This window comes from Anomaloglossus baeobatrachus, chromosome 6 (assembly GCF_048569485.1).
Source record: "Anomaloglossus baeobatrachus isolate aAnoBae1 chromosome 6, aAnoBae1.hap1, whole genome shotgun sequence".
In the NCBI taxonomy this organism is placed as follows: Eukaryota; Metazoa; Chordata; class Amphibia; order Anura; family Aromobatidae; genus Anomaloglossus; species Anomaloglossus baeobatrachus.
Window position 1 is genome coordinate 253,618,895 of NC_134358.1, and position 144,179 is coordinate 253,763,073.

General features: G+C 45.0%; 1 protein-coding gene across 2 annotated transcripts; it reads left to right on the plus strand.

Annotated features, from left to right (window-relative positions):
• Window positions 1-4,698: 4,698 nt before the first annotated feature.
• On the plus strand, window positions 4,699-115,682 carry IRF4 (interferon regulatory factor 4). 2 transcript variants are annotated; one of them, XM_075316488.1, is made up of 10 exons: window positions 4,699-4,817; window positions 49,009-49,128; window positions 78,233-78,460; window positions 94,605-94,791; window positions 95,609-95,703; window positions 105,269-105,404; window positions 106,323-106,430; window positions 106,629-106,982; window positions 108,876-108,988; window positions 115,533-115,682. In XM_075316488.1, the coding sequence occupies exons 3-10, from the start codon at window positions 78,260-78,262 to the stop codon at window positions 115,674-115,676; spliced, it is 1,338 nt and encodes a 445-aa protein (XP_075172603.1). In that variant the 5' UTR covers window positions 4,699-4,817; window positions 49,009-49,128; window positions 78,233-78,259; the 3' UTR covers window positions 115,677-115,682. The 2 variants fall into 2 exon arrangements, with proteins under 2 accessions (XP_075172603.1, XP_075172604.1); XM_075316489.1 differs by lacking the exon at window positions 49,009-49,128.
• The last annotated feature ends 28,497 nt before the right edge of the window (window positions 115,683-144,179 follow it).

A 144,179-nucleotide genomic window follows, 5' to 3' on the forward strand; every position in this document is an offset into this window, starting at 1 on the left:
TTGTTTTCAGATCATTTGAGAGTTGTTTTGAGGAGCCCATGATGCCACTCTTCATAGGAGATTCAAATAGGAGAACAACTTGCAAGTGGCCACCTTAAATACCTTTTCTCGTGATTGAATACACCTGCCTATGAAGTTCAAAGCTCAATGAGGTTACAAAACCAATTTAGTGCTTCAGTAAGTCAGTAAAAAGTAGTTAGGAGTGTTCAAGAAAATCAAGAAATTGATAAGGGTGCCCATACTTATGCACCTATCAAATTTTGTTTAAATGCAGGTTGCACATTAGTGCAATAAACCTCATTTCAATCCAGAAATATTACTGAGTCCATCATTTATTAGATATATGAAACTGAAATAGCTGTTGCAAAAACCCAAATTGTTATAAAGAAAAAAGGTTAACATTAATAGGGGTGCCCAAACTTTTTCATATGACTGTATATACACTGTGTGCAGAATTATTAGGCAAGTTGTATTTTGGAGGATTTTTTTTATTATTGATCAACAACTATGTTCTCAATCAACCCAAAATACTCATAAATATCAAAGCTTAATATTTTTGGAGGTTGGAGTGTTTTTTTTTAGATTTTGCTATCTTAGGAGGATATCTCTTTGTGCAGGTAACTATTACTGTGCAGAATTATTAAGCAACTTAATAAAAACCAAATATATTCCCATGTCACTTGTTTATTTTCACCAGGTAAACTGCACAAAATGTAGAAATAAACATTTCTGACATGCAAAAACAAAACCCAAAAAAATTTGTGACCAATATAGCCACCTTTCTTTATGATGACACTCAACAGCCTACCATCCATAGATTCTGTCAGTTGCTTGATCTGTTTACGATCAACATTGCATGCCGCAGCTACCACAGCCTCCCAGACACTGTTCCGAGAGGTATACTGTTTTCCCTCCCTGTAGATCTCACGTTTTATGAGGGACCACAGGTTCTCTATGGGGTTCAGATCAGGGGAACAAGGGGGCCATGTCATTATTTTTTATCTTTTAGACCTTTAATGGCCAGCCACGCTGAGGAGTAGTTAGATGCATATGGAGCATTGTCCTGCATGAAAATCATGTTTTTCTTTAGCGATACTGACTTCTTTTTATACCACTGCTTGAAGGAGTTGTCTTTCAGAAACTGGCAGTAGGTCTGGGAGTTGAGCTTCACTCCATCCTCAACCCGAAAAGATCCCACAAGTTTATCTTTGATGATACCAGCCCATACCAGTACCCCATCTCCACCTCGCTGGCGTCTGAGTTGGAGTGGAGCTCTCTGCCCTTTACTGATCCAGCCTCTGGCCCATCCATCTGGCCCATTAAGAGTCACTGTCATTTCATCAGTCCATAAAACCTTTGAAAAATCAGTCTTAAGATATTTCTTAACCAGTCTTGACGTTTTATCTTCTGTTTCTTGTTCAAAGGTGGTCGTTTTTCACCCTTCCTTTCCTTGGCCATGTCCCGGAGTATGGCACACCTTGTGCTTTTTGATACTCCAGTAACGTTGCAGCTCCGAAATATGGCCAAACTGGTGGCAAATGGCATCTTGGCAGCTTCATGCTTGATTTTCCTCAATTCATGGGCAGTTATTTTACACCTTTTTTGCCCAACACGCTTCTTGCAACCCTGTTGGCTATTTGCCATGAAACGATTGATTGTTCGGTGATCACGCTTCAAAAGTTTGGCAATTTCAAGACTGCTGCATCCCTCTGCAAGACATCTCACAAGTTTAAACTTTTCAGAGCCCGTCAAATCTCTCTTCTGATCCATTTTGCCAAAAGAAAGGGAGTTGCCCAATAATTAAGCACACCTTATATAGAGTGTTGATGTCATTACACCACACCCCTCCTCATTGCAGAGATGCACATCACCTGATTTACTTAATTGGTAGTTGGCTATCAAGAAGGGGCGTACATAGAAATCATGGGGCCCCGTAGCAAAAGTCTGAATAGGGCCCCCCTACCCGATAAAAAAATACAATAAAGTATTAACATAATAAACACCGCACGTCTGGGGGGACATACAAGTTACTGGAGGGCCATATAAGTTACTGAGGGCCGGCATACAAGTTACTAGGCGCGAATATACACATTATGAATTATTCTTTATTCTAGCCAGGCTCTACATCTACCAGTCCAGTAAGTAGACTATTACCGGGCGCGGATCCATCTGCAGAGCACCAGTCTAGGCAGTGCTGTGCTCCTGTTTTGTGACTGTGTGCGTTGTTTCCATCTGAGTCTCTGCCAGGTGCAGACGCCGTGCTGAGCCGTCTGTGAGCAGTACAACCACCAATGCTGTCACCCGCCTGCCTGCCTCCAAAGCTCCTCTCTGGCTGTACGTCAGCCAGGGGCACAAGCAAGTTGAGCCAGATAGAGGAGCAACAGAGCAGGAGCAGCTTCTGGGACACTGCAGTGCACATGACGCGCCGACGCTGAGCTGCAGATGCTGACAGTCTGACACTCAAGAAGTAACGTCTGGAACACCATGCTAAGTCTGAACTGAGCATTTTCTGCTTTTCATATATTCCCCTTACATAGTCACTGGTGTACATACCTTATCTCCATATAGCGTAGATTTTTTTGGTTTTTGCACCCAGTTCAGACTTAGCATGGTGTTCCAGACGTTATTTCTTGCTTGATTTGTAGTTTTTCGTTTGTGAACCCTGCCCCACCCAATAGCCAGTCCACATTATATGCATATATAGCCTGGGTCTCAGCTTCCCATACACGGTAAGTTTTTTAACTGCATGAGAGGACACATATTAGCTAGGGACCCCAACGTGGAGAAATACTTTGGCGTAGTGTTGGGGCTCTTGCATTGATCAATTCAATAGCTAAATTTATCTTTATTCTAAATTTCTAAATTCTAAATTTCTCTTTATTTGTTCATGGCAGTAATGTAGATTCCATTTTTCATACCTTCATTCTTACATATAGCTATTGGATTTTTCATGTCAGTATTCACACAGCAGCTTCTGCTTTTCATATATTCCCCTTACATAGTCACTACTGACACTCAGCTTGGCTGGGAATCAGGGGCTGGCTGGCAAATTTTGGCTTGGGGGGCAAACATAAAGCAGTGGCCCCTGATAAGTGGCCTATACTTATTGGCTCTGATTCATTAAAGAGGTGGTCCAAAACTAAATTCTACTTTACTTCTAAATCTGTTATAATCCAATCTTTTTTCTAATATACGTTAATGAAAAATTCCCTCACTACTCTGCTTTATTGTTTTACTACTTCCTCTCTGATGACACTTTGAAAATCCCCAATGCACCCTGGGATACTCAAACGTCATTAAGGGGCAGAGACTCTGGTCAATCTGCAGCCTCTGCCCTCTTGCTGAAACAAAGCATCATCAGTGACTTAGATTTCAGGGGCCGGACTAATCCGTGTTTTACTTTGCATGCACCAGCTGTCAATTCCAACAGATTCTCAGTAGAATCTTGTCACTGTGCACTATTCTTCTCAGTGCACAATGAAAGTGCACTCCTTCGCCAGCTCTATTCAGAAGTGACGTCACTTGCGGGAATGGCGCTGGTCTCTGCTTGTTCGTTCTTTACTTACCATGTGCACTGACCGTGCGGTCTGCTGCCAGCTTGTCACTTGTAATCAGAGCCGGTGAGGGAGTGCACTGCCATTGTGCACTGGGAAGAATTCTACACAGTTACAAGATTCTACTGAGCATCCGTTGTAACTAACATCCGGCATATACTCAATAGAGCAGGGACTAGTTCAGCCCCTGAAATGGACGTCACTAATGACAATTAATTTCAGGGAGGGAGCAGAGGCTGCAACAGTGACCGCAGCCTCTGCCCCATGATCATGACTCGTTTAAGCCTCCTAGCATGCACTGGGATTTTCAAACCAAAGCAGCCAAAGTAACGCCAGCGCCTGCAAACAGTGGAATGCGCCGCAGCCAACAAACCAAAGAACTCCAGAGTAAACAGTAATAGAAAAATAGTCCTAGCAAGTGCCTCACAGAAATTAGTAATACATTTACTGCCGCCATAAAAATAATTCAATTATACAAATCTATAAATATCTACATTTCTTTTTAGTAATGCATCAGCAAAATAGTCTTCCAATTACCAGATAATACATTCTATACAGTGTTACTAAACAACACCCACCATATCAAAACCAATAATACTACTATACATTGCACAATAATGCCGCCACACCATGACCAAATATTATCACCACAGAGCTACCATCCAGTTAATAAGCAGAGCCCACTGCACCAAGACCAGTGGGTTCACACCAAAAATCCCCCCAAAAAATCTGCAGTGTGTGAACTTGGCCTAATGTAGCGATGTCCTCCTTCATGCCCCTCACCACACACAATATAAATTTTCACATCTGTCTCCCCTATATCATGGTAATGATTATGACCCTCTTTATAGCCTTAGGAGTTATAGTAAAACTCTGAATAGTACAGGGTACAGTGATGTCACAGTACAGGGGTAACATGCAGTGATGTCACAGTACAGGGATAACATGCAGTGATGTCACAGTACAGGGGTAACATGCAGTGATGTCACAGTACAGAGGTAACATGCAGTGATGTCCAAGTACAGGGATAACATGCAGTGATGTCACAGAACAGGGGTAACATGCAATGATGTCACAGTACAGAGGTAACATGCAGTGATGTCACAGTACAGGGATAACATGCAGTGATGGGTAAATAGAGAAATTCAGCTCACCCCTCTTCACTCCTGATCTCACCTCTGGCACACGGAAACACCCTGACCGGGGTGGGAAATTACAAGAAGCAATGCAGAAAAATTTCCAGCGTCTCCAGGAGAGTTGAAGGTAAAAACGATTCCTTTATTGAATATTAAAAGTTTCTTTCCATCAATATAAAACGACATACAGAGGCATAGGGGACAGAGGAGCTTTTCCTACGCGTTTCGACCTGCATAGGTCTTAGTCATGGAATGACGAAGACCTATGCAGGTTGAAACGTGTAGGAAAGCATTATATATATATATACAGTGCCTACAAGTAGTATTCAACCCCCTGCAGATTTAGCAGGTTTACACATTCGGAATTAACTTGGCATTGTGACATTTGGACTGTAGATCAGCCTGGAAGTGTGAAATGCACTGCAGCAAAAAAGAATGTTATTTCTTTTTTTATTTTTTTTTTAAATTGTGAAAAGTTTATTCAGAGGGTCATTTATTATTCAACCCCTCAAACCACAAGAATTCTGTTTGGTTCCCCTAAAGTATTAAGAAGTATTTCAGGCACAAAGAACAATGAGCTTCACATGTTTGGATTAATTATCTCTTTTTCCGGCCTTTTATGACTAATTAAGACCCTCCCCAAACTTGTGAACAGCACTCATACTTTGTCAACATGGGAAAGACAAAGGAGCATTCCAAGGCCATCAGAGACAAGATCGTGGAGGGTCACAAGGCTGGCAAGGGGTACAAAACCCATTCCAAGGAGTTGGGCCTACCTGTCTCCACTGTTGGGAGCATCATCCGGAAGTGGAAGGCTTATGGAACTACTGTTAGCCTTCCACGGCCTGGACAGCCTTTGAAAGTTTCCACCCGTGCCGAGGCCAGGCTTGTCCGAAGAGTCAAGGCTAACCCAAGGACAACAAGGAAGGAGCTCCGGGAAGATCTCATGGCAGTGGGGACATTGGTTTCAGTCAATACCATAAGTAACGTACTCCACCGCAATGGTCTCCGTTCCAGACGAGCCCATAAGGTACCTTTACTTTCAAAGCGTCATGTCAAGGCTCGTCTACAGTTTGCTCATGATCACTTGGAGGACTCTGAGACAGACTGGTTCAAGGTTCTCTGGTCTGATGAGACCAAGATCGAGATCTTTGGTGCCAACCACACACGTGACGTTTGGAGACTGGATGGCACTGCATACGACCCCAAGAATACCATCCCTACAGTCAAGCATGGTGGTGGCAGCATCATGCTGTGGGGCTGTTTCTCAGCCAAGGGGCCTGGCCATCTGGTCCGCATCCATGGGAAGATGGATAGCACGGCCTACCTGGAGATTTTGGCCAAGAACCTCCGCTCCTCCATCAAGGATCTTAAGATGGGTCGTCATTTCATCTTCCAACAAGACAACGACCCAAAGCACACAACCAAGAAAACCAAGGCCTGGTTCAAGAGGGAAAAAATCAAGGTGTTGCAGTGCCCTAGTCAGTCTCCTGACCTTAACCCAATTGAAAACTTGTGGAAGGAGCTCAAGATTAAAGTCCACATGAGACACCCAAAGAACCTAGATAACTTGGAGAAGATCTGCATGGAGGAGTGGGCCAACGTAACTCCAGAGGCCTGTGCCGGCCTGATCAGGTCTTATAAAAGACAATTATTAGCTGTAATTGCAAACAAGGGTTATTCCACAAAATATTAAACCTAGGGGTTGAATAATAATTGACCCACACTTTTATGTTGAAAATTTATTAAAATTTAACTGAGCAACATAACTTGTTGGTTTGTAAGATTTATGCATCTGTTAATAAATCCTGCTCTTGTTTGAAGTTTGCAGGCTCTAACTTATTTGCATCTTATCAAACCTGCTAAATCTGCAGGGGGTCGAATACTACTTGTAGGCGCTGTATATGTGTGTATATATATATATATATATATATATATATACACGCTACAGTTCAAAAGTTTAGGGTCACTTACAGTAGAAAGAAAAGCACATTTTTTTAACATTGAATTAAGCAGAAATACACTATATACATTGTTAATGTGGTAAATGACTATTCTAGCTGCAAACATCTGGTTTTGAATGCAATATCTACATAGGTATATAGAGGCCCATTTCCAACAACCACCACTCCAGTGTTCTAATAGTACATTGTGTTTGCTAAATGTGTTAGAAGGCTAATGGATGTTTAGAAATCCCTTTAAAACCCTTGTGCAAGTATGTTAGCACAGCTAAAAACAGTTTTGCTGATTAGAGAAGCTCTAAAACTGACCTTCCTTTGAGATAGTTGAGAATCTGGAGCATTACATTTGTTGGTTCCATTAAACTCTCAAAATGGCTATAAAAAGAGAACTTTCATGTGAAGCTCAACAGTCTATTCTTGTTCTTAGAAATTATGGATATTCCATGCGAGAGATTGCCAAGAAATTGAAGATTTCCTACAACGTTGTGTACTACTCCAGAGTAGAAAGAGAAGTGAGAGTTTTGAGAGTTTAACGGAACGAACAAATGTAATTCTCCAAATTCTCAACTAGCTCAAAGGAAGGTCAGTTTTACAGCTTCTATAATCAGCAAAAACTGTTTTCAGCTGTACTAACATACTTGCACAACGATTTTCAAGGGATTTCTAAACATCCATTAGCCTTCTAACACAGTGCAAGCACTGATGATATACACTATATGCTATCCACATACAAACTGATATACACTATATGCTAGCCACATACACACTGATATACACTGTATACCACATGCACACTATTTACATGTACCTATGCTGAAGTCAATCTCCAGGACCAGCGGGGCCTTCACATCCCTGCCCTATCACAGGGCAGCAGCCATGACCAGTGAAGTCTGTGGTCTGCAGAAAATGGAGGACACAGCACAGAGTAGGACTGGGAGCTGAGCTTCCCCTGTCTCAGGTTCTGCTGCCATAGCTGCCATGCTTTCCTCCCTCTCCCTCTGCTCTCAATCCCGACTGCTTCTAGTGACAAGATTGAGGGAGAGGAAGGGGCTGCACTAGTCATTAGGTTCACTGCAGCTCACGATGGCAGCAGTATGACATTCACCACACTGTAGATGCCAGCAACGCAGCAGGACCAGTAAATCCGAGGTCACAGGCAGAAAAAGGCTGGAAGGGACGGATCCATGCACTTGCCAGCCACAGTATTAAAACTAGTACAACAGGGCAGCTCCTTTATCACTGAGCGGAACCGGTTAACCTGCTGGGCCCAGTCGCAATCGCAACCTCTGCGACCGTAGTTGTTACGCCCCTGCTTATTTCTCCTTATGGGGCTAGGAACTGAAAGAAAGGTGGCTGCTAACTTACTTCCTGTTCTGCCCGCTGCTGATTGAACCGCTCCTGCTGCTGAATCTGTGGCTTCCGATAATGTCATGTCATCAGAGCAACTTCTTGTCTTCCACTCTGCTCTGTTGACAAGGCATTTCTGCTGATGTCATACTGACTGATAGCCAGCTGCCCTGTGCCTAACTACAGGGATCCGGCTGTCAGTCAGCATTACATCAGCAGTGAGACTACATCGACAGAGCAGACCAGAAGTTGAAGAATTGCTTTGTTGACATGAGGTCCTTTAAAGCAGTAGTATCGCCAGCAGGATTGGTCCATGACTGCTCTAGGCGGGCAGAGATAGGTGCCGGGGCAAGTTAGAAAATACCAGCCTTTAAGTTCATAGCCCCATAGGGAAAAATAATCAAATTCCTAGAAAACCCCTTTAATAATGACTGTCAATGTGCAGACTAAAGCTGGCCATGTACATAAAGTAGCTGTTGGCTGAATGTTTGTTTTGCAAACTGATATCTCTCCAAACTACCACATAAATAAGCGCACTTAGCTGTGTTTTTAATAGCCAAAAAGAAGTCTCTGCCAGAAGCATCTATCAACAACTTATCTCTCCTGAGAAATAAAAAAAAAATGAATTGGAATTCCAACTGCATGAGCCTTATTTTCCCTGACATTATCTGTGAGGGGAGAATAGTGAGGCACTCCATACACATAAGATGGTTTGGCAGTCTGGCTGAAATTTTCAACTCATCTCCTGTATATGGACTTGGAGGACTTAATGGACATAAAAACTTAAAAATTTGATACGTATAAGGAGTTATTGATAAATAGCCAGTCTTGAATATTTCTTACGGCCAAAATGAAATCCCATTATAAAAATGTGCCGCCCTGCAGCGGATCGAACTGCTTGGATCCGGGGGTGGTGATTACTTATGGCTCGAGGGTTTCAGGACCCGGGGGCTAGGTGCCACACTCAAATGGCAAAGGGAGTATTTACAGGGGATTTGGTATAGTTTGTAACGCCACCAGTGGTATATGGTAATTGGGAGTACTGTCGTTGCCGTTGGGAGAACTTGGGGTCATGGAGTGGGACAGCTAGGTAACGTTGTCCTCCACAGGTAGGGGTAGGCCCCGGGACTTTGGATGGTGATGCGGGGACAGTCGGGTACTCACTCAGCAATGAAGCAGATGCTGACAACAGGGTAAACCAAGTCTCTGAATGCTGTTTCCTCTCGAAGGGAACTCATCCGGGTCCCATCCCCTGCAGCAACCTGCCTCCTGGCACATAAGTTTTAAATTGTCCGTTGTGGCCCGGTAGCTTGGAGGTTTCCGAGCCCCGCTCCCCACTATGGCTAAGTGAAGGAGCCTGCTCTCAGGAGCTCACGCTTGGTATTTCAGTGGATCGCTTGCTAGGAAAGCCCTATCCCCCTTGTTGCGCTAGTGCCCCCGATCTCTGAGCTGGGTGGGAACAGTCCATAAAGGCCCTATCCTCCGCAGGTAATTGCCAGGTCGCCTGAAGCTTCTCCCTAACCTAGGATCCGTGTATCCCAACGTGCTTTCGGTCCCGGACCGGTGATAGGACCAGGCTGCTGACTGTCCTCCTCGACAGGCTCAAGGCACCTGGCCTCAATCCTCTGCGACCGGGGGTCTGACTCCTCTCGGTCCAGTCCGCCGTCTGTGACCTAGTTTACTTCTCCCCTGGGAGCGCCAACTCCCAGCTTCCTCAGAGCTCATCACAGCTAGAGGGCTACCACTCAACTCAACTGACATCTCCCACCTTCCTGTCTGACCCCTAGGTGGGCGGCCCTATTCCTGCTTCAGCAGCCCACTGGTGTGCCTGACAGGTGTGGTGCAAAGTGTATCTAGGATTTGTGAATGCTGATGGAGGCAGTACTGCAGGATGGAGTCCCAGAACCATGGGGGGTTGAATCCTGCACTAAGAAAAAGAGCGTGCAGAACCCTGTGATGACCTGAATAGTCCAGGGTGTTACATTCCCCCTTGGTTAAAAGTAGCTCGTCCCCGAGCTACAGCACATCCAGAGGTTTATTTATTTTTTGTCTTAATTGCAAAAATACAAAGAGGTAACATTTTATTAACATTTTGGTTTTCATGCCACGTAGGGGAGGCACATTTACTTAAACGTTTCATCAAACTCTTAAGGCCCTGTCACACACAGAGATAAATCTGTGGCAGATCTATGGTTGCAGTTAAATTGTGGACAATCAATGCCAGGTTTGTGGCTGTGTACAATGGAACAATATGTCCATGATTTCACTGCAACCACAGATCTGCCAAAGATTTATCTCTGTGTGTGATGGGGCCTTTAAGCAGGCTTTACATGCAATGACATCGCTAACGAGATGTCATTGGGGTCACGGAATTCGTGATTCATCTGGCCTCATTAGCGACGTTGTTGCATGTGAAACGCAGGAACGACCATTAACGATCAAAAATACTCACCATATTGTTGATCGTTGTCCAGTCGTTGTAATCCCGATTATCGTTGCTGTTGCAGGATGCAGGTTGTTTGTCATTCCTGCGGCAGCACACATCGCTATGTGTGACACCGCAGGAACGAGGAACAACCTCGTACCTACGGCCGCCCGCAATGAGGAAGGAAGGAGGTGGGCGGGATGTTCGTCCCGCTCATCTCCGCCCCTCCGCTTCTATTGGGCGGCCGCTTAGTGACTTTGTTGTGACGCTGATCAAACCACCTCCTCAGAAAGGAGGCGGTTCGCCGGCCACAGCGACGTCGCTAGGCAGGTAAGTATAGTGTGACGGGTGTTAGCGATTTGCCTGTGACGCACAACCGGCAGGGGCGGGTACGCTCGCTAACAATATCACTAGTGATATCGCAGCGTGTAAAGCCCGCTTCAGAATTCACCTTTTATAAAACCTATGGAACGCTACCGGTTGCATTGGTAGCGGGGGCTCAACCTACTTCGTTGCAGCCCCTTCCTGCGACAGTCCAGTTCCAACGTCCCGGATCCCATTAACCCGCCACCCAAACAAACCTGACCCGCTGCATTCCTACTTGGGGTCCGTGACAGGGTTAAAGTCCCGGATTTAAAAGGACGACTCTGGTAGGCACAGGAGGTGCAACTTATTTATAATGAGCACAAGTGCGTGCTGGTCGCAACCAGTCCCGCAGCCATGGTCCATTTTTACTACTAAAATATATATGGAAAGAAAAACGGAGTCCATGCACCAGGTGCAAACATCATGTAAACTCTCTCAATCAGGTAAAGTACTCAGTTGATTAAACCCAGTAATCATCACTTTGCATTTTATAACATCACTTATCATCTTTCAAGAAAATAACAAACTAAGAAAAATAATAAAAGAAAGCACAGATTTCTAACACAAACTTTTTGATAGCCTAGTACCGCTACCATTAGTGCTTGTAACCTACAGCGGAGGCTGGCATGACCTGCTCATCGATCATAACAAGCCTTTTCACATCCTCCTTCTCTCTCGGTACGGGCAGCAATCTCCCGTTGTCGCTGATCTTGTGTTGTCATCTCCAGTTGTAGCTTGTGCTGTTGTCGTTCCCAGTAGGGGGCATCAGCGTCCGGCCTTACCTCCCTCACTGATATGGGTCGTAGGTACACTTCTGCTGCCCCAGCAGCCACTGGGACGCCGTGTGGTGGCGGAGCCAGCATCTCCATAGGCTCCGCCCTGGCAGGTAAAAGAACCGACTGCTCCACTGCCAGGGGTGCAGAGTCCGGGTGCACCGTATCAAGGTACGGGCCCGGTGATGAGTCTGGTCGGGCCTGTGTTGGTATAACCACTGTCGTGGCCTGGTCAGGTGGTTGGGTCTGAGACTCTGCAGTTTGCTCTCTACAAATGGGGACTGGGGGTTCCGCTGCCGGTGTTGGAGTAAACAGCTCGGCGTCCGTCGAGGATGAGAGTGAGGATCGCGGCGCGCTTGAAACGGGCTGGGGCAGACCGGACCCCACAGCCACATAGGCCTGGTCAACCGAGGCTGGGTAGCTGCTTACCCGCTCTTCACGTGGGACTTCGATCTCTCGGGCTCGCACCGCCATTGCCAAGCTCCTCATCTCTTCCCTCCAATGGTCCAGTCCAGGTTAAAGAGGAACTGCGTCCGCATCCTCCTGCAGAGTTGTTCAGTCTCTTGCTCGATCCAGGTCGCAGTCCCAGGAGCAGCGCGCTCCAGTGACCAGTCTCGTGCAGCCGCCATCTTGCCTCTGCGGTACCCAGGAAGGTTATGGCAGAGTCCTGGCGTCCCTGCTCCACTTCCGCTGCTACTTGCCGTCACACACCCTTGGTTTTCGTCAGCCACTCACTGTCGCGCTGGGGCCCTCTGGGAACTTCCAATTCCGGGCGCACTCTCAGGCCGAAGGGCAGGGCTTCGGCTTCGTGTGGTTTTGGTCTGGAAGATGGCGTTTTGGCGCCAAAGATAGCGGGAACGGGACTTTGATACCGCGGTTTCGCGTTTCAAGGCGCATGTCACCCAGGTTAGTGGGCCCAGTTCGTATCCTGTTCATGACGCAAGAAATTTGAGGTGTGCTGCCCCTGCAGCGGATCGAACCGCTCGGATCCGGGGGTGGTGATTACTCATGGCTCGAGGGTCTCCGGACTCTGGACCCGGAGGCTAGGGGCCACACTCAAATGGCAAAGGGAGTATGTACAGGGGATATGGTATAGTTCGTGACGCCACCAGTGGTTTACGGTAATTGGGACTACCGCAGCTGCTGTTGGGAGTCCCCGGGGTGATGGAGTGGGGCAGCTAAGTGACATTGCCCCCCACGGGTAGGGGTAGGCCCCGGGACTCTGGATGGTGATGCGGGGACACAGTGCAGGGGTCACTGCGGGTACTCACTCAGCAATGAAGCAGATGCTGACAACAGGGTAAATCAAGTCTCTGAATACTGTTGCCTCTCGAGGGGAACTCATCCGGGTTCCGTCCCCTGATAGGCTATGGTCACTCAATAGTAATTAATGTAAACTTTTGATAGACATAAAAGGGTAACATTAAGGCATTTCTATGCAGCTGACCCGCTCCTGTTCGGAGAGCGGCATGCCGTGACTTGTGATGCAATTTGAGACTCGCGCAATTCGCTTGCAAGTGTGAATCCGGCCTAATAGTCAGAATGTAATTAGTTATATTTTTCTTTCTTACCATTTCACTATACAAAAAATTGTAAAATTAACCATTTATTTATGTTTGATTTATTATTTGGATGCAAAGATGGTGGGAGTTAGGGGTACTTTGTACGCTGCGACATCGCTAGCATCGGCTAGTGATGCCGAGCGCGATGGTACCCGCCCCCGTCGCACATGCGATATCTTGTGATAGCTGCCGTAGTGAACATTATTGCTATGGCAGCTTCACACGCACTTACCTGCCCTGCGACGTCGCTCTGGCCGGCGACCCAATCCAGGATCCAGGAACTCATTAAAAGCTACAGGAAGCGACTAGAGGCTGCTATTTTTGCAAAAGGAGGATCTACAAAATATTAATGTCACTTTTATTTTGAGGTGCCCATACTTTTGCACCGGTCAAATTTTGTTTAAATGCAGATTGCACATTTTCTGTTAGTACAATAAATCTCATTTCAATCCAGAAATATTACTCAGTCCATCAGTTATTAGATATATGAAACTGAAATAGCTGTTGCAAAAACCCAAATTGTTGTAAAGAAAAAAGGTTAACATTAATAGGGGTGCCCAAACTTTTTCATATGACTGTACCTGCCCTGCGACGTCGCTCTGGCCGGCGATCCGCCTCCTTCCTAAGGGGGCGGGTCGTGTGGCGTCACAGCGACGTCACACGGTAGGCGGCCAATAGAAGCGGAGGGGCGGAGATGAGCGGGACGTAAACATCCTGCCCACCTCCTTCCTTCCGCATTGGCGGTGGAGGCAGGTAAGGAGATGTTCCTCGCTCCTGCGGCTTCACACACAGCGATGTGCGCTGCCGCAGGAACGAGGAGCAACATCGTATCTCCTATTGGTGCGACATTATGAAAATGACCGACGCTACACAGATCACCGATTTTCTACGCTTTTGCGATAGTTTATCGGTGCATCTGGGCTTTACACGTTGCGACATCGTTATCGGCGCCGGATGTGCGACACTTTCAATTTGACCCGACGATATTGCAAAGGCGATGTCGCAACGTGCAAAGTACCCCTAAGAATAACAAGTAGAGAAAATTCTAAACCAACCAATAATGAGACATTTTCATAACCTGAAATCTGAAGTTTCACTTAAAAGACATATAATAACACAACAAAGGTAACAAAAGTAATGGTGGAATTGAAAACCTTCTCTAAATGACTTCACATTACATTCACTTTATGAAAGTAGTTTCTCATGTGAAACAATAAAAAAAGTCAGCCATCTTCTCAGTTTTTGTTTTGTTTCCTTCTTGCTAAACTCCTGAACTCAGTAGTGCCGTGGATAAAGGAACAAGTGTATGATAAACCATATGTGTTCAAGGAGTTAATATCACTTTTATTCTTTTTAACCAGAGGCATAATGAAAGTAAGGTCTCATTGAGACGTTCATTATTTTTCTCAGTTTGATGGTTCAGATTCACAACAGTGTTTAGTTCACCTTTCAGTTTTTACTATTAGTGTTTGATCAGTTTTGTTCTCAAGCAAAAAAAGTCTGAGTATTAGTGCTTGAAAAACAAGCTTTTGTAATTTACTGAGTAATAAAATGAAAAGCTCTTCATAAGATATAAACCCGTTTATTTTATTTACAGCTGGTTGCTTAGTAGACTGACCACTGCTCCTGTCTAACTTGTAAGTACTGTGCTGAATCTAGACAGAAAGCCATGGAACCCATAGGGTGGAGGGGCAACATGACTAGAGGGAAGGGAAGGAGTGATGGGGTTAATGGAAACGGGAATGGTTTGTTTATAAGGCAGAGTAAAGGGATTGGTGGGTAGGAGGAGTTCCCTGGAGGAAGAGGTGGGACAGTTGAGGGGTGTAAGTAAAGGACTTTGACTTACCCCCTCTCTCTTGACTTCCGGATATGGAACGATCTGACTGGAGAGGTTCCTATAAGGTGTCAGGACGTCACCTTCTATTTCTCCATGGAGGAGTGGGAGTATTTAGAAGGACACAAAGATCTGTACAAGGACGTCATGATGGAGGTTCCCCAGCCCCTCACATCACCAGACTTCCGGATATGGAACGATCCGGACGTGCGACAGGATGGCTGCTACCCGGGAGCAGCGGATTCATCATGGCAGTGCACGGGCCCCTGGCAGCGCGGTCCCACGTCTTGGCTGCTGGGGGTTAACCCGTTGGCACTTTCCCCTCGCTCCCCTGTCAGCTGCGGGCGGCGTCCCCCCTCCCTCATATCTCAGGTACTTGCCGTGTGCGGGGGGAGCGAGGAGGAGATGCGAGAGCCCCTTCGGGGACCCTCCGCGGTAGGACGTGGGCAGGGCAGTACTCAGCTGCTGCTCCGGCCGCGGGAGGAATCTCCGTCCGGGCCGCGGCAGCCGGGAGGGGGGCGTGGCTTGGCTTGGCTGCGGCCTACTTCCTGTCCGAGCCGCGGCCTGGATTGCTGGATGCGGCGGCTCCCGGACGGGGAGAGCGCCCGGCGGTGACAGAGGCCAGCTTTACCCCTCGCGGAAGGCGGGGGGGGGGCCGCGGAGCTGCAGCCAGTGGTGGGTCCGGCACCAGGGCAGGCGGGCCTGGGGCGACGGGTGCCCAGGAAGCGTCGGTGAGTGGGGGTGACGGCAGGGGCCCTGCAGTTCCTGCTTGGTCACCCAGATCAGGTTGCAGCTCCCGGCCGCGGCGGTCTCCCCCAGGAGGGCGAGGGCCCAGCGGACAGAGGCTTTCATGGGGCCCAGGAGGGCTGGATGCGGCGGCTCCTGGCCAGGAGAGCGCCCGGCGAGGACGGAGGCCAGCGTTACCCCCCCCCCGCGGGTGGGGGGGGGGGGCCGGGGGGCTGCAGCCAGCAAGGGGTCCGGCACCAGGGCAGGCGAGCATGGTGCGACGGATGCCCGAGAGGCGTCGGTACGTGGGGGTGACGGCGGGGGCCCTGCGGTCCCCGCCTGGTCACCCAGAGCAGGCGTGCAGCTCCCGGCAGCGGCGGTCTCCCCCAAGGGGGGGAGGGCCCGGCGGACGGATGCCTTCTGGGCCCAGGAGGGCAGGAGGCTGGCGGCTCTGGATGGGAGTCTGCTGGCAGCGGGTCGGGCCACAGGTACCCCCTGTCCTTGCAGGTAGCAAGGGGGGGTCAGGCCAGAAGATAAGGCCCGCGGTGGCAGCCCGTAGGACGGGACGGTTTCCGGGGTTGTCGCCGCGGGACAGAAGATGGAGCTTGGAGGATGGTGCCCACGCGGCGTACCAGGAGGACGGCCGTGGTGGTGGCAGCGCTACGGCGGCGTCTGCATTACATGAGCCAGAGGCGGTCGGCTCCAGCGAGGAGGAGGAGGAAGCAGCGACGGATGAATCAGACGTCCGGATGGCGTGATTTTTATTCCAGGATATGCCGGGTCGCGGTCGGGTGAGACGGCCGTGGATTTGGCAGGGCTGGGGGGGGGGCGGCTGCGGACACGGCAGCGCCAAGTGGGTTGGTGTTTTGACCAGGTATGGGGTTTACTGAAGTGGTGTATACGGTTGTGGAGAGTGCGCATGCACCGCCGGCGGCATGGACGGGATCGGTGGTTAGTAGGCGCAGGTGCGGCAGGCAGAGTGAGGGCGCATGAGGCGGCAGGGGAGCATTTTCGGGCAGAGGCGGCAAGGGCTGTGACAGAGTGAGTGGTGAGGAACGAAGAGGGGGATGAGGTGGTGCGTCTGGCTGACAGTGGCCAAGTGTGAGAGGTATGGGTGCTTCAAAGGCCCGCTGGAGGGGCTCACTTGCTGGAGGATGTGAGGGATAAGATTTGAATGGGGAACGTGTAGCAATAGTTTCGCTGCTCCCCCGGGAACAGTTTCACCTGGATTAGGTTAAGCCAAGTGATTCCAGGAAGGATAAGTAGAGGGAGGGGAGCGCCGGTGGAGGCTCACCCTCGTACATTTGCAACGTGGCTGCGGGCATTTGCGTTTTTTGGCAAGGGTATCGGGGGAAGGAATTGGGTAATTGGTTCGGCATGGTTCGGTTATATGGATCCATTTGGGGTGGCTTGTTAGGTCATATGGCGGTTTAGTCTGGCTTCAGTACGCCGAGTAATTTCAGCAAGGGAAGGTGTTGCGTGCCAGTATGCGGTAGGATCATACGGGCACATCCTTATGGCTGCAGTGGATGGCGGCTCCTAGTCAGCCCCCCCCCTTTTTGGGGGGTAGTTGGCTGTTCGGGGCTTGGAACCCCGGCGACACGGACGATGAGGGTTTTTTGGGGGGAATAGAAGGATGTGTGGTGCAGATTTGGCGCGGACGGTTGTCTTAAGCATAAGTGTTGGGTTGTGGTAAGGAACATAGTAATTCTGCGTCATTCTATTTATATTGGTGGATCTTTGCCTCCTTATTGGAAGTTTGCGCTGGGCTAGGGGACACCTGGTGGTTGTCAGTGGAAAGAGGGGTCAGGAAGTGGTGTTGGGCAGGATGGGTGGGCCATTCGGGGCCCTCCTTGTCACGATTGGGTTTCTCTGTTGGGGGGTAGTGCCGGAAATGAGCCGTATATAGATGTATATATTTCGGCTTGTTCAAAACGTATCTTATCTGGAGGAGTCATCGGTGTATGCCTGCTTGGCTCCAGAATTGTCGGCGGTTTATTATGTGTCGTTTGACAGAGGGTGGGATTTGGTAAAGGCGGTGAGCCGGGGAGCATTGATGGCAAAGGCGAATTTGGAGGCGGCATTTAGGTTGTTACTGGTCCACTCTGCTAGCTAGCAGTTCTGGTGCTGCGGTGGGGAGGGGAGTTATTATTATGTTGATCGGTGGGTGCTAATGGGTTGTTGTCCCATTTTATGTTCCTTTGGAGGCGGTTATTTCTTGGTGGAGTGGTTTGTGCGTGGTGTGTCCCAGCTTACACCTCTTATTCATTATAGGTTGATTCTCTTTACATCGGGTTGGCGGGTTGATGATTCGTTGAGGTTGATTGTTTTATTACAGATGGTGGTGGATACTCTTTTGGGCCTGTTGGCGCAGGCGAAGACTGAGGGTCCAACGCCAGTGATATGGTTTGTGGGGATAAAGTTTGATGTTATGGTCAGAGGGGTAGGATTCGTGGGTAATGGTGTGGTCCTATGGGCTGCGATAGAGGCAGTTAGGTCAGCTAAGACGGTGCGGTTTCAGGCGGTGCAGTCTTTGCAGGGCCGGTCGAACCACGGGTGCAGAGTTACGCCGCTGGGGTGCGTGTCTGCTGGACGGCTGGCGATGGCTGCGCCAAGGGTGCAGCCATCGGATCCTTTGTGTGTGGTCACGAGGGAGATCAATGATGATCTGATGGTGTAGGAGGTTTTTTCTTACGGCGATTTAGTGGCCGCGGATTGTGGCTGGGTAAGGTGCTACCTGATGGAACGTAGCTGCGGTACTCGGAGGCAGCGGGTCCAGTTGTTTTCTGGTTGGGCATTGTGGGGTAGCGCTTCCAATCGGTGGTAGTGGTCGGGTGGTGGAGGTTGGCAGTTTTTTCCAAGAGGAAGGTGTGCTGTCATTCTGGCTATCAGTTGGTGGAGAATTCGATTAATAGTTGGTTTGCTAATCCTGGGGCCAAGGGTGGCGTACTTGCGACAGTTGGTTTCTCAATTGGATGTGTTTTAAAAAAAAAAAAAAATGTTATGCGTGGCGCAACCAGTACTGGGGTTCGCCAAGGGAATAGCAGCTGCTGTGTTTCCTTCCAGTTCTGCAGGTCTCGGGAGTTGAGGCCGGGTAGCGGACGAGGTGGGCACGGTGTGTCCGGAGGGCTTGTGGAGTCTGGTGTGGCTGTGTTGGGGAGCGGCTCGGTGCCCAGTGACTGAGGTTATTTGGGGCTGATATTCAGAAGTATGGGTGGCGCGGATAACGTTTGGGACAATGTGTGAGGAAGGCCCGGTGGAGTATTTGATGGTGGCGTTGGCAGTGGTGAGTAACGGTTTTCAGGCTGCTAGGCCGGCGTCCGCAGTGGAGCAGAGGGTGGCGGCTGTGGCTGTCTTGTTAAGGATTAGATGTGGAGAGATGTTTTCGCAGGATCTTAGGGCGCGGCAGGCCTTGAAGGGTTTGGTCGTAAGGGTGTGAGGGAGCGGGATACAAGGGTCCGTCTCCGTTGTTTTGTGGCAGCGTTTGGTGAGTGGTTTGTGGCGGCTATGTTCATCTGAGCACGAGCGGGTTTTTGTTTCCCTTGTCCAAAACGGTTTGTGTTAGCCTTTTGGGGGGCTTTGAGATTGTGGGGTTGGTCAGCCCATCTACGGTCAAGAGCGGAGGTTGGATGTTGGAGGATGTGTCCGAGGTGGTGCAGTGGGTTGAGCGCCAGCTTTGTCGCTCACCGAATTAGATTAGGCGGGTGGTGAAGGTTGGTGTTGTTATACGCGGTCCCGGGTGCGGAATTATGTTGTGAGGGCGCCCAGGCTCATTATTGTGTCGCGTTTGTTAAGGTACCATTTTGTGGCAGTGCTGCAGACTTGATTGCAGGTGGCGGGGGTGGGCGCCCGGAATACTATGGGTCGTATTCCTTCTGGATTGGGCTGCCACGGAGGCCCCTCGGTGGGCTCAGAAAAGGGGTTGTGAGAAGTATTGGGAGGTGGGAGTCCTCTTGTTTCGGTGTTACGTTTGGCCTCAGTTGTTATCGGGTTAAGGCAATGGGGGCATTTGAGTCTTTTGGGAGTGGAATGGGTTGGCGTAACAGGTTGGTGTTATCTGTGGGTTTATAACCCCTGGGTTTTTGTGGTGAGGGTGTGCCTCATTTGGATATTTGGGCATTCGTTGGTTCTCGGGGCCTCGACGGTCTGAGGCTCGCCTGAATGTTGCCAGTTGGGTCTGGACGGGTCGATGGTACTGGTCCAGTAAATTGGAGGCAGCGATTTGGTATCTCGAGAAGTTATTTATGAATGTTTTAAAAAAAAAAAAAAAAAAAAAATTGTTGGTTGTTGCATTGTGTAAGACATACCTGAGCTTAATCGTGGGGTAGTTTTGATAGTGTGACCAGGTTGGAATGGCATGTGGCTCGTGCGATAGGCAGTATCAATCGAGCCTTATTGGGGGGGCGGCGCCAAAAGTTGGTGGCGCTGAACTGGTGGTTTTGGGGATGCGATGGGGGTGCATCTTCACGTGCTTGGTGCTGTTTTGTGGACGCTGGGATTGCGTGGAGGTGTGGTACAAGCTTTTGGTGTGTGGCGGGTCCAGGCCACGTAAGGAGTCACGTGCCCTGTCCTGTGGCGGGGGGTAGGTCTGGTCCAGAGGCGGTTGAAGGCAATGGTAACTGGACAGAGAGACACCATCTTGGTATGGTGGCTCCAGGTTCCGGGATGTTGCAGGCACGGGGTTCTGCAAAGTTGGGGGGTTAATCCGTAGGTGATTAATACCTCATCTCTGGGTCGGTGTGTTGCGGCCAGGGATACTGGGGTGAGAAGTGGTTCCTGGACTGGGCCTACTCAGGGTTGTATATTTACTGTATTGGTTACTGTGTTACCTATTGTTATTTGTTGGGGTCGCCCGTTGGACGGCGCCCCCTTGTGTTAGTATGTAAATAATAGGTAATAAAGGCTGCTGTGGCCAATTTTAAACCAAGTCACATGCAGTTCGTGTATTATTTACAGATGGTATTGGTGGGTAACACACATACAGCACGACTGGAGAATCCTTCCTCAATGGTCAAGAAAGCCATGGAACCCATAGGGTGGAGGGGCGACATGACTAGAGGGAAGGGAAGGAGTGATGGGGTTAATGGAAACGGGAATGGTTTGTTTATAAGGCAGAGTAAAGGGATTGGTGGGTAGGAGGAGTTCCCTGGAGGAAGAGGTGGGACAGTTGAGGGGTGTAAGTAAAGGACTTTGACTTACCCCCTCTCTCTTGACTTCCGGATATGGAACGATCCCCGCCCACCCTCCCTTGTGTTTAATGCCGAGGGGAATTTGGTCTGGGTTGTTTCTTTGTCACGGCAGCGGGGGGTAGGTCTGGTCCAGAGGCGGTTGAAGGCAATGGTAACTGGACAGAGAGACACCATCTTGGTATGGTGGCTCCAGGTTCCGGGATGTTGCAGGCACGGGCTTCTGCAACGTTGGGGGGTTAATCCGTAGGTGATTAATACCTCATCTCTGGGTCGGTGTGTTGCGGCCAGGGATACTGGGGTGAGAAGTGGTTCCTGGACTGGGCCTACTCAGGGTTGTATATTTACTGTATTGGTTACTGTGTTACCTATTGTTATTTGTTGGGGTCGCCCGTTGGACGGCGCCCCCTTGTGTTAGTATGTAAATAATAGGTAATAAAGGCTGCTGTGGCCAATTTTAAACCAAGTCACATGCAGTTCGTGTATTATTTACAGATGGTATTGGTGGGTAACACACATACAGCACGACTGGAGAATCCTTCCTCAATGGTCAAGGATTAGCAAGTAACAGCACGCTTTAGCAATCCCAGCCAACTGTGAAACAGTGCTTACAAGTTCATAGAGCTTGTAAGCAGTGCACATGTTCTGCTATTTAAGCAGTAAAATTGCAAAATTGCTTGAATTTACAATAGACATATGACAGTACCCATTTATGAAAATTCCATGAACAAAGAACAGTTTAATCAATAGATTTTGGAATAATATTTTCCACAATAGGATGTAATAGATTATTTCAGCACAGGAACATTTTTTTCTTTTACATGTGCCCCTGCTATGTGCTATGTAATGGCTGTTTCTGAGCATGCAGAAACAACGTTTGAACATACCACAACTCTTGGGAAGAGGAGGAAACAAAAGAGAGAATACAGACATTATAGCATGGGATTGCAGCTGATTCTTTCTGTGAGGTTAAACACGTTTGAAAACCAACAATGGAATGTTTTACCTCACAGAAATAATATGTGACGATACCGTGCTGTAATATCTGTATGCGCTTTTGAGTCCTCACCTGACCAGGAGCGAACATGTTCAGACTATGTCATTGCGTAGTCTGTTACAGCCATTACACTGTCTATAGCAATTGTGGAACTTATTAAAAGTGCAAGATCTGTTGATTAAAATGTACATTGTTCATGTGAGAACCCCTTTAAGATTTTCTTAGCAAACAGTGAAAAATGGACTACACTAGAATGCTAATGTGACGTCCCTGAGGCTTCAGTCGCCACAGGGTACTGGACCTCTCTTAAAGCACGGTACTCATCCTGTATCCAGAGGAGGTCGGTACCGGTTTCACAACACACAAACTCATACATACAGTCAGGTTGTCCTCTCCATTGGTGTCCGGGCTAGGGTTGGGTCTTACGGTAGTCAATAAACATGGGGGGGTTGCCACCCACTAGTGACAAGTAATCGGGGAGGAGCGGCCACCAGGGAGAGTTAGGATCTGACACAACAGTGGGGCATCTACAGCATGAGATGAAGGGAGCGGACAGGTTTTTCGGTAGCCCCTGTGGGACAGAGGAGACAATACAGTTGCCGAGGGGAGAGCTTTATTTCTCCCTCAGGACTGGCGCAGTGCAGGATGCAGAGCCCTAGGGTGGAACAGACTTCATGTTGGATCACCAGAATCTGCAGGACAGGGGGATTGTACGTCCCTCTGGCTGCCACCAGTTCCCGGAGCACAGTGGCACATAGGGTCCGGGGTCGTGATTGAAAGTCTGACCCCACCGTGGACCCACATCACCTGCACATGGGACAGGAGCTAAAACTACAGAGACCGGGGTCCCAAGTAGCTTCAGGCCACAGGGATTCATCTTTAAGCGCAAGAAGGAAGGGCCCATAGACTAACGGTCTGGTTATGACCTCCGAAGGATTCGGGATCATGGCGGAGACTGGTACACTAAGGCGGGCTTTGCACACTACGACATCGCAGGCGCGATGTCGGTGGGGTCAAATTGAAAATGACGCACTTCCGGCATCGCATGCGACATCGTAGTGTGTAAAGCCTAGATGATACGATTAACGAGCGCAAAAGCGTCGTAATCGTATCATCGGTGCAGCGTCAGCGTAATCCATGATTACGCTGACGCGACAGTCCGATGTTGTTCCTCGCTCCTGCGGCAGCACACATCGCTGTGTGTGAAGCCGCAGGAGCGAGGAACATCTCCTACCGGCGTCACTGCGGCTTCCGTAGGATATGCGGAAGCAAGGAGATGGGCGGGATGTTTACATCCCACTCATCTCCGCCCCTCCGCTCTGATTGGCCGCCTGGCGTGTGATGTCGCTATGACGCCGCACGACCCGCCCCCTTAACAAGGAGGCGGGTCGCCGGCCAGAGCGACGGTCACAGGACAGGTGAGTCCATGTGAAGCTGCCGTAGCGATAATGTTCGCTACGGCAGCTATCACAAGGAAATCTCTGCTGCGACGGGGGCGGGTACTATCGCGCTCGGCATCGCAGCATCGGCCTGCGATGTCGCAGCGTGCAAAGTACCCCTAAGGCTGTACTTGAACTGTGAGTAAAAAGACCTGGAACCGCAGCAGCTGATTCCGCTTCGGCGCCCCGCACTTCATCTCCAACGGTCTATACAGTCCCTCATTATCCTCCCCGGCGCTCGCTCCACCTGTGGAGAGCAGAACCACCCTTGCTGCGACACCATCAGCCCCGGAGGACATCACCCGCAGCGGTCGGCTAATCCCTGGCCGTGTACCACAGGTGGCGTCTCGAGAAAAACTTCCATTCCTTCATCATCCCCTTTTTATTGTACGCCTCGGGACCATGAAGCTGAGCAGGGCCACCCGTGACATCCCCAGACCCAACATCACCGGCCCGGCGATGAGTAAAGTTAGCCACTTGCCCCGTGGGTACTACACTATCAATGTGCTGTTTGAGTCTTTCATGAACCCATAGAAGTAAATGTGTGATTTTGATCCTTGACTTGGATCAAAATTGCACACAGCTATGTCAACAGCTGCATAAACTATAATGAGTATGTATTTTATTTGTGAGAAACACAGAAAATGGACGTGAAACTCAGATGTTTGAATGAGGCCTTAGATCGACTTGTGTAAAGCAGGCCTATCGTGCGATAGCACCAGCGATCGTACCCGCCCCCGTCGTTTTTGCGTCACGGGCAAATCGCTGCCCGTGGCGCACAAACTCGTTTAACCCCCGTCACACGCACTTACCTTCTGGACGACCTCGCTGTGGGAGACGAACATCCACTTCCTTAAGTGGGAGGGACGTTCGGCGTCACAGTGACATCACACGGCAGCCGGCTAATAGAAGTGGAGGGGCGGAGATGAGCGGTATGTAAGCATCCTGCCCACCTCCTTCCTTCCACATAGCCGGCGGGTGCCGCGGGACGCAGGTAAGCTGTGTTCATCGTTCCCGTGGTGTCACGCGGAGCCACGTGTGATGCCACGGAAACGATGAACAACCGGCGCCATTTTAATTTAACAATTTTATGAAACCTAGCGACGAGTACACGACTCGTCGCTAGGAGGTGTCACACGAGACGACATCGTGTACGATGCTGGATGTGCGTCACGAAAACAGTGACCAGACGATACATTACACGATCGGTCTTCTCGTGTAAATCCCACATTAGGCAAAGTAGGCCTTTGTCTGCACCACCATTAATTGTAGATGCAATTTTTCATTTTAAAAAAATGTTCTGCATTAACATTGTCTACTAATCAATGTTTTTTCTGACAATTATTATGCTAATCTTCAGTGTTACTCAGGTGTACTGGCTTCAGCTCTGGTCCGCGCATCTTTCTTCACTAGTTATTATGGACTCTTTGCTTTCCTGCCCTTCAGATTAGTATGGTAACCCAGTGCGCACCTTTAGGGTATGTGCGCACGTGTACGTATTACATGCAGTTACGCTGCGATCTGCAGCGCAGCGTAACTGCATACGTCCTGCGTCCCCTGCACAATCTATGGAGATTGTGCAGGAGCCGTGCGCACGTGGCATGTTAGAACGCAGCGATTCGGCTGCTTGCCGAATCGCTGCGTTCTAAAAGTGACATGTCACTTCTTTCGTGCGTTCTGCATGCTGTCTATAGGGAGAGGCAGCATGCAGAGCGCACGAATCTGCCGGCACCATGCGCTTCAGAACGGAGCTTTTCAACTGCGCTCTGAAGCGCACATTTTCGGTGCGATGCAGAGCGCACACGTGCGCACATACCCTAAGGCTGTGTGCGCATGTTGCGTTTTTTCATGCGTTTCCGCAGCGGTTTTAACTGCAGTGTTTTAATGCAAAAATGCATGCATTTTGAATTCCTGGCAAAGTCTATGGGAAATAGGGATTTCTTGTGCGCACAATGCTTTTAAAAACGCAGCGTTTTAGTTGCAGAAAATTTGTCAACATTTTTGTGTTTAGAGAAGCAACATGTCAATTGTTTTTGCCATTTTGGCAGCGTTTTGCTAACATTGGAGTCAAGGAGATCTTTCAAAACACACACACAATCAAAATCCTAGCGTTTTACATGCTTTTTTGGTGCAGAATGCATGCTTTTTTGACAAAATAAACGCATGCGTTTTTGTCATTAAATTGAGGTAATGATGTGTCCCTTTACACACACACACATAGTCCGACAATTAAATTAATGAAAAACAATATTTTAACGTTATTTTAGCCATAAATATTTGATCACAGTTATCATTTTAATAAAATTTTGTGTATGATTTTAATCATGATATTTTTTTTACATTTTTTTTACATTTTTTTCATAGTGTTTGAATATTAAAACTTTATTTAGTCGTGTATTTGTAATAAAAACGCATCGGACTTTAAGCAATGAAAAAGCATGTAAAACGCGGTAAAAACGCGGTTAAAACGCATACACATTTTTAGCGTTTTTGTGGTCCAAACCAATTTCTGCCAGAGGATGCGTTTACAGCTGCAAGTAACTGGACGCAACGTGTGCACACAGCCTTAATGTTATGCTCCTTGTCCAGGGCTGACATTCCCAGTAATTTGATCTATGTAAGGCCCCTTTCACACGTCAGTGATTCTGGTACGTTTGTGCTTTTTTTTAAACGTACCAGATTCACTGACATACGCAGACCCATTATAATGAATGGGTCTGCTCACACGTCAGTGATTTTTCACTGCACGTGTCTCCGTGCAGCGTACCAGCGTGTGCGTGATTGCTGCACGGAGACATGTCCATTTTTTTTCTGGCATCACTGATGTTCCACGGACCACACAGTGGTGTGGTCCGTGAAACACGTGCCAAAAAAAAACGTGCTTTTAAAATAAAAAACATTTTAACTCACCCGGCGTCCAGCGATGTCCTCTGCAGCCCGTTCTCCCTGCTCCTTCTGTGTTGGCTGATTACTGTCGCGCATATTCATTATGCGCGACACAGCCGACCCAGAAGCAGCTCCTGCAGGGGTCACCGCCGGCCGGATGCTGCGTCGCGGGAGCGATCAGCACCATGGACAGCGGGAGCGGGCGTAGGTGAGTGAATCTCTAAGTGCAATCACGGGCCACGGGGAACGGAGCCCGGATTGCACTTAGACAACCCACGTGTGCCGTGATTTTCGGCACACGCAGGGACATGTGCGTGTTTTACACGCCAGTGAAAAACGTCTGTTTTTCACTGACGTGTGAAACGGGCCTAACACTTCTGAAAAAGTGGCTTCTTAAGAAATTGGACCTGAATGTATTCCTGCCAGTATTTTTCTTCATTTAAAGCTCCACCAAAAGGATGATCCCTTGTCTCAAACGTATCCCACTGGAAAGTCTTATCTTGAGACCATTCTTCAGTCTTCTCTTATCACCCTGAAGTTAAAAGAATTATTGAACACTTCTCCTATTTCCTATTCTATTTTCCTAAATGGATATTGAATGTCAAGGATTTTGTAGCCTCTTGCTTGCAATGTACAGACTTCAAAACTTATCAGGAGGAACCCCTTGTTCCTCTACAGCCAGGATCTATGCCTCAAGAATTCTAGGCTGAAATTTCTATGTACCTTGTTACTGACCTTTCTGAGAAAGTTCACTACCATCTGGGCTTTGGTTGATTGGGTTTTTAAGATGTCTCATTTTGTTCTGTTACCACCTGGACTTCCATCTGCTCCACAGATGGCCAAAGTTTTCATCAGACAGATTTTAAGTTTGTATGACCTTCCTTATATTCTCTCTGAGTATGAAATTAACAAAATGTTGGACTCTCTATTTGCTTGACTGGAAGGGATACAATCACCAAGAGAGATGCTAGTTCATTAAGAAGACATTAATGTTTCCAAAAGACTCTTCTGAGCTGGCTCCAAATTTTCCTTCATCAACGCCTGGTTGTCTTTGCTCTTGTGTGTGTCAGGCTACCATGATGGACCTCTAATGTCTTGTTCCTCAGCCTTTTAAGGCTGGCTCAGGTGACTGCTCACCATCTGAGTATTCATTAAGTAGCATGTTGCTACCACATGTGGATCCACTGCTGAGTCTCCAGGACCAAAATGAAAAGGTTCCTGTTTCTAAACTGGCTTAACTATTTCAATTTGCTGTCTGTAATTTCAGTTTTGTTAAATCAAGGTGCCCGTCTGCTAATCTAGCTCTGCTTTTTCAAGACGTTGTTTACACAGTTGGCTCTGATAAATTAATGCACTCACCTGCCAATGTAGCCTTGCCGCTCCGAGTGATGTCCACGCACTCAGCTTTGTAAATCAATGTGCCTGTCTGCCAATCCATCTTTGTTAAAAGGTGCTGACACTAACTCAGTTTTGCTATATTAACCCCTTCACGACCATGGACGGATATATCCGCCCTGGAGCGTGTCCCGTTAAGCCCCGCCCCCTGCCGCGGGCAGGTGGCGGCGGTCGGCACACATATCAGCTGTTTTCAACAGCTGACATGTGTGCCTGCTAGCCGCGGGTGGAATCGCTTCCACCCGCGGCCATTAACCCCTTAAATCTTGCTGCCAAAGTCTGGCAGCAAGATCTAAATGCGCGCGGCCATGTTTTTTACTTACCGCCGCCCCCACCGGAAGTCACGTGCGTGATCACGTGACTATCAGTGGTTGCCATCGTAGCACAGGGTCATGTGATGACGCCTGCAGCTATGATGTTTCACTTTCGTTTTCCCTCGGCACGGAACAGAGGGAAAAAGAAAGTGACTGTATCTGCTGTTTACAGCTGTATAGCTGTAATCAGCAGATAGATAATAGCGATCGGATTGCTGATCGCTATAGCCCCCTAGGGGGACTAGTAGAATAAAAAAAAAGTAAAAAAAAAGTTTTAAAAAATATAAGTTCAAATCACCCCCCTTTCCCCCCATTGAAAATTAAAGGGTTAAAAAAAATAAATAAATATACACATATTTGGTATCGCCGCGTTCAGAAATGCCCGATCTATCAAAATATAAAATCAATTAATCTCTTTGGTAAACGGCGTAGTGGCAAAAAAATTCCAAACGCCAAAATTACGTTTTTTGGTCGCCGCAAGTTTTACACAAAATGCAATAACAGGCGATCAAAACGTAGCATCTGCGAAAAATGGTACCATTAGAAATGTCAGCTCGAGACGCAAAAATAAGCCATCACTGAGTCATAGATCCCGAAAAATAAGAACGCTACGTGTTTCGGAAAATGGCGCAAAACGTGCGCCACTTTTATTGGACAAACGTGTGAATTTTTTTAACACCTTATATACAAGTAAACCTATACATGTTTGGTGTCTACAAACTCGCACCGACCTTGGGCATCATACCCATACATCGGTTTTACCATATAGTGAACACCGTGAATAAAACATCCCAAAAACTATTGTGCCATCACACTTTTTTTGCAATTTTTCCGCATTTGGAATTTTTTTTTCTGTTTTTCAGTACACCATATGGTAAAACGTATGGTTTCATTTAAAAGTACAACTTGTCCCGCAAAAAACAAGCCCTCATATGGCAAGATTGACAGAAAAATAAAAAGGGTACGGCTCTTGGAAGAAGGGGAGCAAAAAACAAAAACGGAAAGTGTCCCGGGGCTGAAGGGGTTAAAGTGCCTGTGTGCTAATCTTCCTGGAAATTCAAGAGTCCTGTCCTTCAAATCCAGATCCATTGTTATTTTCTATTACACATGCTGTTCAGCCTATCCCAAGCTACTGTTTTTCCTTGTCCAATGTACCACCTGTCCTACCATACTCCACTGCAAACCTCCAGTCCACGAGTCTCATGCTGACCTCCACCTTAATGAATCCACTTCAAAAGGTATGCCATAATACCAGAAACTATGGTTTGGGGGAACCATGCACATGCTTTTTGTCTTTAATAGGTGCAACACAAGATATAACTGTAGACTTGGATACAATGTGAAAATAAGGTTTGAATAAGGAGAAGATAATCTAAAGACAATGAGAATCACTGAGGCCTGAAGCATGAATTTTAAACCTTTTATCATTTCCTTTGTGGGTTTTCTCTGGGTCATTAGGATTACTCCCACACTCCAAAAAATATAGGTGATCTGACTTCAAATGAAATTTTGTACATATATCAAAAAACAGAGCATGATTATCAGAGATTACCAGTGGCATGTAAAAGTTTGGGCAACCCGGTCAAAAGGACTTGTGAAAAGTTAAGCAATTTGAAAATTAAATGATCTCTATAAGGCATAAAGTTAAAGATGACACATTTCCTTTGTATTTTGGCGCAAAAAAATATTTTCATCTTTTTACATGTTAAACATAACAAAAAGGAAAATGGGCCGATGCAAAACTTTGGGCACCCTTGAAAATGTGTGTGCTCAGACAACTTTGACCAAGGTTTCAGATCTTAATTAGCCTGTTAGGGTTATGGCTTGTTCAGTATCATCATTAGGAAAGGTCAGGTGATGCAAATTTCACAGCTTTATAAAAACCCACCCTCCTCTAACCTTGTGCCAAAAAACAACAGCCATGGATTCTCCTAAGCAGCTGCCTAGCACTCTGAAAATGAAAATGGCAGAGGCCCACAAAGCAGGAGAAGGCTATAAGAAGATAGCAAAGCATTCTGAAATTGCTCTTTCTTCAGTTTGAAATGTAATTATGAAATAGCAGTTACAAGGAGCAGTGGAGGTCAAAATAAGATCTGGAAGACCAAGCAAGATTTCTGTGACAGCTGCTCATAGGATTTCTAGAGAGGCAAACCAGAACCCGCACTTGCCTGCTAAAGACCTTGAGATTTAGCAACCTCTGGAGTTGTGGTGCACTATTTGAACAGCATGTATATCTTGAACTGTCCTCCCATCTTTCTTCTTGCTCCCTCTTTGACCAGCTACAATCTGGCTTCCAAACGCCTCATTCCACTGAAACTGCCCTAACTAAAGTAACCAATGACCTACTAACCGCCAAAGCCAAGCAACACTACTCTGTCCTCCTCCTTCTGGACCTGTCCTCTGCCTTTAACACAGTGGACCATATCATTCTACTACAGATTATCTCATCTCTGGGCATCACTGACTTGCCTCTATCTTGGATCTCCTCATACTACACTGTCCAAACTTTCAGTGACTCATACTCTCACACGACTTCCTTATCTCGCCACCTATCTATCGGTATCCACCAAGGCTCAGTTTTTGGACCACTGCTGTTCGCCATCTACACCTTCATCCAGAGACAGCTCATAGAGGCCCATAGCTTTCAGTATCATCTCTTAGTGATGATACGCAGATCTACCTCTCTGGACCTGACGTCACCTCCTCACAAACCAGAACCACACCATGTCTGTCTCCTATTTAATCCCTTTTCTCTGCTTAATTTCTAAAACTTAACACGGACAAAACAGAATTCATTATCTTTCCTCCTCACTCAACTCCCCCAACAGACCTAACCAGCAAAGTCAATGGCTGCTTATTCTCCCCAGTCCCATGTGCTCGCTGCCTGGGAGTGACTCTCGACTCTGCTCTCTCCTTCAAGGAACACATCCAAACCCTCTTCACCTCCTGCCACCTCCAACTCACAAATATTTCCCAGAGTTGTACATTTATTTCCCATAAAGCTGTAAAAACACTAGTGCATGCCCTTATTATCTCCCACCTGGACTACTGCAACCCCCTGCCCTGCGGCCTCCCTTCAAACCGTCTTGCACCCCTAAAATCTATTCTAAACTATGCTGCCCGACTAATCCACCTGTCACCTCGCTCCTACCCAACCTCCCCTCTCTACCAATCCCTTCACTGGCTTCCCATTGCCCAATGACTCCAGTTCAAAACCCTAACCATGACATACAAAGCCATCCACAACCTGTGTGTTCCATACACCTGTGACCTAGACTCCCGCTACTTACCTGCACTTAACCAACGATCTTCACAAGATCTTCTCTACTTCCCTCGCATCTTCTCTTCCCACAATTGCATCCAAGATTTCTTCAGTGCATCCCCATACTCTGGAACGCCCTGCCACAACGTATCAGACTCTTGCCTACCTTGAAAAGCTTCAAAAGGAACCTGAAGACCCACTTCTTCCGACAAGCCTATGACCTGCAGTAACCCTCAGTCCTCCATAGCGCCACAAGACTATCTCCACCCTAACCTACTGTATCTCTCACCCATCCCTTGTAAACTGTGAGCTTGCGTGGGTAGGGTCCTCTCACCTCCTGTACCAGTCTTGTATTCTTTATGATTATTGTACTTGTCCCTATTATGTGTACCCCTTTTCACATCTAAAATGCCATGGAATAAATGGCACTAAAATAATAATAATTCTACTGTTCAGACACACCTGCACAAAAATGGCTTTCATGGAAGAGTCATCAGAAGAAAACCTCTCCTACATCCTCACCATAAAATTCAGCAACATAAGTATGCAATAGAACATCTAAACAAGTCTGATGCATTTTGGACACAAGTCCTGCAGACCGATGAAGTTAAAATAGAACGCTCGGGCCACAATGATCAAAGATAAATGTGGAGAAAAAAGGGCACAGAATATTGGGAAAATAACATATCGCCAAACATTAAGCATGGGGATGGATCAATCATGCTTTGGGATTGTGTTGCAACCAATGGCACAGGAAACATTTCACAGGTAGAAAAAATGGATTCAATGAAATTTCAACAAATTCTTCATGTCAACATAAAACCATCTGTAAAAAATCTGATGTTGAAGAGGATAGCTTCTACAAATGGATAATGATCCTAAACACATGTTAAAATCCACAATAGAATACCTTGATCTGAACATCATTGAAAATCTGTGGCTAGAGCGCAAAAGAGCAGTGCATGCAGGACGACCCAAGAATCTTATGGAATTGGAAGACTGGATGAAAGTCCCTCAAACAAGAATTGAAAGACTCTTGGGTGGGTACAAAAAGTGTGTACAAGCTGTGATACTTGCCAAAGTTGTTACTACTAGGTACTAACCAAGCAGTAGGTACTAACCATGCAGGGTGCCCAAACTTTTGCATCGGTCCATTTTCCTTTTTTCTTAATTTTAATATGTAAAATATGACAATATTTTTTTTAGCCTAAAATACAAAGGAAATGTGTCATCTTTAACTTTATGCCTTTTAAAGATCATCTCATCTTCAACTTGCTTAACTGTTCACAATAACAGTAATTTTGATCAGGGGTGCCCAAACGTTTACATGCCACTGTATATACAATATTTAATATTTAGAACCCACAGAATATGTTCTTACTTTATGACTAAGATATACTAAAATGTGTGTAAATTAAATTTATTTCCTCAAAAACTGGAAAAAAATACAGGGTTAACACAATTAATTTTTATCACTAATCGGATTATACTTTGAGTGACGTAATTTTTTCTTTTCATCCAATTCTTACTTTTATTTTAAAAACAGCTCAAAATTTTGCTAATAAAAATGAAAGCTTGTCTCTTCTAACTAGAGATGAGCGATGTTCGATGTTTGCCAATTTCATGTTCAAGTGATATTGGGGGTGTTCGAGACGTTCGACGAACTCGAGCTTTTTGCTAAAAGCTCGAAGTTCGAGTTACGTTCGAGAACAGTTCGATCAACAAAAAGCCTAGCTAGTTACTAGCTGGCTTTTCACTCTAATAGTGTGAGTCACTGTGAATCACACTATTATCAAAATTCAGCGTATAGTGTGCGGGGGGACGGGGTTTAGATCAGTGCTGCTGCTGAGTGCTGAGAGAATGTTGATCGCCATTTTTTTTTCCCCCTATCCACACGTACAGTGGGGCGGGCCAGGCTGTTAGCAAATCACAGAGACACACACTGCAACGTGGATTTTTGCGAGACAAGCAAGGGCATGTGTCATAGGCTGTGCATGTCACATGTCCTTGCATTATAAGACACGGCCATTTCCCACGTCACCGCCATTATGTCTCTGCTGCGTGAGGGTGACAGTCACCGCTCCCACTGCTGCTGCTGCTGTGTGCTCTATAGAGATACAGTGCAATCTAAACAGCGCTTTAGGGATTAGGGACTACTGGTTATTTCAGCCCTTTTCAAGGCTGATTTACAGGCGTTCATAGCCATAAGCTGGGTTTACACACTGCAACATCTCAAACGACATCGCTGTAACGTCACCGGTTTTGTGACGCAATAGCGATGTTGTTTGCGATGTTGCAGTGTGTGAAACCTATCAGCGACCCGGCCCCTGCTGTGAAGTTGTAATCGTTACAAATCGTTCAGGACCATTCCTAGGTCCTTTGTTTCCCGCTGTGCAACATGAAGTTTCAGTGTGTGAAGACTTTGCAGCGACTTTGTTAGCAACTTCCCTTTCAAAAGGCTGCTTATCAACGTCCCCAAACAACCAGCTAGGTCGCTCTGCAGGTCCGGATCGCTGTTGAGTTGTTGGCCAGGTTTGCCTGTTTGAACGCTCACCAGAGACTTAGCAGAGACTTAGGGAGGTCGCTATTGCGTCACCAAACCGGTGACGTTACAGCGATGTCCTTTGCGATGTTGCAGTGTGTAAACCCAGCTATAGCTGCTAGGCAGGTCCATGCAAACGCTGTGTAGGGCTTTAGATAACAGCGTCTGGCTACCACAGCTCAGACAATTCCTTGCTGCATTTTTTCATTAGCAGGGATAGAAAGTGAGGCTTCCTTTGCTGTCCAGCTACCTACAACACCTGTGCATTCTACCCACCTGCCCATTTTTGCCACGCAATTTTATTTCCCCAAAAAGCTGACACTTTTTGGGGCATCTTAAAAGTGTCTGGAATACTAAGTTAGTGTTCCTTTGCTGTCCACTGACCCACAGCACCCGTGCATTCTACCCACCTGCCCATTTTTGCCACGCTATTTTATTTCCCCACAGAGCTGACACTTTTTGTGGTATCCTAAAAGTGTCTGGAATACTAAGTTAGTGTTCCTTTGCTGTCCACTGACCCACAGCACCCGTGCATTCTACCCACCTGCCCATTTTTGCCACGCTATTTTATTTCCCCAAAGAGCTGACACTTTTTGGGGCATCCTAAAAGTGTCTGGAATACTAAGTTATGCGGGCATCACACAATACGATCTATTGTGCGATCGCACGAGCGATTGTACCTGCCCCCGTCGTTTGTGCATCACGGGCAATTAGTTGCCCGTGGCGCACAAAGTTGTTAAACCCCCGTCACACGTACTTGCCTGCTGAGCGACGTTGCTGTGGGTGGCGAACATCCACTTCCTGAAGGGGGTGGGACGTTCGGCGTCACAGCGACGTCCCACAGCCACTGGCCAATAGAAGCGGAGGGGCGGAGATGAGCGGGACGTAAACATCCCGCCCACCTTCTTCCTTCAGCATTGCTGGCGGCCGCAGGTAAGCTATAGTTCATCGTTCCCGGGGTGTCACACGGAGCGATGTGTGCTACCCCGGGTACGATGAACAACCAGCGCAAAGAAGAATAAACGATTTTTTAAAAATAAACGACGTGTAAACGATACACGATTTGTAACCGATTTGCGATCGTTCTGAGACGCACGTAGGTGTCACACGAAACGACGTCGCAAACGATGCCGGATGTGCGTCACGAAAACCGTGACCCCGACGACATATCGCACGATAGATCGTCTCGTGTGACGCTAGTAATAAGTGTTCCTTTGCTGTCCACTGACCCACAGCACCCGTGCATTCTACCCACCTGCCCATTTTTGCCACGCTATTGTATTTCCCCAAAGAGCTGACACTTTTTGGGACATCGTAAAAGTGTCTGGAATACTAAGTTAGTGACCCTTGGCTGCCCACTGACCCACAGCACCCGTGCATTCTACTCACCTGCCCATTTTTGCTACACAATTCTAATTGCAAACTGTGCTGCCACTGTTAGGGGCATAATAAAATTGTCTGGTATACTACCTTAGTGTTCCTTTGCTGCCAATCACGGTACAACACCTGTGCATGCTACACACCTGTCCATTTTTAGCTACGTAATTCTAATTGCAAACTTTGCTGCCACTGTTAGGGGCATACTAAAATTGTCTGGAATACTACCTTAGTGTGTACCCGGGAGTGTTCATCTCCTGCCGGGATGTGAGACCCCATCTCCCCAGAGGACACCCTGATCGAGACTTGCATGTGGGTGAAAAAGTGGCCTACACCCCTCACTATGGAGAGCGGGGCTGGTATGCCCTATGGTCCTTGCAGAAAAGCCAGCCCCCGCCCCCGCTCCCACTTCAGCACCAGTCGCCCAGCTGCCACCAGGAGGCAGTGCAGGTGCACAGGACCAGTGCACACAGACTCTAAGTGCTGATCCCAGGAGGCCAAGTGAACCAGATGGCCCCCTATTCAGCACCCTGGTAGCTGTTACCTGCTATGCTACCAGTTTGTTATTGTTGACTGTTCCAGTTAATGTTGTGTTGTGTGCTTAAAATGTTGATTTAAAACTGCTTGAAAATAGACAATTGTGGAAAAATTGAAAAAGTTTACCAGTTTTTCATATGTGTTGATAAAAATGGACCCCAGGCTACAGGACTGGCAGCAGCCAAAAACTCTTAACCTGTACAAAGTTGCACCAGTTGTGCATCACCAGCGTACCACCAGTGGACTCTGTTTAAGCACCGCCACCAAGGAGAGGCCGGGTGCAGGAAAGGTCCAGGACAGAGATGGTCCGGACCTGGCTACTAACGGAAACGGTGACCTGCCTCTTTAGAGGGTTCTGGGACCAGGATCTTTGGGTGGTGGGTGCAGGGAGGGGTACTCTAGTTATTGAAACGTTAAAGTGATGAACCTCCCGTGTGTGGGAAGACCTGTTATGTATTAATGTTTACCTGTTGAAAAAAAAAAAAATTAATAAAAGTATAACCAGTTTCACTTGCAGCCCGAGGACATGCTGGAATTAACCAAGGGGGAATGTAGCGCCCCTTAAGCTATCAGGGTGCTACAAGGTTCTGTATCCCCAACAAGGATGCAGGGCCCCTCTAGGGACCCGGAGACTCAGTGCCGGTAACACCAAAAACCCAGGTAATCCCAGTTTTTCCCCAACTCCCTCATACAATGGTACTTAGCTAGGGTCGAAGCAATGGATGGCCGCCTAGAGGTGGGGTTATATCAGTCCACTAGTTGAACAGGTGGGAGGGGCAGACTGTGGCGTGTAGTCAGACAAGTGTCAGACAGGTGAGGAGTGAAGGTGGATTGTGGTTTGTATAGTCTTTTTGTTAAGACAGACTCGCTTTAAGGACACAAAAAAATTAAGAAGTGCACACTTTTCTTATCCAGTACATGATGATGTACATAACAGTGATATTTTACAAAAGTACATTAGAAAGTTATCAGACATAGCAGTAACAAAAAGTACTGCTAAAGGAGTCTTCAACATCAGAGGGACCACTGGCTGCTGTGCATGATGATAGTGAGGAGTGTGCCGAGGCAGCGGATGGTGAAATGTTGAGTTCTGAGCGGCCAAGGATGGGGAAATACACAGGGAACAGAATGAAGCCCATATTAACCATAACATTTACATGTCTTATTTGCTCCCAGTGGTGGTTAATAGGTATAGATATGTGTCTACATGATCAGCTATGGCACCAGATTGTTCCTTGAGTAACATCTCCACATCAGGAGCTGTGTAGAAGAAAAGGCTGACTATGTGAGACGGTAGCATAGCTACTGGGGGGAAGAGTAGGCCCCTATCCACAGAAGCCCCCTACAGCTACTGTATCGGTGTGCGCTGTCCTAAAACAGTTACATCCTGAAGTAGCGCAGAGAGACATGATCTTATTACAGTGTGGGGGAAATATTGGGGGTCATATTACAGTGTGGGGGGAATACTGAGGGATATATTTCAGTGTTAGAGAAATACTGGGGGCCATGATATAGTGTGGGGAAATACTGGGGGCCATTATACAGTGGGGGTGATACTGGGGGCCATGATACAGTGTGAGGGGCTACTGGGGCCAAAATACAATGTGGGGGAAAAACTAAGGGCCATATTACAGTGTGGGGAAAATACTCGGGGTCATATTATAATGTAGGGAATACTGGGGGCCATATTTCAGTGTTGGGGAAATACAGGGTTCCATGATACAGGGTGGGGAAATACTGGGGGCCATGATACAGTGTGAGGGAAATGCTGGGGATTGATATTACAGTGCGGAGGAAATACTGGAGGCCATATTACAATGTGGGGGAATGCCGGGGGCCATTTTTCAGTGTTGGGGAAATACTGGGGCCTATGACACAGGGTGTTGAAATACTGGTGCCATGATACACTGTGGAGGAAAACTGGGGGCCATATTACAATGTGGGGGAAATGTGATGCCCGCCAGGTAGTCACAGGTAGGCCCTTACACAAACACCTCCCCCCCTTAATAAGGTGACAGCAGCCAACCTACAAAAACCCTTGTCACCTCTCTCAGTGTTCAATGGTCACACCAGGGGGGCGGAGCCTGGCGGTTGGCCACGCCCACCTAGGAGTCCAGAGGACCTGAGACAGGAAACAAACAGCGAGTTCCCCGTGGGGAGCAGAGAGTGAACAGAGTGTTAGATTAGTCTTGAGAGTGAAGTGGAGTGGAGTTCAAGTGCAGACCTGTGTCCAGGTCTGCCACAGTCTAACACCAGGTGTCTGGGTCGGAGCCCAGTCACCTCTGGCAAGGAGGCAGATGGTGGTGGCCACCTGCAGGAGCTGGGATTACAGCCGGTGGAACTGTAAGGGACCGGGACTGGGTAGTGGCCCGCCGGTACCAAACCGGGGAACCGATTGGAAACCGGAGCACCAGGAGGGGTACTCAGACCCAGTATGAGGCCCAGAACAACTGGACCGAGTCAAATCAATTGATTGAGGACTGGAGTTTAGGCCCTTTCCCACCTAAGACCCGACTGAAGACAACAGCCCAACGATAGGGGTAGAAAGCCACCGCCCAGGCATTGAGACCCCACGGGCCAGCGTCTACGGGCACACGGGCTCTACTGGCATACATCAGGCTGGGGAGCGGACTACCGTTGCTCAGGCATAGGAGTCATCATTTTCTACAAAAGTGAGGTGCAGGAGAAAGACGGAAACCACCAACCTGAAAAGGGGAAAAGCGCAGCCGGCTGCGGGCACCGTCCACCATCTTGTTTGGTTTACCAGAGACTCCAGTGTGTTTGTAATAGTGAGTACAACAGTGTCTCCGGGCCGCGCACTGCGCCGCACCGCACCGACACGCCAGCATCATCCATTCCCCCGCCTCAGCACCTCCCTCGGGCCCCCAGGACCATCATCCCCCTACCCACGGAGGGGGTCAACACCAAGCTGCGCAACACCGTCCCCTGGAGCCTAGTCAACGGCAGCGGTGGTGTCCATCCATTCACCACAACCCGTGGGTGGCATCATAAACTTAACCACCGAACAACCGCAGCCCCGACCGTGGACCTCTCCACCAAACACCACCCCTCACGTAGCGCCAGCAACTCTCTTTCAGTGCGACATGACCCCCGGGTCCGTGAGGAGCTCGAGCCACCCACCAACGAGCACGGATCCGAGCGGCTTGGCAGCCGGCCGAGCCCCGGGCGGTACACATCCGCTTCTTCTGGCATCCCGAACAGGATTGAACCCATCCACTTACCTGTGAAAGTGCGCCTTGAAGTTATCGTCAGCGGAGTCCCGTTGAAAAATTTCAGAATCCGCCATCTTGTCACTGTCCTGTTGCGCAAAGTTTCCCGCCCAAGCCGTCTTCTCCAAGGAAAAGTGCGCAAAAGTGAAGCCCCGCCCCCTGAGAACAGAGCAGTGCAGAAAGAAAGCAGAGTGCCCCAAAAAGACCAAGGGGGGCGGGTGAAGACCCTGTTCCATGTGACCGAAGGGATAAAGGGCAGGGACTCCAGGACTCTGCCACCCGTCTGGTTCCTGGACTCTGACAGTGCACCATGTCCGCCCCATCAGGCAAGCCAGAATTCCCGGAGCCTGCACCCAGGACAGCGGCGTGGCTGAAGGCTCAGATGACACTGCTGTGCTGCCGCAACCGAGCCCATGTGCGTCTCTTGATGGAACAATGGACAGCTGAAATGGAGGAGCTGGCCACAGTCGCACGGGCGCATGGAGTGCATTTTAGAGGAGCTGGTAGGTGACCCATGCCCCTATGTCTCTGAGGGACCGGCCGCTGTGGCTGAGGGACCCGGCCTGCCCCCGGCCCCTATATGGCCTCCCCCATCGCCCGTGCCGGCCGCCGCTGCTTCCCCGCTCAGCCCGCTGCCACCGGTATTGGTAGCGGAGTCCGCAGTGCTGCTCCGCGGGGGCCCAGACGCTAGAGAGACTGTCGGCCACCAGAAAGTTGTAGTCCCCGCATGGGCTGAAGGAGCGGCAGACTTGGAAGTGACGGTAGCGACCCCCCGTGCGATAGTTGGCGGCGACCTGCCTGCCGCCGAGAGGGCGTTGGCCCTGGCCAAGCTGGAGATGGGACCCGGCCCACAAGATCCTGCCGCCAGCCGCATGGAGTCAGATGGTAGTGGCTCGGAGGCCGACACTGAGCCGGTCTCGGAAGATGAGGCCCCCGGTGTTGTCGACATGGAGGCCACGTACATCCCGCAGTGTGGTGGGAATGGGTACCGGATGGCCCTCTCCCGCCGCGCCTGTTGTGTGCTGGAGCTGTTTGAGGGTGAGGTAGGATCTGCCTAAGAGGATGAAATCCCTCGCCCCAGACCAGAAGAGGATGAAAATTAAAGGTAGCGGATCCCGGCTACCAAGTTGAAAAGTCCCCGTTGGTTCCATACTGCCCGTTTGTTTTGCCCCGTTTTGAAAAAAAAAAACAGACATGGCTGAGAACTTTCAGGCCACCCAAAAACTTTTGGGCTTGTAAATAATCCCTGGACCACCCTACCCCGTTTTACAACCTCCAGAGAGGCAGACTGGAGGATGGGCCTGCGGGAGAGTGATGGCCGAGGCCCCGTCACCAATGCAACCCGTGGCGATCCTCCGGGTCCGGGGGTCCCCTGGACGTGGGGCCCCTAAGAGACAACCGGGTGTGGAACCCTGTACCCATCCCATAAAGCAACACCTGGGCCCGTTCCTGGACTGGGGAAAAGGGGTGCTGCCCGTTTCTTAAGGGCAGCATCAAGGCTAGGTTTGTTTGGGTGGGTGACAGAAAGACCCGGTCTCGTTCCCTTTGTTAATAAAAATGTTTTAAGTTTGCAACGTTTAAGAATATGCCTCCCGTAAGGGAAGATTTCAAAATATGCTTAAAATTGTACAAAGTTTATTATGCTTGTAAATATGTTTTACTTTTTTCAGTTAAAAGCAACAAAATAAACCGGTGGTGGATGGGCAGCCCGCGGACAGTCTGCATTAAACCAAGGGGGAATGTGATGCCCTGGACTAGCCAAGTAGTCACAGGTAGGCCCTTACACAAACACCTCCCCCCCTTAATAAGGTGACAGCAGCCAACCTACAAAAACCCTTGTCACCTCTCTCAGTGTTCAATGGTCACACCAGGGGGGCAGAGCCAGGCAGTTGGCCACGCCCACCTAGCAGTCCAGAGGACCTGAGACAGGAAACAAATAGTGAGTTCCCCGTGGGGAGCAGAGAGTGAACAGAGTGTTAGATTGGTCTTGAGAGTGAAGTGAAATGGAGTTCAAGTGCAGATCTGTGTCTAGGTCTGCCACAGTCTAACATCAGGTGTCTGGGACGGAGGCAGAGGTGGTGGCCACCTGCAGGAGCTGGGATTACAGCCGGTGGAACCGTAAGGGACCGGGACCAGGTAGTGGTCCGCCGGTACCGAACCGGGGAACCGATTGGAAACCGGAGCACCAGGAGGGATACTCAGACCCAGTACGAGGCCCAGAAACAACTGGACCGAGTCAAATCAACTGATTGAGGACTGGACTTTAGGCCCTTTCCCACCTAAGACCCGACTGAAGACAACTGCCCAACGATAGGGGTAGAAAGCCACCGCCCAGGCATTGAGACCCCACGGGCCAGCGTCTGCGGGCACACGGGCTCTACTGGCATACATCAGGCTGGGGAGCGGACTACCGTTCCTCAGGCATAGGAGTCATCATTTTCTACAAACGTGAGGTGCAGTAGAAAGGCGGAAACCACCAACCGGAAAAGGGGAAAAGCGCAGCCGGCTGCGGGCACCGTCCACCATCTTGTTTGGTTTACCAGAGACTCCAGTGTGTTTGTAATAGTGAGTACAACAGTGCCTCCGGGCCACGCACCGCGCCGCACGGCGCCGTACCGCACCGACACGCCATCATCATCCATTCCCCCGCCTCAGCACCTCCCTCGGGCCCCCGGGACCATCATCCCCCTACCCACGGAAGCGGTCAACACCAAGCTGCGCAACACCGTCCCCGGGAGCCTAGTCAACGGCAGCGGTGGTGTCCATCCATTCACCACAACCCGTGGGTGGCGTCATGAACTTAACCCCCAAACAACCCTGTTCCCGGCCGTGGACCTCTCCACCGAACACCACCCCTCACGTAGCGCCAGCAACTCTCTCTCAGAGCGACGTGACCCCCGAGTCTGTGAGAAGTTCGAGCCACCCACCGACGAGCACGGATCCGAGCGGCTCGGCAGCCGGCCGAGCCCCGGGCGGTACAGAAATACTGGAGGTCATATAGTGTAGAGAAATACTAGGAGCCATATTACAGTGTGGGAGAAATACTGGGGGCCATGATACAGTGTGGGAGAAATACTGGGCGGCATATTACAATGTGTGGGGGGGAATACTAAGGATTATATTACAATGTGAGTGAAGTACTGGGGGCTATATTACAGTGTGGGGGAATTCTAGCAATCATATTACAGTGTAAGGGGACACTGAGGACCATATTACAGTTTGGGGGATATACAGTACTCTGGCCATATTACAGTCAGGGGAAAACTAGGGACCATATTACAGTGTGGGGAAAACATAGGGGGTCATATTACAGTGTGGAAGATACTGGGGGTCATATTTTAGTGTTGGGAAATATTGGGGTCTATATTACAGTGTGAAGGGAATAGGGAGAAAAAAAAAAAGAAAAAATGCACGGTTTCGCTGCGCTGCTCAGAAAGGTAGTGATGAGGTTATTTGGGATGTAGATTTATTAATTATTTACATGCCACAGTGTGAAGGGAATACTGAGTGTCATATTACAGTATGAGGGACGTACTGGGGTTCATATTGCAGAGTGGGGGAATTGTGGTGGTCATATTACAGTGTGGGGGAAATTTGGGGGGTCAGATTACAGTGTGTTGGGAATTCTGGGGGCCATATTACAGTATGGAGAAAATGCTGGGGTCCATATTACAATGTGTTGGGAATACTGGGGGTCATATTACAGTGTGGGGGAAATACTGGGGTCCATATTACAATGTGTTGGGAATACTGGGGGTCATATTACAGTGTGGGGGAAATACTGGGGGCCATATTGCAATGTGAGGGAGATACAGGGAGCCATATTACAGTGTGGGGTGTTACTGGGGGCCATACTATAATGTGGGGGAAATACTGCAGGCCATTATACAGTGTGGGAAAATACTGGGGGCCGTATTATAGTGCGGAGAAATAGTAGGGGCCATATTATAGTTTGGAGGATACTGGAGGCCATATTCCAGTGTGGGGGTATAGTGGGGGCCATATTACAATGTGGGGGAAATACTTGGGGCCATGATACAGTGTGGAAAAAGCATAGGAGAAGGTTAATGGAGACACATGCACAACGTCTGCATTTTTTTTATCCACTCCTGGTTTTGGCTTTATACTCAGTAGTTTTCGTCCTGAAGAAGTTATTACTTCAAAACACGTAGACTTGAATAAACTACTTGGATAACACATTCTGCTTCATATTTCCTTCACTGGAAATGCGGATTGTTAACCCCTTTTCTTCTTGGTATAGTGTGGAAATATACTGGGGGCCATATTATAGTGTGGGGAAAATATTGGAGCCATATTACAGTCTGGGAAGATACTGGAAGCCGTATTACAGTGTGAGGCAAATATTCTGGCCTATTACAGTGTGTGTGGGGGGATAATGTGGGCCATAATACAGTGTGGGGGAACACTGAGGACCATATTACAAGTCTGGGAAAATACTGGTGGCCAAATTACAGTGTGAGGAATATCTTTGGGGCCATATTACAGTTTGGAGGAAATACTTGGGGCCATTCATACAGTGTGGGGGAAATATTTGGGACCATCATACTGTGTGATTGGGCAACTGGGAGCTGTGATACATTTGGGAAGAGGGGATACTGATGGTCGTCCTACATTTGGTGAGGATACTGAGGGCAGTCATACAGTGGGAGGGGGCTACTGTGGGGCCCATCACGTTGTGTATAAAGAGCTGTACATCTATCATGCTGTGTATGTGGTAGCTGTTTTAGGGGTATCATACTGTGTAGAGGGGAACTATATATGAGACTTTCTAGGGGGCAAAATGTGAGTGTCGCGGGTGGCGGGGCGCTGCGCTCGCTAACGCTCGGGTCCGGCGCTGCTGCTGCTGCTCGGTGGCTCAAGCGGTGGGCCGGATCCGGGGACTCGAGCGGCGCTCCTCGCCCGTGAGTGAAAGGGGTGGTTTGGTTTGGGGATTTGGTCCGTGACGCCACCCACGGGTTGTGGTGAAGGTGGGCACCACCGCTGCTGATGACGGGGATCCCTGGAGCGATGGTAGGGAGCAGCTGGGATGTTGTTTTCCCGCTCCGTGGGTAGGGGTTGGTGGTCCCCGGGGCCCGGTGTTGTTACGGGGAGGCAGGGCTGGTGAGGTGCAGGGTCGAAAGGGACAGCGCAGCGTGGTGCCGGACGGCACTGGTGTACTCACTCAGCAACAGATGCACGCAAAGTGTCTGGTAAACCAAACGGCTGGATGGACGGGTCCCGCAGCCGGCTGCTGTGGCTTCTCCCGGACAGTTGGCGGTGGCTGCCTTTCCCTGCACCTTTATGTATGTTCGGCTCCGATGGCTTCCCACCGGTAACCCGCTCCCCAGCGTATATGTGCCGGAGGAGCCCTTTTGCCCGCAGGCCCTGGCCCTTGGAATTCTAGCTTTGGCGGTAGCTGTATTTCCTTTAGCTGGTCGGACAGTTGCCTTTTATCGGGTCTTGGCTGCTAGGAAACCCCTGGGGTTCCGGTCACTAACGGATTTAACCTTTGACGGCGGCTCCAAGCCTGGTAGGAGTCCGCAGGCCCTGCCTGTGTGTGCTGGCTTCACTTCGCTCCCTGGTTCGGTACCGGCGGGCCACCGCCCGACCCCGGTCCTATGGTTCCGCGTTGATTCGCCTCTCCTGCAGATGGCCACCACCGTCTGCCAACCTTGCTGTCGGTGCCTGGGCCACACACCCAGACACAGCCAGTCCAGCTCCTCCACTTCCACTACACTCCTCTCCCTTTCACTTCCCTAACTGCTCCCTCTTCCTTTTCCCGTCTCCAGGCCTGTGAACTCCTCAGTGGGCGGGGCCAACCTCCTGGCTCCGCCCCACCTGGTGTGGACATCAGACCCTGGAGGGAGGCAACAAGGATTTTGTGTTTGGCTGTTGTACCTGTCTCGGGGTGGGGGTGTGTGTTTTGTAGTACCTGTGACGACCTGGCTAGTCCAGGGCGCCACATTCCCCCTTGGTTAAATGCAGACCGTCCGCGGGCTGCCCATCCACCACCGGTTTTATTTTGCAAACTGTAAAAAGAATAAATAACATGTAACGGTAAACATTAAGCATACTTCAGGTCATCTTGAACGTTGCAAACATACAGTAAAACATTTTTAATAATAACGGACGGACGCCTTCCGCTCTCCCACCCAAGCAACCTAGCCCTGATGCTGCCCCTAAGAAGTGAGCAGCACCCCTTGACCCCAGTCCAGGTTCAGGCTGCCCGAGCGGGAACGGGTACGGTAACTCGCACCCGGCTGTCACTTCAGGGGACCCCACGTCCATGGGGGACCCCTGACCCCCTGTGGATCGCCACCGGTTACGGTAGTGGCGAGCCTGGGCCATCCCTTTCCTCCAGGCTCATCCTCCAAATCTGCCTCTCCGGAGGCGGCAACGGAAAACATTGCCCAACATTATTTACAAACCCACAAGTTCGTGGGTGCCCTGCAAGTTCTCGGGCTTGTCCATGAGCAGTTCCTCATGCAGTGCGGGGTAAACGGCATTACGGGGGACAACAACTCCAGTCCCAACGGGGACGGCTCTTTTCTCCAGACAATCAGGTTATTTGTACGGTTTGATTTACTTTCAGTCATTCATTCTCTTATACAGGGGTAACGGTACTAAGGGTCCAACAGGGACAACGTCTCTTTAAGCTCCAAATTTTTGGGGGCGGTTACCACCGCGGGGGGTCGGCCCGGTCGGGCACCGTATGGTACATCGGGTTCTCCTTCCATAGGCAGCTCATCCTAGAGCCTTGGATCGCCATCGGGAATGGCGGCGGGGGCAGCGTGCTTGGGACCTCTTCTTCCATCAGCTGCACTCTTTCTGGACCTTCCGCCGCTACACCAACCCCTGGCTCCCACTCAATCAGGGCTGGTTCAGGAGCTTGCGTGGCTTGGTCACGGCGTGGCACGGTCATGGCGGCCCCCTGCTCACGGGCCCACACCACGGCAACCATTCTGCGTACCTCCGCTTTCCAGTCCATCAGTTGCTGCAGGCTCTGCGCCCTTACCTTCAGGCAGAATCGGCCAGCTCCCGCTCCAGCCAAGCAGCGGTCCCGGCGGGGAGTTCACCCGGGCCGCAATCTTCAAAGGCTACTCCTCCTCTATTTTTCCAGAGCCCCGACGCTCCGGTGGTGGGCACTCCCGCGCTCCATCCCGAGGACGCCACCATCTCTCCATCCGTTCCCCCTTGGTCTTTTCTTAGCACCTCCTCTTCAGGGGCGGGGATTCGACTTTCTCGCCTCCACTGCTCGGGAAGACGCTCGAGCGGGAAAATCTTCGCGCCCAAGATGGTGGAATCTGGAATATATCGGCCGGACGCCGCCGGTGTGGAACACAAGGCGCACTTCTACCAGCCGGTAGAACGGTAAGATCCTGTTCGTGACGCCAAGTTGTCGCAGACGGCTGGGCGCTGCGCTCGCTAACGCTTGGGTCCGGCGCTGCTGCTGCTGCTCGGTGGCTCGAGTGGTGGGCTGGATCTGGGGACTCGAGCGGCGCTCCTCGCCCGTGAGTGAAAGGGGTGGTTTGGTTTGGGGATTTGGTCCGTGACTCCACCCACGGGTTGTGGTGAAGGTGGGCACCACCGCTGCTGCTGACGGGGATCCCGGGAGCGATGGTAGGGAGCAGCTGGGATGTTGTTTTCCCCCTCCGTGGGTAGGGGTTGGTGGTCCCGGGGCCCGGTGTTGTTACGGGGAGGCAGGGCTGGTGAGGTGCAGGGTCGCAGGGACAGCGCAGCACGGTGCCGGACGGCACTGGTGTACTCACTCAGCAACAGATGCATGCAAAGTCTCTGGTAAACCAAACGGCTGGATGGACGGGTCCCGCAGCCGGCTGCTGTGGCTTCTCCCGGACAGTTGGCGGTGGCTGCCTTTCCCTGCACCTTTATGTATGTTCGGCTCCAATGGCTTCCCACCGGTAACCCGCTCCCCAGCGTATATGTGCCGGAGGAGCCCTTTTGCCCGCAGGCTCTGGCCCTTGGAATTCTAGCTTTGGCGGTAGCTGTATTTCCTTTAGCTGGTCGGACGGTTGCCTTTTATCGAGTCTTGGCTGCTAGGAAACCCCTGGGGTTCCGGTCACTAACGGATTTAACCTTTGACGGCGGCTCCAAGCCTGTTCGGGGTCCGCAGGCCCTGCCTGTGTGTGCTGACTTCACTTTGCTCCCCGGTTCGGTACCGGCGGGCCACCGCCCGACCCCGGTCCTACAGTTCCGCATTGATTTGCCTCTCCTGCAGACAGCCACCACCGTCTGCCAACCTTGCTGTCGGTGCCTGGGCCACACACCCAGACACAGCCAGTCCAGCTCCTCCACTTCCAATTCACTCCTCTCCCCTTCACTTCCCTAACTGCTCTCTCTTCCTTTTCCCGCCTCCAGGCCTGTGAACTCCTCAGTGGGCGGGGCCAACCTCCTGGCTCCGCCCCACCTGGTGTGGACATCAGACTCTGGAGGGAGGCAACAAGGATTTTGTGTTTGGCTGTTGTGCCTGTCTCGGGGTGGGGGTGTATGTGTTATAGTACCTGTGACGACCTGGCTAGTCCAGGGCGCCACATGAGCACTGTTTTCTAGGGCACCTATATGGGATATTAATATTATTCAGCGGGCAATTTTATCATCTAGAGGGCATAAAGTAGGCATTTTACTTTGAGGCACAGTGGCGGACCTTATCTAGAGCACTAAGAGGATCAGTAATAGGGACACATATGAAACCGGAGTTCTGTATTGGGGTATTAGTAAGATGAGGTGTTGGGTATAGATGGGGACGATGCTAGAACTGTGAGAAGTCAGATGTGTCGTTGTAATCTCCGCAGACAAGTTGTGACTGGGAGAAGTTGTTATGATGGTCTGTGCCAAATGGAAAAAAAGGGAAAAGTGAACGTCTCCATCAGAAAGAATGTCTGCTGTAAATCACCATCTATACCTGCACTGTAACTTCTTATATATTCTGCAGGATTGGTATCTACCACTATACGGTCACCGTATGGTGGTAATAGTAGTGCTAATCTACGTATAGTGATTTCAAGTAACATCCCAGTCATCTGCTGAGGTTCCTCTATACCCATGATTAGGATACAACACTGTAGAAGTTACCATGGTTACCTGGTTAGTGGCCCACTCAGGTGTTATGCCCCCCACCCCGAACTGAACCCCTAGCTACACCTCTGTGTTGACAGTTATACATTGATATGAAAACATAAAACATTTCCAAAAACTGACAGTTATACCCACCAGAAATAGTTGTTTTCACTATGAATACACTTACAGATGAATCTCCAGCTGTGGACAACAAGAAATCTTCACCACAGATGTGACTTATAAAATTAAAACAAAAAAGAGAAAAAACGACTACACCAAGCAATAAAAAATCTCAGACAGACTTCCTCAATGTCTCACATGCCGCCGTCATGAGTTGTCTATATTGTGATCATTGAACCTGAGCTTTTCTTTGAAATCTTTTAGCAATTAAACATAGTCTTTAAATATTTTTCAATTTATTGGGGGGAAATCAAGATATAATACAGAATGAATAGAGGTTTCATTTATAAGGCTTGGGCTACATCTTGACTTTGTCCCTAAACGCCTAGATGTCGCTGCTACGTTGCAGCCCAAACAAGTAAATGGGGTTATGATGACCCCAAGGGTACTGCGACCTTGACAAGCAAGTCACAAGATGTTCATCCGAGTAAGATTTTTTGCGATCTGTTTGTTACAGGTGACATTTTTTAGAATAAGCTCTTATGGCCTTTATGAGAAATAACACTGTATTTCAAACTATTATATGACTTTACAAATAGCAAATGTGGTCCGAAAAGGGAATATAACCATCACTATTAATGCAGCACATACTGCAGGTGATCTATCCTTCCTTGCATCACTTTGCAAAAACAAAAAACACTAGTAGCTTATGTTAATCACAAATCAAGACAATAAAAAAATTCCGGGACATATTTATGCATAGTGTACGGTCATGGCCAAAAGTTTTGAGACTGACAAATTTTTGATTTTCACAAATTTTGCAGCTTTAAGTGCTTTTTGGATCTTTTAGACGTTTCTATGATTGCTGAAGCACAATTATAAGCATTACATAAACTTTTACTGCCTAATACATAAAGTTTATGCAAAGATTCATTATTTACCATGCTGATCCTTATTTTTCAAGACTTCTGCACTTCACCCTGATATTCTGGAGATCATCTTCTGAGCCAAATCCTGACTGATTACTAGAGATAAGCGAACCTTTGGAAGCGAAGAGTACTAGAGATAAGCGAACCTTCAGCAGGTACAGTCGAACCTTAAAAAAGTTCGGTATGTGACCCCCGACTTGATACAAACCTCAATGGAAATCTGTAATTGGCAGTTCGTGGCTCCACCCACATGCTGCCAGCCATAAACAGAACATTACCGGGGGAGGGTGTGTGGCATTTTTCTAATTTTTGTTTGTGTGTGCACACTTCATCTGCTCACGCTGATTTTACCCCAAGTGCGAGCCGTTCAAACACTGCACACAGCACACACAGGGCAGAGTATCACTCATACCCAATCACAGCTCTGCTTTTTTGAGTGGTTTGCACTCATAACTCACTTGTACTTTGAACTCGAACTTTGGTTTTATGGTAGTCAGTTTCTGAACCCGAACTCCAAACATCAAAACTCAGGTTCACTCAGGTCTACTGATGACAACCCATTCTGGTCTAATCAGTATTTAGAGTTCTGTGTTTTTGTTTCTCCACCCACTGTTTGAGGATTGACAATATGTGCCCTACCATGGATCCGAAATGTCAATGTATTGTTTATCGAGTTAGTAAGTTATCACTTTTTACCTCTCAGACGGTCTCCGTCAAGCTGGAAAATGCTTTGTTCAAAACTAAATTTATCTTGGATCATTGGGAGAACTTTTTCTTGGAGGATATTTAGATACCATTCTTTATTCATGGCAGTGTTCATAGGCAAAACTGGGAGTGAACCCACTGCCTTGGATGAAATGCAACCCCACACATGAATAGTCTCAAGATGCTTTACTGTTGGCATCACACAGGGCTCATGGCAGCACTCACCTTTTTTCTCCAGACAGTCATTCTTCTAAATATCCTAAAAAGTTTGAAGGGGGCTTCATCAGAGAAAGCTCTCCAGGACATACAGGCAGCATCGGACTGGCTACCGGAGGAATCTCCAGTAATGCCAGGCCTGGATTCAGTTACCTGCATTCCGGAGCTCTCACCTGAGCAGCCTAGACTGAACCATGAGCGCCAATGATTGATTCCCCGGTGATTGCGGTTCAGTTCATGACAGTTGCAGACAGGCTGGGCTGATCTACGGTGCTCTCACCTGAACTCCGAAGATCAGCCCGGCCTGTCCGCAGCTGTCATGAACTGAACCGCAATCGCCGGGGAATCAATCACTCGGCGCTCGCGGTTCAGTCCTGAAAACTCTGAGATCAGTCCAGGCTGCAGGTGAGAGCTCCGGAGTGCAACATAGTTAACTGAATCCAGGCCTGGCATTACTGGAGATTCAGAAAAAAACAAGAAAAATAATCCCTAGGGATCAAACCAAACAGCAAACCAAATATTAATCCCTATTTTTTAAAAATTGTCTTTATTCAGTCATCTATTTTAAAAACTGTCGATACAGAGCACAAAAAATAGCCACTAAAAGGTGGATGAATTGGTGAGTTTTGGGAGAAGTGCGACACTTGAGGATATACTTTAGATTTTTTTTGGTTTAGGTAGGGGTAAGCTATTGCTCTCCCTATTCAACTTCCCCCTACCTACCAGCGGAGTTTAAACACCCTAATACTTGGTGCTCCCGCTCCTCGGCAGCTGTCCCTCACTGACCCTTTAATCCACAACAAACTACCACCATCACCACAACAGTGTTAGTGCAGTGTGCAAGTCACTAAGATTTCCAAAAAACGTCCTGAGGTCAATAATCATCAAAACTTAATAGTTTCTTACATATACAGGGATGTATATTATATACCCACTGGAACCATCATCACATACTCATTTAGTAGGATGTTTCAATACCAGTACATTAGGCAATCCACTGTTCATACTTCATATTCAATAAGCCTCAAAATTATGGTACATCTATTAATACACAGCAAATAGGTGGTGTCAGAAGCAATGTCTATTTGCTTCTGACACCACCCATGAGAAGACCTCAATTTGGAGGCTACTAGTGACTTCACCGGTCGCTATACCCAGACATTCATTGTGTGGCCAGAGAAAATAGAACATCTCCTGATGAACCCCCAGATACCCTGAGGGAGAAACGCGTTGGGATAGGGACGAGTGATGAGTATTTGCTGTGTATTACTAGATGTACCATAATTTTGAGGTTTATTGAATTTGAAGTATGAACAGTGGATTGCCTAATGTACTGGTATTGAAACATCCTACTAAATGAGTATGTGATGATGGTTCCAGTGGGTATATAATATACATCCCTGTATATGTAAGAAACTATTAAGTTTTGATGATTATTGACCTCAGGACTTTTTTTTGGACATCTTAGTGACTTGCACATTGCACTAACATGGTTGTGGTGATGGTGGTAGTTTGTTGTGGATTAAAGGTTCAGTGAGGGACAGCCGCCGAGGAGCGGGGGCACCAAGTATTAGGCTGTTTACACTCCGCTGGTAGGTAGGGGGAAGTTGAATAGGGAGAGCATTAGCCTACCCCTACCTAAACCAAAAAAACATCTACAGTATATCCTCGAGTGGCGCACTTGTCCCAAAACTCACCAATTCATCCATCTATTTTTTGTGCACTGTATCGACAGTTTTTAAAATAGATGACTGAATAAAGATTACTGGAGATTCCTCTGGTAGCCAGTCCGATGCTGCATACACGTATTGGACTGCAGAGGACTGGGGTAATGTTATTTTTACTGATGGACTCTTCAGGTTATTTTGGACATTTTAAAACAGTAACTAAAGCCGATTTCACCCCTGTGTCTCAGTGAGTAAGAGCTACATTCTTGGCATTATACCGTTTACTAATCAGAAGGCGGTGACTAACCAAAATTTGATTTGTGGCAATAAATTAGGGCAAATATCAATACTGGAAAGCCTAGAAAATACTAACAAGGGGAGACAAAGGAGCTGATTGTAAGAGATTACACTCTATTGGTGTGAGACAGAACCATTCTGGCCACAAGGGCTTACACACTACATGAGAGAGAAAGCATGCTGCTGATCATAACAGCTTACACACTACCAGAGAGGGAAAGGACCCCACTGACCATAAAAGCGTACAATCTAAAGGAGAGAGAGAAAGGACCCTACTGTCCATAAGATCTTACACACTACAGAAGAAGGAAAGGACCCCACTGACCATAAGATCTTACATACTATAGGAAAGGGAAAAGAGTCCACTGACCAGAAGATCTTACACACTACAGAAAAGGGAAAAGAGTCCACTGTCCATAAGATCTTACATACTACAGGAGAGGCAAAGGACCCCACTAATCATAAGATCTTACACACTACAGAAGAAGGAAAGGCCCTCACTGACCATAAGATCTTACACACTACAAGAGAGGGAAAGGAGCCCGCTGATCATAGGAGGGTAGAAACTAAAGGAGATAGAGAAGAACCCTGCTGGTCCTAAAAGCTTACACTCTATAGAAGAGAGAGACTTACCCAGCGACTCTTGAGATTGAAAATAATTCTCTTATACAAACTGTGCTCCACTGGACTGCTGATCTGTGATGATTCAGGTACTGACCACCACTGTAAAAGGTATGATAATTTTCTAGATGTCACATCTGCAGAGCATTATGGGGAGGCCTTCTTGGCAATATGACATTATCCCACTCTCTAAAGCTTCCACAGTGTTGGAAATGCTGGGCAATATTTTTTTTGCTAACCATGAATCAAATTTCAAAATATTTGAATTCATATAAAACCACAAAGTTCAAGAAGTTCAACTTGAACTAATCCTCCGCAAATCAATCTGCTCATCTCTAAATGTAGCACAATTTACAGTACATAACACAGAGTGTGCTCTACCTATGGACATCCCGTTATACTGACACTCAGAGGAAGACGCTTCTGTGATAGACTTTACTAGGTTGTCATTTTGTATATACCACATTTGTCTAAGCTTTAATCTTTTGACAGATTGTGTCACATTATTCTTTAAGCTTCCTCAGGTACAAAAAAGAATTGTAAATGGGTTCATTGATTGTCTCGTTCAGGCCCTGATGCAGTACAATTGCCTTAATCTCGAACAGTTCCACCAGTTTACTTTACAGTTGGTTCAAAAAAACATATCATCTAATAATGACCAAATTTATGTGAGATGGTCTTTATTTTTTACATGAATTTATTGATCTATAGTGAAAGATGAGAGACAGAAGCAGAAGTAACACTTAAAAATATATACTGAGTCATAGAGAAACCCGTGTGCTAGGATTTGTTAATCTACAGCAGCACCACTTGGTGGAACTAGAGTATAACTATCAGTAAGATGACATGCCTGATGGAGAGACCCAAGTAATCTCGACAGCTTGTCTTGTAACATCATTTATTTTATTTTTGTTAGCCATTAAAGGATATTATAACTACAAGATTATTATTTTACTTCTCTCTGATAGCAATCAATCTTTTATCATTTTTTTAACTGGCTAACATGGCACCAAACCGTTTTTCTTTTAACATTGAAAACATGAGCACCAAAACATTCATCCTGGTCACACCTTTCTCAGTCCTTGTATGAATGTTCTTATGTAAGGCTGATTTTCTAAATTCGAACTCTCCAGACTATTCAACACCAAAATCCGGGACTTTTAAGATTCCTAATTCATTAAGTGGTGTGTGTTTTTTAATGAATTGGGTAACTATTACTGCAGTGGCTTCATTTGTTAAAATTGGTATGTACAATGCCAGACTTAAAGAATCAGGACCATTGTTCTAGGCAGCACATTGCCCGGTGTAAACAGGAGATGTGCTGCGGATAACATGATCTGTATGGGGACAGAATGAACTATTAGTGATCATTCTAACCCTTGTCAGTCATTGTGAAGAGGCTTATACACAAGATCTGGATGACTTTACTTACTTAATTGATTACGCTCATTTAAAGGTCTTAAATCGGCTCCTGTAAATACAACTAAAATGTTTGTGTGTGATGGTGCAATATGTGAGCAGATGGGGCACAACTTTTGCCTTTTACCCAGGGCCATACTTTGTCTAAAACTGGCCCTGATGTCATCTCCTCTGCTCTTATCAATATCTAGGAGTTATTATCTACTTTACAACAGCCACATAGACTTAGGATTCAATAAACTGGAGATATTCTTTGGCTTCTATGGGAGAGTGTTGTGGGCATGCTCTGTGACCTGTGGAGAGGTCATTGCGCAAGCAAAGGGAAACAAACTGTGTCTGTCATCTTTTCTAAGTGGCAGATCCTGTGCTATCTAAACACTTGTGTAAGCAATTTTAATTATAATTCTATCTGTGATGACTACCAAAAATTGAAGAGCAGGAGGTGTCAGCTTTTAATGAGGCCAACTCTAAAAGTGAAAACTGCAAGACTGTGCATATATATATATATATATATATATATATATATATATACACACCTACATACACAAATATATATATATATTGACATGGAAAATCGCGTTCAATATAGCAACTGGATTTATAGGATAGGACAACATTTTTTGATGATAGATTCCCTTTTGGAACCAATTATATTCAAGGCAATTACATAGAATTGCAGGATGCAGTATATAACTTTAGGACTGACGTATTTCCAAGCTATAAATATTTTTTCATGAAGTTCTAGAGAACTTTAACTTTAACTAAGAAGCCATATTGCATTCAAAATATTCAGAAAATTTAGAACTTTGTTATGTTTTTATATAGACATCCTGACTGATATACCATATTTATGCTGCCTCATTCATTCATTCATTCATTCATTCATTCATTCATATCTGTATAATATTTTTGAACATATATAGATATATAAACATGTGTTCTAATCAGTAATGTCACCTGGAAGAGTTGTAACCACAATAGGCAACAAATTTAGTAGAATTTTTAACAATTTATCTGGCTGCTTGAACAGTTATTTGACTACAGAACGTGAATGTATTTACTGTAAGACTACCACCAAAAGCAGTGCAAATTATTTGCACTCTATTACGGTAAACCTTTACTTGTGCCTTTTAGTCACTGAATTATTTCTTGTATTTTTTTGTGGGTGTTGCAGAAGATATTTCTAACTTTAAATATGTCTTGATGATTGAGAAAACTTTCCTTTAGAAACTTTTACAGTTTATAGCAGAAGGAGCCTGGGGTTTCCCACCTGTGTGTATCTTGCATGTCTTTATACTCTAGATGCGCTGGAGGGCTCTCGATAGCACTACAGAAGACATGTAGCTGTTACATCCCTCCTACATCACACACCCTTTTATAATTTATTCCCCACAAAAAGGAAGTTCCCTTTTTTACATAGTAGTAGTAATATTTTAGTTTTCTGCAGTGAGCGTTCTTACACGCGATTCTCTTGAGGAGAGGTAAGATATACCCCCACTGCCTCCTTAGATCACTCTCTCTATACTATTGCATTTTCCTACCTGAACTTTTTTCGCAACTTCCACTATTTTGCAGAGTGACATGTGACTATATATCTGAAAAATTACTTTTATATATGAAATCCATCTATAATATATAAACACACTGTATATATAAAGATGAGATAAAAAAAATAAACTGCGACTATTAATGTATATATATATTTACACACATATATGTATATATGTAGTCAAGAGTTATTAATGTGTATTACATGTGTATTAAAAATCATGACTAATATTTTATATATATATATATATATATATATATATATATATACAATATTAGTCAAGATTTTTTATTTTGCATTACTCATGTATATATAGATATATATATGACTAGGTGGGATTTAATATTCTCTTTTTACTTCTGTAAAGATTTATGATGCAGCCTATTGATGGAAAGCATCTAAAATATAGTTAATATGAAAGTGTACAAACATTGTTTCTTAGTTGTAGATAAACATGCAGGCCGTTATATTGTAATATTTTTATTAATATCATTTTTTGTGCATTCACATGTGAATGCTGTCCTATGTGTTGCTTAACAGTTAAAATTGTACAATTTTAAGTCCCAAGTACATTGCAGTTGACCTGACCCAGGCTGTCGCATGCTGTAGGTTTTCAGCCCACCACAGTCTATAGATCGGGGTCCCCCAACCTTTTTCACTTTTCACGTCACATTAGATAGTGCTGTGAGCTATGAATGATGTTATCTTGAGTTAACTACTAGTGATATGCTGAAGACTCTTGTACCAACTTCTACTAATAGAATGACATAGATATCTTTAGTACCAACAGTTTTTTATTTTTTCATTTATTTTACTCCCCTATATAGCGCTATTAATTCTGCAGCGCTTTACAGATGCGATCAGTTAGAGATCAATGAGCAATTGCAAAACTGATCCCTCTAATCCATAAAACATCAGCCTATATGTAATATTGTAAGTATATGAAATATCTAAAAACCAGCAATACTAAGACAATCTTTGCAGTAAGAACTGGTAATATATAAATCTGCAGGGGCCGATGTGATAATAGCCTCTGCATACATCTTCATGGTGTATCATCATGGCTTTTTTCTATAGTTCAGTGTTCTATAGGTCACTGCTGGGTTCAGTATAACTCACCATGTACGTTTTTAGGGCAGCCGGACAGAAAGATGTGTTCATCTTGTCTGTTTCCTTCATTAATTATGTTTTTCCATCACTTTATTGTGTTAATTATTTTAACAACTGAAATGATGGCGGGAATTTGGGTATTGGTTATTGGGGATGTCTGTGGGGAAAGTGCCTAAAACATCAGCAACTGTTATATCGTAACTGTTGTATACAGTAATGTGTTGTAGCATATGGTGCTAGTGACCCGAATGTCAACTATTTAAGAAAAAAACAAACAAAAAAAAACGAATGCAAGCATTGTAGAGTAAAAAATATGTCATGAATGCTAATTAATTAATACTGTTTTCCATTTTTGCAATTAATTTCTTAGCGATATCTTTTATTGTAAGGCCATAATTGTCTGTTGTATAGATTGCATTTTTTCAGGTGAAAATACAGCATAATGCCAATGCTGCTTAAAAGGAATCTGTCAAAATGATCCATTCTCCCAAAACTGAGAGAAAATGTCATCACTGTTTTGATTCTATGTAAGGCCTCTGTCACACGTTCGTGCCTCCGGTACATGTTTGGCAGTTTTCTCACGTACCGGAGGCACGTACACACATGGACATATGATTTCATAATTGTTTGGACACACGTAAGTATTTTGGAACGGAACGTGTGTCCGTTCTGTACTTACATGTGTCCGTGTGTTTCACACGCTGACATGTCCACGTGTTCTCCGGCAGCACGGGTGTCACATGGCCCGCACCCGTACCACACGGATGTAGTGTGGATGTGGTCCCGTGTGACACGCGCCGGAGAAACACATGTCATTATTTTAAAATAAAAAAAACACATACTCACCTCCACCAGCCCTGCAGAATCTTCCACTGCAAACAGTTGCTGCCGGCCGCCGCTCGTTATGAGCGTGTTATGGAGGTGGGCGTGCTGATACGGGCTCTAATCTCCGCCCCTCCGCTCGGCCGGAAACAGCATCAGCGGGGAGTGGGCAGGGCTGGAGCTGAAGATCAGAACCCTGAACAGCAGCAAGGACCACGTGAGTATGCAAATTACGGGTTCTCCGTGTATTATCGCGGATAACACACTGAGAACACACGTGGACCGCACCTACCGGAGACACATACTTACCACACGCAACACGCAGGGAAAATACGTGTCTCGCGGCACATGCGTGATTTCCACGTGAGTGTGCCAGAGGCCTAAATAAGGCTTACGTGCTCTGGGAGTGTCAAAGCACTTCCTAAGTCTTTGCCTCCCGGGTTCCCTGCCAGTGCCACATTCCCTGCTCAGTCTCACCTTCTTCAGGGTCAAAGTAAAGGATACCATATGACTGTAAGCTCTGAAATTTGGGACCAAATAAAACCAGGCATTATACAAAGATACTGTGCTTTTGTCACTGAAGTCCTAGAATAAAAACATGACTTTCCATTAGAAGAACTTTGTTTTTTTTACAATTACAGGATAAAGTAATTGTCCACATAAGGTTTGTCCGACCTTTTGGCATCTCTGGGCCACATCGGCAGAAGAGTTGACTTGGGCAACACATTAAATGGATAAACACTAACAAAAGCTGAACAGCACAAAAAAGGTCTGGGCATAATAATTTTAGTGATTTCCACCACTTCACAAAACCAAAATAGTCCTCACATAATAATCCTAATATTGCAGCAGTCCATTTGGAATGTTTTATTTTTTTTTTTTTTTTAATAATCAAGTAGGTCCCTAAATTGTAATGACTAATATAGAAAATATAAAATAAGGCGCTACACTGAGGTTGTTGTATACATCAGGTAGGATACATTTAGGCAGTTGCATATATCACATAGGATATACTGAAACTGCTAAAAATACATCACATAGTATATTCTGACACTGCTATGTACATCACCCAGGAAACACTGAAATAGCTATGTAAATCATATAAAAGACACTAAAGGGCACCTTACACGCTGCGATATCCCTATGGATATCGCTAGCGAGCGTACCCGCCCCCGTCGGTTGTGCGTTATGGGCAAATCGCTGTCCATGGCGCACAATATTGCTTACACCTGTCACACGGATTTACCTTCCCTGCGACGTCGCTGTGGCAGGCGAACCGCCTCCTTTCTAAGGGAGCCGTTCATGCGGCGTCACAGCGATGTCACACGGCAGCCATCCAATAGAAGCGGAGGGGCGGAGATGAGCAGGCGGAATATCCCACCCACCTCCTTCCTTCCTCATTACCGGTGGACACATGTACGGAGATGTTCGTCGTTCCTGCGGTGTCACAAATAGCAATGTGTGATGCCGCAGGAACGACCAACAACCAGCGGCATGCACCACCAACGATATTATGAAAAGGAGCGACGTGTCAACGATCAACGCTTTTTGACGTTTTTGCGATCATTGATCGTCGCTCCTAGCTGTCACACGCTGCGATGATGCTAACCTGCTCGTACAGTTCTGTGTGCCAAAATTAGAAGACCACCAGTCGAAAAAATAGGGGAATTGGTACAACTAAGCACATTGTCCCAATAGAAATTTGTGTTGGGCCACATTAACAGCCATCTTTGGCCACATCGGCTCTCAGGCCACAGGTTGGACAACCCCGGTCTACATATATACTGAATCAACCCTCAGTAGAGGTCACCTTTTAGGCTATTTGTGGTTCAGATAAATATCTTGTAGGGAAATGGTTACGTTGAAAATAGCATTAGATCTGTAGGCCGAATACTATAGAGCAGGAGAAGCTTATCAGATTGATAAACACTTTTGTGGGAAATGACTTAGTAAACCTTGTATTTTATTCATTGAAATCCTTGGTGTTTGTTTGCATGAGGCCAGTGTTTGGTCCTAGTCAGTGATTGACAGTCTTCCCTATATGACTCTGCATGCAGAGAGTTATCAGTCACTGAGTAGGACTACCCACTGGACTGTTGTATACAAATGCCATGGATTTCAATGAATAAAGACAGGTTTTACTGAATTTTTTCCAACAAGCCTAGCTGTTGGTCTGCTCAGTTTTGCTTTACCATACTGTCCACAGATGGGACTGAAAGCACAATGTGACAGGTTTCCTTAGACATGTCCCAGTTTTAGAAGCGGGGAGTGGTTACATTATGGTTTTTGCATAAGAGGGAGTGAGGCAAGCAGCAGATTTGTTTTCTTTCCATTTTTTGCCGTGAGATTTTTTGTAATAGACAAAGTGGCTCAAAATCTTTATGGTAAATAATAATATGTTCCATTTTATTTCACAAAAATAATATTTTCATTTTGTTTATTGCCTAAATCCTCCCTTCCCCCATTACCTGCCTGTATAATATCCAAACTCAAATTGTATAGAATATTGCTTTGATTTTCATAAAATATACATAAATAATATAATTACCTATTCATCTTTTTTGGAATGTCTTGATGTTTGTCTTTTAACTTGGCAGTTTTTGTGCACTACATAGTGTAGTTTTTGTATGCACCATTAATCCCAGTGCAGGAGCAGTGATGTGTGAAGCATTTCTATACAGAAAAACAAAAAATGTGAATCTCCAGAGACAAGTGTAAAGTTGCTTTCCATCAACCTTAGAATATATAAAATATGTCTGTTGTGCTTAACATATGTTCAAAGTATTTAAAAGGAACCTGTACCTCAGTATTGTTTATAAACATCATCGGTCCCAAACTTTTCTTACCTAAATAAGAAACATCTCTACCACGTTCAGCTCTGGGAGATGGTCATGAGCCTCATGCTGAGCCCCCGAGTAGTGACATCCTAGCCGCCCTCCCACAGTAGTGATACTCTCAGTAGTGTCCTCATTACTAGAATATTAACAAAAGTCAAACCTTCCCTGCAGAAACCACACTGAGACCAGGTGCCCTTCTCAATTTTAGGCAATATTTTTACATCTAGGGATTCCTACCTTGCCCTACTCAGTGTAGAGGGAGTCTCTGATGCAAGAATACCATCACATTTAGCCTCAAACAACCCACTAACTGGCATTATCCTTTCTCGAGCTTAAACCTTTAGCCTATTACCCTCAGGCCCAGTATATGTGCATCTAGATCTGCTCTTCTCTTCTGTGATACTTCCAAAAGCCACCATCTGGCACCTGCTCTTCATAACTGTTTGCCAGACCTGATAGTAACCAAGTTGGCAGACAGCTGCGAGCCACAAATCATGGGCCCCAAGGGAGGTTGAGGACCTAATGTATGTGAAGATACAGCAGTCAAGGACTTGTTATTGCCTTTTAACAATGTCCAGGATGAGCGTATATATATATATATATATATATATATATATATATATATATATATATATAAAAATATATATATATATATATATATATTATGATCACTCTAGACCTGCTCACTTCTGGCTATTTGGGCAGTGAGCCGAGCTGTCATGGCTGTTCTTGCATTTATTCCTACTTTTCATTTGATTGACGCCCCATTTTGCCTGTGATTGTGTTGAATGGGAGATCAGTCGAAAGAACAGTGGACATGACTGGAAAAACAGACCATGACTGCTCAGTGCTGCTCCAGTCCTCACCAAGATGACTGCAAATGAGTGGGAGTAGCACAATTTATAACATTTCCATTCATTTACTACTGTATGTAAACTACATTCTGGACATCATTGAAAAAGTAATAACGCCATAACTGCCTTATCCTCAATTATATACGTAATTATGAGTCAATAAGATCCCTATACTGCTCTATCTCTTGCTACTGGCCATGTTCTTTGAACTTCTGTCTTAATAAGTGAAACTAATGTAGCTGATTTGAGGTGATTGAAATGTCTAGGTGTGAAACTGGAAGGTATTAATCATATTCTATCTCTACATCTTAAAGCAAATAGAGATGAGCATACCCGAATGGTAAAGTTCAGGGGTTTGTACTGGTCACCTAGTGTTCGGGACTGAACTCCGAAGACGGACTTCTCATGGAAGTCCATGTTATTGTTTAGGTTTGCCACCCAAATAAAGCTTGTTGAAAATCAACAGACTTTTAGGCTGTGTACAATTCTGTACCCATCATAGCCATGCTAAATATAAAGTCCGGATCACAGATTGCACCGCCATTTCGTTCAGTGCCGAGTACCCAAACCGCCTGGTGCATAGGGAATTAAAAAAAATGTCATGGGATCCCCCATATGTTTCTATGTTTGATAACCAGCGAAGGTAAAGCAGACATCTGAAATCTGTGTTAGGTCATCCACACAGTGTCCTCCATTGCACTCTTGAGCATGAGCAAATCTCTCTGCCATGCTGAGGGCAGATTGAAGCATTGTAGTGCGCATGTGCACGCGTTATTTGACCTTTAAACCCAAAATTAGAAGATTTGACCAAAAATTGTTGTACACAACCCGTAACCTACTGGGAAATACCAATACAAATACAACAAAATTATCCCAATAACAACTATGAAATAATTAAAAAGGTTTTTATTGATGGCACATTAAAAAACATAATAGACACAGACATGATTTAAAATAGATAAAATGAACCTGAAGGCAGGGAGAGCAGGTCATACACCATTAATGATAGAGTATATGCAATAGAAAATCACTGCAGATTGAAATATTATAGTCAGTCACTATATATAAACATTAGAGTGGTAATGCAAGTTATAATAAACTCATATTGGTAAAATACCTAATATAACCGCATCCCAAAATTACCTCACTGACATTAATCTACTGACATAGATATACCAGGTCTGGTAGATCTATGTCAGTAGATTAATGTCAGTGAGGTAATTTTAGGATGCGGTTATTTGTCCTTTCCCAGCGCTTGTGTGACGACCTGGCAAAACCAGGTAGTCACAAATAGGCCCCTGCATAACACCTTCCCTCACTAGGAAACACACAGCCAACCAGTAAACCCTAGTCACCCCCCTAGGGAAAGATAGACACACCAGTGGGCCTGACCAGGCAGTTGGGACACGCCCACCCAGGGGTCCTGACAGATCGGGGCAGGAAAGTAAACAGTCTTGTCTAGAGTTCAGTGCGGAGTGGAGGTCAGGCCTGTGTGTCAGGCCTGAAGCTGACTGACAGGTACCAGGGTAGGAGCCCTGGTGCCACTGGCTAGGAGGCAGACAGTGGTCTCCATCAACAGGAGATGGAAAGACGGCTCGGTGGAACCGAGGTGGACCGGGCCAGGGTAGGAGCCTGCCGATACTGACATGGGGAACCGACCCAGAAACCGTAGCACAAAGGGGGGTACTTGGACTCTGAAGCCAGGAACCAGAACCTACTGCAACTGGTTAATTAACCGATTGAGGCCAGGACTAGAGGTCCTGTCCCACCCAAAGTCCCTCATAGAAGACAACAGCCCACCGATTAGGGATAAGAGGTCACCGCCAAGGCCCATAGATCCCATGGGCCGGCGTCTGCGGGCATGGCTCTTTAGGCCACATCCAGCCGGGAGCGGACTCCTGAGTTTCAAGCTAGGAAGTCTAATTCACACAAAAAGGTTCAGGAAAGGGATAGAGACCACCAGTCGGGGGGGAGGGGATCCTGAACGCAACTGGCCGCGGCACCGGCCACCACCTCTGAAGGTCCGGGCCCGAGCAGCGACCAGCTGCTGGCACGGGGGTGGCACACCCCGAAACTTGGCGTCACGAACAGGATACTTACCCATCCACTTACTTTGTGGAAGTGCGCCTTGTATTGGAAAGTCAGCAGTGATCCGTTGCCAAATTTTCAGACGTCGCCATTTTTGGTCACCATTTTGGCACGAAAAACTACAGCCCAGCATCTTCTTCCCAGCGAAAAGGGCGCGAAAGCCGAAGCCCCGCCCCCTGGGAACGCAGCCAGAAAGCGAGGCCAGAAGTCGAAAAACTAAATATTCTTGAAATGTAAATACGTTATTATACTTGTAATTGTTTTTATTCTTTTATTTTCTTGCAGTAAAAATAAACCGGTGGTGGTCGGACAGCCCGCGGACGGTCTGTGTTTAGCCAAGGGGGAGTGTGACGCCCTGGTAAAACCAAGTAGTCACAAATAGGCCCCTGCATAACACCTTCCCTCACTAGAAAACACACAGTCAACCAGTAAACCCTAGTCTCCCCCTCTTAGGGAAAGATAGACATGCCAGTGGGCGTAACCAGGCAATTTGGACACGCCCACCCAGGGGTCCTGACAGCTCGGGGCAGGAAAGTAAATAGTCTTGTCTAGAGTTCACTGTAGAGTGGAGGTCAGGCCTGTATGTTAGGCCTGAAGCTGACTGACAGATACCAGGGTAGGAGCACTGGTGCCACTGGCTAGGAGGCAGACGGTGGTCTCCATCAACAGGAGACGGGAAGACGGCTTGGTGGAACTGAGGTGGATCGGGCCAGGGTAGGAGCCCGCCGGGACCGACACGGGGAACCGACCCGGAAACCGTAGCACAAAGGGGGATACTCGGACCCTGAAGCCAGGAACCAGAACCTACTGCAACTGGTTAATTAACCGATTGAGGCCAGGACTAGAGGTCCTGTCCCACTTAAAGTCCCTCAAAGAAGACAACAGCCCACCAATTAGGGATAAGAGGTCATCGCCAAGGCCCATAGATCCCATGGGCCAGCGTCTGCGGGCATGGCTCCTTAGGCCACATCCAGCCGGGAGCGGACTCCTGAGTTTCAAGCTAGGAAGTCTAATTCACACAAAAAGGTGCAGGAAAGGGATAGAGACCACCAGTCGGGGGGGGATCCCGAACGCAACTGGCCGCGGCACCAGCCACCACTACCTTGGTTTACCAGAGACTCGTGTGTTTTACTAAAAGTGAGTACACCAGCACCCCCTGTGGTCGTCATTCACCCTGCATCAGAGCCATCGGGTCCCGGGGCCACCATCCCTGCCCATGGAGGGGTTAACATCTTGCTGTACAACATCTCCCCGGATGCCCCGTAACAGCAGCGGTGGTGTCCTACCTCACCACACACCGTGGGTGGCATCACGATCTTAATACGGCCCAGACCGTACATCTATGTCCCCCATTTTCTTCAGCGTGTCCGTGAGACCCCCGGGTCCGGAGACCCTCGAGCCACCACCCCTGAAGGTCCGGGCCCGAGCAGCGACCGGCTGCTGGCACGGGGGCGGCGCTCTTGCATATTACAGTACTTTTCTCTGCCCGCAGCAGGGCAGAGAGAAGTGTGAGTGTGCAGGAGTGCAATGAAGGACATTGTGTGGTTGATCTAGGAGGCCTCATCCCCACGGAGCAGGGAAGAAAGACAGATCGCAAGAAGACAGGAGGCCATGGATAAAGACTAGTGATGCCCATTGGATCGGTCGCGACGCAGGTGAGTATAATAAAAGGAATTTTTACATTAAACAGATTGGCTTGGGCCCTTATATACAGTATTCTAGAATGCTGTACATAAAGGCTTACTGGTGGTGGCCTCAGGTTATAAGGCAAAATCCTGGTGATAGGTTCCCTTCAAAGACACATATAAAAGGGAATCTGTCAGTAGGATCAACCCTCCTAGGTCGTCTACATAGGCATGTAGGTAATAGGAAGCTGAATAAAATTGCTATCTGTGATCCAATGTCCTATTCCAGAGAAATTCAAGTTTTTCATATATGTAAATGAGTTGTTAAGATCTATGGACCAGACACAGGTCTGCATGAGAATCTGCCTCCAGAGATTATTTTAAATGTGTGAATAGTGATGAGCAAGAACTAAAATGCTCTAGTGCTCGTTACTCGAATCAAGCAGGTCAGACGGGCTCGACTTGAGCAACGAGTGTAATGGAAGTCAAAGGGAAACAAGCTTTTTTTCCCGAAGATCCTAAAAGGAAGACTAGAAGGCGCAGTTTTTAGGCCAGTAGTTACCTCTATCAATCAAAAATCAACATCTGGTGTATATGGTGGAGTTCATTCCAGTATGTTGTCAGTTTATTTGCTTGTTGCAGTGAGAAAACTGTTAATAAGGTTCATTACATCCATAAACAGAAGGTACATTTTCTTGTCCTACACTAATTATAAGTAGCAAAGTCAATAAGTCGTATTGTAAATTTGTTTTTTGGAGCAGCAGTGCAATTTTCACCATGACCCCAGATCCAGACACCAATAACTCTTTTATTTTCTACTTATGGAGCTCTTTAATGGCTTGTTTTTGTTGTAGGACCAACGTTCATTTTTATATTGGTACCATTTTGGTACACATATAACTTTAGTGTCTTTTTATATAATTTTTATGTGAGCTGACATCACAAAGAGCAGAAATTAAGTATGATTAATTTTATATTTTATTGTTTATGAGTGATATATGTGGAGACACGGGGCTCAGTGGGTGCTCTCGTCCACTAAAACCCGCCGCCTTTAGAAAGACAGCGTGGCTCAGGGCTCATCCCAACTGAACGCCGGCCTCCCCAACCGTGGGTGTAACACTACTCAGACAACACAGGGTGAAGGAACCACAATAATTAGACTTTATTGGATCCCCAAACAATTAACGGCACATAACACATAACCAGCAAAACACAAATGTAACAGGCAACAGAGTCTCACCCTTCCGCTGGCTCACCAGGGATTTAGAATGTCCATGCCTCAGAGGTTCCAGAGCTATTTACTCCAATCCAGCAGCACCCCGCTTTTGGCGGGCACCCACCGAGAAAGGAATAATGCCAGATTTAGGAAGCTGTCTGAGGTCTGCAAAGTCTGTAACAGGTGACTGAACTGTCCCAACCTGAGTGTCCTCCTTAGGTAGTCCTGGTATGATGTTACAATCCTGGCAGCCGGAGTCGAAATCCCTAGGCTGTGGATATGGTCTCCAACCAGAACTGGAGTCCCTAGATTGAAGCCATAAGATATCCTGATCCTCTAGTCAGCTCCTAAGAGCTTAGAATGGATCCATCAGCATCCATCAACAACCACCTGGTGGCTTAAAGAAATCCCTTTTATAGCCACAGCCTTAGACTTGGATACACTGCGTCCTCATTGATTGGTTGGACAAGATCGCCTCTCCCATTGGATGAATCTCAAGCTGCATGGACAATGTTCATCCAAATGATGTCTACAGAAAGACTGAGGGTATACCTGAAGTCTGCAAGTCACCGACTAGACAATGGCTACTAAGGTAATCACATTAGCAATACACAACTACAATACAATGGTTACTGGAAGAGTCTGGAGAAACAATACGTCTGGCTTTCAGTGGCCAACACAATTACATGAGTCAACAAGAGTCTTGGAAAAACAATGAGGGACTTATCCCCCGTCTATAAACAATCTATCATCTTGTCTGGATGAATTTTAAGAAACTTTAACCCATGAGAGTCCATGTCGTCACAATATATATTGTAATATTTCAATAGTTTGGATGGATATGTATACCACCTGGGTCGGGTCTTGTGTAAATATGACTCCCTTGTGTGCTTGGCTAGAAGTTGTATAGATTTCTCCCCTCCATTCCTGCCATTTAAGTTACGGCTGGCGTGTGCGCTGTAAAATCTTGAAGTATTACAGGAACTCAATAAAATAGCATCAGAGTCAGTGCATGCGCATACCGCTATCTCTGGCTCCATTTTATTGAAGACACTGTCCTCCTGCTTCTGACTTGTCGAATGCAAGGGCAGTGGGCTTTTGTAACGAAGGGCAGAGGATGTGAGCGTGCATGCACCACCCACATTATGAGCATTTGACAAGTCTGAAGCAGGAGGACAGTGTCTTCAATAATAGCGCAGAGATACCATTAACCGCATGCGCTGACTCCGATGTCATTTTATTAAAGAGTTCCTGTAATACTTCAAGATTCTACAGTGCATGCACAGGCCATAACTACAATGGTGGCATTAGAGGGGAGAAATTTACATAACGGCCAGACCAGCACACAGGGGAGGGATATTTACACCCCACCCTGATGCTCAAGTCACTGCACAAAGATTGTAATTTCTGAAGCTTTGATAAAGGATGTTTATGCAATTAAGCATCCAATCTCTAAACTGAAGGTATGACTTGAATCACCATGCTAGCTCCATTATGCCACTGCCTGTACTTTATAGGTGAAAAACCTGCTGGTTGGTTCCCTTTAATGTCAAATCCATAGGCTCTTCATTTTAGTTTCTGGCTCTTCATTGTCATTTGGAGGCATTATAAAACATTTTAAAATGTTAATAAACTACTTTTATATACATGTGCAGCCACCTTGTCATCTCTCCTTTAGGCCTAAAACACACATCCATGCCGCCGATACGTGTTTGGTACGTTTTTGCACGTACCGGCGGCACGGAGACACGTACACCAATGCTACCCTACGGTAGCAGGCACAGACACGTAAAACCACACGGAACGTGTGTCCGTGTCATTTGTACGTGTGTGCGTTTTCAAACACGCTCGACAAGTCCACGTTTTCTCCGGCATCACGGGTGTCACACGGCCCGCACCCGTAGCACACGGATGTAGTGTGGATGCGGTCCCCCGTGACACGCGCCGGAGAAAACTCACGTGTCAGAGAAAAAAAAAAAACTCTTTACTCACCTTCTCCAGCCCTGCTATCTCTGCCGCTGCTGTCACTTGCTGCCGACCGCCGCTCATTATATTCATTGAATATTCACTTCACTGCGGCCGGCAGCAGCAGCAGGGAGTTGGCAGGGCTGGAGACCAAAGATCAGCACCACGAACAGCAGCGCGGACCACGTGAGTATGCAAATTACCGGTTCTCCGTCTGTTACCGCGGATAGCACACGGATAACACACGTGGCCCGCACATACTGGAGACACATACTTTCAAAAACGCAACACGCAGGGAAAATACGTGTCTCGTGGCACGTGTGTGATTTTTACGGATGTGTGTTGGAGGCCTTAGAGTGGGAAGCAACAAACCACCATTCAGGATTTCCAGCAGTAAAGCTGCTTCCTAAATGTCTCAGATAAAAATATCCAATCAAGTTAAACTGTGACTGCTGGAAGTGACTGTCTAAAACTAAGGTCCTCAGATGTGAAGAGCTCCTGAAAATAAAGCTCTGTCCCTAGTTGTACATGCCAGTAAGGCTATGTTCACATTGTTTGTACCTTCACATCAGAGGCTCAGTCTGAAACCCTAGAAAACAGAATATGGGTGTATGTAGTGATGGGCCATTTGTAATAATGATGCACATGGAAACACTGTGCGCTCTGTCACACGTCGCCAGTCCAACTATTTGAGATGTGGTTGACTGTGTCTTGGAGTCTGCCTCAAATAGGTATTTATGGCCAAAAATTATGTCCAACAGAGAGAGCACACGGTGACTCTGTCTACATTGCTATGATCAATGACAGGAACATACAGGATTCACAAATCCCGTTTTCCAAGGCTTCAAACATAAGATCTGGTGGAGTTACTGGCGTGAGGGTAAAATGCTTTATGAACAAAGACTGCTCCATAGTGAGTCATTACAATTTGCATTCTTTCTTCTTTTGGTACTTGGAGATGATCAGATGCCTACAGAGCCCTACAGAGAGATAAAAAAATCGAAGTACTTGTTAGCACCTACTGTAAATTCCCTGACAACTCATACTCTATTTTTATACTCACATGGGGGCTTTAATTCCAGTCACCAATGTGGTGACACGAGAACAGCAACCTCTTAGTCATTTGTCTTGGGGATTGGATGTCTTGAAATCTTAATGTCTATGTGCAATTTTTTTTTGCTATATATTTTATGTTAACTGCATATTGATTTTTAAAGCCAGCCTGTAACCCCAAAACAATATTAAAACTCCTTATACACTCTAATAGGGGACTTAGACCCTAGAAAACATACACCTGCTATGTAGCTATTATTTTTTAGTTGAACAGAGAAAATAGTTCTATTTCAGGTATAAATGAGGGCTCCTTGGTGCACCCTTGGTGTGGCCAGGGGTCAGTGCATCATTCTGCCTCCTCATTCAACCTCCCCTTAGCTTGACTGACAGTGCTCCCTTGCCAAGAACGAACATTATCTGAATTGAAACACTGACCCTACAAGTCTGGACTGACAGACACTCACACGGTGTCAGAGTGTGCTCTCATCCCACTCTGTCTGTAGTGGCTGCCATCCCTGTATAAACCTGTGGGTGGCAAGCAGTGAATACAGATGGGTATGAGAGCACTCCGGCACTGGCATTATGTACTGTATGTTCACCTGACAGCTCTTGCTGTCAGAGCAGACAGTTAGCATTGAGTATTTCATTCAGGCAGTGCTTGTTCTGAGAAAACAAGGACTGTCAATCAAGCTAAAAGGAGGTTTACTGTGTGTTTCTTGAGGGAGCGGAATAGAGCGCTGAGACACTGGCCATGCCAAAAGTACACTGTAGAGACCTCATTTCCATATTCATTAAAAACATTTTTCTGCCCAACTAAAGAAATAATATATATACTACATATACAAGTGCATCTCAATACATTAGAATATAATCAAAAAGTTAATTTATTTCAGTAATTCAATACAAAAACAGAAATGCATATCTTATATAGCGTCATTACAGACAGAGTGATCTATTTCAAGTGTTTATTTCTGTTAATGTTGATGATTATGGCTTACAGTCAATGAAAACCCGAAAGTCATTATCTCACAAAGTAAGAATAATTACCACAAAACACCTGCAAAGGCTTCCTAAGTATTTAAAATGGTCCCTTAGTATGGTTCAGTAGGCCACACAATCATGGAGAAGACTGCTGACTTGACAGATGTCCAGAAGGCAATCATTGGCACACTCCACACGGAGGGTAAGCCACAAAAGAATATTGCTAAAGAAGTTGGCTGTTCACAGAGGGCTGTATCCAACCATATTAATGGAAAGTTGAGCGGAAGGAAAAAGTGTGGTAGAAAAAGGTGCACAAGCAACCGGGACAACCGCAGCCTTGATATGATTGTTAAGAAAAGGCCATTTAAAAATTTGGGGGAGATTCACAAGTAGTGGACTGCTGCTGGAGTCAGTGCTTCAATAGCCAACACACACAGACATATCCAGGACATGGGCTACAACTGTCACATTCCTTGTGTCAAGCCACTCATGACAAATAGACAATGCCAGAAGCGTCTTACCTGAGCCAAGAAGAAAAAGAACTGAACTGTTGCTCAGTGATCCAAGGTGTTGTTTTCAAATAAAAGTAAATTTTCCATTTCATTTGGAAATCAAGATCCTAGAGTCTAGAGGACGAGTGGAGAGTCCACAATACAAGCTGCTTGAGGTCTAATGTGATGTTTCCACAATCAGTGATGGTTTGGGGAGCCATGTCACCTGCTGGTGTAGGTCCACTGTGTTTTATCAAGACCAACTCAGCGCAGTCATCTACCAGGAAATTTTAGAGCACTTTATGCTTCCCTCTGCTTTTTGGAGATGGAAATTTCATTCTCCAGCAGGACTTGCCACCTATCCACACTGCCAAAAGTACCAATACCTGGTTTAATAACCACAGTATTACTGTGCTTGATTGGCCAGCAAACTTGCCTGACCTAAACCCCATAGAGAGTCTATGGAGTATTGTCAAGAGGAAAATGAGAAACACCAGACCAATAACGCAGACAAGCTGAAGGCTGCTATCAAAGCAACCTGGGTTTCCATAACACCTCAGCAGTGCCACAGGCTGATCGCCTCCATGCCACATTGCCTCATTGATGCAGTAATTCATTCAAAAGGAGCCCCGACCAAGTATTGAGTGCATTTACTGTACAGACTTTCCAGTAGGCACCAACATTTCTGAGTTCAAAATCATTTTTTCAGTTGGTCTTATATAATATTCTGATTTTCTGAGACAATGACTTTTGGGTTTTCATTGGCTGTAAGCCATAATCATCAACATTAACAGAAATAAACACTTGAAATAGATCACTCTGTTTGCAATGATTCTATATAATATATGCGTTTCCCTTTTTGTATGTGTATTGAATTACTAAAATAAATTAACTTTTTGATGATATAATTTACTGAGATGAGATGCACATGCATATACTACAGGTATGGGGTTTATAAGGGCTGAGTCCTCTATAGGACTGTATAAGTGAAATTGTGTTTTGTGGTTAAAAAGTTCATCTTGTTTCTATATTTAAAGGGATTTTTTAGTTTAAAATGAAAAAGTCTGCAGTCACTTTAACCCCTTAACGACCGCGGGCAGTAAAATTACGTCCTAAATCACATAATGTTACTGCCTGTTACTGATTTTCACAGCTGAGATGTGTGCCTGCTAGGCACGGGCAGAATCGTTATCTGCTCGTGTCGATTAACCCCTTAAATGGCGCTGTCAATATGTGACAGTGCCATTATAAGCGCAATCGCGGTAAAGTTTTACTTACCGCCCGATACCGGAAGTCACTTGACGCAATCACGTGACTTCCCATAGTTGTCATGGTGCACAGGGTCATGTGATGACTCCTGTACTACACATGACTTGCTTTCACTTTCGCTGTGCCAGCGGCACAGCAAAAGAGAAAGAGAGCGTATCTGCTCTTTACAGCCTTGTAGCTGTGATCAGCAGATACTGCAGAGCGATCGGATTGCTGATCGCAATAGCCCCCTAGGGGGACTAGTAAAATAAAAAAAAAAAAGTTTAAAAAAATTAAAAAAAAAACAAAAAAACCTAAAAGTTCAAATCACCCCCCATTCGCCCCATTGAAAATTAAAGGGTTAAAAAAATAAAAAATATACACACTTTTGGTATCGCCACGTTCAGAAACGCCCAATCTATCAAAATATAAAATCAATTAATCTGGTCAGTATACGGCGTAGCGGCAAAAAAATTCCAAACGCCAAAATGACGTTTTTTTGTCGCCACAACTTTTGCGCAAAATGCAATAAGAGGCGATCAAAACGTAGCATCTGTGCAAAAATGGTACCGTTAAAAATGTCAGCTCGAGATGCAAAAAAATAAGCCGTCACTGAGCCATAGATCCCGAAAAATGAGAATGCTACGGGTCACGGAATATGGCGTAAAACGTGCGCCACTTTTTTCGGACAAACTTCCGATTTTTTTTTAACCTTTTATATAAAAGTAAACCTATACATGTTTGGTGTCTACGAACTCGCACTGACCTGAGGCATCACACCCACACATCCGTTTTACCATATAGTGAACACAGTGAATAAAATATCTCAAAAACCATAGTGCTATCGCACTTTTTTTGCAGTTTTTCTGCATTTGAAATTTTTTTGCTATTTTCCAGTACACTATATGGTAAAACTGATGGTTTCATTTAAAAGTACAGCTCGTTCTGCAAAAAATGAGCCCTTACATGACCATATTGACTGAAAAATAAAAAAGTTACGTCTCTCAGAAAAAGAATGGCGGAAAAAAAAATGGAAAGCGAAAAATCGGCCGGTCGTGAAGGGGTTAAATGACTGCAGACTGCCCGAATCGTGATGGTTTGGGATGCTTACTTTGCAATCTTGAGGCCCTGTAAACACTTACTTGCAATACAGATAAATTGAGAGTGTGCACTCACTTTCATTTTAAATTAAAGAACCTCTGTAATGTTAAATAGGTTATCTCATTATTAAATAATAATTTAGTCTGTTAGATCATCAAAAATAATTGGAATCATTTGAATTCAATTCCTGTGTCTGTTTATTGCTTCATAGTCATTATGTTGTCCCTTGCTGTTTTTATTCTTTCCAGAAAATCCACTTAAAGGGAATCTGTCAGCAGGTTTTTGCCACCTCATCTGAGAGCAGCATGATGCAGGCAAAGATATTCTGAATCCAATGATGTATCACTTAGATTACTTATTTAGCAAGATACCAACTCACACTACCAAAAGACAAATTTAAATAGAAAGATGTGTGGACATTGTGCAATCGCACACTAATATAAAATATAACTGTTAATGGTGCTCATTTAAAACAAGTAAACCTCATAAAAACTTGAGTATAAAATGAGAATACCCAAAGCAGTGGTCACCAAGCTCAAATGGACCCTGGTTTGGGTACAGCACGCAAAACACTATCTGGACTGGGTCACTATTATGTCACCTCAGTACTATATTAGAGGTCACATTTACAGGGAACCGCCCTCTACTCTGTACCTCCAATATTATCTAATGTGTAGATAACTGGTGTAAACGACCGCCATTAAATATATACCATTTCTTTAAATAATATGGTTATAATAGTTGGAACGGTCTCACCAAGGACTTGCGGGCTTCAAAATTCTCATGGATAGGATATTCACTGATAAACCTTCTTCATGTTTTTTTTAAAACATCAGCACAACCTGAGAAGTCGACAAAACCTGATGAATTGACCAGCAGAACGGCTCCCCAAATTATCAATTTGTCATCAAGAACTTTAAATGAGACTGACACAGCAGTGCTTAATAAGGGATTGTCATTCATACCTACAACTGACTTTGATGAGTTTGATAGTATTAAGGGTCTGCATTTGTTTGCAAGGAGATTGAAATAAAAGAAATATTTTTCCAACAATGACAAAAAACTTTGTGATAATCTGGCTATTCCGGATGATCTGCTCCAGGATGTCAGATTGTTGTATCATTTGAATGACAGTGACCCCAATGATCAGGCGGAGGGACCTTGCACGTCACTTAAAAATAGGTGTACAAAGATGCCCCCAACTCAGACAGAAACTGACGTAGTGGATGTATTTGTTAAATTGGTAACGGATGAAATCAAAAAGGGCATAAATAACAGAAGCAGACATAATTTAACTAGGCCTGAGATGATGAGTCTTCACAGTTTGGAAAATGACAAAAATCTTACGATAAAACCTTCTGACAAAGGGGGGAATGTTGTCCTGATGGACACTGAGAAATACAGAGCCATGTGCATGAACATTCTTGATGATGAGAATTGTTACCATCGACTGAGTAGAGATCCTGGTCCAATGTTTGCTAGAGAACTGAAATCAATTCTTGATGATGCTTTATATGACAAATTGATAGATAAAAATGAATGAGTTTCTACTCCCTAAGTTTCCGAGGGTAGCGACTTTTTATTCATTACTCAAAGTCCACAAGGGTCTATATCCCCTGAAGGGTAGACCTATTGTTTCAGGAAATGGTAGTTTAACTGAGAATTTGAGTGTCTATGTGGACAGGATACTTAGACCATTCGTAGTCTCCCTCAATTCTTACTTGAGAGACACAACAGATTTTTTAAGAAGAATTGAGGATATTTTCTTGGAAGATGGAATGCTACTATGCAGTATCGATGTGGAGGCTCTCTATTCCTTGATCCCCCATGAAGCTGGATTAAATGCTACAAAACATTTTCTAAATTGGAGAGGTAGTCATCTACGCAGGCATAATGAGTTTATCTTGAAGGCCCTTGAATTTTGTCTGACAAGGAATGTTTTTTGTTTGATGGTAAGTACTTCCACCAGCGCCGGGGTACCGCGATGGGGAGTTGCTGTGCCCCGTCGTATGCAAATCTGCTCCTGGGCTGATGGGAGGAAACCATCATTTTTGGGGGTGAAACAAACACAGAGGACATTGTGCTCTGGGTCCGTTTCATTGATGATATTTTTGTTATTTGGAAAGGTGATGTGACGGGTTTTAGACTCTTCGTTGATAACTTGAATCATAATGATATTGGTCTGAGGTTTACTCATGTGGCCAATGAGAAAAAATTGGCCTTTCTAGACATAATGGTTGAGAAGGGTCCTGATAGGAGACTGAGAACAAGCACTTTCCGCAAGGAGACATCATCCAACTCACTTCTAAGATGGGAGAGTGCTCATCCATTTGCCCATAAGAAGGGTATACCTAACAGTCAGTTCATCAGGATGAGACGTAACTGCTCCGATGATGAATTTTTCTCACGTCAGTCAAATGATTCGAAAATGAGACTTCAGGAAAGGGGTTACCCTTGTCACCTCGTCAATGAGGCGTATGAAAAAGTAAGGGTGATGGATCGAACAGTGATGTTGAACCCTGTGGCAAGGGATACCGATAAGATTGAGGGTCCGAGACTGATTACAACATACAACAATGGGTCGGTGCATTTGAGGCAGGTCATTGAGAAATACTGGCCGATATTACAAATGGATACATCCATGGGTCAGTTAATAACAGATTACCCATCAATAACTTACAGACAAGCAAGATCACTCAAAGACAGACTTGTACATAGTCATTACAGAGAAGGGAGGAAGGGAGTGATATACAGGATAAAATGCTGCTGTGGGTTAATTTATATCGGCAAAACCATCAGGGAGTTGAGAAAGAGAGTGGGGGAACATGTGGAGAAAAAGTATTTAGTCAGCCACCAATTGTACAAGTTCTCCCACTTAAAAAGATGAGAGAGGCCTGTAATTGACATCATAGATAGACCACAACTATGAGAGACAAAATGAGAAAACAAATCCAGAAAATTACCTTGTTTGATTTGACAAGATTGTTTTTGCAAATGATGGTGGAAAATAAGTATTTAGTCACCTAAAAACATGCAAGATTTCTGGCTCTCACAGACCTGTAACTTCTTCTTTAAGAGGCTCCTCTGTCCTCTACTCATTACCTGTAGTAATGGCACCTGTTTGAACTTGTTAAAAGTATAAAAGACACCTGTCCACAACCTCAAACAGTCACACTCCAAACTCCACTATGGTGACGACCAAAGAGCTGTTGAAGGACACCAGAAACAACATTGTAGCCCTGCATCAGGCTGGGAGGGCTGAATCTGCAATAAGCAAGCAGCTTGGTGTGATGAAATCAACTGTGGGGGCAATAATAAAAAATGGAAGACATACAAGACCACTGATAATCTCCCTCGATCTGAGGCTCCATGCAAGATCTCACCACGTGGGGTAAAAATTATCCCAAGAACGGTGAGCAAATATCACAGAACCACACAGGGGACCTCATGAATGACCTGAATAGAGCTAGGACCACCGTAACAAAGGCTACCATCAGTAACACGCTGCCAGGGACTCGGATCCTGCAGTGCTAGACGTGTTACTCTGCTTAAGCCAGTACATGTCCAGGCTCGTCTGAAGTTTGCTAGAGAGCATTTGGATTATCCAGAAGAGTATTGGGAGAATGTCATATGGTTTGATGAAAGCAAAGTGTAACTGTTTGGTAGAAACACAACTCGTTGTGTTTGCAGGAGCCATAATGCTGAGTTGCATCCAAAGAACACCATACCTACTGTGAAGCATGGGGGGTGGCAACATATGTTTTGGGGCTGTTTTTCTGAAAAGTGACCAGGACTACTGATCCGTGTACATGAAAGAATGAATGGGGCCATGTATCATGAGATTTTCAGTGCAATCCTCCTTCCATCAGCAAGGGCATTGAAGATGAAACGTGACTGGGCCTATCAGCATGGTAATGATTCCAAGCACACCGCCAGGGCAACACAGTAGTGACTTCATAAGTAGCATATGAAGGTCCTGGAGTGGCCTAGCCAGTCTCCAGATCTGAACCCCATAGAAAACCTTTGGAGGGAGTTGAAAGACCGTGTTGCCCTGCGACATGTCCAAAACATCACTGCTCTAGAGGCGATCTGCATGGAGGTATGGGCCAACATACCACCAATTGTATGTGCCAACCTTGTGAAGATTTACAGAAAACGTTTGACCTCTGTCATTGCCAACAAAGGATATATAACAAAATATTGAGATGAACTTTTGTTATTGACCAAATACTTATTTTCCACCATAATTTGCAAAAAATATTTACCAAAACGAGCCTAATGCAAGTCAATGGGGAACCTGAGCATTTTTCTTGCCGTAATGAATACTGGAATAGTACTCGGTATTTGGTGAGGATAATCTGAACACGAATAGTTACTGTAGTTAATAATAAATAATAATAATAGTCATCCATCACTATTGACTACATATCACCATTCAGTGATTTATTGATTTATTACGGTAGTAGCTTGTTTGCTGGACAGATCCAAGTACTTTCTCTTGATTTAAAACCATAAATTTGCCAAGACATATGAGCATATATTATGTTCTTGATGGAGGTTAAATCAATTACAAACCTCATCAGGAGCCATTCTATTGATTATTAACTAAAAAAAAAAATAAAAAAAAATGAGCCGGAGTATGAGATGGTATACATGGAGCTTGTGAGCCATGTACCCTATGCTTATATGCACTATGCTTTTATTTAGTTACAGCAGGGTATGTTTTCACAATTTTTCCCTTGGTTTCTATTGATTATTAACTGTTTATAAATCGATCAATACCTATGATGAGGGAGATACATTGTGAGTAGTGATGAATGAGCAGTACCATGCTTGGGGGCCTGGTACTTATAATGAGCAGTTGGGCGCCTGGATGTGTGCAACTCAAGTACATGAGTATAATGGAAGCCAATGACAGACTAGAGCATTTTTCCAGAAAAGTTCCCAGAAAAAATGCTTAAGTTCCCTATTGACGTCCATTATACTTGGGTACTTGAGTCGCGCACATCCAAGCGCCCATCTGCTCGTTACGAGTACCAAGCACAGTAGGGCTCACTCATTACTAGTTTTTACGAGTACCAAGCACCCGAGCATGGTACTGCTCACCCATCACTAGTTTTTACGAGTACCGAGCACTCAAGCATGGTACAGCTCACCAATCACTAGTCTTTATGAGTACCGAGCACATGAGCATGGTAGTGATTGCTCGTCACTAGTACCGAGCTCCTGAGCATGGTAGTGCTATCTCATCACTATTGGTGAGTTATGCATTAACCAAGATACCATTCAAACAGCACAGTAAACAACAATAAATCAGAAGATAATTGGAAGCTTCATTATGTTTTTAATTTGCGTATAATTTTTCATATTTGATTGTTCTTTAATTTATTACAGAGCAAGAAGAAGGCGGGTATATTTGGTATGAACCAAGAAAGAGAGAGTGTAATGACACCAATTAGTTGCGGCAATGGAAAACTAAGACAGTGGCTAATTGACCAGATTGACAGTGGGAAGTATCCTGGTTTAGTATGGGAGAGTGACGATCGGACCATCTTTCGCATCCCATGGAAACACGCAGGGAAACAGGATTACAATAGAGAAGAAGATGCAGCCCTCTTTAAGGTACTGTGTCTAGAGTAATATATAAATGGAATATTCACACTTGTGCACAAAACCCTGTGACCACTGATGTGTGATCATGAGCCATTCATTACACTAATAGTTTTCCTGTGAAACCATTTGCATACAAGTAAATCCCCTTTTTATATTGGTTTTCATTGCAACCTCTTGTCTATAATCTAAACTATAAACTATAAAAATCTAAACTTCAGTGTTACTAAACAGTATGAAGAACACTAGGCTATAGAATGAGTCATACTCTCACTAAATGAGGGAGTATTCACTTTTTTACTTGTGCATTTCAAATAGAAAGTATGAATTTTTTTATCATATATAGATGCAAGATAAAAGGGATATAGGGCAGTGTATGGGGTTTGTGTAGTGAAAGCTTGAGAGTACACAATTAGCGGTACAAAGCCAACCTTCATTCTGTCCAAGGCGCCTCTACTGTAGAAGAATTTCATGTTTTTTGCGTGTCCACAAACAGTCCATAAGGACTGCGGACTGCGGTTATTAGGTTTATTGTATAAGCACAAACATAGTTAACAACAGAAGCCAAGACCTTTTTGAGATTAGTTGGTCACTAATGTGTTCCACGCTTCTCAATGGGAATTCACTAGTGGCTTAACCCCCCCCTCTCCATACCACATGTGAATATCCACTTTTACTGTTTACCTCAGATTTTAACCCCTTCACATCATGGCCATTTTCCGACTTTGCGTCTTCGTTTTTTACAAGAGCCATAACTTTTTTATTTTTCTGTCAATATGGCCAAATTTTGGCTTTTTCTGCAGGATGAATTGTAATTTAGAAAGACACTATTCATGTTACCATGTAATGTACTGGAACACGTGAAAAAAAAAATCAAGTGCGTGAAACTGCAAAAAAAGTGCAATTCTACAATTGTTTTTTTTTAAATTTTTTTATTACCATGTTTATTATATGGTAAAACGGACCTTGTTATACGATTCTCCAGGTCAGTACGAGTATGTAGATACCGAATATGTATAGTTTTGTTTTTTAATTGGTAAATAAAAAATTCAGAAACATAAAAAAAAAGTTGCTTTTGTTGCCATTTTTGGAGACCTGTAAATTCTAATTTTTCGGAATCTGGGGCTCAGTGACAAATTATTTTTTGCGCCCTGAGCTGACGTTTTCACTCATACTATTTTGGGGTAGATACAATGTTTTCATCGCTTCTTATTGTATTTTATTGCAATGTTGTGGAGGCCCAGAAAAACAGAATTCTAGCTTTTTTGCTTGTTTTTTTTTTCTTGCAGTTTACTAATCGATTAAGTTATCTTATATTTTGGGGGTGGACATTTCTGCAAAATATTATTTTTTAATTATTTTTATTTTCAATGGAGCAAAATGGGGTGATTAGAACTTTTGTGGTTGTTAGGCTACTTTCACACATCAGTTTTTTGGCATCAGGCACAATCCGGCGGTGTGTGCCTGATGCAACGGATCGGGTGCAGAATATGCAAAAACGGATGCACCGGATTCTTTTTTTGACAGATCTCGTGTACCTGATCCGTTTTTTTTGTCGGATCCGTTTTTTACAATAAATTGGAGGGTGCTCAGTTTAAAAAAAAACGGATTCGTTTTTTGCCACATTACGCCGGATCCGGCGTCCATAGGCTTCCATTGTAAATCACGCCGTATCGTGCCGGATCCAGTGCGATGCGTTTTTTTGTCAGAGACAAAAAAACGTTACAAGAAACGTTTCATCAGGCCGCCACATTAGCCAATTACGCTGGAACCGGCAAAAGCCTGATGCAACGCAATGCCATCCAGCACAATTCGGCGCTAATACAAATCAATGGGGATAAAACGGATCTGGCGCCGGATCCGTTTTATCCGTTTTTTTCTGGATTGTGCCTGATGGAAAAAAACTGATGTGTGAAAGTAGCCTTAAGGGAGCTTTACACGCTGCGACATCGCTAGTGATTGCTAGCGATGTCGAGCGCGATAGCACCCGCCCCCGGTGTACGTGTGACATTAGTTGATCGCTGCCGTAGGGAACATTATCGCTACGGCAGCGTCACACGCACATACCTTGTCAGCGACGTCGCTGTGACCGCCAAACAATCCCTCCTTCAAGCGGGAGGTGCATTCGGCATCATAGTGACGTCACTGCGGTGTCACTAAGCGGCTGGCCAATAGAAGCGGAGGGGCAGAGATGAGCGGGACATAACATCCCGCCCACCTTCTTCCTTCCGCATTGCCGGTGGAGGCAGGTAAGGAGATATTCGTCGCTCCTGCAGTGTCACACATAGCGATGTGTGATGCTGCAGGAACGACGAACAACATCGCTACGTACGAGACAACGATTTTTGGTGTTTGCACGACCTCTCCAAAACCAACGATTTTTGTCTCTTTTGCGATCGTTTAAGGACGCACGTACGTGTTACATGCTGCGATGCCGCTAACGACGCCGGATGTGCGTCACAAACACCGTGACCCTGACGATAAATCGTTAGCGATATTGCAGCATGTAAAGCACCCTTTAGAGGTACATGATGGCTGGCCCACATTAACGTAAGGAACATGACATATGTTGTACCAATAAGTCATTTGTCATGAAGGGGTTAAAAAGAAAATCTTTCACCAGATTTTCACCACATTATTTGAGAGCAAAAAACAAAAAAAGAGCCGGAGTATGAGTTGGTATACATGCAGCTTGTAAGTTCATGTTCACACTGGCCATATGACATAAAAAAAGCCAAAGAAGAAACTAATATAAACATATACCCTACTGTAACTAATTAGAAGCATAGTGCATATAAATGAACATAGGGTTCTTAGTAAACACTATTTTGATCAAAAAAGCATGAAGCCATCCCACCGCGACAAGGTTTACCCAGTCGGAACAGTACCTACACTCTCTAATATTAAAACCTCACCATGTGTCCAACAGACATCTATCTGAATAAGGGCAGAGAGTGGCTGACCACTTTGTATAACCCGCCTCCACCACTGATTGACAGCTTTCTACCTATGAATGGTGTACGCAGAAAGCTGATAATTAGTGGTGAGTGCTCAGCATTCAGAGAACTGGTAGATCTGCAGAGAGAATGCAGTAAATGTTATTAGCAACTGATAGACAACTAAAATCAGGGTTTCTACACCTAAATTATGCTAGTCTGAGCTAGGGTAGCAAAAGCCTGCTAACAGATTTCCTTCTAATCCATCTTCCACTGATTTCCATGATAACGCAATAAATTAATAATGTTGCGATCTCTAAAGAATGCATAAAAGACAACATAATTGAACAGCTGAAAACTGAGACTCGAGATTTGATGTTGTCTTTTCTATGGTCCTGAGGAAGGGGGCAGAGCTCCTGAAACGCGTAGACCTATGCTACAATAAAGCCACATTAATCTGATCTCCAGACTTGTGATCATTGGCGCGGCACACAGAAATCCGTTTTCTACACCTCTCTCTGTTATCAGCCACTTAGGTTGCCGCTGCCGTGGTCCATTTCTACATGCGAATATAGTAGTTGTGACTTTCACAACTACAGTTGGTGAGTATTATTGCTCCCCCCTCCCTTGCCCTGTACCTATAAGGGTAAGACCCTATTGCGCTTTATCTTCCACAGCTTTTTTCCAAAATAATCACCGGGCATATATAAAATTGATCCCTAAACAGGGGAAGGACCCGAAGGATCCTGGTTCGTACAGGCCCATATCACTTATCAACCTAGATATGAAGATAATGTCAAAGATTATGACAAATCGTCTAGCTATAATTCTTCCCCAACTGATTTCCCCAGCACAGGCCGGTTTCATTCAGAAAAGATCAGGGACACTAAATATTAGAAAAGTTCTTCTTGTCCTGGATAGGGTTAACCTTCGGCCTCTGAAAGGAGAATCTCCCGCTTTGCTTACAATAGATCCGAGAAAGCCTTTGATAATATTGAGTGGTCATGGCTTTATAGAGTTCTAGATGAAATGCGTTTTTCGGGGTCATTTTATACCTACATTAGAGAATCTTACACAAATCCGAAGGCTCAAGTATACATTCCAGGATATCTGTCAGCCCCTTTTCCGTTACTGAAAGGAACCAGACAGGGTTGCCCCCTTTCCCCATTACTTTTCAATCTGGCTCTGGAACCATTGGTACGATTGTTATCTACACATAGCACCTTCCAGGGTATTTCTGTAAATAATAGACAAATTCAGTCAGCTTTTTTTGCGGATGACATTTTGCTTTTCCTTTCGAATCCAGCTCATCAGGTCCCCGAGATTTTACAAATTTTGCGAGAGTTTGGAGCGTACTCAGGCTTCAAGATTAATGCGTCAAAGTGCGAGCTTCTATACCTGGGAGGGACAAATGTTCAAACACGGGAGCAGAACCCTTTTGAAGGAATTACAGTGGCTAAGTCATATATCACATACTTGGGAGTTAAAATAGGTAAGGTTCCTGCAACCCTTTATAGTTTAAACTATCCACCCCTTCTGAGCCAAATAGAGCAAGATCTTAAAAGATGGCACGACCTTCCATTGAACCTAATTGGTAGAGTCCACCTAATTAAGATGATGTCGATATCAAAATTAATGTATCATCTTCAAACACTTCCCCTGCTTCTCAAGCATAAAGATATTGTCCAGCTAAATAGAGCTTTTTCACACTTCATTTGGAGGGGGAAACGCCCTCGTATAGGGCTTAAGAAGCTGATGGTATCTAAGGTTCATGGAGGTCTGAGTTTACCGAACCTTCGGAGTTACAATATAGCCTGTTTGACTAGATATATATTGGATTGGATTAAAGGCTCTAGGCATTATTCAGCGTTGGAGCTTGAGAGAGACTATGCAAAACCTTGGGATCCGGTGGCGTTACTTCATAATAGGCAGGCTAATCTCCCAGTGAAAATCAAGCACTCCTCCTTATTTAAAGACACGATTTGAGCGTGGAAGGCGTTGAGGAAAAATTACAAACTTCCCCATAAAATATCCAAATACTTGCCTATATGGGGGAATCCGGAGTTTGTGCAGGGGACAAGCAATAAGCTGTTTGAAGAGTGGAAGGTGAGGGGTATAAGGACTGTTGCTCATCTCTTGCACACCTCAGAGCCTAGATGGTTGAGTAGAGATGAAATTATAGCGCAGTATGGCCTGGGGCCTAACCAACTAATCCAATATGACCAAGTGAGATATAGTATTATGACTCAGTTGCATGATGTGACCCAGGAGGTAGTATTTAACTCTTTTGATTGTCTGGTAAATAACTCAATAACTTCATCATCTATCTCTTTTCTTTATGGAGCCATGCGTGATCTATTAATAGGACAGCACCCGGAAGTGTTTTTTAAATCTTGGGAAAAACAATTTGAGGACCCGTCTATGGGGGTAAAAATTAGGGGAGGGTGGAATGCTCTTCGTAAATCAATTTTAAATGAGCATTGGCGAGAAACCCAATTTAGAATTATGCACAAGGCAATTTATGGTTTTAATCTCCCTCCATCAGCAACAAAGCCAGACAGGCTTACGTTTTGCCCTAAATGTAAGAGTAGTGGAACTGATCTCCTTCACGGGTTGTGGTCCTGCCCCCATTTGAGTCCATTATGGTCACAGATCAAAAGTTGTATACAAAAGGTGTGGGGTCTTGAAGTTCGGCTCTCACCTGGGTTCGCTATTTTTCACCATTGGGAGGAGGGGAACGATACTAAAGGGAAGATGACTAACCCACCCAGACTTATACATGTGATACTTCTGGCAGCCAAGAGAGCGATACTAAAAAATTGGTTGGAGTCTAGGGTCCCCACGATTGAAGAGATCTTGGGTCAGCTCATGCATCTTCTTGAAATAGAAGGATTGGATGCAGAAAGGAGGGCGGATAGAATACAACAGCACTTTAACAAATGGAAGAAATTCATACTGGCCTATTGTACTCGGGAGGAGATAGTCAGGATTATGTCACCTTTCAAAGACACAGTCTGGTATCATACTGAAAAATTGAAGGATACATTGGATGGCTTGGAGGTGGGGGAGGAAAGGCCGAAAGGTGACTAAAAGGAGAGGGGAAAATAACCGATTTGAGTGGGACTTCTTTATTGTATGTCATTACCATTTTTACAAGGGTTCAATGGGGGAAATGATAAGAATGTTGGGTTAAGAGGTCGCTGCTTTCCTTTGCTTTATCTTGCCATGTTACGGTTATTGGTTTTAAAAACTGGTATGGAATTTGGGATGATCAAACATGACAATGTAATGTTTTTGAATTGAATTTACAATGCTGAATTCGCTTATGCCAGTGTTATGTTATTGAAAAATTTGAATAAAAATATACTTAAAAAAACAAACTGAATTGACAGTATGATTATCTAGGTCAATACGGTGACGTAGATACCAAACACGTATAGGTTTTGCTTTATCTAAGTAATGAAGAAAATTCAGAAATTTTGAAAAAAAAATCTTCCTTGTGCCATGCCTTTCCGAGAGTCGTAATGTTTTCAATTTTTGGCATATGGGGTTATGTGAGAGTTTGTTTTTTGTGCCCCAAGCTGATATTTTTATTGATATTATTTTGGGGTATATACAGTCATTTTATCGACTGGTATTACATTCTCTTTGTTGTTGTAGCAGCTAAAAAAACTGCAGTTCTGGAGTTTTTATTTTTTTTTCTTGTTACACTGGTTACCAAATACCGTAAATTAATTTATTTGATAGTTTTATAGATCACATTTTTCCAAATGCACTGAAACCAAATATGTTTTTTATTATTATTATTTTTTACTTTTTAGACTAGTATAAGGGGGTGAATTGAACTTTTATATTTTTTTTAAAACATTTTTTTCTTCTGTACAGTATTTAATTGTCCCCTTAGGGAACTTAAACCTGCAATAGTCTGATCACTTGTTCTATATACAGCAAAGCTACAGCCTTGCTGTATTAGAAGAAATCAGTCTCTTATGAATGCTGGCTTTCATAGGGGTACTGAGATGACAGCAATGCATTGTCAGCTGATGATCCCTGAAGTCCTGCAATCACGTTGCGGGAGGGCCAAAAAAGGGTCAGAAATGTGCGCCCCCCTGCCAGCAGGCGTTAAATGCTGCTGTCAGAGATTGACAGCAGCATTTAACAGGTTAACAACCGCAGGCTCAGCGCTACTCCACTCCACCTATGGCTGTGAGAGGCTGGTTAAATCAGCCGACATGTGCAGGGAAAGATGCGTGTGTGGGCTCGGTGTGTAAGCCCACATCAAAGGCAGGGAGACGACCCATTACGTAAATAATGTGTCATTGATCATTAATGGGTTAAAAAAGGGTTGTACAGTTTGTCATTAAAGTTTCCATTCACTCTGTGACTACAGACGTTTGAATCCTCACATCGTGCGAAGCGTGTGCGGAGTGGAGTCTTTGGTGCCGGCAGCGAGACTGAGAGGCCGCGAATATTTGATATGCCTACTCAAGGCCACGTTCCGACAAAACATGTGTGGCCTTGCTCAGATCAAGTTTTATATATATATATATATATATATGTTTTGTGTACATTTATGTAAGATGGTCTCTTGCCTGTTTGGAGATATGGTCATTGGACATATGCATTTATGTATATCACAAGAGAGATATTCTCATATTAGTAGTGATTGATTGCTCTCAGTGAGAGAAACAAAATTAAAATTTTGTAGTTCTGATAGTGACATGCAGATGTCATTGTGCATGAAGTGGGAAGAGGTGAGCTGTGACACTACCTACTGTAAGTGGGCGGGCGCACGCACCTCATCATGTTCAGGCCCTCAACTCCTGCATATATTGTGTTTCAAGGCCCTGGGGTGCGCCGGCAGCTTAAAAACATAGGGAGGTCTGGCAGCGATTGACATAATTTATGTAAGACATGGCTGGCCTCCTCTGCTGAAGGCATACAATGTATGTAACTATGTAACTATGGCTGTGACTGGGGCTAGTGGCGTAACTAGAGTCTGATGGGCCCCTCTCCAAAATTTAGACCTATCCTCCCCCGCATATTGTTCAGATGTATGGGCCCTTGTAGCATTTTGAATCTTATATAGATATGAGTTGGCCCCCTCCCACTTTATTATGTAGTAATGTACCCCATCCTGTAGTAATGTCTCCTATCCTGGGCCACTTCCTGGTATATATGTCCCCCATCCTGGTATATATGTTATATGTATTCCTTTCCTGAGCCCACTCTGGTATATATGGCCCCAACCTGGGCTCATCCTGCTATGTATGTCCAAATCCTGGTATATATGTCCTTATCCTGGGCCCTTTCCTGGTGTATATAGTGAATGTTCTGTCTCTACCACATAAGAAAAAAAAATTCTACGTGCCAAGTGAAAGTTCACTGGTTCGCATCGAGGAGCAGCAATTAAAAGAAAAGAAAAGAGGAACATCATCATCCAGCTCATTGATAGTGGTCTCTTGGCCAAAAACATTGCCAACCTGCATCATGTGAGTGTCATAACAGTTGGGAGAATACAAAATTAAGTCTGTCCATCCATTCAAAAGCCAATAGGTGGATGTCCAGGCAAAGTATTAGAGTCAACAAGTTGCCTTATCAAAAGGTCTATTTCAATTTTGGTGCGACAAACAAGGCAGTGAAAGTGGCTCATATGCTTCGTAATAATGAGATCACAGACATCTATGCAAGCACTATGTGATGCACATTACACAAGTCTGGAATGGTGGCCTGAAAAAAAGTGAAGCCTCAATTTCAATATCGAGAAAACAGCTGTGGAAAAACAAGCGCAATAGGGTCTTACCCCAATATGTAAGGGGTGGGGAGGGGGGAGTAAACCTACTCACCAATTGTAGTTGTGAGAAGCCACAACTACTATAATCGCATATATCAAAAGATCCAGGGCTGCAGCCACCAAAACGGAAGATAACAGAAAGCACAAGAGAGAGGTGTTCAATGCCGCGCCAATAGATCACTTCAGAAGATGTTCAGACAAGGGAAAAAGGGGCTAATTGATCAAGAAATTGAAGGAACTGTCAAGTTCGGTAGAGGAAGCCTGATATGGGGTTGTTTCACAGCCAAAAGTGTTGGATACTTGACCAGGATCGATGTTGGTCTAAATGTGAACATCCTATAAGAAGAGTCACTTCGTATACTTGAGTAGGACAACAACCTAAATTATACATCGAGATTGGCGAAGAAATGGTTCAATGCCATAAAGTAGAGATGCAGGATTTGGCCCTCTCAGTTCTCAGACCTCAATCCAATCGAAAATGTGTAGGTAGACTTGAATAAAAAGCTATACATACCCTAGTGAGTCGACCAGTATGTATCAAAATTGGGAACATCTAGAAGAGACCTGGGATCTTATATCAGTCAATACATGCTTGAATCTGTTCGAAAGGATTCAGACAATGTTGAAAGCCAAAAGTGGATTTTCAAAATACTAACAAAATAAAAATGTAGGATTTTTAGGACCAAAACAGTAAAAATGCAGGGACACGACAAGAATCTGCATAACTAATACTATGCTAAATAGTTGTAAGTCAAATTTATGAGATAGACAAGATTGTCTATAAAATTAAGGTAGTCTCATGCTCAAAGATGTACTGGATGGTGAGATATTGAGCCTGAAAGTCAAAAGTTCAAAACATTGTTACCCTTTTTCTTGTCAGTGTATGTCCTCTTCCTGGTATGCATGTCCACATCCTGGACTCATCCTTGTATATATGTTCTCATCCTTGGCCACATCCTGGTATATATGACCAACTCCTGGGCCAGTCATGGTATATATGTTCCCATTTTGGGCTCTTCCAGGTATATATGTCCCCATCCTGGTAAATATGTATTCTGTTCCTGGGCCCATTCTGGTATATATGTCCTCATCCTGGTATATATGTCCTTATCCTGTGCCCTTTCCTAGTATATATAGTGCCTGTTCTATCTCTACCGCATAAGAAAAAAAATTCTAATTGCTTTCCCTCAGCCCCCACATCACATGTTGTCTTCCTCTATACCCAGTGAGCAGTGGTTGCCAGCTGACCTTGTCATGCACCGCCACCTCCCAGTCATGGTACTGCCAATGTCAGCTGCTGGTCTCCACTCAGGCAGCAGCATGCATTGCAGTGCAAGGACCCAACTGGTCTGTGTGCGACAATGAATTTCAGCTGCGTGTGTGCCTTAGGATGCACATCTGGCTTAAGTAGGCACTGTTGTCGGCAGTCCTCCTTCATCCACACATACACTAGTGATAGAAGTAATGCCCTAATGGTGGCCATGATCACGACGATCTGCAGTATCCGCTGATAGTCCTGTCAGCACTGGTACGGTGAACAATTGTCAAAAGTAGTTAAACTCTGGCAATAGTATAGCTAGCTTATGGTATCTAATCTCTATCTGCTAATTCTAAAATTGACCACACATACTGTAGCCCAATAATGTCAAATGTTAATCATTTTTTCGTTATAAGAGCCTCATTTTTTTATTCCACCTCCCACGCTTCTGATAAGCCACTGATTGTCATTCTAAAGTTAACGTTTTGGTGACTCATTTACCAGCAGAGGGCTGTCTCATTTTCTAAGTACTATAAACTTAAAACTTTACCTTAGAAAATGTAACATAGTTATCAGATGCAGCAGAGACTGCGTGGAAATACTCAGTGTGGTGTTTCTTCCTGTATGCTCCACATTTCTTCTAGTGTAAGCCTATGTTTACTGAAATAAACATCATCGTTATTAAGAAATATACAATCTTTATGGAAAAATGTTTTAATTGGAGAATCTTAGAAGAATGAGCACACTAACGCAAGTAAGAAAGCAGAGGGGGAGGGATTATTTTTAAAGGGAACTGTACTTTCAAGAAATTGCATAAATCAATGGTACAAGGAAATGTAGGACACTTTGTAATACATCTTAACCAAAAAAATCTGCCTCTCTGAACCCCCTGCCTCATTAATTTAATATCCCATCAGAAAACAGCAGCTAAACGCTGTCTTGCTAAAGACAAGATGGACTGCTATCAGTCAGCTAAGACCCCGGAGAACACCATCCAGGCCGTTTTTTCAGTCCCCGGTCAAGTAATCACTGTTATTCAACAAATAACAGAGATCATGTTAAAAAAAATATATAGTATAGAAAAAAAATATATAGTATAGAAAAAAAAAGCCCACTCTGTGTTCTTATTAAGCAACTAAATCTGTCCACAGCACCCGTGTATTTGTAGCCAATGCAATTCAATGTCCCGATCCCAATATGAAACCCTAATGAGATTCCTCAAATTTACTGACAATTTCCAAGCTCCCCTGCAAGAAATGACCATAATTATGAGGGCCTAATTGAGACCTTTAATTTCCCTTCTAAAAGATTACTTTGTAAATTCCTATACCCCAGAGCAAAAAGTTTCCATTGATGAGTACTTGATGAGTTACAAGGAACGTCTGTCATTTAGCCAATTTATGCCCTCCATGCATTCCAGTTATCAAATTATACAAAATGTGTGAAATCACAAGCAGGTACATGTGCACCTTTTTCATTTATGAAGGCAGGGACCACCAAATCAACCCACCAACCCCAGACATTTGACATTCCTGGTAAAATTGTGTGACAGCTAATGACGCCATTTCTAGATAAAGGTTACCACGTGTACATTGACAATTAGACTAGTGTCCTCCTATACAAATCCCTCCAGGAGCCTGTAGCAGTGTTACAAAAAAAAACGAGTAGATATTCCGTAACACTTGGTGTCCAGACGTTGAGAAAAGGGGCGTCATTCTCATTGGCAAGTGACCAACTACTTGCAGTGAAGGGGAGATCCAGGAAGAACGTCTACATGCTCACCACCTTGCAAGCGGACACCACTGTAATGGTCAGAGACAGGGGTGACACCAGGGACAAAGATAAACCAATCTGTGTAACAGCTTATAAGTTCATGAGAGGCATTGACCTATCTGACCAGATGCTTCAATCATACCTTGTGAAGCAAAAGACCAGGGCCTGGTATAAAAAGGCAGCAATCTCCTTCATACAGATTGCAACCTATAACAGCTTTGTCCTGTACAAAAAGTCATAATGAACGCTCACCTTCCTCCAGTACCATCAGAAAATTGTTATGTCTGCTGTTTGACTCAATGGCACAGGAGGCAGACTTCAAGTCAGAGGATGTCTTGAGACTATCAGAGTGACATTTTATTTGACTTTTTCCTCCCACTCCTACCTAAAACATCCCCCCAAAATATGCCGGATTTGTAATAAGCATGGCAGAAGGAGGGAATCCAGGTATTATTATCAGGTATTATTATCCCATGTTCCCATCTCAGCCAGGGCTTTGAGGGCTTTGTTTCACCCCCAGCTTTGAGAAATACCACACAACTTCCGCTTATTACATTGGCATGAGTAACACCAAATTGTGTGGTAGCGTCTTTTTTTTTTTATTATTTATATTTTCTGTTTAGTGGGCCCCAGTAGAGATTCTATTTACTTGTCCCATAAAAGTTACTATTTTCAACAGTAATACACATTTTACCCCATATCACAATTAGTTCCAGGCCACGATCATCACATACCAAACTATTATACAGACAAATTCTCATCCACATGCCAACATCTGCATTCTCCAGAATGTGGACTTCACAAATGTTCTTGAAAAGTTAGGTCATCTGACAATTCCAGGACTTGATAAATCACATACCAAGCCATATTTTTCAGGCATATTCTGGTTTATATCTGTATCCTCCAGAATGTGGACCCCACAAATGTTGTTGAAGAGTCAAGTCATCTGACAATGAATACCCAGACTTGATCTCTCCCATAAACATTTTTGACCATCTATCTTAGTTTGACTGTTTTTATGACTATGTCTTGCTAAACAAAACTTTTCTTTGCATTTATATTACTTGTATATTATCATTTTATTGGAGGTTCTCTAACAATGAGGCTGTACCATATTTAGACACTATGGGCTTTACTGCATGTTTATTCCCAAACCTCGTGTCCCGGACAATACTTTCAGAATTCTGTAGGGGATTGTTTGTTCTATGCACATAGTGGTTCCTATATTGGCGGGAAGGAGCCTGTTATGGTATACCACGTTGATATGCACATTCGCCCTCATATAGGGATTCATGGAGCTAAACAGACGTTGTGCAACCAGTCTCTTTGAAAGTGTTACGTCACCACCGGAGTCCGCTCCATCGACTTCTACTCCGATTGCCAGGCGACGCCGTGCTCCTGCCATGGATAGTGCTGGTGATGGGAGAGGACTCGATGCCAGCGGCGCCGGTGGGTGCAGGCTCCGTTCATCCACTGGTCTGGGTTTCCTGGGGATCTGCAGTGCCACTGGCTGACTGTAGGTGGCGGGTGTCTCCCAGCTGAACTACCATCATTCAGCTACAGCCTATGGGAAGACAGCAAACCCTTTTTAATGCCCCTCCTGTCTGCTGACCTCTGCCAGAGATAGGTCTGAAAATTCTGGCTCCTGTTCCGTCCTGTGATTTCGTGTGCTGATTACCGCTTGTTTCCTGACTACCCTCCTGCCTGCTGTTTTTGTACCTCGCTGCCCGATCCGGTTTTGACCTCTGCTTGTTTCTGATTACGTCCTTGCCTGCCGATTCTGTCCCTGTTCTGCAATTCATGGTTTGACCCTGCCTGACGACTACTTTCTCATACTGCAGCCTTCCACAGGTAGTGATCTCCAGGGCCCTGTGTAATTCCAAATCCCTGTATAGGGGTTGAAGGGTTTCAGGGTTTTGGGGGTCCTGCTTGGTGAGTGGTTTCCCTCTAGCCTGTCCATTACAGCCCGTCTGAGTCTGTGGATCCAGGCAGGCGTTACAGAAAGATAAACCTGTCCTTCTAGCCCTGCTAGTGTTTTTTCACCTTTGGAACAAACTCCAGTTTTCAGCATTGTTGGATGTATTTTCCTATACATATTGACCTTCACTTCACTGCAGTTTATTTTTCCTGGTATAGGCAATTGCGGGACAACTGTTTTGTAAGCAAGAACAAGTTTTACAATAAGCCAATGTGTTTTTAGGGGTATGTCACCCTTTGTTGGTAATAATTCCTGGAAGGATTTTCTTGTTTGATAGTTCAATGTCTCTGTAAGCTTTGAATGGGTCCTTGCTTTCCATCAATTTTACCCTGAAGACTAAATGGTGCACCATCTATTATAGGCACAGCCTTGTGTCCAGTACTCACATTGGTGTCATATTGGATATTAATTTCTGAATATTAAAAAACTAGTGCAATAAAATTTGAAGTGTTCCTCAGAACACACAAAAAAGATTAAAAAAGGTGAGTGAAAAAAATGTGAATTAAACTTGTGTTACATCAACTCAATAAAAACTGGTGGTATCAAATTACTCACTACCTAACTAGATAAATAGATTAGAGAGTATAATTTACAAAATAGATTTTTATACTGGTTTTCTGTTCTTTTTGAACCACACAAATGTGCAAATATGACAATATATTCCAAATAGAGCAAAATTTGTTATCCAAAACTCCAATATTGCTCCTTCCATTCTGAGTGTTCCCATTTGTCCAAATAAAACTATTTGAAATGTTGGGTATCGCTAAACAAGTAAGTGAATAACAAAATGTAGGGTCCACGTATTGGTGTTACCTCTTGTAAAAAGGAGAAATGTAGTGCTAAAGCAACAATTTTGTGGAAAAAAATAAAATTTTCAACGACCTAATGTTGTCAAATTCGGTGAAGTACTTGTGGATTAGAAATGCTCACTATAACCCTGGATAAATTCCTTGAGGGGTATAGTTTCCCAAATGGGGTCACTTGTGGGGGATTTCTGCTTTTTAGGTGGCTTAGGGGCCCTACAATTGCACCATGGTGCCTGCAATCTATTTCAGCCAAATTTGGCTATTTCAGATGACGTTCCTTCTGTTCCGAACCCTCCTGTCTGTCCAAACAGAGGTTTCAGTCAAAAATGGGGTATCAGTGCGCTCAGAAGAATCTGGTTAACAAATGTTGTGGTCCATTTTGTTGTAATATCCATTGTAAAAGTTAAAAAATTAAGGGTAAAGCAATAATTTTAGGTTAACTATTATTTTTTCATTCCACTTTACATTAACTCCTGTGAAGCACCTAAAGGCTAATAAACTTCTTGAATGTGGTTTTGAGCAGTGTGAGGGGTGCAGTTTTTAGAATGGTGTCACTTTTGGGTATTTTCTGTCCCCTAGGCCTCTCAGGGAACTTCAAATGTGATGTGGTCCCTAAAGAATGGTTTCCTAAATTTTGTTGGAAAAATGAGAAATTGCTGATGAACTTTTAACCCCTCTAACTTCCCAAGAAAGCAAATTGTTTAAAAAAAATGGTGCTGATGTAAAGTAGACATGTGGGAATTTTTTATTAACAATCTTGTGTGATATAACTCTCTAGTTTAAGTACCTATAAATTTTAAGTTTTAAAATTGCAATATTTTTTCAAAATGTCTGAATTTTTCACAAAAAAAGTTATCCTAAATTTACTACTAACATGAAGTACAATATCTCATGATGAAATACAATGTCAGAATCACTGAAGCGTTCCAGAGTTATTAAATCATAAAGTGACTCTGGTCATGTTTCTACAATTTGGCCTGGTCATTTAGGTCAAAATCTGGCTCTATCGCTAAGGAGTTATGACTAGGGATGATCGAATACCTCAAATATTCGGCTTCACGAATATCCGACAAATAAGTCGTCGCTATGCGAATATTTGATGCGCAAGTAAGTCTATGGGAAGCCCGAATAGTTGTTATTCGGGTTTCCCATAGACTTACATTGCGCATCGAATATTCGCGAATAGTTGAATAGCGGCGACCTATTGGGCAAATATTCGCGAAGCCGAATATTTGAGGCATTCGATCGTCCCTAGTTATGACTGTATTAGGCTGGTTTCACACATCCGGCTTTTCGACGGACTGCCGGATGCGGCACACGGCAGTACAGTGTATACGAGTACAATGGCAGTGCCGCAACTTCCGGGTCACATGCTCCGCTCACATGACAGCATGTGACCGGCGCTTGACGAGCTACCATTGTACTGTATACAGTGTACTCGCGTGCGCTGCATCCGTCAATCCGGCGAAAAGCCGGATGTGTGAAACCGGCCTTATTGAGCACCTCTGCTCTTATGTTTATGCAATGGTTGATGTCTTTATGTTTCACCATTTTTGTATTACAAATATCATCAGCTATTTTTATTTTATTCTGTTTTGATTGCACTCACAGGCATGGGCACTTTTTAAAGGCAAATACAGAGAGGGCTTTGACAAACCGGATCCTCCCACATGGAAGACAAGATTACGCTGTGCCTTAAATAAGAGTAATGATTTTGAAGAGTTAGTAGAGAGAAGCCAACTCGATATATCAGACCCATACAAGGTGTACAAAATTGTTCCAGAAGGATCAAAGAAAGGTAAGACACCCTTCCCCAAAATAGGTTTCCTTCCAGTTACGTTTTGTGGTTTCATTAACAAAGATCTCAACAAACCAATGGAGAAGTAAGACAGTTTTACAGGTTAACCACTAACATTTGTTCTGTCAGCCTCACACGCCAGACAGTATAACAAATTTCCACTCCCTGTATGTGAGAAATGTTTTACTATTCTTGTGCTGTGAAATTCTTAGGGAGTAGATATAGGGATATAGGGGCTGAAACGTGGTGCCTGAGTTGACCCATGAATGGGGAGAAGCTGGTATTGCAAAAGAACATGTAGTAGGGTTCAGATCACACTTTTGCGCAGTCTGATTACATTTTACTTTGTGTTTCAGCATCAGTTACAGATATCAAAGCTTAAGTTTCTCAAATAATGTTCATAAAGGTTACATAATTGATAATTCTCCCCACTAGACCATAGAAGAATGGTCGGACTTTAAAAAGTCAGACCCAAATAAGCTTTCATAAATCTCTTTGCAGTCATAGAACCTACCAGTAATACAAAATTGACATGAGTGTGTGAGCACAACATGCTCTGGTTGGTTTCTGATCAGGCATTATACGTGTATAAATATGTGTACTATTTTTAGAATTTTAAATGTATAGGCGTGTATATAGGATTAATATTGTAACATAGGTGTATACATGTATATATAGGTATAATATAGTCTCTATGGTTTAGTATAAGAAACACTTCCAGTTAAAACCCAGATTTGGTGAGAGCACTGTACATTTTCTCTAGAAACAAAGTAATGTTCCTGAAGTCATGTAATGTCCTTCTATATATTTTTTTCAGGAATAAAACAACTTGGCTCAGAAGACACTCAACTAATAGTCAACCATCCATTTGCAGTACCTCAAGCCTATACATCTTTACAGCCACACGCTCAGGTTAGTAGCATAAAGGTGTAAGGTTTCCTTTGGCTCAGTGTGATTTGGTAACCCTCAGCACCAGTGAAACACTGTTATCCCTCACACTATTGATACTGCCCACTTGGGGGTCTATGATGTTGTGTGGTGGAGGGGATGAACAAAAAATCAGGAGAGGCAACAACATAAAGTCTTTTACTGAAGTAGAAGTTGAAAAAACCCTATAACTGGCATCAGACTGGATGGTATTCACATTTAGATTTCCACAGAGATGGTTATGTGGCGCCCATGAGGCTCTGGTCGCCACAGGAAACTGCACCTCCATTAAAGTATTAAGGTACGGTTTTCATCTCAGATAAGGAGGGGGGGGTTAATCACGGGTGTTCCACATTCACACTCTACATACAGCTCAGGAGCCTTCACACAGGGTGGGATGGCTCAGGGTAGGCAGGGGGTAGCCATAATGATCATGGGATTTCCCCGGTCACTGAAGCCAACCTCCTGAGCGGCGTGTTCCACTTGGGGTAGAAATAGGCGAAACACACTCACATAGAAAGCAGACCCGTCAGGACCATAGTTCTGGCAATATACAAAAAATAAAGTCTGGCTCACTATTATGGTTGGTGCCACCGAGGAAATATCGCAATATAGAAAAAAGGGAACTTGGGCACACAGAGAAAATGAAAGTTAGAGTCGGGGTGATGCTTGAAATTCAGTTTGCTTGTTTTTATTGGTGCAATGGTCAAAAAAACAGTTCTAACGTTTCGGCCCTAACATTCGGGTCTTCGTCAGAGATACTCTAGGATAGGGTATAAAAAAAAGGAAAGGAAAAATGTGTTAGCAATCACATACACGATACATAGTAATGTCATATGAGCAAAATGCATGTAAACTCTCTTGTTTCCATTTGCACTATGTATCAGATGCTCCCACGAGGCAAGAAATAGAAATCTTCCACACCAGGTTGGCAACTTGCAATCCCGCTCTGTATCAGATCGATCTTATCCAGCACACAGCAGTCTAAGGACTACCAGTAATTGTGCACCGCTTCACTTTATGCTTCCAGCTAATCTGTACTCACTTCTAGGATAATGCTTCTACCGCTTTTTCTAGATTCCTGTTCTGGTAGAATCTGCTTTGTCCGGCTGATTCTCATGGTGCTGTAACTACAGGCACTCTGGAATATTAGGCCTCTACAGCCCATTATATAGCTGACGCCCTTTGTTACAGCTAGCGTTTTCAGGGTGCACTAATAAATCAATGAAGCAACGGAGAAATACATCAACATAATACATTACATTTATTATATGATCTTCAAGGGGTGATGATCGTTCTTCCACTGTCTTACTGAAGTGACCAGCCAGGGAGGCCTCTGGCTGTGTAGTCGTGGCAGCACTGTATTCAAGGCACATCCCTGACTCCATCACTTCCTTAATGTTGAGAGAGTGTATGTCGGTATCTTCATCGGCCGATGCACAAAGAGGCTGCAGGCAACAGTCCAGATGCAATAAAAACGACATTTATTCACAACGATAAAGAGAAAAACACTCCGGTCAGCGGATTTCGGCAATATTAGTGGAGCTGGGGACAACCTGCCCAAACGCACCCTCTGATGGGGATATGCCCAGAGTACTCCTCCCACTCTTCAGCCAAGCATACACCGGACCCACACCGGCAGAATAGGCTTCGAGGTTGCGCCACTGGACCCCCACTCTTCAGCCAAGCATACACCGGACCCACACCGGCAGAATAGGCTTTGAGGTTGCGCCACTGGACCCCCACTCTTCAGCCAAGCATACACCGGACCCACACCGGCAGAATAGGCTTTGAGGTTGCGTCCACCTCCTTATCTCCGGTGTCCCCTGATGTTTCGCTCACACAATCGCACTTGCCGCTCCAGATGTTCACACTCCGCTGACCCGGATCCTCTCTCCCCACACACATTCAGACCTTGCCTAGATATCCGGCCGACTCCTCCTCCCCGGTGGCAACAGCCGTCCCACCCGGCCACTAGGGGGTGCCCTAACACATCACATAACAATATAAAATTCAACACTTTTAATAATCACAATGCCGGGTAACTATGCTAAACTAGTAGGGGGTAGGCCCACCCACTACATGCCTCCCCTCTTAAAATCCGAGCCTCCCGGCAAGGCTCTTAAACACATAAAAACATAAACACATAAAAACCTTTCGGTTCAGTCCTCAACAGCGGCACCAGTTCAGCGGCGCTCCCGATCTTTAGGGACGCTTAATGGCGCAGCAGCGCTCCCGGTCTCTGGATAGCGCCCGGAGGCTCAACAGCGCTCCCGGTCTTTGCTGGAGGTGCCCGGAGGCTTCAAGAGCGCTCCCGGTCTTGGCTGAAAGTGCCCGGAGGCTCAACAGCGCTCCCGGTCTTGGCTGGAGGGCAACAGGCCCGTCAAACTTTGCAACAACAAAAGAACTTTTTGCCGGTCTTGAACAACACCGGTCTCGGCAGGTGCTGGAGGCAACAACTTACTCTGGGGGCCAGGCTCTCTTCCATTCTTCCGCTTGGGCCTGGATGTAGGCCCCCAGAGATTGTCCCGGCTGGCGGCGGATTCGCCTGAAAGACACCGGGGCGTAGGGCGGTTCCTCCGGCACAGCTGCTGCAGCTCCTCTTGGCGGTGACGGTGTTCCTGCCCGGGATGGTGGTGGTGCGTCCAGCATAATGACCGGCTTATTAGTCACGTTTTGGGTCACCGCTACCACGGCTGGGAACTTCTCCGGATCAGGAGCCGGTTCCATCACGGCCTCCGGGGCAGCAGTCAGGACGCGCCGGGGCTGAGGAGGCGCGGGCGGGAGCGGTTTGGCATGGCTCCGACGCCGCTCTTGCTGCTCCTCCCACTCTATCTCCTCCTGCCACTGCTCCGCTTCCCGGGTGGTCGGCATGCGGGAGACGCAGACGGCAAACAGGCCGCGGCTACCGGCATCCGGCAGAAAGGTGACTTTTTCACCCGGCCAAAGAGTGTGAAGTCGCTTAGGGAGTCCTTCGACGTCGAGATGAACCCGGTTATAAAAATAATCATCCCCGGTCTCTACTTCTCGGATGAAGCCGTATCCCTCTTGCTGATTAAACTTGACTACCACCCCGGTCACAAACTGCTGTGCCAGCTCCTCGCCACCAGAGCCGGACAGCATTTCCCGGACGATGGTCTCGGCCAGGAGACGTTCCTGGACGGGGTCAGGCTTCGGGGTCGGGACTCTGGGGCGCGCCTTCTCCGGCGAGATGGTGACTGGGTCCCAGAAGAAGCCCAGGTGATCCTTCTCTAGACGGCCGGCTAACTCCTCGGCCGGCTCTGGCGCCGGAACAAATGGTGTGGCGGCGGCGTTAAGCTGCGGAGTGTCCCATGGAAAAACAGCAACCCCCGGACGACTGGGCATGGGCGGGGTAGCATAGGTCGCCTTCACCTCTGTGATGGTGCTCCCGGTTTGAGCATCCCATGAGGTCTTCCAGGAAACCTTGTCTGGCCTCGTAGAGCCTCCCGGTCCAATGGGAAGGTCCGCTATCGCGGCCTCGCTAGCAGGGGCGAACCGAGGTCGGCCTCGACCGAGGCTGATGAGGGCCATCGTCGTCGCCAACTCCGCAGGTTGCCCAAAGTTCTCCATCTCGGTTTCTGACCGAATCGCTAGTAATGGCGGCGGTGTCAACGCGGAGGCTGGAGGAAGTGGAGGCGGGTCTTCATTTCCCGCTCTTAAACGAACTCCACCCCCAGCCTCACGCATCATCTCGACTCCCCCGCTGAGGTACTTCTTTTTCTTTTTCTTCTTCCATGCCCTGGAGCTGGCGCCTCCCCTCTTTGGGCGGAGTACTCCATGCCTTCTCTTCGGCACCGGCCAGCCCCAGGCTCTTCTTTCGGCGCCAATTTTCCGCGCGCTTACTGTTTCTTCACAGACGACGGCCATCTTGCCGCCATCTTGTGCCCGGTCCAACGCCTTGGGCACTTCTTCCTCCCACCATGGGACTGGAAATCTGTTCTCATAGTCCGAATTCCGTGCTTCAGGCACTACTTGGTCTTCAGTCTCCTGGTTCTCCGGCAAGGGACTTGTATCCTGCCGACTACGCCACATGAAGTGACCAGCCAGGGAGGCCTCTGGCTGTGTAGTCGTGGCAGCACTGTATTCAAGGCACATCCCTGACTCCATCACTTCCTTAATGTTGAGAGAGTGTATGTCGGTATCTTCATCGGCCGATGCACAAAGAGGCTGCAGGCAACAGTCCAGATGCAATAAAAACGACATTTATTCACAACGATAAAGAGAAAAACACTCCGGTCAGCGGATTTCGGCAATATTAGTGGAGCTGGGGACAACCTGCCCAAACGCACCCTCTGATGGGGATATGCCCAGAGTACTCCTCCCACTCTTCAGCCAAGCATACACCGGACCCACACCGGCAGAATAGGCTTCGAGGTTGCGCCACTGGACCCCCACTCTTCAGCCAAGCATACACCGGACCCACACCGGCAGAATAGGCTTTGAGGTTGCGCCACTGGACCCCCACTCTTCAGCCAAGCATACACCGGACCCACACCGGCAGAATAGGCTTTGAGGTTGCGTCCACCTCCTTATCTCCGGTGTCCCCTGATGTTTCGCTCACACAATCGCACTTGCCGCTCCAGATGTTCACACTCCGCTGACCCGGATCCTCTCTCCCCACACACATTCAGACCTTGCCTAGATATCCGGCCGACTCCTCCTCCCCGGTGGCAACAGCCGTCCCACCCGGCCACTAGGGGGTGCCCTAACACATCACATAACAATATAAAATTCAACACTTTTAATAATCACAATGCCGGGTAACTATGCTAAACTAGTAGGGGGTAGGCCCACCCACTACATTACAAAGGCATGAGGTTCCAAGCCCTAAGCACCCTCCTCTTTCTCAAGTTCTGCAACTGAATAATTTCATTTTTTTTTAAAGGGAACCTGTCACCAGATTTTTCCCTATTAAACCAAAAATATCACCTTCTGCAGCTCCTGGGCTATGAAGGTGCACCTTGTTGCTGGCCCCCTTTTCAGACCTCCAAAACAACTTTATAAAATATTACCTTTTTGTATGCAAATTAGTTTGGTTCGCCAGATTGGCGGGCTCTATTTCACCTTCTGTCTTCCCTCCTGCCGCTGTTTGCCATCCCCAGTCTTGATTTGCATGGATGACAATGGCCCCGTCATCCTCCATGCTGATGCCGAAGACTCGCGCAGACGTAGTTAGCAGAGGCCACTATCATGGACCTGAGCAGAAACTATCCCTCTCGCGCGCAGGTGATGTATTTACGCAGGCTCGAGATTATGGGCAGGTACTAGGATGACACTGGTGAGGTCATGCACAGCGCCGCACATATTCTCGAGCCTGTGCAAATACATCACCGATGCGCGAGAGGGATAGTTTCTGCTCAGGCCCGCGATAGTGGCCTCTGCTAACTGCGCCTGTGCAAGACTTCGGCATCAGCATGGAGGATGACGGGGCTGTCATCATCCATGCAAATCAAGACTGGGGGACGGCAAACAGTGGCAGGAGGGGGGACATAGAAATAGGCGAAATAGAGCCCGCCCATCTGGCCAACCAAACTAATTTGCATACAACAAGGTAATATTTTATAAAGTTGTTTTGGAGGTCTGAAGAGGGGGCCAGCAACAAGGTTCACCTTCATGGAATGCAGCCCTTGAGCTGCAGAAGGTGATATTTTTAGTTTAATAGGGAAAAATCTGGTGACAGGTTCCCTGTAAACTCACTCATTTATCAGAAGCATTAGATCAGACCAGGTTTTTGATTTCAGATTATATAGCTATTTTAAAATTTTCGCAAAACAACCAGAGATCCTCAATAACATGATATCGCTTTGTGCCACAAACGTTGGCATAAATCATATTTATACAATGTGTTCCTTTTGGGGAGCGGTGGCTTAGCGCAGGCATGAGCATGGTCAACAAATGCTTCTACAATGTACAAAGCTAAATGTTTAAAGCTAAAAAATGGTGTAAAATGTAGCGCAAATCTGCTCATAGCAACAATACATTTTTTTTCTCAATTTAAACAGCTGAAGATGTGCCAAATTTATTGTAAAGTGTTCACCTGTATGAGAAAAAGGTCTTTGTAAATATACTGTACCTATTACCAAATATCACACTACAAGCTGCATAATACATCTCATACCTAATGAGGCTGGTGTACTTGCTGTGAAAATCTGTCAAACATGCTGTATAAGCCTTTTGCAAAATGTTCCTGCCCAATATTTAGATATGCATATTAGGCCTGATCTTGAGGTGGACTCATGATTATTCATCATTCAAAATTGATAAAGCCATTTTGATATGGTCTTTCAAAGTAAATAAGTAAATTCATTCATCCTCATCCGGCCTAAGAGATCTATTTAATAATATATACAGTTTGAATAATTGGTGAGAAATCTACTTGAAGAGGTGTCCCAGATTTCATAATACAAATTATATACATTATTAAATGGATCCCCTATACCCGATGAAGCTGGTGTATTTACATTGAAAATCTATACCAAAATGGTTGTATACACCTGATAATAAGATGAGCCTTTAATGAGTCCAGCTGTAAAATAAAGTATCTCAGGAGTCCCAGATATATTCACTATTCTCCCACCCAGTCTGAGAAATGCAATGTGAGATCGAAGCAGCAGGAGGCATTATCAAGCAGGCTTGTCGGGCAGACATTCAGTAAATATAGCGCCAAATTGTGTAATCAGTCTGAAATGGATTTTCACAGTAAATATAGCATCTTCATCATGCATTATCAGCCCCAATACTAAAGTTGCTTTCACTCCAGGTGCGTTCCCCATGGTCTATAAGTTATAGTGATGGGCAGACTCGGACTATAAAAGTGCAGATCCGCGTGGTTTCAAACGTACCTGAGTGCCGGGCCCGGAATTCTCAGGGAATTCCAGGTATTGATCCGGATCCGGCAGTAAAAAAAAAAATATAAAGCGAAAATAACATTGAAGCAAGCACTTAATACTTACCGATGCTCCGGTGGGCCGCCCAAGATTGCCACATCCATTTAGTAAATCAGGTGATGTGCATCTCTGTAATGATGAGGGGTGCGGTGTAATGACATCAACACCCTATATAAGGTGTGCTTAATTATTAGGCAACTTCCTTTCCTTTGGCAAAATAGGTCAGAAGAGAGATTTGACGGGCTTTGAAAAGTCCAAAATTGTGAGATGTCTTGCAGAGGGATGCAGCAGGCTTGAAATTGCGAAACTTTTGAAGCGTGATCACTGAACAATCAAGCATTTCATGGCAAATGTCCAACAGGGTCACAAAAAGCGTGTTGGGCAAAAAAAGGCACAAAATAACTGCCCATGAATTGAGGAAAATCAAGCGTTAAGCTGCGAAGATGCCATTTGCCACCAGTTTGGCCATATTTCAGAGCTGCAACGTTACTGGTGTATCAAAAATCACAAGGTGTGCCATACTCAGGGACATGGCCAAGGTAAGGAAGGCTGAAAAATGACCACCTTTGAACAAGAAACATAAGATAAAACATTAAGACTGGGCCAAGAAATATCTTAAGACTGATTTTTCAAAGGTTTTATGGACTGATGAAATGAGAGTGATTCTTGCTGGGCCAGATGGATGGGCCAGAGGATGGATCAGTAAAGGGCAGAGAGCTCCACTCCAACTCAGACGCCAGCAAGGTGGAGGTGGGGTACTGGTATGGGCTGGTATCATCAAAGATGAATATGTGGGACCTTTTCGGGTTGAGGATAGAGTGAAGCTCAATTCCCAGATCTACTGCCAGTTTCTGGAAGACAACTTCTTCAAGCAGTGGTACAGGAAGAAGCCGGTATCGTCCAAGAAAAACATGATTTTCATGCAGGACAATGCTCCATCACATGCATCCAACTACTCCACAGCGTGGCTGGCCAGTAAAGGTCTAAAAGATGAAAAAATAATGACATGGCCCCCTTGTTCACCTGATCTGAACCCCATAGAGAACCTGTGGTCACTCATAAAATGTAAAATCTACATTGAGGGAAAACAGTACACCTCTCGGAACAGTGTCTGGGAGGCTGTGGTGGCTGCTGCATGCAATGTTGATCGTAAACAGATCAAGCAACTGATAGAATCTATGGATGGTAGGCTGTTGAGTGTCATCATAAAGAAAGGTGGCTATATTGGTCACTTATTTTTTTGGGGTTTGATTTTGCATGTCAGAAATGTTTTTCTAAATATTGTGCAGTTATATTTGTTTACCTGGTGAAAATAAACAAGTGAGATAGGAATATATTTGTTTTTTATTAAGTTGCCTAATAATTCTGCACAGTAATAGTTACCTGCACAAACAGATATCCTCCTAAGACAGCCAAATCTAATAAAAACCACTCCAACTTCCAAAAATATTAAGCTTTGATATTTATGAGTTTTTTGGGTTGATTGAGAACATAGTTGTTGATCAATAATAAACAAAAATCCTCTAAAATACAACTTGCCTAATAATTCTATACACAGTGTATAACCTATTTTTTAATGCTCTCCAGAAGACTTTAAATACTTTCTATCCTTCCCTTTGTACACTTGTGTCCACCTCTGTCTCAATCCCTCCTGCTATCTTTGAGGCCCCTTTCACACGCACGTGAAAAAAACGAATCATTTTTTCATGTACGTATTAAAGGGGTGGTTTGCTCCCTGTGTGCCATGTTTGTGGCACATGCGTGTTCTTTGTGTGTTATACATAATAACACACAGAGAACGGAAAGTCCCGTCTTACATGATTCTTCCGGCGCTGTCTGGGGTGCTGAATGACAGTGTCCGGCACAGGCCACGCCCCGCTGACGCTGCTTCCGGCCCCCAGTGAAGAAGATGCATTGTTCAAATTCACTGGGGGACGGATGCAGGTGACAGCCGCGGCAGAGACTGAATTGCTAGTGGAGGTGAGTATGTGTTTTTTTTATTTTTACAATGACATGTGTATTTCTCCGGTGCGTGTCACATGTGACCGCATCCACACTACATCCGTGTGGTACGTGTGCGGGCCGCGTGACACCCGTGCTGCCGGAGAAAAACGGACATGCCATCGTATGGAGCACACGGGCTCACGTCTGCTCCACACGGAGGCACGGGCCAATGGCTGAACACGTGCATGCACATAAACCCATTGATTTTAATGGGGATACGTGTGCCTGTGTCTCCGATACATGCGGAAACGGACCTAGTACATACTGGAGGCACGTGCGTGTGAAGGGGGCCTAACAATGAGAGAAGGGTGGGGGAGAGGAGAGAGCCCAGATCCAGGAGCAAGAACGTTAATAGATTTCTATCAGTTTTGCAGAAGCATTCATCTAGATAAATTAATTACTGGCACTCTCAGCAGTGAAAGGGTAGACATTTTTTATTGAAGGCTATCTAGAAAGTTGCTTAATTTTGCAAATAATAAACAAAGGAACAACGGAAAAAAAATCTGTACATAGTCTTTAATATAGCGCATGAGAGATATCATATCAAACAAGGTACTGCAGATTATGTAAAAGCGACTTGATTTTTTTATTGTGTACTACAATGTATATGAAATAAGAAGACTTGTTGTCTTTACCAGGTGCCACACTTCATGATGCCCCATGAACGTAGCTGGAGGGACTATGAGCAGCCCCATCCTGATCTACCTTATCAATGTGCAAGTGTCCCCTTTACAGCTCGAAGTCACTTATGGCAAAACACGTCCTGCGATAATGGTAAGAACAGGCTCTGCAGCCACTTAGTACATTGTTATACCAATCTGAAAACGTAGTATGCTACTGTACCCAAATTCTGAATAATACTGGCTAAACAATATTACCAAAATGTAGACTTTTCAGATGACTACACCATTTGATATTAAACGTTCAAGGAACACCTCTGTGTTCTAAGGGACATAAGTACAGTAATAAACAGACCTTTATTTCTCATTTTTAAGGATTGTCTAATGAAAGGATCTGTTTCACCAAACTGGCATAGTAAATACAGATTTGTAACCAGATTTCACATAAGACATGATAGAATGCCTTTATACCCTTTATGAAAGTTTTCACATCTAGCATTAAAATCCAGTTAGATCTGAACACAAAAAATGCTCATTTTAGTTGTAGAATTTTATGACTATTCTGATGAGTAATTTCAAAGTATGTACACCAGCCTCATCTGGTATAACAGATCTATTAAATATTAGCATCTGGTTACAGATCCACTTTAATGTGGTGCTGATATTCAAAAGATGTCCGTATGAGATTCCCAAAAGTACAGGACTGTAAGACCATCGCACGATCTCCCGCTATTTAGATTGATTGTAGTACCATCTGAGTATCGGACTTGAGATCATAATATATAATTGGTAATTTGTCTACTAGAAAAAGGTAATTGCACCTTTTTTTTCTGAAAGGCCAGACATCCTATGATTCATACACTGGGTACATCCTAGGTGGTGAATTGCACATGTAATTTTCTGAGTAAACCACAATACACCAGTGCTACAGAAATCAGTGTGAGAAAGTTGTGCCCTTTTAGGCATATTATATTCATGCATAGCTGTTGGCTTTTTTCCCTTTTCAAGCATAAATGTAATTTATTACGATCATATAAAGGGATAATATAAACTGATTTATCTCATTTAATAGGCTATCAGGTCACTGGCTCTTTCTATGCGTGTCCGCCATCAGAGTCACAAACTGCTGGACTACCAATAGAACCAAGCTTACGATCCGGAGAGGCCATTGCTTTATCAGGTACACTTCCCAAATCTGCAAATCTAGGCATTAATATGCAATAAAAGGACTAATAAATTCTTATTTCACTGCCTATATAGTATTTTACACGGTATAGGCACTTATGTATTTAACTGCAAAATATTTTATATATTCATGCAATTGACCGCTAATTATGAGATAAGTTCCATTATTAATTGACTTTCAATGTCTTTATAGACTGCCGCCTCCATATCAGTTTATATTACCGAGAAACCCTGGTTGGTGAAAGAACAACATCCAGTCCAGAAGGATGCAGGATTTCACATGGACAATGCTTGGAAATAAGCCGCATGGATCATATCTTATTCCCTTACCCAGAAGATAATAGTCTACGGAAAAACATTGAGAAGCTGCTGAGCCACTTGGAACGGGGTGTAATTCTGTGGATTGCCCATGATGGAATATACGCCAAGAGACTGTGCCAGAGTAGGATTTACTGGGAGGGACCTTTGTCTACGTACAGTGATCGCCCCAATAAGCTGGACCGAGATGTGCCCTGCAAGTTATTTGATACTCAGCAGTTTTTAACAGGTACATTAGTTTATATCACTATTTGCATAGTTTAATATAAAAAAATAATGTTGAAAAAAGATAAAAAAAGAATCATAGTTAGATCAACAGATTATTATTATTATTTATTTTTATAGCGCCATTCATTCCATGGCGCTTTACAGTGAAAGAGGATATACATACAACAATCATTAACAGTACATAACAGACTGGTATAGGAGGAGAGAGGACCCTGCCCGCGAGGGCTCACAGTCTATAGGGAATGGGTGATGGTACAATAGGTAAGGACAGAGCTGGTTGCGCAGTGGTGTACTGGACTGAGGGTTATTGTAGGTTGTAGGCTTGTTGGAAGAGATGGGTCTTGAGGTTCCTCTTGAAGCTTTCCACGGTAGGGGAGAGTCTGATATGCTGTGGTAGAGCGTTCCAGAGTATGGGGGAGGCACGGGAGAAATTTTGTACGCGATTGTGGGAAGAGGAGATAAGAGAGGAGTAGAGAAGCAGATCTTGTGAGGATCTGAGGTTGCGTGCGGGTAGGTACCGGGAGACTAGGTCACAGATGTAAGGAGGAGACAGGTTGTGGATGGCTTTGTATGTCATGGTTAATTTTTGAACTGGAGTTGTTGAGCGATGGGAAGCCAGTAAAGGGATTGGCAGAGTGGCGAGGCTGGGGAATAGCTGGGGAATAGCGAGGGGAGAGGTGGATTAAGCGGGCCGCAGAATTTAGGATAGATTGGAGGGGTACAAGAGTGTTGGAAGGGAGGCCAGAGAGCAGGAGGTTGCAGTAGTCGAGGTGGGAGATGATGAGGGCATGCACTAGTGTTTTTGCTGAATCTTGGCTAAGGAAAGCACGGATCCGGGAGATATTTTTGAGTTGTAGCCTGCATGAGGTGAAGAGGGGTTGGCTGTGTGGCTTGAAGGATAGAGCAGATCAATGCAAGCCTGTTTTTCAGCTGCATCGGCACAATAAAAAAGGCTTTGATGGTAAACTCGACCATTAAAATGTATAAAAAGGCTCTTTGCAAACACCGTTAAGCCCCTCTGATTAGTGTATACACCAGGAAAATATCCCAATATATACACCAAAAGAATCCAAATGACTCTTTTTACCCCCCTAAAAAATGAATTTTTGGCCTTTGTTTGTGTTGTATATTTCGGGAATGTTTTTTAGCTGCATAAAAAGTGCAGAAGACTGTCCTTTCATATACATAGGGTCACAGCATAACATATATACTATGCAGGATCTTTTTTTTCCCTTTCTAAACAATGAAACCCTATGGGCAGCACAAGCCACTATATGACCATATAGTAGCATACATGACATTTTTTGCCAAATAAAAGACATATTCCTCTCATGAAAAGCTTGTGTGCAGAGAGTCTTTGAAAGTTTCATGTAGGGAGGCTTTGATCATTAGTGTCAAAGCTTTTCTGAGAGACAGAGATGAGTATTAGAAACTAAAGGGCCCCATTAAAAGTTTTATGAGTTTTGGCGTTCTCATGTGATTTTTGAGTGGAGATGGGGTGGTGGTTTGTTGAATGTTTCTCATCAAATTCATGACAAGCGGCATCATTCACTACGCCACAAGGGACTGGAGTAAGATATTGTTGAGGCGCACACATAGGTATACACCACTTGTCCGACATTCCTGATTCATGAAGAGGTATACACCTCTTCATGAATCAGGAGCGCGTGACTGTAACACATTTCCTCATCAAGACCAGCTTGAACAATGCCATCTTGATGAATTGGGCCCCCAGGGTTGGAGGATACCTGGTTGAGGTATTAGATTTTCTGATGAAGTCCTCTTTGGATTGGAGAAACATATAAAAGTTGAAGTTATTTTTAATTGAAATCAGTAAAGTAAATGAGACATTGCAGTTTCCACCTGTCGGGTGACAAGTATGTGCATTTATCAGAATTACAGGCATTTGCTCACCATGGACGCCCAGTGCCAAGATTCCAGATTGTATTGTGTTTTGGAGAAGAATTTCCAGACCCTCAAAGAGGAAGGAAACTGATTACTGCTCATGTAGGTGTTCTTTTCTTTCACAACTATATCTACTTTCTAGCAATAACATTTAATCTATTACAAAGATATATTTCATAGATTGATGTTAGATGTTTAACTCTTAATTTCTCTTAAAGGGAATCTATCACCAGGTTTTTTTCTACTTCATCTGACAGCAGCATAATGTAGGCAAAGATATTCTGAAACTAACCATGTTTAACTTAGCACACTGTGTGCAGCTGTTCTGACTATATCTCAGAATTGAGTGTAGCAGAGCTGAGAGCTGTCCCTGCCCACACCAGGCCCTCAATAGAGATTGTGCATTGACTGTGAGGTACCAGATTCCCTTTAAATCTAAATCGCCACTACCTTAGTAGTGCATAAAAAATATAAAGAAATACTATCAATTGCTAGGCTGAATTTGTCCACTTTGAGACTTAGTAGGCCATTTTTCTTCATGTTAGATTTGAGCTCTTCAGCTATTATGGATAGGCCTGAAGTACAAGGTTGTATGTTGTTCTTCAGATCTATATTGTACAGATTCCTGTTAGGATCCGTAATACATAGCCGCCAGTGGTCAATAATACATAAATTATATGTGTTTTATAAGCAGTGTACAGAGATTAGCTTCTTTTGAGGAATCAACTGTGGCAGTGCCTATGGGTCCATAACAAAAGCATGAAGGAACTACATTATGCACTCAAGAGTGTTTTGTTCAACGCATATGTCAACAGGATTTCACACCGCAAAGTATAAGTGCATGTAGCTCTTTCAAAGACAAGTCCAGTAATACCTTTACATGGCTAATCCGTTCCTCCATTATCGAGAAATCAGAATTTGAATTAATATGTAAATGAGGCTGATGATATTGTAACTCTGGAGCCTTTGTCACTCCAGCTCTATTCCCTGCTAAGCACCTCCTCCTCCTGCTTGACTGATGGCTCTTGTGTCTGAAGTCACATAGTATAGAGGCTGTCAGTTGAGTAGCAGGAGGCGGTGCTGGGTGGAGAATAGAGCTGGAGTGACAATTGATTCAGATCTTAACATTTCAGCCTCATTTGCATAGCAGTTTAAGCTGATTTCTCACTAGTGGAGTAACGTTGGAGTGTGGGGAGACATCATTGGTATCTTATACAAATATCTTTCCTGCTATGATTTTCATTTGATTCATCTGTGAGTGTTTCCGTTTACTCATCGGTGTCATTTTGACTGTTAGTCTTGTCAGTCACTCTGTGCAGCATACCTCTTATAGATTTTCTTATGTATTTAAAAAAAAAAAAAACAAAAAACATACATTTTTAGATCTGTTTAACCCCTTTACGACCGCCGATACGCCTTTTAACGGCGGTAAATAAGGGTACTTTTTCCGATCCGCCGCTTTTTAACGGCGGTCGGAAAAAAGGGTCTAGCGCCCCCCAGAGTCAGAAAATTTCCGGGGTCTCAGCTGCCGGGGGTAGCTGAGACCCTGGAGATCATGATTCGGGCCGGTTTTTCCGGTCCCCGCTCACCTGATGACCGGTATACACCGTATACCGATCATCAAGTTATAGTAAATGACCGCGCCGGTAAAAAATGATTTATCTCCCATCTGGCATGATCAAACATGCCAGATGGGAGATAAATCTTTTTCCCGGTTCCCTCCGGTCCCCCGGTGTCCCCAAAGTGCCCCCCCCGACCCCCAACCCCCTCCCGAAAATCCAAGATGGCCGCGCGCACCGGCGATCACAGCAGCGCGCCGGCCGCATTTCCACTGTTCCTATGGTTTCTGTCGTATGTGCCATAACACATACGACAGAAACCTGCTCCCTAGGCCCCGCCGGGTCCCCCCCTACCCCCCCCTGGTGTCCCCCGGTGTCCCCCGGTGTCATACATACCGGAGCGCTGATCCCCCGCGGCCCCCTCCTCCGGCTCCTTCTCTGCAGACTCCGGTCACATGAGCAGAGCGCAGCTGTCAGCTTCCTGTGTTCAGGACGCTGGCTGCTCGCACTCTGCAGCTGTGACCCGGGGAGGGTGGGTGCAGATTCTTTGCACCCACTCTCCTCAAATGGAGGGTCTGCCCTCCTAGAAAATGGGGGATACGTTCCCTGAACGTGTCCCCCATATTCTAGAAGGTCCAGAGGCGACGTGGGACATACAAATGGATTATTGTGGATTTTTTTTTTTCTTTTCAATAAATTGGTCAATCAGGGAATGTTTGGGGGAGTGTTTTTTCAAATAAATTTTTTTTTGTTGTCAATTTTTTTTTTATTACTGTCAATTAGTTATGTCGGGTATCTGATAGACGCCGTGACATAACTAATTGCTGGGCTTGATGCCAGGTGACATTACACACCTGGTATCAACCCCATTCATTACCCCGTTAGCCAACGCACCAGGGCGCGGGATGAGCTGGGGCGAAGCGCCAGAATTGGCGCATCTAATGGATGCGCCACTTCTGGGGCGGCTGCGGCCTGCTATTTTTAGGCTGGGAAGAGTCCAATAACCGTGGCTCTTCCCATCCTGAGAATACCAGACCCCAGCTGTCAGCTTCACCTTGGCTGGTGATCTAATTTGGGGGGACCCCACGTTTGTTTTGTTTTTTTAATTATTTATTTATAAATAATTAAAAAAAAAAAACAGCTTGGGGAGCCCTCCAAATTGATCACCAGACAAGATGAAGCTGTCAGCTGTGGTTTGCAGGCTACAGCTGTCTGCTTTACCCTAGCTGGCTATCAAAAATAGGGGGGACCCCACGTCATTTATTTTAATTCTTTTTTTTTTTTTTTGGGCTAAATACAAGGCTAGGCATCCTTTAGTGTCACATGAAAGGCAGGTAAGGGGAGCTTCCTCGTTCCTGCGGCGTCACACATAGCGATGTGTGCTGCCGCAGGAGCGACGAACTACATCGTTACTGCTGCAGTAACGATAATCGAGAATGGACCCCCATGTCACCGATGAGCGATTTTGCACGTTTTTGCAACGATGCAAAATCGCTCATCGGTGTCACACGCAGCAACATCGCTAATGCGGCCGGATGTGCGTCACCAATTCCGTGACCCTAACGACTCCGCATTAGCGATGTCGCAGCGTGTAAAGCCCCCTTAACAGTGAGAAATTTTTTGATACAGCAACAGTTTTGTGAAGTACCTGTGGATTCAAAATGTTTACTATACTCCTGAATAAAATCCTTGAGGGGTCCAGTTTCCAAAATGAGGTCACTTGTGGGGGGTTTCTGATGTATAGGTGCCCAAGGGGCCCTGCTAATGTGACATGGTGCGCGCAATTTACTTCAACTTTTCCAAAATTCAAATGGTGCTCCTTCCATTCCAAGCCCTCCCATTTATCCAAACAAAGGTTTTTGGCCACATGTGTGGTATCCCTGCGCTCACAAGAAATTAGATAACAACCTGTGGGGTACACGTTTTGTTGTTGCCTCTTGAAAAAGTGAAAAATGTGTCGCTAAATCAACATTTTTGTGAAAAAAATGAAAATTTCAATATGGCAACCTAAGCTTATCAAATTCTGTGAAGTATTCGTGGATTCAAAATGCTCAATATACACCTAGATTAAAGCCTTGAGGGGTCTTATTTCCAGAATGGGGTCACTTGTGGGGGACCTCCACTGCTTAGGCACCTCAGGGGTTCTCCTAATGCAACATGGCGTCCGCTATTGATTCCAGCCAATTTTGCAGTCAAATTGCACTCCTTCTCTTCTGAGCCCTGTAGTGTGCCCAAACAGTTGATTTCCACCACATACAAGATATCAACAAACTCAGGAGAAATTGCGCAATAAATTTCATGGTGATTTTTTTCCTGTTACCCTTGTGAAAAAAAAAGCTACCTGGTTGAAGTAACAATTTTGTGGTAAAATTTTATTTTTTTATTTTCATGGCTCAACGTTATAAACTTCTGTAAAGCACCTGGGGGTTCAGGGTACTCACCAAACATCAAGATAAATTCCTTGAGGGGCCTAGTTTCCAATATGGGGTCACTTGTGGTGTTTTTTTGCTGTTTACGTACCTTAGGGGTCCTCCAAATGCGACATGGTGCCCGCAATCTTTTTCAGCCAAATTTCCTTTCCAAAATTCAAATATTGCTCCTTCCGTTCCAAGCCCTCCCATTTCTCCAAACAAAGGTTTCAGACCACAAGTGAGGTATCACCGCGCTCATAAAAAAGTGGGTAACAAACATTGGGGTCACATTTTTGGAATTACCTCTTGAAAAAGTGAAAAAATTGATGCTAAAGCAACATTTTTGAGAAAAAAATGAAAATTTTCAATGTGACAACATAACGTTATCAAAATCTGTGAAGTACCTGTGGATCCAAAATGCTCACTATACCCCTAGATAGAAGCCTTAAGGGGTCTAGTTTCCAAAATGGTGTCACTTGTAAGGGGTTTCTGCTGTTTAGGTACCTTGGCGGACATGTAAATGCAACATGGTGCCCGCAATCTATTTCAGCCAAATTTGCTTTCCAAAATTCAAATATTGCTCCTTCTGTTCCGAGCCCTCCCATTTGTCCAAACAGAGGTTTCTGACCACATGTGGGGTATCGGCGCGTTCATAAGAAAGTGGGTAACAAGTTTTGGGGTTCATTTTGTTGTGTTATTTCTTCTAAAAGTGAACAAATTTGGGGTAGAGCAACATTTTAGGTAAAATTTTATTTTTTGCTTTTTTTCATTCCACTTTGCTTTAGTTCCTGTGAAGCACCTGAAGGGTTAATAAACTTCTTGGATGTGGTTTTGAGTACTTTGAGGCGTGCTGTTTTGAGAATGGTGTCACTTTTAGGTATTTTCTGTCACTTAGGCCTCTCAAAGTCACTTCAAATGTGATGTGGTCCCTAAAAAAATGGTTTTGTGAATTTTGTTGAAAAAATGGGAAATTGCTGATGAACTTTGACCCCTTCTAACTTCCTAACCCCAAAACATTTTGTTTCAGAAATTGCGCTAATGTAAAGTAGACATGTGGGAAATGTTATTTATTAACTGTTTTGTGTGACATAACTCTCTGGGTTAAGGGCATAAAAATTAAAAGTTTGAAAATTGCAAAATGTTCAAAATTTTCATCAAATTTCCGATTTTTTCACAAATAAAAGCAAAAAATATCGTTCTAAATTTATAACTATCATGAAGTACAATATGTCACGAAAAAACAATGTCAGAATCACCGGGATCCGTTGAAGCGTTCCAGAGTTATGACCTCATAAAGTGACACTGGTCAGAATTGCAAAAAATGGCCTGGTCATTAAGTACAAAACTGGCTTCGTCCTTAAGGGGTTAACATTTATGTGGAGTTACAGAATTTCTATAATTAATATATTTGTTTCATTATTTTGATCATGTCAACATTTATGAATAATCAATCATGTTGCTGACACGTCATCACCTGGATCCTTTATAATATTATACTTGTTTGTATTTAATACATTTTATGAATATTTTGCAATCCATTTTTTTTATCCAGTGTTTTTTCTGTTTGATGCACATATAAATAGTTTGAAGTGTAAAATCATCTTGACAGGTTCCCTTTAATTCATATGATTACATATTAATGTGTCTTTAACAAATAGAAGTGTGCATGTGGAGGATGAAGGCCTTGCCTTTGTTCATATTTCAATTGCAAAAGGGTATTGTGAACATCCATTCAATGGACAATTAAAGGGATTGTTAACTACTAGGACACCCACTTCTGACTCCACATGTTTACCCCAGGTAAAATAATAAAGCTTATACTCAATTCCTGTACCGTCACTCTTCCAGCTGTGCTGCGGCTCAGGATGCTCGGGCTCATTTGAAGCTGTGACATCACGCCAGCCCCGTGTCCAATCAGTATCTTCTTCTGTCTCCCCGCCTTAGGACCAAACGAGTTTGTTAACAAAAAGTGAACACTGCGGCTGAGCTCACATTCTGTTGATTGCTCGTTTGGTCCGAAGGCGAGGAAAGAGAACCCGGTGCTGATAGAACATGAGGCTCTTGTGAAGTCACAACTCCATGTGAGCCTCAGCACCACGAGCTTTGGAACAATTTTAAGGGTGCCAGTATGGGAGTTGAGTATAGCCTTTATTTTTTTACCTTGGGGAAATGTCGAATTAAAAGGGGTTGTCCTAATAGTGGACAATCCCTTCGAGCACTTGAGACTAGAGATGAGCGAACCTGAGGTCTGGTGTTTATACCATACACAAACTTTAAAAAATAAATAGAGTTCGGATGCTTTACGTATGCAAACCACTCGCGTGAGCATCGCTATGCTCGGTTCTCTGCCCAGTATGAACCGCTTGCAGTGTTTGAATGGATCACACTGGGGGTAACAACAATGTGGATGGATGTAGTGTGCAACAAACACAAAAAAATATGGAAAAACAACGTCCATCCTCCCTTGGAAGTATTCTGTTTATGGCGGACTGCATGTGGGTGGAGACCCAAACTGCCCAATGGGGTTCAAGTCAAGTCCAGGTCCCAAACAGAACTGTATCTAAAGTCCAGCTGCACCCGCCGACCCAACCTTCCATGGTTCTGCTAATGTCTACTTGAGACGTATTGAAAATAAATTATTACCAACATATTATCAATGTGAATTTTGTTTTGTAGGTTGAGCCTGTATTTGCGAGACAGCTTATTGGATTTGCAGAACAAAACGGAGGACATTTTTTAAGAGGATATGAATATTCAGATCTTATTAGCAGCTCAGAAGAGTATCATCGGACGATTCGTCACATCCCACTTCAGGAATAAATTGCTGAACTAGAATTTGTAGTTTGCTTCCCATTTTAAGGGCACCTTTCATTTTATTCATTTTTATGTGTTTTTTTACATTTTTACATACTTAAACGTGTTGCTGATCAGTGGGGGTCAGGGTCCTGATCACATAAAACACTGCTCTGATGTGCTTACGTCGGAAAATAGCAGAAATAAGCTCTTGCGGGAATTTACTCAGAGCAGTGGAGTGGAGTATGGGCTCATAGACTCACCATTGAGCCTGCTGTTTGCAGAAGTGAGCGCATCAGAAGAGTGTTTTTAGCAGTTGGTGTCAAACTCAAGGTCTGTACAACCACCGATCAGGAACTTAAGTATATAAATAACATATTAAAAATAAATGAAAATGATCTGGCTGAACTCCCTTCTTATGCTGAACTATGTATTGCTGAAATATGGCAGCTCAGGTATGAATTACAGAAGACTTTTTGTATTATGAGTTTAAGGGATGTTTTTATTAGTGTAAATCTAAAATATGTGTGTATGTTGTTCTTTATATTCATTCCAATAACATAATGTCTATTTTTATGAAATTTATATTTTGTGCATCTAAAACTGTTCTTGGATTTGTGACATTTTAGGGTATATTGCCACGAAGAAAATTTGTATCTGATTTTCTTTTGAAAAATCCAGCTTTGTGGATGAAACTTTTGCCATTAACACTGCGTATGGAATCTGAAGCTTTATCGATCCACATTGTGGATTTCCAAGTTGCAGCAGGTCAACTTATGCTGTGGTTTTCCACTGCGGATTAAAATCTGTGGCCAATCCATAGCATTTCCACAGCATAAACTGTCGTAATCAGTCCTGTGGGAACATACTGTTGAGGATCTTTCTCTTCAGTTTTTCAGGTGCATATGCTTATTATTTCAGGTACAGTAGATCATGGCTCCATTACAATAGTATGCCTTTTTTGCGGACTGATTGATCACAAAAAAAGGACACTTACTACTTTGATGTTGTGGTAGAACTTGTCAATGTAAATCAATAGCTGGTGACAAAAAACAGATAACACACGCATGCCATCTGCATTTCATGGAGTAGGAAAAGATCTTTTGTTTTTTACTCGTATTAGAAAAACTGATGCAACAAGGACGACTATAAAAACGACACATGGATCAAAAACTGATCCAGAACAATGAAAAAACAATGGACTGTTTTCCACATATAAGAAATAATACTGACATATGAAACTGGCTTGTTCAAAATTAGTTTTTGGAACATATGGGGTATAGGTCGCTTTATATCGTAATGGATCTAAATAGATATCTTAATTCACAGACAAAAGAACAATCTTTCTTTGATCTTGAGGATTTCAAGCTAATGTAAAATAATGAAATCCTTTAGTAGATCAACAGAATATATACACCGTATATATATATATATATATATATATATATATATATACACTGTACATAGATATATAGATATATATATATATGTGTGTGTGTGTGTGTGTGTATGTGTGTGTGTGTGTGTGTGTGTGTGTGTGTGTGTGTCTGTGAATAAGAAGCACTGGAACAACTCTGAAGGAAATGAGGCTTTTATATCACTTTTTGTCATTTTATGCACTTTTGCAATGGATTTTTCCAAAGCAGGTGTGCATGCATGGGTAGATGGTGAAGTTGATGCTTGTTTTTGAAATTGGGGAAATTACCCTGCTAGCTTTAGGAATACACATCTCACAGATGTATAGCTTTGGGATATAATATCTCACACATCAGCCATTCCCAATACATGTACTAATAATAAAGTATATGCTATAACAAACACATTTTGATAACATTTTCTGTTAAAAAAATATGCTGTCAGTACATTTGCTTTAGTTTATATGATGTCAATGAATAACTATATAGATTGAAGCCCTATGCTGCCTTAAGTATATGGCAAATAAATAAGTTATTGGATGCAATGCCAATATCATTAAACTAGAAAGGTATAGGTTATGGATCAATCATGCCCACTGCCTCTTAGCTCCAATGTACCCCAAAATTGCACCTAAGTTGCCCTATAAAACAACTTCACACACCAAGACAACCAAATTATATTAAACAATCTAGTGTTTTTATTGCATAAAAGAAACCAACCATAAGCTATATAAATGTAGTATTCAAAAAGACATCATGTTCCCCCACGAATGTCTTAGCATAGCTCAGTGATGGCTAACCTTTTGAGCTTGGTGTGTCAAAATTCGTAAAAAAAAACAAAACGAGCATACTGTAATGCGGGTGGTGTGTCACTTCTCGAAAAATCCATAATTTTGTGATCTTTGTAGCTCTAATAACAAAAGGTTGTCTGATAATGACTGTTGGAGGGGAGGGGGAGAGGAGATAATAACTGCTGGGGAGAGGGTAAGAGGAGATAATCATTATTTCTTCTCCCCCTCCAATCTAGCAGTCATTATCGTCTCTCCCCCTTCCACAAAGCAGTCATGATAATGTGCCCATCTTGTCCTCTGTAGTAATGTCCCCATCTTGTCTTCTGTAGTAATGTGTCCATCTTGTCCCCTGTAGTAATGTGCCCATCTTGTCACCCTTGTACAAATGGGACCATATTGCCACTCTTGTAGTAATGTGCCTATCTTGTCACCCTTGTATTAATGTGTCAAATCTTGTCCTCTGCAGTAATGTGCCCATCTTGTCCCCTGTAGTAATGTGCCCATCCTTGTCCTTTGTAGTAATGTGCTCATCCTTTTCCCCTGTAGTAATGCATCCATCCTTGTCCCCTGTAGTAATGTGCCCAGCTTATCCTTTGTAGTAATGTGATGTGCCCATGTTTTCTCCTGTAGTGATATGCTCATCCTTGTCCTCTGTAGTAATGTGCCCATCTTGTCCTCTGTAGTAATGTGTCCAACTTGTCCCCTGTAGCAATGTGCTCATTCTTGTCTTCTGTAGTAATGTGCCCATCTTGTCACCCTTGTTGTAATGTGCCCATTTATGTTTCCTGTAGCAATATACTCATCCTTGTCCTCTGTAGTAATGTGCTCATCCTTTTCCCCTGTAGTAATGCATCCATCCTTGTCCCCTGTAGTAATGTGCCCAGCTTATCCTCTGTAGTAATGTGATGTGCCCATCTTTTCTCCTGTAGTGATATGCTCATCCTTGTCCTCTGTAGTAATGTGCCCATCTTCTCCTCTGTAGTAATGTGTCCATCTTGTCCCCTGTAGCAATGTGCTCATCCTTGTTTTCTGTAGTAATGTGCCCATCTAGTCACCCTTGTAGTAATGTGCCCATTCATGTTTCCTGTAGCAATGTGCTCATCCTTGTCCTCTGTAATAAGGTGCCCATCTTGTCACCTTGTAGTAATCTGTCCATCCTTGTTTTCTGTAGTAATGTGCCCATCTTGTCACCTTGTAGTAATGTGTCCATCCTTGTCCTCTGTATTAATGTGCTCATCTTGTCACCTTGTAGTAATGTGTCCATCCTTGTCTTCTGTAGTAATATGCCCATCTTGTCACCCTTGTAGTAATGTGCCCATCTTGTCACCCTTGTAGCAATGTGCTCATCATTGTCCTCTGTAGTAATGTGCCCATCTTGTCACCTTGTACTAATATACCTATTCTTGTCCTCTGTAGTATTGTGCCCACCTTGTCCTCTGTAGTTCTCCTGTAGTAATGTGCTTATTCTTGTCCTCTGTAGTACCGTGACCATCCTTGTCCTCTGTAGTAATGTCTTTATCTTGTTCCCTGCAGCAATGTGCTCATCCTTGTCCTCTATAGTAATGTGTCTGTCCTTGTCCCCTGTAGTAATGTGCCCATCCTTGTCCCCTTTAGTAATGTGCCCATCCTTGTCCCCTGTAGTAATGTACCCATCTTATCCTCTGTAATAATGTGCCCATCTTTTCTCCTGAAGAAAAACAAAAAGCCAGCACTAAATGTGCAATTCAGCCTAAAAATTCCAAACTACTTATAAAAATTTGAAATTTTTGGCAAAAAAATTGCAATTTCTTGAGCTACCCCGCCACGTCACGGCAAATCTCTTTGGGGCAGTCCTACACTAAAATATTTTTATAAAATGTGCCATACGGCCTCACATATGAAATAGTAGAACTGCTCTTAGCAGCACTTACTTGGTCTTTTTCAATCCCCTACCCATGACTGAGTCATGGCTGTGGGTGGGACAGGCCCAAGCAAATGCTGAATGAAGTAAATAGCCTGTGGACAGGGCCTGATGACTGAATGTGAACATCCACCAACCGCCAAAATCTAGACAGCTGGAATACATCCCAAATTGGGGTGCATAGCAAGGTGGGGGTCAGCCACCGACCAATTCATCTTTTCTCCTGTAGCAATGTGCTTATCCTTGGCCTCTGTAGTAGTGTGCCCATTCTTGTCCTCTGTAGTAATGTGCCCATCTTGTCCCCTGCAGCATAATGCTCATCCATGTCCTCTGTAGTAATGTGCTCATGCTTGTCCTCTGCATTAAAGTGCCCATTTTGTCCTCTGTAGTAATGTGTCCATCTTGTCCCCTGTAGCAATGTGCTCATCCTTGTCTTTTGTAATAATGTGCCCATCTTGTCACCCTTGTAGTAATGTGCCCATCTTGTCTCCTGTAGCAATGTGCTCATCCTTGTCCTCTGTAGTAATGTGCCCATCTTGTCCCATGTAGTAATGTGCCCATCTTTTCCCCATCCTGTAGTAATGTGCTCATCTTGTCCCTCGTAGTCATGTGCCCATTTTGTCCTCATCCTGTAGTAATGTGTCCATCTTGTCCCCTTTAGTAATGTGCCCATCTTGTCACCTTGTAGTAATGTGCCCATCTTGTTTCCTGTAGCAATGTACTCATCCTTGTCACTCTTGTAGTAATGAGCCCATCTTGTCACCCTTACAGTAATATGCCCATCTTGTCACCCCTGTAGCAATGTGTCCTATCTTGTCCTCTGCAGTAATGTGCCCATCTTGTCACCCGTAGTAATGTGCCCATCCTTGTCCAATGTAGTAATGTGCCCATTCATGTCTCCTATAGTAATTTGCTCATCTTGTCCTCTGCAGTAATATGCCCATCTAGTCCTCTGTGGCAATGTGCTCATCCTTGTCCTCTGTAGCATTGTGCCCATCTTGTCCTCTGTAGTTCTGTAGCAATGCACTTATCCTTGTTCTCTGTAGTAATGTGCCAATTCTTGTCTTCTGTAGTAATGTGCTTATCCTTGTCCTCTGTAATAATGTGCCCATCCTTTTCCTCTGTAGTAATGTGTCTATCTTGTCCCCAGCAGCAATGTACTTATTATTAGCCTTATCTTCTATAGTAATGTGCCCATATTGTCACCCTTGTAGTAATGTGTCCCCTTCTTGTCTCCTGTAGTAATATGCTCAACCTTGTCCTCTATAGTAATGTGCCCAGTCTTGTCCTCTGTAGTAATGTGCCCATATTGTGCTGCGTAGTAATGTTCCCATCATGTCTTCTGTAGCAATATGCCTATCCTTGTTCCCTGTAGTAATATGCCCATCTTGTCCTCTGTAGTAATATACCCATCTTGTCACCCTTGTAGTAATGTGTCCATCTTGTCACCCTTGTATTAATGTGTACATCCTTTTGCCCATCCTTATCCCCTTCTTTCAGCAATGCCACATCCTGTAGTAATTTCCCCTATTTATGCCACAATATGCCGTTTGCACATACACACATACACACACAAAAAAAGATTCTTCTCACCTGTCCTCCCTTCCCTCGGTGTTCTAATTTCCTGCTTCTTCCTGCCCACAGCCACCTGGCGATCGAGGCCCTGTGCCAGGGGCCGCAGATGATTTCCGCTGCTGCGCAGAGGAACTCATAAAATGACATCACTGGCTTGCCTCTTATTGACTCGTGGCTGCCATAGCTAATGCTCTGCAGAAAGTTCCTGTGTGTGGTGGCGGAAATCATCTGAAGTAAAGCACAGATGGCTGCGGCCCCCTGCATAGGGCCGCAATTGTCAGGGGACTGCAGGCCACAACATGCTGCCTCAGGGGTCGTGTGTTTGAGAACCCTGGGTTAGAGAAAGGTGTGTTACGTACTGTGTTGTATGTAAGCACGCCTCACTCAGGACCTTGATTAAAGATACAGAACACAAATTACCGGCGGCTGCATCCCAATCTATAAGATAAGCTGCGGCCGCCGGTGATTTAACTAGAACTGCATGTGCGCCCCTCGGGCTGGTCATTTTGGAGGCCGCACATGCCGTTTTAGTTAAATTACCGGCGGCCACGGCTTGTCTTTTAGATCGGGATGCAGCCGCCTGCCCCTGCCATGTGTCAGCAAAAATGGCCCGGCATGTCACCACTGACACGCGTGTCATAGGTTAGCTATCACTGACATAGGTCATCAATGTCTAATTGGTGGAGGCGCGATACCGTCACCGATCAGCTGTTGCCGATGCTGCCACAAACTGCAACTGCTCAGTGGTAGAGCTGCAAAGTACAGCTCCGTGAACTACATAGTATTCATGGCTGGGTACTGTATATCCACCTCCTACTCTAATAAATCGGGGGTGGATATGGAGTTCCCAGTTGAGCCACAATTTCGTCATCGGAGGTGTGTTGAGTAGTCCCACCGGGAACAGCTTATCCACAATGGTGTTGGGGTCGCCCCTCACTGATCAAACCTTGATGACCTATTCTAATAATATGTCATCAATGTTAAAGTCCCGGACAACCTCTTTGATAAAAGTTAAATATTATATAATAAGTATCCTAAATTTGTGCCCTTTAAAAATACATCCAGTCCTGATACAGCTATGTCGACTGTATATTATAAAGCAGATTTTTCTTTTATGTAGTGATCGTTTTTTGCATAAAACTGGAAACCGTGGTAAGTGATTTTTTTGTAGACTTAATTAATTTATGCTGCTATCCATGAAATTCAGAGTTAGGCCTCATGGATGTTTTATGGATTGGTAATATAAAGCCTACAGAATTTTATGAGCCTGTGTAGTATTTGAAATCCGTGAGCATTGGGAAAGTACAGTGTCTCATGAAAGTGCCAGTCCAGAAATGGTTTTGGATCACTTGTTATATTGCCAGTCTTAGGTCTCATTCAGATGCTATTTTTTTATTTATCTCACAGTTAAAAAAAGAATGATTTTTTATAAGTTTTTGGTTAATGTGTCCATTTTTACCATCTATGCCATCAGTATTTTTCTTACATGCAAAAAAAATAAATTCTGGACAATACTTGGATGACAGATAGATAACATCTGTCACGCTCCCGATGCCTCAGCACCGCTCCTTACCCACTGACCCGGTCGCACCATCCCGGCACCGCTCCGTGACCACTGATCCTGTCCAGGTGTCCACCGGTCATGGCTACCGCCCCCGCTCGTGCTCTCCTGTGTTCTGCTCCTGGTCTCAGGAGTCTGACTCTGACTAATGCCTCTGTATAGGACCAGGCCGCGCCCACTCTCCTGGTCTTATAGGCCCAGCACACCTGAAGCAGGAAATTACATGGGGCTGTGCTGGGTATATAAGACTTGCCTTCCCATGTGGGCGGGGCCTGATCAACGTGTCTTGAAACTTAGTTTTGAAAGCTAGGTGCTCAGGTCCCCTTATGCTGTGTCCCGTTACCTGGACTCTTGCTTGTCTTTTCTACTCGGCCACGCCAGTGCCCGGGAACCCCGAGACCCCAGTGACTGTGTTCTTCCCGTCCCCTGTGGGACACGGTTCCCGTTCCGGCCACGCCAGTGCTCCGGCTGCCGTGTACTCTGCCCCTGGTGGGGTGCTCGGTCCAGAGGATCCACCTCCTGGGTCCACCAGTCTTCCCGGTCCTGACAACATCTGTGTGCTGCATTTTTTTTAACTGACCCATTGATTTGAATAGACTAATTTAACTCATGTCTATGATGAAGATCGGATATGTCTCCATTTTTGTTTTTTTGTGGACACTCCTATAGACTATATGAGTATATGTTAAATCGGTGAAAAACATGGATAGAACATGTACATGAAAAACAGACATCTGACTGAGGCTTGGTTGTATTGGGCAATGTACTACCTGAGCGGTAGACAGAAAAAAATCTTATATACATTTATCAATTATTTAATTTTAGATAACAGATTAGTTCTGAACTTTTTGTGTTCATGATGTCTCACAATCCTATAAATGTTAACATTGCAAATGAAATGTGTAAATTGTATAAAAAGTGTACATTTGTATCCCTACCACTTCTTTGCTTTTAAGAATGCTGCTATATGGGTGTGTACACCACAAAACAGGGACATTTTTTTTAATGATGTATTTTGGATTCTAAGTTTTTCAGTGAATTGCTTTAAAAGTAAGGGAGAGTAGTTTATGCCCAATGTAGAAAACATTTCTGAAATGCACAGAAGAAATGAAAGCATCTAGTTTTTCGTAATCACTGAAACAAGTTGTGACCTAAAAATGTTTCTATATCTCCAAAATTGCCGGTTACAGGTTCATAGTGAATTTTTTTTTTAACTATGTAAGTAATAAGCTCAGGAATATGAATTCACTTAAATTGAATGTATCTAAAATATATTTTCCTTTTTAGCACCTAACCATCCTGAGAATAAACTTATTTTCATGTATAACCTAATTGGTTTCTAAAATTTTGTGTATTTTTTTAAGAATTTTAATTTTTTTAGGTATAAAAATAAATAAAATGATAAATAAATGATGCCTCCAGTGTGTTCATATAAAATAAAAAGGGAAATATGTTGACGTGCATGGGTTAACGCTGGTACACTCTTTAGATGTGATGTGAAGTGTTCTAAAAATTACTCTTCAAAAAAAAAAAGCACCGTGGGGGTAGTTTGAAAAAAAGTTATGCGAGAGGACTCAGTAAAAAATTCTCTGTGGGGGTAATTTTAATTAATGGTCTGTGTGGACACTGTGCACCAGGCTCTTTTGGGGAACCCTTGTCAGCAAAGAGTGTTTTTTAAGATACAGGTAGTTTTCTTGCAGTCCCGTTAGAGACTGAAGTGATGCATATATATTCTTAACATGAGCGCCACCCTCATGATGAGGTATGTGAACGCAAAACACGAGCTGCAGTAGAGTACACACCAGAAAAACCAGGGAAGATGTGAGGCTCCTGCTGCTCCCTCTACTGCAGCAGTCTTGGCCTCTTCCTCCCACTTCCGAGCAGAAGAGTCACCTGGCTTCACACAGAGGACGTGACAGCACCACAACCAGCAGTATCAGTGAGCATCTACACAACGTCCAATGGAGGCGTTCAGCTGTCCACTCCTCAAACAATCGAGAGAAAGACTTTGAAATGCTGCCATTCCAGTGGTGGCTGTCCCACAGTACATGATTCCCAGCCGCCACTACTTTTCCAGGCTGGCCATCCCACGTCCTATCGCTACTCTAGTCAAAGCACAATAGTGACGCCACCAATGTCCCAGTGGTTATACAGGTTGGTTCATATGTTGCGCTGGCCAATCACAGCCATGCCACTGGAGCGTGATCAGAAAATGTGGAAATTCAAACACCGGTTGGTAGACGCACTTCTGATGGTGTTCCCACCTGACAGTGAGGGCTCAGTGGAAGCACAAGGCAAAGGAAGAGGAGGAAGTCGCCAATGCACTTGAGGCATTGGCACCACCTTGGAAGGGAGGGTTAGCCTGGTCGAAATGTGGAAAAACTTCCTCAGCATACCAAAACATGTAGCAACACCATCTGAAATAGCTTGTATTAGAAGGCAGCGGCATTTCAACAACATAGTGGAAGAGTATGTGTCCACAAGTCTCCATGTGCTGAGTGATGAGTTTGCCCCATTTAACTTCTGGGTCTCTGAATTGGAAAAATGGCATGACCTTGCCCTTTATGCCTTGGAGGTGTTGGCCTGGCCAGCGGCAAGTGTTCTGTCGGAACAAGTGTTTAGCATGGCAGGAGGTGGGATCACAGACAGGCGCATCCACCTATCCACAGCCAACGTGAGCAGGCTCACATTCATTAAAATGAACCAGGCGTGGATCCCACAGGACTTGTCCTTTCTTTTTTCTGACTAGATAAGTATACCAGCTGCACCCAGCCATTGTTATACTTCACTGCAGTTTGTTTGTTCTATTTGCTATTCCCAGATTAAACAAAAAACAAAACAAAACACAAAAACAGTGTTGGCTACCTCCTCTTCCTTTGCCTCTTTTGCATACACCGCCACGTCCACCTCAACCTCTTCCTCCAATTGTAGTTGCCAATGTATTTACTGTGTTCCTCAAAACTCATTTGTTATTCTGGGAACTAGACGGAGCACTATGGTGTACCAGAATCTGCAATCTGTATACAGTGGAACCTTGGATTACGAACTTAATTGGTTCTGGGAGAGTGCTCTTAAACCAAGTTACTCTTATATCAAAGCGAAGTTTCCCATAGGAAATAATTGAAACACAGACAATTCGTTCCACAACCCAAAAATATTTACAGTATTTATACAAACTTATTACAGTAATACAATATAATGTACTGTATTCATATAAAATTATTACAGTACACTAATACTGTAATAATTTTTACTGTACAGTAAAAAACATGTAAAACAAATTAAACTGCACATTAGCTTTCAATAAAATTGTTGGAGTGCGAGAGATACAGTACAAGCAATGTGCTGCACTGCTTAGCCAAAAGAGAGTACAATACTATATCTACAAATGAAAAATTTATAGATATGCTATATAGTATATACTGTACTGTGCAATGGTATACTATATACAGTAAACAGTACATTTGGACAGAGTTACTGCCAGAGCGGGTCAGAGCATGGTGAAAGGATAGAACCGGAAGTGTGCACAGTGGGAATTTGCTCTTATTGCAAAGCATTGCTCTAAAACCAAGTTACACATTTTTAAAAAACTTTGCTTGTTTTGCAAAACGCTCTCAAACCAAGTTACTCTTAAACCAAGGTTCCACTGTATATAGATTTTCCCTTCTTCCCTGAGCAGTTGTCTGACCATGCCCCTTCCTCTAATAAGCAGCTCACTGTCAATAGACAATGTATACAGAGAGCTATTGTGTGGGAGAGGTTAGCTATCTGAGCTCTACTTCATGCTAAATCTAACAAATTGTATCACAACTGCTGCAACCATTGAACTAAGTGATACTTTGCTGGAATCAGGGTCTCTTTTCCTACATTATGCTGCAGTCAGTTGAGGTATCAAAAACATAGTGACAGATTCCCATTAAAGTATACCACCATGCCATTACTGCAGGGGCACACACTATTGGTGCAGCATATACAGCCATATTGCAGCCCAAGAGGTAAGGGGGGTCACTTTCACCTCCAAAGCAAGTGGAATTATGTATTATGATAAGCTATTGGACTGCATGTGTACCGCCCGGCGGGCTCAGCTGCGACCGCCGAGCCGCTCGGATCTGTGCTTGTACTGTAGGTGGTGGCTCAAGCCTCTCACGAACCCGGGGGTCACGTCGCTCTGCAAGAGAGATGGCGCTACACGCGGGGACTTGGGTGAGGAGTTCCACGGCCGGGGCCGCGGTGGTTTGGTTTGGGATGTAAGTTTGTGACGCCACCCACAGGTTTTGGTGAATAGATGGACACCACCGCTGCCGTTAACTAGGCCTCCCGGGGACGGTGTTGCGCAGCTTGGTGTCGACCCCTCCGTGGGTAGGGGAGTGATGGTCCCGGGGGCCCGGAGGAAGTGTGCTGAGGCGGGGGAGTGGGTTGGACGCTGGTGCGGTGCGCAGCCCGAAGGCACTGGTGTACTCACTCTGACACAACACACTGGAGTCTCTGGTAAACCAAACGGAGTGATGAACGGGGCCCGCAGCCGGCTGCAGCTTCTCCCAGAATAGGTTGGTGGTTTCCGCCTTTCTCCTGCACCTCTATGTGTAAATGTTTGACTCCTATGCCTGGACACCGGTAGTCCACTCCCTGACTTGTATATGCCATAGGAGCCCATTTGCCCGCAGACACTGGCCCTTTGGGTCTCTATGCCTTGGCGGTGGCTCTACCCTGTATGGTTGGGCTGTTGTCTTCTAACGGGACTTGTGTGGGATAGGTCCTAAAGTCAAGTCCGCAATCAGTTCATTTGACTTGGCCCTGTCTGTTCAGGGCTTTGTACTGGGTCTGAGTAACCCTCCTGGTGCTCTGGCTTCCAATCCGTTCCCCGGTTCGGTACCGGCGGGCCACCGCCCGACCACGGTCCCTACGATTCCACCGGCTGTAATCCCAGCTCCTACAGGCGGCCACCACCATCTGCCTCCTTGCCAATGGTGACTGGGCTCCGACCCAGCCACCTGGTAGTCTCTTGGCAGGCCTGGACACAGGACTGCCCATGAGCTTGACTGCTCTCCACCTCCTCCAGACTACTCTGCACTTGTACTTGACTCTTTTTGTGTGTTTTCCCGCCTCCAGGCCTGTGAACTCCTCGGTGGGTGGAGCCAACCGCCTGGCTCCACCCCCCTGGTGTGGACATCAAACCTGGAGGGTGGTGACAAGGTTTTTAGATTGACTGATGTCACCTAATCGGGAGGGGGTGTGGTGTTGTGTGTAACTACCTGGGACAACCTGACTAGTCCAGGGCGTCATACATGGGCCCCATATATTGTAGATAACCCCACCATAACACAATTGTTTAATGGCTTCATTGTTGCTTAGTACAAAAGCCCTACAGTTATACAAATATTTCTGAGATCAAATGACTGTGCACAGATATTGTACAGAGGATTTGCCGAGTTCACCACATTGCAGAATATTAATTAGTATAAATTAATAACATACCGATATGAAATAAATAGCTAAAGAAGCTCTCCCAGCTAGACTTGTATTCCCTAATCCCTCCAAAACATGTGTATAGTTTACTGTAGGTGCATTAAATACTTGCTGTCTTTTCCAGTTTCCCCTTCCATTCTCTTCTGGCATCTCTGGTGGCTCACACAGTAATGTATGGAGAACTGCTTTCCCAATATAAGTCTATGATACTCAGAATACAACTCCACAGACTATATACTAAGAATGTCTTTCGGTTCACGTATAAACCCCTATGTGAACAACTAGTCTGATATCAGGTGATGTGGTCCAGAAGAGGACCAGAGTGGCACTGGAAACTGGAGAAGGCAGTGACCAATAGATATTTTAATGCTCCCCACTAAATACAGGTGCATCTCAATAAATTAGAATATCTTCAAAAAGTTAATTTATTTCAGTAATTCAATACAAACATGGAAACACATATATTATATAGAGTCATTACACACAGAGGGATCTATTACAAGTGTTTATTTTTGTCCTTGTTGATGATTATGGCTTTCAGACAATTAAAACCCAAAAGTCATTATGTCAGAAAATTAGAATATTATATAAGACCAACTGAAAAAATGATTTAAACTCAGAAATGTTGGCCTACTGAAAAGTATGTGTAAATCCACTCAATGCTTGGTCGGGGCTCCTTTTGAATGAATTACTGCATCAATGCTGCGTGGCATGGAGGTGATCAGCCTGTGGCACTGCTCAGGTGTTATGGAAGCCCAGGTTGCTTTGATAGCATCCTTCAGCTCGTCTACATTGTTGGGTCTGGTGTCTCCCATATTCCTCTTGACAATACCCCATAGATTCTCTATGGGGTTTAGGTCAGGCGAGTTTGCTGGCCAATCAAGCACAGTGATACTGTGGTTATTAAACCAGGTATTTGTGCTTTTGGCAGTGTGGACAAGTGCCAAGTCCTGCTGGAAAATGAAATTTCCATATCCAAAAAGCTTGTCAGCAGAGGGAAGCATGAAGTGCTCTAAAATTTCTTGGTAGACGGCTGCGCTGACTTTGGTCTTGATAAAACACAGTGGACCTACACCAGTAGATGACATGGCTCCCCAAACCATCACTGATTGTGGAAACTTCACACTAGACCTCAAGCAGCTTGGATTGTGGCCTCTCCACTCTTCCTCCAGACTCTAGGACCTTGATTTCCAAATTAAATGCAAAATTTACTTTAATCTGAAAACAAAACCTTCGAACACTGAACAATAGTCCAGTTCTTATTCTCCTTGGTCCAGTTAAGATGCTTCTGGCATTGTCTATTGGTCATGAGTGGCTTGATACAAGAAATGTGACACTTGTAGCCCATGTCTGTGTGTGGTGGCTCTTGAAGCACTGACTCCAGCAGCGGTCCACTCCTTGTGAATCTCACCAAAAAATTTTAATGGCCTTTTCTTAACAATCCTATCAAGGCTGTGGATGACCCGGTTGCTTGTGCACCTTCTTCTACAACACTTTTTCCTTCCACTCAACTTTCCATTAATATGCTTGGATTCAGCACTCTATGAACAGCCAGTTTCTTTAGTAATATAACCTTTTGTGGCTTACCCTACTTATGGAGTGTGTCAATGACAGACTTCTGGACATCTGTCAAGTCAGCAGTCTTCTCCAAGATTGTGTAGCCTACTGAACCAGACTAAAGGACCATTTTAAATGCTTAGGAAGCCTTTGCAGGTGTTTTGTGTTAATTATTTTAATTTTTAAAGAATAATGACTTTTGGGTTCAACAACATGAAGAGAAATAAACACTTGTAATAGATCCCTCTATGCGTAATGACTATATAATATATGAATTTCCCTTTTTGTATTGAATTACTGAAATAAATTAACTTTTGATGACATTCTGATTTATTGAGATGCACTTGTACATATTTAGAAAGGATTTGGGCCCAAAAAAATAGGGGAATTATTTTAACAACTTGATCCCCTTGAAAACTGGAGTTTATGGAGCCACCAGACACAGCACTTATGTGCAGGAGTTATTCACCTTAGCAGTTGGGTGACTAGATGGGCCTTTTTTATAATTTGTAACAATTTTTAAAGTGCTCACCAATACTAGTTCAATATATGGTCAGCAGTCTTGAAATCTGCAGTGGAAACAACTTGTTAGTGTCAGCAAGTAAATATGAAAACCAGAGAGTGCTGCCGGAATTAATTAAAAAAAATTAAAATCCTTTATTTAATCTTCATTAAAATTCCATCTGCATATCAGAGAAAAGCAGTAAAAAAAATGACGAGTTTCAACTAATAAACTGTCTCAGTCATATGGCTAAGACTGTCTAGGGGTCTAAATGCATCATTATTTCCCTGACATGCAGATGGAATTTTAATGTGGATCAAATGAAGGATTTTATTTATTTTTTATTAAATCCAGCAGCACTCTTTCTGGACATTCTCTGTTCTGTATAATTAGGACATATTTACCAGCGTCGCAGAAGGATGGGGACAGCCTGCTTATCCTAGTTTGAATGTTCTCATAGTTCCCCCAATGCCGACCTGTAATGAGACCCTTTACTGTGGCGCACACACATTATTTGCCCCTCCTAGGGTGGTTCTTAGACTGGAATCACACTAGCTTGTGCATCAGATGTGAGAGCATTGGATGGGATACGCTAATGACTCTCGGCTCAGACTCTGCTGCAAGCGTGAGACAAGAGTCATTATACTGTGATCTGATCTTGTGATCGAATCACAGCTGCGGAGAAGAAGGAGTGATCTCTCCATTTACTTCATTGTCTATCAATGCGTATATCCCACTGCACTCGGATGTCAGTTGAGTACAGTCCAATATCTTACATGCACCCATAGACTTGCCTGAGTGTGAGTGAGCTGAGACACGCTGACAATCGTAGCATGCTGCCATTTTTTTTTTGTTATAGCCAAGACCCGTCACTTCGTGGATTGGTGCCTCTATCCCTCTTGGCAGTTTAAATTTCTAAATGCTGTGATCAATAGTGATCGCAGCATTTAGATGGTAGGGAGATGATTACAGGGAACCAATCGCTGCCATGGTAACCCTGGGTCGTCACCATGATGACTCTTGGGTTACCCAGCTTCAGAAAGCCACACACCATGTCAGATGCATGGTGTGTGAGGCAAAGTGTCAGCACTGACATATAATCTACTGCAATGATCGTGCATTGCAGTAGATTATATGAGCAATCAGAGTAGTAAAAAGTAATGTCCCATAAAGGGACTAAGTAAAAAAAGTAAAAAAAAAAAATTGGCAAGAATGTAAAAAAATCTGAAAATAAAGAACAAAAATGTTTTTTAAAAAAATATGTAGATTTAGGTAAAAAAAAATCCCTTCAGTTAATATGGTAAAAAAAAGTAGCAAGAACTATGCCTTTTCATCATACAGCTGACAAAAAAATGGAATAAAACGCAATCAATACCAATATGAATTTTAATGTACTCCACTACATACATATTTAGAAAGGATCTGGGCCAAACAAAATAGAGGAGCTATTTTAACAACTTGATCCCCTGGAAAACTGAACTTCAATGGGAACCTGTCACCAGATTTGGCAACTGTAAGCTGCAGCCACCACCACTGAGCTCTTATATACAGCATTCGAAAATACTGTATACACTGTGTACAGAATTATTAGGCAAGTTGTATTTTAGAGGATTTTTTTTATTATTATTGATCAACAACTATGTTCTCAATTAACCAAAAAGATTCATAAATATCAAAGCTTAATATTTTTGGAAGTTGGAGTGGGGTTTTTTTTATTTGACTATCTTAGGAGGATATCTGTTTCTGCAGGTAACTATTACTGTGCAAAATTATTAGGCAACTTAATAAAAACCAAGTATATTCCCATCTCACTGGTTTATTTTCACCAGGTAATCCAATATAACTGCACAAAATTTAGAAATAAACATTTCTGACATGCAAAAACAAAACCCCAAAAAATTAGTGACCAATATAGCAACCTTTCTTTATGATGACACTCAACAGCCTACCATCCATAGATTCTGTCAGTTGCTTCATATGTTTACGATCAACATTGTGTACAGCAGCCACCACAGCCTCCCAGACACTGTTCTGAGAGGTGTACTGTTTTCCCTCCCTGTAGATGTTACATTTTATGAGGGACCACAGGTTCTCTATGGGGTTCAGATCAGGTGAACAAGAGGGCCATGTCATTATTTTTTCCTTTTTTAGACCTTTACTGGCCAGCCACACTGTGGAGTAGTTGGATGCATGTGATGGAGCATTGTCCTGCATGAAAATCATGTTTTTCTTGAACAATACCGACTTCTTCCTGTCCCACTGCTTGAAGAAGTTGTCTTCCAGAAACTGGCAGTAGGTCTGGGAGTTGAGCTTCACTCCATCCTCAACCCGAAAAGGTCCCACAAGTTCATCTTTGATGATACCAGCCCATTCCAGTACCTCAGATTCACCTTGCTGGCGTCTGAGTCAGAGTGGAGCTCTCTGCCCTTTACTGATCCAGCCTCTGGCCCATCCATCTGGCTCATCAAAAGTCACTTTCATTTCATCAGTCCATAAAACCTTTGAAAAATCAGTCTTAAGATATATCTTCGCCCAGTCTTGACGTTTTATCTTATGTTTCTTGTTCAAAGGTGGTCATTTTTCAGCCTTCCTTACCTTGGCCATGTCCCTGAGTATGGCACACCTTGTGCTTTTTGAAACTCCAGTAACACTTTAGCTCTGAAATATGGCCGAACTGGTGGCAAATGGCATCTTAGCAGCTTCACGCTTGATTTTTCTCAATTCATTGGCAGTTATTTAGCGCCTTTTTTGCCCAACACGCTTCTTGCGACCCTTTTGGCTATTTACCATGAAACGCTTGATTGTTCGGTGATCACGCTTCAAACGTTTGGCAATTTCAAGACTGCTGCATCCCTCTGCATGACATCTCACAATTTTGGACTTTTCAAAGCCCGTCAAATCTCTCTTGTGACCCATTTTGCCAAAGGAAAGGAAGTTGCCTAATAATTAAGCACACCTTATATAGAGTGTTGATGTCATTACACCACACCCCTCCTCATTACAGAGAGGCATATCACCTGATTTACTTAATTGGTAGTTGGCTCTCAAGCCTATACAGCTTGCAGTCAGACAACATGTATAAAAATAATCATGTGATCAAGATACTCATTTGCCTAATAATTCTGCACACAGTGTATAAGAGCCCAGGCCGCTCTGTATAACATAAAAAACACTTTTATTATACTCAGCAAGGGGGCAGTCCGGTCCGATGGGTGTCGCTGCTTTCCTGTCCTCCTTCTACCCATACCAGTGTGGATGACGCTTATGTATGTAAAGTGCTGTGGATTTTATAGCGCTATATAAATGAATAAATATTATTATTATTATTACGTCTAAGTGGATACACAGGCTTTCTTCTCAACACCCCTTCCGATAAACTTCCCAACAATCCCATAGCTGACACTAACCATGTGACCACACAAATCCCTGTAACTCCCGCCATATGCTGCCGAGCAAACGTTCCAAATTTATTACTAACCCTTTCCTGTTCAAACTCTCTATTAACCCTTTATGTGCCTGGCCTTACAAACCCTGTCATGTCCGTTTTTTCGCTATAGCTGCGCCCCTGCTACAGCCCTTCTCTTCAAGGTAAAAAACTGTTTTTAAGGGTATAGGGGTTAAGAATAAAGGCCACTTTACACGCAGCGACATCGCTAGCAATGTCGCTGCCGATCGCACCCACCCCCCTCATTTGTGCATCACAGGCAAATGGCTGCCCGTGGTGCACAAAATCGCTAGCACCCGTCACACGGACTTACCTTCCTTGTGACGTCGCTGTGGCCGGCAAACAGCCTCTTTTCTAAGGGGGCAGTTCATGTGGCATCACTGCGACTTCACACGGCAGGCGTCCAATAGAAGCGGAGGGGCGGAGAGCAGCCGTAGGAAAGTCATGCCCACCTCGTTGCCGGACGACGCAGGTACGGTGTTGTTCGCCATTCCTGCGGTGTCACACATAGCGATGTTGGCTGCCGGAGGAACGACGAACAACCTACGTCCTAAACGAGCAACTGTGACGCCCTGGCCTATCAGGTCGTCACAGGATATTGTGCAATCTGCCCTTCAGCACAGTATCCAAATCCTCCTTGGTTACGGATCCCTGTTCTTTGTTGTTGCTAAGATCAGAGCCAGTCAAAACCCTAGGAACACTTTACACCATACCCACCAGACACACCATTGGGGGGGCCTGAAGGGAATAGGGCCGCCCACTTGGGGGGTTGGTAGGGGAAGTGTAAAAGTGAAAAGGAGAAGAAGAGAGAAGTGAAAAGGAGTGGAAGGAGTAGGAGGTAGAGTGTGACTCTCTGCGAGGGAGAGGTCATTGGTGAGGAGGAAGGCTCTTGAAGTCTCCTAGGTGGCAGACGTTGGTGTGGGCCTGGTAGGAGCTGGAACCCTGGTCGCAGGGGATCATGTCAAGGGGAACGGATTGCCGAGGAGGGCAGCTGGTGGCCTTGAGCCATCTCCGGGCAGGGGCTAGGGCACGACGGGGTAGCAGACCCTAGGCCGGGTAGTAGCTTCAAGCGTCCTGGTAATTTACCCGACGGGGGTGAAGTCTTCAAGATTCATCCCTCACCCGCTCCAAAATTGGGGTAATAGCGCACCAATGGGATAGGACTTTTCCCAAAGACACAGTCTACCAAATCCCAAGCATGAACCCTGAGAGCAAGCTCACTCCGTTAGCCACATGGGTGAGTGGGACCCAATTAGTTCCAGACTATAGGGTCCAACAGTGAAATGTGCCACGGAAAGGGTCACAGGCTAACCAGCAACACCAAGGGCACGGATCCAAGCATGCTCACTCCTAGCTGCAGTGGTGCTCAGAATTCTGGTTTACAAGATGTCGGTGTCAGTGTTCTTGGACTGAGTGAGTACGCAAAGACCCTTTCCCTTACCAACGGCACCCCCTTCACTGCCATCACCGGGCCCCGGGGCACACAACCCCCTACCCACGGAGGGGTTAAACACCTTGCTACCATAACACCGCCACCAGGCTCCCCAACAGCAGAGGTGGTACTCCACTTTACCATGTACCGTGGGTGGCATCACAAAATTCCTAATCCTCTGTGACTAACCCCCATTTTCAAATTCAAGTGTCCGCATGACCCCCGGGTCAGGAGACCCCTCGAACCACCGTGGTTCCGGATCCGAGTGACTCGGCCGCTGACACGGGGGCGGTACACAACGATATTATGGAAATGACGTGTCAATGATCAACGATGTTTTGAGGCCAGATGTGCGTCACGAATTCCTTGACCCCAACGACATCTCGTTGGCGATGTCGTTGTGGGTAAAGCGGCCTTAAGATTCAATTCAAAATGCATGAGTGGACCCTAACATCAAAGTGGCATCTTATCATTGGTGCAACCTGAGCAGCTGCATAGGGTCCTAAGAGGTAAGGGGGCTCACATCTACCTCCAAAGGAGACGGAATTGTGCATTATGATGAGCTCTTGGGCTGCAAAGGGCCCATCTATTGCTCTTGCACAGCGGCCCTTTTTTGTCTGTGTCTGCCAGTGGTTTTCTATATATTTCTCCATAGAGACTACATAAGCCATAATGTGCTTAAAAAATGTTCCGATTGGCTCCCAAAACTACAACACATCCTCACTGTCCCAGATGCAGAACTCAACAAAATCAGCTTTACAGCTGGAATGTTTTTCTCTGCCATAAGTTACTGTATATTAGGGAATGTTATATACACATAAAAACTGTTCAAGCCGCCTAAAATATTTGTCAGTAGTGAACATTTCTGTGATTAATTCCCTGCATTGTGTCTGACCACAAAGTTTGCTGCCTGTTGCTGTCGTCTCAGTTTTGCTCATTATAAGTAATTACCTGAACATGAAAAGTAATCTTAAGACCTTTGCAAGTAGAAAGTAATACGAGTATCAGTTTACCTAATTTCTTTCATTTTCAAATGTTCACATGTTGTAACCAGAATGGTTGCTATGGGTAAAACCATTGATTTGTTACACTTTTTCATATATATGAGTCTCATGGTCATGGCGAATATTTACTCATTCTAAAGTGTGGTTAGCCACGGGACCACAGGCAATCTATCTGAATGGCTCCTGGAAGAGCATTTATTGTATAGACATGATAAAAAAGGGTGCAAGCAAGATAAGATGGAAAAAGACAACTCACAATGAGCTGGAAGGGGATTGCCACAAAGCAGCTAAATATATAGTGCTTCCAGATAAATTGCTCATCTACTGTGCAAACATAACATTTCAGGGTACAATCTGAAGAAATGAATGGGTGAGAGACTGATTCCTATAGTTCTAGACTGTCAAGTGACCTTTCAGACTAAAGGCCACTTTACATGCTGCGATATCGGTACCGATATCGCTAGCGTGGGTACCCGCCCCCATCGGTTGTGCGACACGAGCAAATCGCTGCCCGTGGCGCACAACATCGCCCGGACCCGTCACACTACTTACCTGCCCTTCGACGTCGCTGTGACCGGCGAACCGCCTCCTTTCTAAGGGGGCGGTCTGTGCGGCGTCACAGCGACGTCACTAAGCGGCCGCCCAATCAAAGCGGAGGGGCGGAGATGAGCGGGACGTAACATCCCGCCCACCTCATTCCTTCCGCATTGCGGGTGGCGTCAGGTAAGGTGAGGTTCCTCGCTCCTGCGACGTCACACGGAGCGATGTGTGCTGCCGCAGGAGCAACGAACTACATCGTACACACTGCAGCAGCGATATTTGAGAAGTGACCCCCATGTTAACGAGGAACGATTTTGGACGTTTTTGTAACAATCCAAAATCGCTCCTTGAAGTCACACACAACGAGATCGGTACAGTGTCCGGATGTGCGTCACAAAATCCATGACCCCAACGAGATCGCTGTAGCGATCTCGTAGCGTGTAAAGCCCGCTTTAGTTGTCATGTACATGAGGAACAACCCTGTCCCTAGCTATTGTAATAGTAATTGGACTGAAACTAAAAATATTCTTATTTTCCAGGATTTCTTTATACTTCCTGTTTGAATATAGGCTACAGAATACTGACGGTTTGCAATATACTGTCAGCACCGTTGCCTAGATACCGCTACATTCGCACTGTGTGTTAGTGCGAGGCATTACTGGACTTGTCTCTCCTGTTAACTGATCGGACACAGCCTAGTCCAGTCAGCTGTTTCAGCGCTGGCATCCCCAGCATGTAGGATTGCATTCTTCTCTCCGGCATCTTTATTGCTCTGCAGCTCCTTTTCCTTTGGGGGCAAAGTTAGCATCTCTCTGCTCATACTTACAATTAATTGAATAAACAATTGTCTACTTCTCTTGAGATCTGGTCTCCACAGGAATCAAACCCACAACCTCCAGGTTTGCATGCTATTTTTAGGCGGGGGGGGGGGGGGGGGGCAAAAAGCATTGGCTTCTCCAGCCTGAGAGTACCAGCCCCTAGCTGTCAGGCTTTATCATGAGTATCAAAATTGGAGGGGACCACAGGCCGTTTTTTTAAATTAATTAAATAATTAAAAAAGGCTGCATGCGGTTCCTCTTATTTTGATACTTTGATATTTTGCTGGTGGCTGCAGCTTGTAGCCGTATGCTTTACTCATGCTGGGTATCATAATATGGAGGGACCCTAAGCCAATTTATTTTAAAATAATTTTTACAACAATCTATGGTGACCCCCCAGACAGAATCTGTGATGGCAAGCAGTCAGACACTCTGGGGGCACTGTCTGACAGCAACCAATCACAGATGCCAGGACTGCCAGTGGGCGGGGAAAGCAGTGCGTATGCATGAGCAACCCAGATGCAGGGACTCGGTAAGTATGGCGCGCTTGCTTTATTCTTTTGTTCTTTAGCTTTCCTTTTTTTTTTTTCATCACCCAAGTTGCCGTACCCGGATCTTTACCCAGAGTTACCTGAGAACTCCAGGCCCAACACATAGGTACTTTTGAACCTGCATGGATGCGGACTTTCCTAGTCCAGGTCCGCTCATCACTAGTGAATTGCTGTTTTTTTTTTTTTTTTCATTTAACAGTTAAAAAAATCAGAATTTGCCAAAATGTAAAAAAGTTACAGCTCTCTGAATATTGTGCTAATTTATATATATATATATATATATATATATATATATATATATATATATATGCAGTACAGACCAAAAGTTTGGACTTACCTCCTCATTCAAAGAGTTTTCTTTATTTTCATGACTTTAAAACTGTAGATTCACATTGAAGGCTTCAAAATTTTGAATTAAAACATGTGGAATGAAATAGTTAAAAAAGTGAGACACAACTGAAAATATGTCTTATATTCTAGGTTCTTCAAAGTAGCCACCTTTTGCTTTCATTACTACTTTGCACACTCTTGGCATTCTCTTGATGAGCTTCAAGAGGTAGTCACCGGAAATGGTCTTCCAACAGTCTTGAAGGAGTTCACAGAGATGCTTAGCACTTTTGGCCCTTTTGCCTTCACTCTGCGGTCCAGCTCACTCCAAACCATCTCGGTTGGGTTCAGTTCTGGTAACTGTGGAGACCAGGTCATCTGGCGTAGCACCCCATTACTCTCCTTCTAAGGCTGGAATCACACTTGTGCGTCTGAAATCGGTCCGAGTCTCATGCTAGAAAGTAGCATGATCTCTGTTCAAGTCTTGATCAGTGTGCAATGCAACAGCAATGCAATTCTTTGATTTTTCAATTGATTGTAGTCCGTGTGCAATCCATATGTGATCCGTATGTGATCCATTTTTATTCTCAGCAGCTATGTCATCTGCCATTCAGCTCTGCTGCATGGCTGCTGACAGAAGACACAGACAGAGCCGCGGGATCAGAATGAAGTCGGATGAACTTCATCCGACTTAATTGTCATCCTGCGGGTCTGTCTGTGTGTCGTGGCCTGATTTCCGGTCACCGGTGAAGGTCTCATCGGTGACCGCAAATCCCCTGAGTGACTTAAGTGATCTCCGCTATCAGCGGTGCCGTCACTGAGGTTACCCATGGCTACAGCTGAAGTCCTCCTGCTGAGATCTGTGGCCGCGGGTAACGTGGGTGACGGCACTGCTGATAGCGCGACTTACTTCAGTCGCTGCGGGGAGCTCACAGAGAGCGGTCGTGGTCTGTGACCAATCTCTGTCGGCTTCTGATGTAGCAGAGCTGAAAGCATCGTGGGACCTCTGTGGATTACGTCGGACCTTGAGGGGTATTTGGGGACTTGAATAAAGTGGTGAAAGAGGGTGTTTTTGTCATTTATTTCAAATAAAGGATTTTTGAGTGTATGTCTTTATTTTCTTTAACTTACAGGTTAATCATGTAAGGTATCTCGGGGAGATGCCTGCCATGATTAACCTAGGACCTAATGGCAGCTATGGGCTGCTGCCATTAACTCCTTATTACCCCGATTGCCACCGCACCAGGGCAATTCGGGATGAGACGGGTACAGTCCCGGGACTGTCGCATCTAATGAATGCGGCAATTCCGAGCGGCTGCTGGCTGATATTTTTAGGGGGGGGGGGGCATAACGTGGCGTGTTGTGAATGTAAGTTATGCTTTTGCTGCTGTGAGGCTCCCTCTTGTGGCCAGGAATGGTTTGGACAGAGACCAGGTGTGTTGAGCAATGGACATTTCCATTGCTAACTCTCTGCCTATTTAAACCCTGGTCTGCTGGCAGGCTATGCCGGATGTCAGTTGTTCTTTGTTCACCAGCCTGCTTCATCCTGCTCCAGACCACTTCTACCCCAGATAAGTCCTTGGCTCCTTATTTGTTGTTTGGTTATTTTTGCTTTTATCTGAGTTTGTCATTTGCTGTGGTTATTGTCAGTTTATTTGCATGCAGGAATCTTCCCTCTCAGTTGCTTAGCTGGGAAGCTCCCTGCAGCTATGTTTGGAGTATTGTTCCTATAAGTCCATGTGTTTGTTGCTTCTTGAATTTGTAATGGTTCCTGCTTTCTGTTCATTGGTATGACAAGAGCGCCTGGTATAGGACGGAGTTCAGATCTAGCGATCTGAGGGCTTTTTTGTACTATCAGGTTTTTGGATTTTTGTAGGGTTTTTCTCTGGCCACCATCAGTCCCTTTCCTATACTGTCCTATTTAGTCAGTAGGGCCTCACCTTTGCTAATCCTACCATCTATCTGTGTATTGTGTTTTCCTACATCACCGCAGTCTTTGAATGTGGGGGGGCTTGCTATTCTTTATCTATTTTCTGAGGCAGAGATTTATTCATCTTTCCTTCCTTTAGGATAGCTAATTCTCCAGCTGGGTTCGCGGTGCACAGGATGTTAGTTCACCCCTCGGCTACTTCTAGTGTTGATGGTTAGTAAAGGGATGGCGGCCAGATTAGTTGCCAATGCTCTTGTCACCTTTTACCAATGATTTATGGTGGTCTTCCATGGTTCCGGATCATAACAGTGGCGCTCCCCATTCTGAGAATACCAGCCTCCTGCCGTATGGCTTTACCCTGGCTGGTATGAAAATTGGGGGTAACCGCACGCTGTTTATTTTAATTATTTATTTATTTAATATACTGCATGATATAGACCTGCCCACCGGTGGCTGTGATTGGTTGCAGTGAGACAGCTGTCACTCAACATGGGGGCGTGTCTAACTGCAACCAATCATAGGCGCCGGTGGCCGGGGAAAGCAGTGAATACTAGATGGAATTATGAGCGGCCGGCTTTTTCAAAAGAGAAAAAGCCGCCGGAACAGTGTGACAGCCGTGCAGCGCCGCGCCGGGGATCGGTGAGTATTAGAGAGGGGGGGAGAGGGATAGACAGACAGAGAGAGAATGAGACCGACGACAGGGAGACAGAGAGACCAACAGACAAACAGACCGACTGACAGAGATAGAAATTGACCAACATCGACAGACCTCACTCATTTCCAATGTTTTCTGCAACATGTGATAAATGTATTTAGAAAAACTTGATGTCACTAGGATGGTGTGTGTGCCGTCCGTGTGACATCCGTTTTTTTCCACACACCCATAGAGTTTCATTGGGGAGACGCGCGAGAAACTCCCCAAAACGCAGCATGCTGCGATTTTTTTTCTCAGTCTTATTTGGACTAAGAAAAAAATAGCAGATGGGAGCTGCCTCATTGATTAACATTGGTTCGAGTGCAATGCGAGATTTTTTCACATAGCACTCGTGCGAGTTAATCGCAAGTGTGAAGCCGGCCTTAGTCAAATAGCCCTTACACAGCGTGGAGGTGTGTTTGGGGTCATTGTCCTTTTGAAAAATAAATTATGGTCCAACTAAACGCAAACTGGATGGAATAGCACGCCACTTCAAGATGCTGTGGTAGGCATGCTGGTTCTGTATGCCTTCAATTTTGAATAAATCCCCAACAGTGTCAGCAGCAAAGCACCCCAACACCATCACACCTCCTCCTCCTCCATGCTTCATGGTGGGAACCAGGCATGTAGAGTCCATCCGTTCACCCTTTTCTACAAAGACACGGTGGTTGGATCCAAAGATCTCAAATTTGGACTCATCAGACCAAAGCACAGATTTCCACTGGTCTAATGTCCATTCCTTGTGTTCTTTAGCCCAAACAAGTCTCTTCTGCTTGTTGTCTGTCCTTAGCAGTGGTTTCCTAGCAGCTATTTTACCATGAAGGCCTGCTGCACAAAGTTTCCTCTTAACAGTTGTTCTAGAGATGAGAAGGTGTGTCCAAACATTTGGACAGTACTGTTTATATACAGTATATATACAGTATATATATATATATATATATATATATAAACATTTTGAAAGTGTCATGGTAGCAAACCATGAAAAAAATCTACAGTAAATCTGGTATCTGAAATCGCCGTTACCCAAAATTAGATCCATTGTATCACTTTTACTACGTGAAAAACGGCATAAACATAAGAATCACAACTATTCTTGATTCCACTTTGGCTAGCCATCCAGGTTCTTCTGTCACTTGGAGATGTCATTCTAGGTCCTTTTGGTGGCAGAATGCTTGTAAGGATGTTGCTGAGTATGTTGGTAAATGCAGAGTCTGTGTCAGAAATAAGGCTTTTCATCAAGCCCTAGCAAGTCATCTCCTGCCTAACGAGCTTCTGTCACAGCCCTGGACTCCTTGTCCATGGACTTTTGTCACAGATTTACCCAATTCTGTTGGTAATACTATTGTGTGGGTGGCCGTTAATCGTTTCAACAAGAATAAGTAAATTGATCTACTGCTAAGAGCTTAGCTACCTTGTTCATTTCTCATATTGTTAAATTGCATGGTGTCCCAAAAACATTATTTCCAATAGAGGGGGTCTTTGGCTAGCTTTTGGTGTAGGTTTTGTTACAGATAGGGTATCAAATTGTAATTTTCCTCAAGGTGCCATCCCGATATTAACCCCTTCACGACCATGGACGGAAAGATCCGTCATGGTGCCCTGGGCCTTAACGACCAAGGACGGATCTTTCCGTCATGGCGTAATCGCGGCACCGGAGCCTCCGGTGACTGCGAAAAGTTAGCATAAACCGCAGATTCGGGGAGGAGGGGACCTGTACCTGACCTCAGGAGGGGTGGTGCCTCCTCCCCGGACCTACGGAGGCTGTGATTGGCTGACGAACGCCGACTAACCAATCACAGCCACTGTAATGTTCCAGCCACTTAAAGTGACTGAAACATTGAAATCCAGCCCTGGCCAGTGCAGCTATAGCACTGGCCATTGGTTGGAGCTGGGTGACCTCACTGGATCACCCTCCCCCAGCTCCAATAGCTCTGATTGGAGAGATCGGCCTTGTGACCGCTGTCTCCAATCACAGTGGACCTGTTGCCGGTGACCGCCCCATCAGCTTCACTTCCCGTTCCCTGCAGCACGCCAGCACAGTGAGTGTACACAGTGCAATGGCAGGGCGACAAGCTCCGGTCCCATGCTGTTATGTGACCGGAGCATGGGACCCGGAAGTTGCCGCGCTGCCATTGCACTGTATGAAACCGGCCTCCCGATCCGCCGCCGCCGCTGCCCTCCGCGATCTGCCACCCGCACCCCCACCCCTCGTATCTGCTGCCCGCACCCTCACCCCCACACCTCCCGATCCGCTGCTGCCCTCCGCGATCTGCCACCCGATCTGCTGCCCGCACCCCCACCCCCACACCTCCCGATCCACCGCTGCCCTCCGCGATCTGCCACCCGATCTGCTGCCCGCACCCACACCTCCCGATCCACCGCTGCCCTCCGCGATCTGCCACCCGATCTGCTGCCCGCACCTCCACCCCCACACCTCCCGATCCGCCGCTGCCCTCCGCGATCTGCCACCCGATCTGCTGCCCGCACCCCCACCCCCACACCTCCCGATCCGCCGCTGCCCTCCGCGATCTGCCACCCGATCTGCTGCCTGCACCCTCACCCCCACACCTCCCGATCCGCCGCCACCGCCCTCCATCTGCCGCAGTGCCACCGGTCCCCCCCGATCTGCTGCCCGGCCCCTTTCCCTCGTGATCGGCTGCTCGTCCCCTCACCTCCGTGATGTGCTGCCAGCCCCCTCCACTCGAGATCGGCTGCCCGCTTCCTCCTCCGTTATGTGCTGCCCGGTCTCGCCCCCTCTCCGTTATGTGCTGCCCAGCCCCGCCCCCTCTCCTCCGTTATGTGCTGCCCGGCCCCGCCCCCTCTCCTCCGTTATGTGCTGCCCGGCACCGCCCCCTCTCCTCCGTTATGTGCTGCGCGCCCCTTCTCCGTTATGTGCTGCCCGTCCCCTCCCCTCCGTTATATGCTGCGCGCCCCCTCTCCTCCGTTATGTGCTGTCCGCTCCCCCCACACCTCTCACCCCCGTGATCGGCTACTCGCCCCCTCCCCTGTCACCCTCGTGATG

Bases quoted from the DNA above. Each gene is read 5' to 3' on its own strand.
- IRF4 (XM_075316488.1), top strand. From the start codon at position 78,260: ATGAACCAAGAAAGAGAGAGTGTAATGACACCAATTAGTTGCGGCAAT. The intron at 94,792-95,608 runs GTAAGACACCCT...TATTTTTTTCAG, and splicing joins TCCAGAAGGATCAAAGAAAG to GAATAAAACAACTTGGCTCA. The intron at 106,431-106,628 runs GTACACTTCCCA...ATGTCTTTATAG, and splicing joins AGAGGCCATTGCTTTATCAG to ACTGCCGCCTCCATATCAGT.